Source organism: Sturnira hondurensis, unplaced genomic scaffold (genome assembly GCF_014824575.4).
Source record: "Sturnira hondurensis isolate 20B ecotype Veracruz unplaced genomic scaffold, ASM1482457v3 Scaffold0016663, whole genome shotgun sequence".
NCBI classification, from domain to species: domain Eukaryota; kingdom Metazoa; phylum Chordata; class Mammalia; order Chiroptera; family Phyllostomidae; genus Sturnira; species Sturnira hondurensis.
Window position 1 is genome coordinate 15,238,936 of NW_028089294.1, and position 121,713 is coordinate 15,360,648.

The 121,713-nt window shown below is 50.6% G+C and overlaps 8 protein-coding genes and 1 pseudogene across 25 annotated transcripts; 4 read left to right on the forward strand and 5 right to left on the reverse strand.

Annotated features, from left to right (window-relative positions):
* Positions 1-1,428: 1,428 nt before the first annotated feature.
* Positions 1,429-10,531, forward strand: SLC30A3 (solute carrier family 30 member 3). Its single transcript, XM_037066869.1, has 8 exons — positions 1,429-1,671; positions 5,573-5,754; positions 6,171-6,317; positions 6,414-6,567; positions 7,133-7,331; positions 7,574-7,679; positions 7,887-8,021; positions 9,700-10,531. Exons 1-8 carry the CDS (start codon positions 1,577-1,579, stop codon positions 9,846-9,848), a joined length of 1,167 nt encoding a protein of 388 aa, XP_036922764.1. The 5' UTR covers positions 1,429-1,576; the 3' UTR covers positions 9,849-10,531.
* An 8,576-nt stretch (positions 10,532-19,107) lies between these two features.
* CAD (carbamoyl-phosphate synthetase 2, aspartate transcarbamylase, and dihydroorotase) lies at positions 19,108-42,290 on the reverse strand. 10 transcript variants are annotated; one of them, XM_037066719.1, is made up of 45 exons: positions 42,056-42,290; positions 41,657-41,796; positions 39,701-39,830; positions 37,898-38,040; positions 37,583-37,724; positions 37,215-37,386; positions 36,828-37,013; positions 36,532-36,644; positions 35,899-36,044; positions 35,507-35,638; positions 35,130-35,363; positions 34,775-34,996; positions 34,412-34,600; positions 34,039-34,163; positions 33,744-33,874; positions 30,690-30,802; positions 29,983-30,227; positions 29,532-29,778; positions 29,207-29,305; positions 28,793-29,017; positions 28,531-28,713; positions 28,123-28,341; positions 27,691-27,858; positions 26,709-26,891; positions 26,501-26,605; positions 25,873-26,112; positions 25,564-25,645; positions 25,110-25,276; positions 24,787-24,951; positions 24,517-24,648; positions 24,130-24,331; positions 23,604-23,794; positions 23,373-23,513; positions 23,077-23,178; positions 22,557-22,653; positions 22,188-22,247; positions 21,870-21,914; positions 21,597-21,769; positions 21,413-21,487; positions 20,690-20,902; positions 20,393-20,518; positions 20,056-20,211; positions 19,868-19,969; positions 19,579-19,673; positions 19,108-19,463 (listed from the first exon to the last, which is right to left on the reverse strand). In XM_037066719.1, the coding sequence occupies exons 1-45, from the start codon at positions 42,135-42,137 to the stop codon at positions 19,361-19,363; spliced, it is 6,741 nt and encodes a 2,246-aa protein (XP_036922614.1). In that variant the 5' UTR covers positions 42,138-42,290; the 3' UTR covers positions 19,108-19,360. The 10 variants fall into 10 exon arrangements, 7 of the variants coding, with proteins under 7 accessions (XP_036922614.1, XP_036922610.1, XP_036922615.1 ...); XM_037066715.1 differs by having other exon boundaries at positions 21,597-21,766; positions 42,056-42,231; XM_037066720.1 differs by lacking the exon at positions 22,188-22,247.
* A 193-nt stretch (positions 42,291-42,483) lies between these two features.
* Positions 42,484-46,967, reverse strand: ATRAID (all-trans retinoic acid induced differentiation factor). Of its 2 annotated transcripts, none has more exons than XM_037066730.1 (7): positions 46,747-46,967; positions 45,967-46,088; positions 44,187-44,258; positions 43,910-43,981; positions 43,688-43,809; positions 43,055-43,152; positions 42,484-42,826 (listed from the first exon to the last, which is right to left on the reverse strand). In XM_037066730.1, exons 1-7 carry the CDS (start codon positions 46,843-46,845, stop codon positions 42,722-42,724), a joined length of 690 nt encoding a protein of 229 aa, XP_036922625.1. In that variant the 5' UTR covers positions 46,846-46,967; the 3' UTR covers positions 42,484-42,721. The 2 variants fall into 2 exon arrangements, with proteins under 2 accessions (XP_036922625.1, XP_036922624.1); XM_037066729.1 differs by lacking the exon at positions 46,747-46,967 and adding an exon at positions 46,218-46,657.
* SLC5A6 (solute carrier family 5 member 6) lies at positions 46,658-60,969 on the forward strand. Of its 6 annotated transcripts, none has more exons than XM_037066726.1 (16): positions 46,658-46,682; positions 53,480-54,022; positions 54,360-54,425; positions 54,746-54,797; positions 55,187-55,254; positions 55,527-55,681; positions 56,020-56,160; positions 56,365-56,494; positions 57,013-57,101; positions 57,494-57,606; positions 58,166-58,233; positions 58,617-58,703; positions 58,852-59,033; positions 59,237-59,340; positions 59,577-59,692; positions 60,062-60,969. In XM_037066726.1, exons 2-16 carry the CDS (start codon positions 53,630-53,632, stop codon positions 60,212-60,214), a joined length of 1,917 nt encoding a protein of 638 aa, XP_036922621.1. In that variant the 5' UTR covers positions 46,658-46,682; positions 53,480-53,629; the 3' UTR covers positions 60,215-60,969. The 6 variants fall into 6 exon arrangements, with proteins under 6 accessions (XP_036922621.1, XP_036922617.1, XP_036922623.1 ...); XM_037066722.1 differs by lacking the exon at positions 46,658-46,682 and adding an exon at positions 47,020-47,604; XM_037066728.1 differs by lacking the exon at positions 46,658-46,682 and adding an exon at positions 47,020-47,483.
* LOC119001349 (nascent polypeptide-associated complex subunit alpha-like) lies at positions 51,872-52,744 on the reverse strand (annotated as a pseudogene).
* A 32,768-nt stretch (positions 60,970-93,737) lies between the features above and the next one.
* Positions 93,738-96,530, reverse strand: TCF23 (transcription factor 23). Its single transcript, XM_037066874.1, has 3 exons — positions 96,276-96,530; positions 95,310-95,552; positions 93,738-93,968 (listed from the first exon to the last, which is right to left on the reverse strand). The coding sequence occupies exons 1-3, from the start codon at positions 96,495-96,497 to the stop codon at positions 93,789-93,791; spliced, it is 645 nt and encodes a 214-aa protein (XP_036922769.1). The 5' UTR covers positions 96,498-96,530; the 3' UTR covers positions 93,738-93,788.
* Positions 96,531-105,906: 9,376 nt separating this feature from the next.
* Positions 105,907-107,566, forward strand: PRR30 (proline rich 30). The gene has a single exon (XM_037066840.1). The coding sequence runs from the start codon at positions 106,161-106,163 to the stop codon at positions 107,466-107,468; it is 1,308 nt and encodes a 435-aa protein (XP_036922735.1). The 5' UTR covers positions 105,907-106,160; the 3' UTR covers positions 107,469-107,566.
* A 1,312-nt stretch (positions 107,567-108,878) lies between these two features.
* PREB (prolactin regulatory element binding) lies at positions 108,879-112,651 on the forward strand. The gene is made up of 9 exons (XM_037066734.1): positions 108,879-109,105; positions 109,691-109,883; positions 110,080-110,300; positions 110,489-110,569; positions 110,671-110,795; positions 110,995-111,168; positions 111,305-111,377; positions 111,568-111,727; positions 111,910-112,651. The coding sequence occupies exons 1-9, from the start codon at positions 108,971-108,973 to the stop codon at positions 112,002-112,004; spliced, it is 1,257 nt and encodes a 418-aa protein (XP_036922629.1). The 5' UTR covers positions 108,879-108,970; the 3' UTR covers positions 112,005-112,651.
* ABHD1 (abhydrolase domain containing 1) lies at positions 112,611-118,562 on the reverse strand. Of its 3 annotated transcripts, none has more exons than XM_037066733.1 (9): positions 118,256-118,562; positions 114,587-114,899; positions 114,232-114,414; positions 113,994-114,102; positions 113,732-113,844; positions 113,430-113,603; positions 113,266-113,314; positions 113,011-113,176; positions 112,611-112,887 (listed from the first exon to the last, which is right to left on the reverse strand). In XM_037066733.1, exons 2-9 carry the CDS (start codon positions 114,589-114,591, stop codon positions 112,676-112,678), a joined length of 1,011 nt encoding a protein of 336 aa, XP_036922628.1. In that variant the 5' UTR covers positions 114,592-114,899; positions 118,256-118,562; the 3' UTR covers positions 112,611-112,675. The 3 variants fall into 3 exon arrangements, with proteins under 3 accessions (XP_036922628.1, XP_036922627.1, XP_036922626.1); XM_037066732.1 differs by lacking the exon at positions 118,256-118,562 and adding an exon at positions 117,835-118,030 and having other exon boundaries at positions 113,994-114,039; positions 114,739-114,899; XM_037066731.1 differs by lacking the exon at positions 118,256-118,562 and adding an exon at positions 117,835-118,030 and having other exon boundaries at positions 114,739-114,899.
* Between the last annotated feature and the right edge of the window lie 3,151 nt (positions 118,563-121,713).

Sequence of the window (121,713 nt, forward strand, 5' to 3'; positions counted from 1 at the left end):
TTTCTCCTTTTTTTTTTTAGAGGTGTACACGCAGTGTCATTGCTTAGAATAATGGTAATAATGTCCCTAAGTTCAGGACGTCCAGTGTGCCCTGAAGGGTGAGGTTGACAGGTTTCTTGCCCGAGCTTACTAGCCACTCCCATCTCCCACGTTTCCCCATCCGTGCGTCACTCTTTCCCCTCCTCTTGCGGACCCCCTGCTTTAACACTTGGCCACAGCGAGGAGTGCACAATCCAATCACCACCCCATTTTCATGTACAGTGACAGCAGGTGTGAGGGCCAGAAGGTATTGAGCATTTGAAGCTTCAGCTCCGGGCTCCGCCACCGACTTAGCTGCAAGTGTCTGCTTTCCCCTGCTTCAGTTCAAATGAGGCAAAGGGAGGTAATGCCCCGGAAGGTACAACAGGTTCAAGGTTACGAATCCCCTGTTGGCAAGCTGACCACAGCCTCCCTCCAGGAACAGTGGCTTGTGACCCCAGAGCGACGGGGAGCTGCTCCTCCCTTCTTCCGCTGCCCCGGAGTGACAAGACCGCACTCCCTTTGGTCACCAGTGTCGTGCCCAGAATCGGGAAGGAATCACGGACGGGGGGTCCAGCCCCAGCCCTTCATTCACTGGCTGCGTGACCCCTGCACGCTTCTTTCTCTGGGACTCAGTTCACTCACCCAGAAAATAGGAATAATAGCGGATGGAAGGGGATCAGGAAGCTTTCTGCCATCCGAAGTCTCGGTATAAAAATAAATAATAATGAACGGCACAGTGCTTCTTGGCAGCAGATTCAGCTCAGGAATTCTGACCCCACAGCCTCCACAGAGTGGTTTCTGGCCCGAGTCCCTGGAGTTCTCCCAGAGGATCACACTGCTCGCCCCACATCCTTTCTGGTTCTCTCGGGACAGGTAATGGACCTACACCTGTCTCTGCCTCCGTGTAGGGGGCTGGGGCCCCGGTATGACCCGGTGTCGGAGGCAGAGATGCCCCTGCGTGGGCCTGCAAGGGGCAGCGGTCCTCGGGTGCACGTTGGTCGGGGAGGTCTCCAGGCTTGAGGAGCTTGGCGTGGAACGGGCGGGTGGGCGGGGCTTGGATGGGCGGAGCTAGCGCGCCAGGGGGGCGTGGGCTATGGAAATTAGGCTTCTCCAGAGCATGGTGGGGGGGGCGGCTATGGAAATTAGGCTTCTCCAGAACCCGGTGGGGGGGTGCTATGGAAATCAGGGTTCTCCAGAAGGTGGTGGGGGCGGTGTGCAAAGGGGTTTCTGCTCACCCCACCAGGCTCTGGCTCTGCCAACGAGCCTTTGCCTGGGGGGGCGGGGGGCAGCGCTGTGGGGCGGGGCTCAGGCTGGGGGGAGAGGCGGGGTGGCCTGGAGGCGGGGCTTGGGGAGCTCCCCCCATTGGGGCGGGGCGCCAGCGCCGCGGGATCCGCAGTTCAGACACCCCACGCCACAGTCGCCGCAGTTCCCTCCACTCTGGTGGCCCCGCTGCCCTGCGGGGAGTCCAGGGGTCGGCTGACCTCTTGGACTCCGCACGGGCCGGCCCCACCTCCCTCCCCCTCGGTGGGGCCTAGACGGCCGGGGCCGCGAGGACATGGAGCCCGTTCCCGCCCCGGGGGGCTCGGAGACTACTCGCCTGGTGAGCCCCCGGGACCGCGGCGACGCCGGTGGCGGCCTGCGTTTGAAGAGGTAGGACAGCCCTCGGCCGGGTGCGCCACCCCCTGCTATCTGTCCGTTTCGTTGTCTCCCTCGGCGCGGTCCGACCGGCTGCCCCAGCACGCCAGGACTTCCTCGGCTTCTCGGCGCACGGAGACCCCGGCCGCCCCGACCCCCGCCGCTGGGCAGGCCCTCTGCGCCCCCTCCCAGCCGCGCTCTTCCTCCGGGTCCGGGGAACGGCTCTCCGGCTCGCCCCCCAAGCCTCCGCACTCCTCCGCCGCCCCCGCCGCCTCTGGCTTCCCCAAGAGCCGCTGCCCTCCGTCGGACCCGAGCCCGCGCCAGGTGCCCCGATGTCCGCATTGCTCCGGGGCCCCGGCGGTGGGAGCACCTCGCTGCCCAGGCTTCGGAGCCCCATGGGCAGGCCCCCGCTCTGCGCGCCCGGGCTCAGGGCGACCCCTCCAGCCGCGGCCAGGCGTGGGCACCCGGACCGAGCAGGGCCCCCCCCCCCCCCGGACCCCGCAGCGGGTGTTCCAGGCGCCTGGGGGGCGGCGGGCAGGAGGAAGCGAGGGGGCGACAAGGAAGGAGCAGGTGCGGTCTGGGCGGCAGGGGGTATTCCGAGCTGCGCACAGACGGGGCCGGGGGCGGCGAGGTGTGAAATGAGGCGCTCAGAGCGGCCGGGACAGCGGGCCGGGGGTGGCGGGAGAACCGCCTCCGCGTCCCGCCAGCCTCCCGCGCGGCGCCCGCCGGCTCTGCCCACCTGGTCTTTCCGAGCGGCCGAGCCGGTGCCTCCTCGGCCACCTCCGCTGGCCATTTTGTCTGCTGGCTGACCGTCCGTTTGTCCCTTTTCTCCTCTTCCCCGATATTTCTGTTTCCCTCCCAGCCCCTCTCCTTTTGTCTTGGATATGGTGCCTCTGTGTGTGTTTCTGGATCTTTCTCTGGGTGGGGGCTGTAAACCTGGGTGGAGGGGGCAGCAGAAGGAGGGAAGACACCGTCTGACTCCTTCCTGCAGGGGACTGCAGACGTGGGCAGCTGTGGGGGCTCCAGCCGTGGCCGTGGTATCTCTTCACGTATCCTTTCGACTCTACTTCAGACCATCTTCCCTTCCTACATCGCTCTGCCCCCCTCAATATTATTTGTTGTTTGCTGGGGGTTTCAGAGGGCCAGGGAGATAAAACTGCCTTCCCTTGTCTCTAAACAGCATGTACAGTCCCCCGCCCAGCGCTGCACACACACGCACACCAACAATGAGAATCTTTAGGGCCCAATTCCTGCAGAACAAAAGGGAGCAGCCTGTTGATGGGTGGCTGCCTTGATGTTGGCTGCACTGCGCCTTAGAGACCAGGAAGGGCATCTTGCCCACCGCCCGAAGCCGCTCGGCCACTGTTTGCCCTTCAGACCCACATCTCTGTCTCCCAGCTCATCTCCATTCTCATACGACCATTAGTCACCAAATCCTGCAGTATTTTCTGAAAGAGGTTCTTCGCTACCTAACCAACCCCTCCTCCAAAATTCTGCTCAAGGAGCCTCTGGCCTGGTCGGTTCTGGACATCTCCATCTCCTCTCCTCTCTTCCTCCCAGACCCATCAGCAAGGTCATCTCAGGGCTCAGGAAAGATGCGGGAAATCAATCAGTGTGTCTCCCTTTATGTTCCTTAGGGTTCATCACTCCCCCCTCTCTCCTTTCCCTGGCTCCTCATGCACCATGTGTTTGCACCCCCTTCTCTACACCTCTCCCTCTGTGAAGTTCTCCTACCCCCTTAGAGTTGGCCCCTTCCTCCCCTGTCCTCTAAAGTCTTTTGTTTACACACCTCCTGGCCGGAGCCTCTTGCACAGTTCATTTGTGGCACACCTGTCTCTCCTGCCAGATTGGGCTTCAGCATGTATACACTGCCTGGCGCACCTCACCGAAGAATGAGGATGGGTTTCAAGGCTACCCTCATCTCCCCATATTCTCTGGAAACACCTAGAATCACACACATCCAGATTCTAAGTCTTGGAAGGAAATTCCAATAAATGAACCTACCTGCTAGCACCTGAATTTTCCCTACAGGCACCAAAGTTCCCCCCCCACTTCCCTCACACCTTAATTACCCACTTGGAAGAGCTTTCCTGAGCCAGAAGGCCCCAGGCACCCCTCCCCACGTTACTGCTGTGATTCGAATTTCTATCTGGAGCCTTCATGTTCACTCATTGGTATTCTCGTCACACTTCTGGGACTATTTCTAGGACTGTATTTTTCTATTTAGGTCCTTTATTCTGTGGAAGGTTCTATCCTTGCTGGGGTTTGGGTTGAGTAGTAGTGAGGATGAGAACTGGGCCAGAATGGGCCTAAAACTCAATCAACCTGAGCTCAGCCCTGGTGTTCCCCAGATGAGGCCCTCGGCCCCATCTCACTTGTCAAGGGAGGTCCATGGCCCTGTGCAGTTAAAGTGGCCGCAGCTGGGTGCTTACAGTTACACTGAGGTCCCGCTAACATGTGGCAGGCTCTAAAGCCAGTGTTCTTACTGCTGCCATTGCCAGTCACAGCATTCTGCACACTATCCTCCCCATGACAACCCGGCTCTGGAATCTGGCCACTAGTTCTCTGTGCTAGGAACCTCAGGTTTTTTGGGTCCCAACATTCCACTCCTCCCTTAAAGGACCACACTGTGAGTGGAGATACAGGAGGTGGGTCAGGGCAGGATCCCATGCTGAGTGGGCCCCACAGCTCCAGGCCAGCTTCCCTTCACATTGCCCCTGCCTGGTATGCGCACTTCGTCTTCATCGAAATTCTCCCTATCTTTCAAGAACCCCCTCATGGTGCCTCCTCATGGTGCCCCTTCATGGTGCCCCTTCATGGTGCCCCCTGATTTCCTCATTAGAATCCATGCATCTCTCTGTCGGAGCCCTGATAGCACTTTAGCTGCCCTAAGGGCTACAGCTGCCTTCTGTGCATCCACTTGTCTTGTCCACCAGAAACTCCCAGAGTTCAGAAAGAATTTTGTTCGATGATTTGCTCTTTTGGTCTGCCTTATGGTGCCTCCATAATGAATTGGTCTGATTGGGATCCAGTCTCAGCTCCACCACTAATCAGCTGTGTGGCCTCCATAAGTCCTCTCCTGCTCTGAGCCTCAAACTACTAATTCTTCTTCTCCATCTTCATCACCCTTCTTTCTTCTTATTTCTTCTCCTCCTCCTCCTTTTTCTCCTCCTCCTCCTTTTTCTTTTTGAATCACTGGCTTGCCTTCCATTTTAACCCTAAAGCTTTTACAAGTGGAATCAATCAGAGGGCGAGGGTATAGGGGAATAATTTTCCAGCGCTTCTCTTATAAACTCATATTTTAGATTCTTCTTTGAGTAAAGCAGGCTCAGCTGTTTACGAGGTAATTTTGGAGCTGTAAACTCTCCGTGTTCTCCCCTGTGCTCCCCCGTCCAGTCGTGGTTGCCGCAGACAGACAGAGGGTGCGAGGACCCTTGCTTCTTGCACCTGCCCTGGAACCGCAGGAGAGGATAGGTGCTGCTCCAGGGCTGCCCAACAGACGCGTGCCTCACGCTGCTCGCTTCTCCAGTGAGGTGTTAGACTAGGCTGTCTCCAAGGTGCTTTCCAGCTGTGACATGTTTATGAAAAGGAAGGGAAGGGAGGTGGGGAGCACTGGCGGGGGCAGGGCAGGGCATATAAAACAGAAAACTGTACTTGAAGAAGAATTAAATAAAAAAATAAATGATAAAAAAAGAAACCGTAAAAAAAAAAAAGGAAGGGGAGGCTGAGATCTGGGTGTTCATTTAGGTCCCGTCTCTCGTGCAGCCCTCTGTCCACAAGGGTCCCAGCTTTGACTAGGCCTTGGAAAGGAGTGAAAGGTGGGTCACATCTGATGAAGCCCATCCGCAGGATCTGGGACCTGAGAGTGAGGAGCAGGTCAGCCTGGGGGCCAGCTGAACCATGTTGCCTGCCTCAGTCTCTTTGCAGAGCCCTCAGAGCCCCTCCCTGAGGAGCCCAAACCCGTGGAGATGCCCTTCCACCACTGCCACAGGGACCCACTGCCACAGCCGGGTCTCACCCCCGAGAGGCTGCAGGCGCAGAGGCAGCTGTGTGCCGCCTGTGCCGTGTGCTGCGTCTTCATGGCTGGGGAGGTGGTTGGTAAGTTGGAGAGCTGCTCCTCCATCCTCTCGACACCTGCCCGAGCCACTCTCCACTCAGAGTCCCAGGGATGTCCCTGGGTGGGGATGCAGAGAAGAGGCGGGGTGGCTGGGATGTGGGAGTCTGGTGCCCAGGACTACAAAAGTGGGAGAGAGTGAGGGACAGCACCAGGGGGAGTTCAGGGTGGGGTCCATGGCTGGCTTCTGCAATAACTGCTCTTTTTAAAAGCCCCACTTCTTGTTGTTAAAATATGTCATCGTAGAATATGTGGGTGAGTGAAAAGAAAATAAAAACTCTCTGTCACCCCATCACCAGTGAAGAATCACAGTTTGCATGTGGGTGTCTGTCCCCCACTCTCATTTCCGCGCCCGTACGCACACCTGCAGAACCAGACCTTGCTGGTTTCACCCTTGCAGGTGGGTATTTGGCTCACAGCCTGGCCATCATGACCGACGCAGCCCACCTGCTGGCAGACGTGGGCAGCATGGTGGGAAGCCTCTTCTCCCTCTGGCTCTCTACACGTCCAGCCACCCGCACCATGACCTTCGGCTGGCACCGCTCTGGTAAGGCTCCTGCATGATCTGGTGACCCTCCAGTCTTGCCAGAGGGTACCTGCTAGCATCCCGGGCAGGTCTCTGATAGCTTGTCTTCGCCTGCAGAGACTCTGGGGGCTTTGGCCTCTGTGGTCTCCCTCTGGATGGTCACTGGCATCCTCCTGTACCTGGCCTTCATCCGCCTGCTGCACAGCGACTACCACATCGAGGGGGGCGCCATGCTGCTGACCGCCAGCATCGCAGTCTGTGCCAACCTGCTGTACGTTCCAGTGTGGAGCAGGCGCCTTGTCGGGCTCAGGCCAAGGGGTCCTCCTCTGGGCTGGGAGAGCTGGCAACACAAACGCAGCCCCCAGCAGTCTGCCCTGGGAATGCCCGAGAAGGGACTGGGGCAGGGACCTAAAATGCAGAGTCAACGACAGTTGTGATATGCCTGCTGTGTGTACCATCCACTCTTGCTGAGGGCTTTCATGATATTATCTCAGTTAAAGCTCACAACCACCCCATGAGGTAGGTTGTATGGCCCCTAGAATACAGTTTATGAAGTAGATCTGAGAGGTCACCAGGTGACCTGCCCAGGCCACAAAGCTATTGAAGTAGCAGGGCCAATATCCGAATTCAAATCCCTGGCACCACATGCTGTATTCCTGCCCCCAGGCTGCACTATTTGTCTCTCTTGGACAATGTCATCTTCTTCCTGGGGCTGGGAAAATAGGGAGAAAATAGGTGGAGAAGGAGCTCTGGGGAGGTGAGAGGAGGTGGAGCAGAAATGGGCAGAGGAGGCTGAGAGCAGGCCCCTGGGCTGAGCTGCTCTGCTTCCTCCTCAGAATGGCCTTTGTGCTGCACCAGGCTGGGCCCCCCCACAGCCATGGGTCCAGGGGGGCTGAGTATGCACCGCTAGAGGAGGGGCCTGGGGAGCCCCTGCCCCTGGGGAACACCAGCGTCCGAGCAGCCTTTGTGCATGTGCTGGGGGACCTCCTGCAGAGCTTTGGGGTGCTTGCTGCCTCCATCCTCATCTACTTCAAGGTACTGTCCACCTGGCCTGCCTTGGCCTTCTTCCTCCAACCCACAGTCCCTCCTCTCCATCCCGGGACCCGCAGCCTCCCTCCCCCACTCCAGCTCCTAGCTCCCCAGGACTCCTGGCCTAGGCTCCCTTTCCCCTGTACAGGGTCCTCGGGGCCTCTTAGGACCTGTTGGTCCAGCACAGCCCTAGATCCTCTGAAAGGTCCCTGATTCCCAGGCTTAGGGGTCTCTCTCTCTCTCTCCAGCCTCAGTACAAGGCAGCTGACCCCATCAGCACCTTCCTCTTCTCTATCTGTGCTCTGGGGTCCACAGCTCCCACCCTCCGAGATGTTCTTCGTGTCCTCATGGAAGGTGACTCAGTCCCCACTGCTCTCCTCCCCCCGGGCCCCTCTCTTTTTCTGATGCATGTGGGGCTCTGGGGCCTATTGCTGGAAGGATGCTTTGGGCCCAGGGTGAATGGTGGGGGTCACCAGGATGAGTGGGGACAGAATGAGGGAGGTGGGGCTGCCCTGGGCAGGAACAACTCTAGAAGAAAGGCTTGGTGGGTGCTGCTTGCAGGTACCCCCCGAAATCTGGGGTTTGAGCCGGTGAGGGATACACTCTTGTCAGTGCCAGGAGTCCGGGCAACTCATGAGCTGCACCTGTGGTCCCTGACGCTCACGTACCACGTTGCCTCTGCACATCTGGCCATCGGTGAGTCCACACTGGCCGCAGCCAATTAGTCCTAGAAACATGCCTCCCTTCCCCTCCCCCCACAAACACAGGAAGATGGCCTGAATTATTGGGTTTTAGCCTCTCTCTCCATCTCTCTCTCTCATACACACACACACACACACACACACACGGTGGAGCCGAAGAGCCCTACATGGCTAGCTACTGGCTATTCTGGGGAAGGTTTCACTCTCTTTATTTTGTTTATTTTTTTAAAGAACTTATTTATTTATTAGACAGAGAGGAAGGGAGGGAGAAAGAGAGGGAGAGAAACATCAATGTGTGGTTGCTTCTCACACACCCCCTACTGAAGTCCTGGCCCACAGCCCAGGCATGTGCCCTGACTGGGAATTGAACTGGAAACCCTTTGGTTTTCAGGTCGATGCTCAATCCACTGAGTCACACCAGCCAGGTGGAATACTTCCTTATCTTGACACATATGTTCTGGATCAACAAGACAGCTGCTGGTCACAGTTTTGGGACTCCTGCCCGAATTTTTTAAAAAATTTTGAGCCCTGGCTGGCGTAGCTCAGTGGATTGAGCACAGGCCTGTGAACCAGAGGATCGCGGTTCAATTCCCAGTCAGTGCACATGCCTGGGTTGCAGGCCAGTTCCCTGCAGGCCAACTCCCAGCAGGGGACGCACGAAAGGCAACCATACATTGATGTTTCTCTCCCTCTCTCATTCCCCTCTAAAGATAAATAAATAAATAAAATCTTTTAAAAAATTTTTTTTGAAAAAGATTGTATTTATTTTTAGAGAGGGGAAGGGAGAGGGAAAGAGAGAGAAAAACATCGATGTGTGGTTGCCTCTCGCAAGCCCCGCACTGGGGACATGGCTGACAACCCAGGCTTGTGCCCTAGATTGGGAATCCAACCAGCAACCCTTTGGTTCACAGGCTGGCGCTCAGTCCACTGAGCCACACCAGCTAGGGCCCGCCCTCTTTAAAGTGGTGCAGGGAACCAGTAGCCCTTTGTAAGATCACTAGTTCCTACGTGGGATGAGTACCAGGGACGGGGCACAGTTAGGCAACTTCCAGCACCTCCATTCAGTGGGGTATCATGTAATTACTAAAAACGACAATTGTGCAGACTGTATGGCAACTAGGGAAGCTGTTTGCGGTCCAATGCTGGGAGGAAAAAGCTGAATATAAAATTATATCTACATTATGATTCAACTATTAAAAATATATATGGTGACTCACAAGCTGACAAAGTATTTTTGAGTTTCTTCCAGATGCAAGAAGCAATCAGAGACATGCAATTTGGATGCCCAAAATATTACACTTGGTGGGCTATTTGATGATAGTTCTAAAGGGACAGTGGGACAGCATACTTCACATCTGGGTTGTCCTGGAAAATCGGGCGGCCTGGCTGCTGAAACACAGCTGTGTGCGGACACTCAAAGAACAAAGACGATCCAAAAATAATAAATAATACATTTCGTGTGTTAGCATGGTAGATCTGGGGTGAGTCTCTCCAATCCTCTCTTTTACATTTGTGTGCTTTTCAAACAACACAGAAAGCAAATAAAGCTCCCCATTAAAGCCTGGCTTTAATGCTGTGCAAGCCCCTGGGTCCCCCTTCACTGATCCTTATCTTGGCTGCAGCCTGGTTCCCAACTCCCTGGGAACCTGCTGTCTCTTATCACTCTCCCACAGACTCCACAGCAGACCCGGAAGCTGTTTTGGCCGAAGCCACATCCCGGCTCCACTCCCGATTTGGATTCTCCAGCTCTACTCTGCAGGTCGAGCAGTACCAGCCGGAGATGGCCCAGTGCCTGCGCTGCCGAGAGCCTCCCCAAGCCTGAGCCAGCCCTGCGCTCACCCCACTGCCAGGCCCAGGCTCTGCCCTCGACTCTCAGCAGCTGCCTCCTTGCTCACAGAGAAGGGACAGAGCTGGGCCCTTACCCCTTCCTCTCTCCCTCCTTCCACCTTCCAACTTCCCAGCCCCAAGCCCCCGTGGGCAAGACCAAAGGACTGGGGATGGGAAATGGGGTGGGAATTGGACTGAGCGGGGAATTAGTGCAGTGCGGGTGGGGGTGGGAGGCCCGTGGTCCCAGCTTCCCACGGTCTGGGAGCCAGGAGCATCCCTTCCGGGGTTCCTTTGTCCTCGTGGCAGGCTGGCTGGCTGGCTGGGGCACCTGCCTGTCTGTGTGCTGTTGGTGTGCCTGTGCCCAGGGGAGGTCAGCAGGGGCCCCTCCCCATGTGGCCCTCGCTCTGTCTATGCAGGAGCCCCAAAACTTGCACTTTGTCCGTGTGTCCTGGCCCTGTGGTTTTGTCTGTGTGTGTACGCATATGTGTTTCTTGGTGCTGTGGCCCGTGTGTCTGTGCATGTGTGGCTGTGCTACGGCCCCTCTGAGTCTGCACCACCTCTGTGTCCGTTTGGGGGGTCTGTGTCCATCCCTCTGTTGGTGCTGTGCCCTGGCTATCCCAAAGAGGGGGCCACTCGCCGCAGCTCCACCAATAAATGTGTGTCTCACTGCGTCTTTCAGCCCCTGCGCTGAGTCCTCAGGAGGGGAGACACAATCAGACATCTGAGCACCGACAGACTCACGTAGTCCAAGCAACCTTCCGCAGCCCCCTGACCCTTTCCTGCCCTTCCACCCTCTCCACCATTGAATACACATTCCGACCACGTAGGCCAGAACCCACCAGGCTCTGTACTGCCGCTCCCTATTCACAGCCTGTCTGAGCCAGTCCATGGCTCAGGGAGAGCCTCCGGGAGCCCTGGGCTGGGTTGCAGGAGAAAGCTGGAAGGCAAGGAGCCAAGGGATTCTGGAGAATTATCCCTAAAGGCTCCATCCCTCCAGGGGAGCGTGGCTGGACCACAGTGCCAGGGTGGGCTCAGTTCTCAGGCCTGTGATGCGGGGCAGATGGGCAGTGCGGGTCCAGCCCTGAGTCCACGTTCGGGCTGCGGGCACCAAGGACAGATTTACAGTTATTCCCCCTTTGCCTTAAGAATCACTTATGTTTTTGACAGATTTGCCCTTGCAAGCCAGACTCAGTGAGGGATTGATTTTTGCTTTTTAAAAATCAAACTTTCTGCTCTGATGTTAGATCTAGCGCTTTGGATAAGCAGGAGTTCACTGGCTTTCCCATCCCAAATTGGTGAAATTCCACCCACAGCAAAGACAGTATTTTTTATTAGCCTGTGCACATTTCTGCAAGTTTTCCCCCAGAATAGAAATATCTTTATTATAAAAATTATTTCACTTTTATCATTAAAGCATATTATAAATATATCCTTGTTTTAAGGGTTCAACAAAGGAAATGTGTGTGTAAAGTAGAAAGTGAAATGTAACCCCCTGGCATCTACTCCCAGACACAGCTGCTGTTCAGGTTTGAGACTCCTGCCCAATTTTTAAAAAAGATTTTATTTTTAGAGGGGAAGGGAGAGGGAGAGAAACATCAATATGTGGTTGCCTCTCGCACCCCCCTCCCCCGCTGGGGACCTGGCTGTGCCCTGACTGGGACTCAAACCAGCAACCCCTTGATTCACAGGCCAGCACTCAACCACTGACCCACACTAGCCAGGGCTCCTGCCTGTGTTTTTATATACGTACAAACACTTCTATATAATATAAATGGGACCACGTTATCCTATAACCTGCTCTTGTGAGTCAACCATACACCCTGGCTGCATTTCGCCATGTCGATAACGCAGAGGTTTCATTACTGTTTAAGGTGAGGCCTTCGGGCTGGTTGGAAGTAGGCCTCCCCACTCCAATCTCTAGCTGGGGTCCTGGGCCCAGGCTGGTGAGTCACTGCTGGCCTGATGGTCTGAGATGGACACAGGAGGCTGGGCCAAGGTGACAGGCTGGCTGTCCCTCACACTGGGAGCAGGGAGGCTGCCCCAGCTGTTCGCCACGCTTTGCTAGTTCCTGGTACGTTCTCATTTTACGTCTCATTGATTACCGGCCCCCAGTGACAGGGCGGGGGTAGGAAAGGGGGAGGAAGTGGAGGGTGGGGAAAATGAGGACTAGATGCCCACCTTCTTAGCAACGGCCTTAAGCTGTGGGCCCCACTACATAGTGCTGGGGCCCTCTGCAGGGGAAGGAACTGACTGTTCGAGGCAGAAAGAGCCTCACAAAGCATGGGGTCCACCTCTGCCCCATGCCACTGCAAAGGGAGGAAGAAGAAGGAGAGGCTAAGAGAGGGAAAAGGACTTCCCCATTAAGTGACAGGGGCCGGACCAGAGCTGGGCCCTCACTCCCACTCAGGAGCCGTTGAAGCTCTTGCCCAGCCAGAGTTTCTCAGCTCCTTGCTCAGCAACCTGCTGCTGCTGGTGCTCCAGGTCCTGGGGCTCCAGACTGAGGCTCCCAGGCTCTGCCTCGGCCCTCAACTAATAGTTGGATCACTGTTAACCTCTCTGCCTCCTGGCTTTCCTAACTGTGATAAGAGGGACTGTGTGACATTCTGGGCATGAACACGCCTGGCGTGCAGAGAGGCGGTAGGAAAGGGTTAGCGTCACGGTGGAGTCCAGGATGCGGGGGAAAAGCTTGCAGGGGAACAGGGTGGCCCAGCACCCTGGCAGCAGGGAAGGGGCCAACATTTATTGAACTAACACTTAACAAAAGGCATTGAGGTACCTACTGTCTGAACTTCATGCATATGGAGAAACAGGCTTACCTGTTCCAGGTCCTGCTGCTAATGACGGTCAGAGTTGGGAGTCACACTCAGTTCTGACGGCTCTAAGTCCCCAGCTGTTTCTTCCATGCTCCCTGCCTCTCCACCCACCTCCAGGCAGGGCTCCGTCAGGGACAGGGAGGGCGTGAGGGTCAGAAGCATCTTCTTTGGAAGAGCAGCCCAGAGGGAGCTGGCGAATTCCTTATCTGCAGGAGCTGCTGCACCACCCTTCTTATCTCCCCAACCCACCTCTGCCACCAGCTTTTCTAGAGGCCCTGTCCATCTCAGAGGCCTTCTCCGATGATAAAATAGGTGGTGGAGGGAGAGGTGAGGAGAGGGGCTGGGAAGGGGCGGGGCACCAAGGGGAGGCTCACCATCCATCAGCCCGGCCCTGGCAGCTCATTACATGGCTGGTTAATCTGGGGGAGAAGGGGAGGGCAGGAGGCAGAGGAGCCAGAGGAAAGGGAGAGCTGGAGAGGGAGGAAAGTAGTCAGGACTGGCATCCTGAGAGTGCAGTGTAGGTATGCCCACAAGACACAGGAGGCCGAGGAGCCAGACAGAAAAGCCAGAATGGAAGGGCGCAGAGCCTGGGCCTTGGGGGCATCCAGGCAGAGGACAGGCCCCAACTTCCTCATTTCAGTGCTTACCTGGGGGCTGCTGGGCCAGCTGGCAGGGGACAGCACACCTTTCTCTCCAAGGTGAGGACCCTGCAGGCCAGGAAAGCAATCTGTCTGGGGTCAAGAGGAAGAGCACGGTAATAAAGCCGTGTTCCCCTCCCTCCAGTGATCCTGCTGCCCTTTCAGGGTCTTCAGTGCTGGTCAGTCTAAAGAAGGAGCTGTGGGCCCATCCTCTGCCTTGAGCTAGACCATCAGAGGGGAGCAGTGCCCCTGTGAGGCCCGTGCCATGGTAGCCACAGAAGCAGCCAGAAGGCTCTGGGGCGAACTCAGGACCTGAGTCAAGATGGGAAAACCCCTGCCTGCATCCTGGCAGATTTCCCCACCTCCTGGAGAAGTTTCCTTTGTGGTTGAAGGACTTTTCACCCCCCAACTCAGGGAGTTCCCAGGGCCTTCCTGTCTCTGCCGTGAGCTGCAGGCCCATCCCACCAACACCTGGTCAATACCTTCCAGGGGTGCTGGGCCCTTTCCAGGCCTCTGTCAGGCAGAATCTGAGGGTGAGGATGCAGCTGGGATCACAAATGATCTCAGACAAAGTAGACCCTATTTCCAGGACCAGGGAGAGAAAGTGTTGGGAGCATGGATAGGAAGGGCTGGGGGTTGCCAGGGCCTAGGCCTCTCTCCTGCGGCACAGCTCCCTGCCTTCCCTCCCCGCCCCTCTGCTCCCTGGTTCAGTGTCCTGCAGCCCCAGGAAGTGGTCCCCAGCTGGCCTGGGCAAAGCTCACTCAGAAGACCGATCTCATGTCAGAGCTGACCCTCTATACTGGAGCCGCCCTGGGAAGGGCACATCTTGTGGCCTCCTCCCCTCTGGTGCCAGAACTCCATGGCCTCTGGAGGACTTCCTGGGCTGTTCCTAAGTGGCTGGCTCACCCCTGGGGAGAAGGAAAGCGCAGCCATCAATAGCCTCCCCTACCTGACACTCCAAGGGAAAGGCTGTAGGCTCCTTGTTCAGAACAATTTCCATTCTTAAAACGTGCAGCCTTCTCAGAGTAGAGCAGGAAAGCACAGTGGAGGTGGGTGTCCAGGTGCACGCCTTCTGAGTGCTCCTTTCCCATCGGTGTCTGGTGCCAGGGTGCACTGCCTGCCTCTCTCAGACTCGAAGAGTCTGCACATTCAATTCCATTCTCTTATTTCCTTTGGCTCAACCAAGATGGGTTATAAACTTTAAAAGGACTATAGCCAAAAACCTAGGGGGAAACAAAGGAGAACCAAGCCCAGGAAATAAGAGACAGTTCGAGCTTACCAAAATAAGCAGGTTTGAGAACCTACAACAGCAAGCTTGCTTTCCCTGGCCTCATTGGCCTCCCTCCTGGCCTCCACCCAGCCCACCTGCTGCACCAGAGCAGGTTCAGGTCAGGACCCGTCACACAGGACTTCTGGGAGGCAGGGTGATGGGGTGGGCATTGGAGATCAGACTGGGGATCTGCAGACTGCCCTGAGGGAAGGCACTGCTTTGCTCACGTCTGCCTCCCGGCACCCAGCTGGCAGCCTGGCACCGAGTGAGCGCTCAGTACCGACTGTCAGTAAAGGAATGAGGGGACGGAGAGATGATGAACAAATGAACGTGGGGCCAGTGGAAAGCCCATCAAGTTCTCTCCTCACCCTCAGGCTCCCAATGAGCCAACAAGCCAGGGCCTTACCAGCTGACTCCCAGGGCAAATCTGCAGAAGCATTTGGTGGTAACTAACCTATCAACCAGGAAGAAGTTGATATTTCTAGGGTCCCTGGGTGGGGGCGACATGCCTGCGCAAAGCCCTGTCCTGGATGGACATCGTCGTCCCGGCTCTACCACAAACTCACGTAGCATAGGCTCCCTTTCACCCAACTCCTGGACCCTGTCATTAATCTCCTGTGATTCATCCCAGCTGTCCCGGCCTTTTTTTTTTTTTAAGAGAGAAAGAGAGGGAGAGGAAGGTTGATATGAGAGAGAGAAGGATTGCCTCTCATATGCACCCTGACTGGGGACCAAACCCACAACCTAGCCCTGTGCCCTGACCAGGAATTGAACCAGTGACATTTTGCTTTGTGGGATGACACTCGGCCAACTGAACCACAGCTGGTCAGGCCAGACATCTTGCCAGCCTTTTCTAGACTCTTTCAGGCCCAGTCCCAGCTCCTCTTTTTCCCTCACCTCTCGGGACCAGCGCCTCTAGACCCGTCCCTTCCTCCCTAAGCCCATGAAATCTGGTGTCCACCTGACCGCCATACAGCTGCTTGTGGTGAGGATTCAGGCCACAAATGTTTATTGAACATCTACTATGTGCTAATACTGTTCCAGATGCTTGGGATATATTAGTGAATAAAGTTCCTGTTTGGGGGCACAAAAGTGTCATTTTTTCCTGTTGTATCTTGCCCCAATTTTCTAGCTTCATTATCTACGTGACATCTCCATGCAGGCGTGCCGCAGCAGCTGACAATATCACTTCCAAACAGAATCCACCCTTCCCTGCCCCAGACTGGCTCTCTGGCCCACAGCGGTCCCCCAACACAGAGTCCTCTTCCATTCTTTCCCTTCCTTACTACGTTATAGCATCCACCGCTGTCTGTTAGTCCAGACCCTCTCCACCCATCGTCTGCGTTCAGCGCAACAACATCTAGCCAGCTTCCCTGGTGGTGGAATGGCCCCTCATCTCTTCCAGAGTCTGCTTCACGACTGGTCTTCCCCGGGCACTCCTTTCATCCTGGCACTCTGTCTGTGCTCCACACCTCCCCTGGGCAGTGTCCCCCCCGCCGTCTGTGGGATATTGTTACAGAGTGGGAGGTGCCTGCCAAGTTACATCGGTAACTCCCAACTCTACCCTTCCAACCGAAAGCCCTCGGGGACACGGGCTTGCCTACGGCTGCAGCTCATTAGTGCTAACAGGCAAGAACAGGAAAAAGGTGGTGGCAGGGCTCTGAGGGGGAGGACGACTTTGAGGGGATTTTCTTCCTCACTGGGGTAGACGGTAGACAGCTGGGAGGAATGTTTGCAATGATAATAAGCAAGCATGTGCGGTCGGCCCTCTCTTCACGGGGAGTGGGGAAGAATGAGGGTTCATCCAAAAGTGAGTCCAAAATGTGTTAGTATTTGTGAGGTGCTAGAACAGGACTTGGCACATAATCAGAGCTGTTTTAACTTTTTAAAAAATGAAATATAGATCAGCTCTGGCTGGTGTGACTCAGTGGGTTGAATGCCGGCCTGTGAACCGAAAGGTTGCTGGTTTGATTCTCCATTGGGGCACATGCCTGGGTTGCAGGCCAGGTCTGCAGTTGGTGGTGTGTGCGGCAACCAATGTTTCTCTCCCTCCCTTCCCCTCTCCCCCAAAATAAAAAGAAGTATAGATCAAATCTCTTAAGCATCTTAGGAGGAAAGACCAGAAAACCTTAAAAAAGAAACTTTTTATGGTTATTTACCTGGAGCCTATGAAGTTCTCAATGAAAACAAACAGGCTCATTGATGGGTTTTTGTTGTTGTTGTTGTTGAAGGACTGTTTTGTTTTCCTCCTTTTTTCCCCTCACGTGCGAGACAAACACTGATTGGTTGTCTCGCACATGACCCAACAGGGGACTGAACCTGAAAACCATGCATCTGCCCCGACCAAGAATCGAATCCCAAACCCTCCAGTCCACAGGACAACGCTCCAACTAACCAAGCCACACCAGCCAGAAGGAGGACTGTTTCTTGCTGATTGCTTCCTTTCTCAGTGTAGTAAGATCTCATTCTTAGTTGTAGGGGGAAAGTTTAGTCAGCTTAGAGCTGTTATGATTAGGAGAGCCAAAGAAAGGATCAGGGCAGAAACACCTCCCACCACTTAGCAACTGAGTGGAATGTGTGCGCCGCTTGGCGCAAACACAGCCTTCACTCGAGGATGAGGCTCTCCAAGTTGTGGGCAACTGCGTGTGACAGGTTCTCAAGTCCGTGGGAAAGTAACCTCTGACTTGTTTGAATAGCCTAACAAGGGTAATGAAAGCTCCAGGAAGGAGTAGAAGTGTTCTATACATGCTAACTCTCTTTTCCCACCAAGTCCCCCAGGTACACAAGGAAGAACTTGTCAGGGCTGGGGTTGGGAAAGCCTGGGAAGGGTTAATAGTATTAGAGGGACAAGGGAGATCTCAGCCCCCAGAGGGGCCGATGGCCTTATAGCCCGTATCACCCTTGTTCAAACAGCAGCGCCTGTGGTCATGAATTCCTCTCTGTTGGAACCCACATCCAAACCTCTTGGTCCGGTTCTTCAGACCCCGCACCCTAACTATGCAGAGCGGGAACGCCCTGCTGGCCCAGGGTGCATCTCCCCACTGTGCTGCACGCATGAAACTACCACTCCTGTGTTCAAGCCACGCTCGAAGTTTCTTCATCCTCCTCCCACCCACCTGCCACAGCATGCCCCTTCCTCAGGCACTTGCTCATACACTGGCTCTGGGCCTTCCTGACTCCAGGTCTGTGCCATGCTCTTTTCCGAGAACTAGCTCCCCAGGCACGGTAGACCTGTTTTCCAGTTGGTTAGATATGTGTGGCTTGTCTCTCCCACTGTTTTTTGTTTTTAAACAGACTTATTTTTAGTGAGAGGAAGAGGGAGGGAGAAAGGAAAGGAGAGAAACATGCTTCTCGCGTATGCCGACCCCAGGACCTAACCCACAACCAGGCAGGCGCCTTGACCAGGAATCAAACTGGCAACCTTTTGCTTTGCAGGATGGTGCCCAACCAACTGAGCCACGCCAGTCAGGGCTGGTTCTTTTTATTTTAATAGAAAGATGGGTTTGAAGTAGTCCCGTGTATGATTTTAGCTGTTACTGAGTAAGCCACCCAGCAACTTTTCCAAGCCAGTTTCTGCATCTGCAAAATGGTCGGGAAGTTGGCATAAGATTAAGTGTTAAGTTCGTGCTCACACTTTCAAAAACGAGCTCCTCTTCCTTTTCCTATCGCTGTGACATGCCCATAGCACTTGCTTGGAGGAGGCTCTTCCCAGATGATGCTGGAGCAGCCTGGACCGCCATGTGCAAACGTGCTCCGTCAAGTCACTGGTGCCTCACAGCTGAGAGGCTTCCGAAACGAGGGGGGGAGCTAGCTTGCTCATCCTTGTACTCCCCTTGCACACGATGCTTGTACCCAGAGGGTGCTAAGTTGAAGTCTGTTGGATCAATAAATGCCTCTGACGCTGCTCAAGTTCATGGTCTGGAACAGCACACCTTGAATGATCCACAGAAACCCTAACTGGCAGACATGTGAGCTGCTCCAGTTCCCTACCCCAGAGTTTCCAAGCCAAAGTGCTCCTCAGCCCTCTGTGGCACCTGCCCCCAGCCCCCAGCCCCATCTGAAAAGTCCAGTGTCAGGGAGAGGCTCCCAGGGGTAACAGGTAGGCAGAGATCCTGGCAGTACTGGCGGCTGAACGCCAAGGCGAGGCTGGGAGGACACAGTGGCTGCCTTGCTGACTGAGGGACAGGACTACCCAGACAGAGGAGAGAAAAGGCCTGCAGGATAACGAACCTCGCCAGTCAGGATCCAGCTGCTCAGCCTTCCTTTTGCCATGAGTCACACCAGGACTTGAAAGTGCAACTTAATTGAGGAAGGAGGGCTGGACACCTATCAGCGTAGCTCAGGACAGAGAGCACCAGCAGAACAGCTTGTTCCTGCCCCGAGCCCCGAAGGGCCACGACTCTGACAATGCTGAGCTTGGCTGCTCAGCCCTGGCCAGAACAAGAGCCTGCCAGTTCTCATTTTCTAGAAGAAAGCTCTGCTTATTGCACTTAGCATCCTCTGCTGAAGCTGGAACTGCAGGGAAGCAGGAACCAGAGGCAGCTAAGCTATTTATTAAGTCAGTAGAAAAACTGTACAGTGTCAAGGTACAACCGGGAGACCGGCCGGAACTCATGCTGGAGAGCTCAAGTCCCGCTCGATGCCTGAAGTGTGGTCTGCAGGTGTGTACCTATGAGCCTGTGAGCTACCCACACGCCCCAGAACATCTACTACTGAGTGTGCTGCCCCCGTGGGGGGCACTGGATTCCGCGCCCAGTGGCTGGGCCTGAGGCAGAGGAGCTGGGACCTAGAAGCGGCCCAGCACGGTGGCTAACAGAGCCATGCGAATGTACATGCCATTCTCGGCCTGGCGGAAGTAGGCTGCGCGGGGGTCCGAGTCCACCTCCACACTGCGGGGGGAGGAGAAGAGTTACTGTGAAGCTCACAAGGGCCAACCGGGACTGAAAGCCCTCCCAAAGCCAGCCCCACCCCCAACCCCATGCACCCTCATTCTGATGATGTCACCTTATCTCGTTGACTCGGGGCATTGGGTGCATCACCACCATCTTCTTTTTGGCCCGGGTCATGATGTGGGGAGTGAGGATGAACTGGCCAAAACACTGTGAAGCACACAGGGGCCTGTCAGCACCTCAGGGCAGGGGTGGCCATGAGGACACGAGCCTGGGCTCCCCCGAGGTCCCCTCCACACCCACACGACGTTATCACAACCAAGGGGCCCTGACCAAGCTCCAGGGGCCCAGTCTGCCTGGCCTCCAGTCCTGATGCCCAACAGCCCCGGATGCCTGGCACTCACAGCTTCGTACTCCTGGGTGGAGCCAAAGCGCTCTTTCTGGATCCGAGTCATGTAGAGCACGTCGGTGTCAGGCAGCGCCTCCTCGATGCTCTCAAATTCCTCCTGAAGGGTGAGGCAAAGGCAGGGTGAGTGCAGCCCCAGGTTCTGCCTGCCTGACCCACATCCCCCATGGCTGTCCAGGGTCTCACCTGCTTGGTGCCACGGGAGGCCACAAAGGTCCATACACTGGGTGGCATGCGCAGGCTGGGAGGTGCCACGTAGCGCAGGCTGACACGGTACTGGGTGAGCAGGCAAGCCAGGGAATGCACTGTGCGTCCATGCTTCAGGTCTCCCACCATTGTGATCTAGGGGAGGACCTCAGTCACCAAAAAGACCCCCAGACTGAGCACCTCACTTCCCATTTCAGAGCTTTCGGCCTTAGCAGCAGGACGCAGGCCTCCTTGGTGAAGTATGGCCAGGCATAAAGGAACTACTTCCCAGCCGCCTCCCTCACCAGACCTTCCCTGGGCAGGCCACGGCCCTCACCGTCATGCCGTTGACAGTCCCCAGCTCCTCCCGGATGGTGAAGATGTCCAGCAGCGCCTGAGTGGGATGCTCTCCCACCCCGTCCCCAGCGTTGATCACTGGCCGTCGGCAGTGCTTGGCCGCCAGCTATGGGAGGGGGCACAGGGAAGGAGAAACTTGTCTTCTGCACCTCCCTGCCTCAGTCCCACTCTCGCTGGGTCCCCTCACCCATCTGACCCAACATGAGACTTGCAGTCACAGAAAATGTCAGCAGACGGGACCTCAGGCCCCTGGCGCAGGTGCACAGGCCAGCCTCACCTCCACTGCTCCGGGCTGGGGGTGCCGAAGCACCACGACGTCAGCGTAGCAGCTCATGGTCTGCACGGAGTCAGCCAGGGATTCGCCCTTTTGGACGGAGGATGTGGCTTCCGAGAAGCTGAGCACAGCACCCCCCAGCCGGGCCATGGCAGCTGCAAAGGAGCTGCTGGTTCTCGTGCTCACCTCGTAGAACATGGAGGCCATCACCTTCCCCTAGGGGCCGACAAGATTCAACGTGTGTGTGTGTGTGTGTGTGTGAGCACGAGTGCACATCTTGTAGGACCCACCAGCTGCTGCTGGCCTTCCTCCCCCAACCCTCCACTTACATAAGAGGGAATCCTTTCCCCCCAAACCTCCCCGTGAACTGAATTTCCACTGTCTGTGTCATTCAGAGCTAAAGGCTCTGCCTCCAAATGGCCACTACTAGGTGTCTGAGTGAGACACACACTCTTTGGGAGAAAAGGAAAGACCCCAGCCCTCGCCCTCGAATGCGTCCACACAAACCCAACGACCAGGTGAGTGGGCTGCTGCTCAAGGCTTTGTGAGCCAGCTGCATGTTGACAGGAGGACAGACAGACATGGGGGACCCAGAGCAGCAGGCCCTTCCACAGCACAGAAGCTGAAGTTACAGTGGGACGTTCGGACTCACACAAGGAGTTTATGGTGGGGGCGGGAGGCCCTGCTGACAGGCTGGGATTCTCAGCTCACAGCCCTGGCCCTGACCTTGAGGATGTCGAGGCTCCGCTCCTTCTGCACCATCATACGCAGCGTGTGTGCCACATTGAAGAGGTGAGACATCTAAGAAAGATCCCGAGTCAGCTGGAAAGGAGAGGCCCTCGGAGGTCCTAGCCCCAACCTGCCAGACCCTCAGAGCTCTGGGTGTTCCCACCCTCCCTCCCCTAGGCACCTGATCCTTGGTGAACTGCTGGACAGACAGGATATGTTGGCCCACTAAAGAGTGCAGCAGGGGTGAGGTCTGGGGGTGCAGCAGGCCAGGGGGCCCCAGGTTCTGGGGCGACGCCTGTCTAGGCACTGGTTGTGGAGGGTAGCAGGTGCCATCAAGGGTTCCCACCAACTCTGCTGGGAGGGACCGGGCAGAAGAGGCGGGTCAGAGGGCTCCTCCTCCCCAAGCCGGATCAGAGGCCCGGAGGTGAGGGCGTGTTGTGGGGGAGTCTCTCACCTGGCTCAGCTGCCTTCCGGGATGCCTTTTCCTTCGGCTCGTCAACTGCAAGCAGGGCAAGGGAACAGATGGACAGATGTAAGCGTGTAGCCGAGGTCCACGAAGAGCCCCATTCCCCCAAGACTGAATCACCATGTCTGTTAAACCGACTCACACCACAGTAGCTCTAGCAGGTTAGGGGAGAGCAGGAAGTACTAGCAGCTCTGGGGACACACACATGATTTCCCACGGGGGTTGTTGTGTGTGAGCAGTGCTCCCCTCCCTGGGCCCTCCCAGGTGGCAAAAGGGGGAACGGCCAGGCTCACATCAACGGACCACCTGGATTAGCCCATGCTCTGCTGCCCCGTGGGATCCCAGCTCCCGGGCGCAGGAATGCAGCTGCCCATAACAAGAAACGGCCTGTGAGAAGAGGCTGGGGGGCGCCTACCTTACACAGGGCAGACAGATTCAGGCAAAGGCAGGTAAAGTGGGTCAGACTAGGTTGTGGGGATGGCGGGAAGGACAGGTAGGTGGACAAAGAGGAGATGCTGGGAGAGTGGGGCCCGGATCAGTTCCGAGGCCACTGAGCCTCTAACCCTGGTCCATTGAGGACGCTGGCGGGTGGGCAGAGAGGAGCCTGCCCTGCACATCTCTACGTCCAGGTAGCCCACCCTCCACCCTCCACGTAACAGGACGATGCTCTCTTACCGGGCAGACCTGGGTCGGAGGCTCGGTGGATTCGGGGTGGCAGGTGGAACCGGCCGTCAGGAAGCCCTGGGATGCCTCGGCGGGGCCTTTCGGGTGTCTGGACAGAAAACATTAATCTGGTGTTTTGGAAACACCAACCCAACCCCTTGTCGAATTCACCCATCATGAAAAGCCAGATTGCTCCCTATGCAAACGGACTCTATTCTCTGTCACCGCCCCTCATCATTATGCTGTTCCCAACAGTGGCAGACATGCTGGCCTTCTAGAGCTGTGTGCTAGCCCCATGACAGGCCCCAGCTAGGTCTCTAGTTGGATTAATGGGCTTGTGTTTCCCAGAGGTAGCCTCCTAAACCAGGAGTTAATCTGTTTTGTAAGAGACAGAGAGGTGGGCAGTGGGGATTTTAACTGTCAAGTGCAGGGCCTTCTGCCCCTGAAGCACCAATGAAAACATTTATGCCCTCAGCCCGTCCTTGGTTGCAACTCCCGACACTCCCACCCTAGCCCCAAGCGGTGTGTGTACCGTGGTGACCTCGCTGGCCGCAGGTGCAGAGGGCGTGAGCTGGGGAACAGCTCCCTGAGGCCACTTGCGTACATCCTGTCCATAGCCTGGGGGCACCAGAACCTGCAGACAGGAGCAGGGGAGTGAGGAGAGAGCCGGGCTGGGACTGTGAAGGAATGTGAAGCAAGGAGAAAAATGCCCTGGGGGACCTGTGCCCACACACGGAGAGGGCAGCTGGAGAGCACAATGGCCACACAGACGGGCTGTGGTGGGATGAAAATGACACAACTGGGGTTGGGTGCAGGCTACACACACACCTGCCCGTCAATATAGGCAACCTCTCCTCGCAGGACCACGCGTCGAATGGTGCCTTTCACCTTCTGCCCCTCAAAGGGTGTCCAGTGGGCCTTAGAGAAGGGCATGTGGCTGGGGACTGTCCACTCATGCTCCAGATCCACCTGTCCAGAGTTGTGGGTTATGTTAGGGCAAGGCCATAGAGATGGAAGTGACCACGGGACAGAGAGTCCCCCACTGGGCTACCCCTGTACCTCCACATAGGTGTCCTCTTGCAGGGGCAGGTGAAAGATCCGCCGGGGGTTGTGGTGCAGTCGCTGCAGCAGGTCGTCCAGACTGAGCCGGCCCTCGCTCACCGCCGTCAGCAGCAAGGGCAGCATGGTCTCAAGCCCGGGGAAGCCAGGGGGTGGCCGGGGGCCACACTTCTCCTCCAATGTATGGGGGGCTGGGAGAAAGAGCATCGCCCTCAGCACCAATCACCCCATGTCCAGGAAGTCACACCAAACACCAGGACTGCCCCTTAGTCTCAACACTAATTTCTGGGAATCAGAAAATAGGGACAAAGGGACTGTTGCTATCCTCTGGGGCCATACTCTTTACCCGTATTCTCTCACTTACAATTTTGCTCACTCATTCTTCCAATGAACATTTATTGGGCACCTATGACAGACTAGGCAACGTAATGGGGAGCTACACAGGTCAAGTCCCAATCTTCATGGAGCTGGGGAGCTGGGGCACAGGCCCTGCTGGGCGGGGGAGGTACACTGTGGGCTCTCTCACCGTGATCTGAGGCAAAGCAGTCGATGACAGCCATGTTCTCCCACAGGGCCTCCACATCCTGGCGGGAGCCAAGCTCAGGCCGGACCTCCCCCTTCCCAGGCCCCAGGCGTTCCAGGTCATCACGGCTCAGGAACAGGTGGTGGGGCGCCACCTCACAGGTCACTGGCAGCCCTCGTGCCTTTGCAGCTTTAATGAGCAGGATCTGGGGGGAGAGCGGGGAGAGCTAGAGGCGTGCCCCTGTGCCCTGCCCCACGAAGCCCCCACAGCCAGAAAGCCAAGGGCTCTGGCTCTAGGTTTGCCCAATCTACCACTGCTCCTAGGAACTCCCCTAACCTCCTGGTGTGACTAGGAAAGCAACAGGGCCCCAGGACCTCTGGTGCAGCTCACCTCTTCCTTCCGTGCCACGTGACAGATGTGCACTGAGCGCTGGGTCAACTGAGCCACCATGAGGATGGCGGCCACACTCTGCCGCTCTGCGTGGGCCACAATGGGGAGGTGGCAAGGCCAGGTCTCAAAATGCTGGGGGCAGAAAGCGCTATCAGAGAGCGTGCAGAGCCATCGATTCTCTGTGCCCATCACAGCCCTTGTGGCTCCTTGCCGCTGTTAGCCCAGCACTGCGGCTGGCTGACCGCCTCCTCTCACATGCCCACTCCCTACCTCCATCCACTGGGCCACACTGTCCAGCCGCAGCTCAGAGAAGGTCTCGTTGAGGTAGAGCTTCAGGCCTGCAGCAGACCCCGCTACAGCACCCAGGGTCCCTGCATTTTCTGACGAGGCTCCAAGGAATAAGGCAAAGTCACAGCGGGCGCCCGCCTCTGCCAGCTGGAGAAGATACATGACACAGGGCCCATTGGCGTCTGTGCCAGCCCAGCACCAGTGGCCTGGGCCCCTGGGCAGGGGCAGAGGAAGCAGGGCTCAGGGAGGTGGCAGAGGCTGGTGGGGACACATGGTTACCACGAAGCAGGAGTGCAAAGGCTCACCTTTTGGGCCAGGGCCAGGGCAGGGGCGTCGATGATGGGGGGCCGGGTATTAGGCATGGCACACACCATGGTGATGCCGCCGGCCAGAGCAGCAGCTGTGCCTGAGGCAAAGTCCTCCTTGTGTGTCCCACCTGGCTCCCTCAGGTGCACGTGCACATCAATCAACCCTGGGGGAATGTGGAGGCGGTAAGATCAGAGGAAGATTCAGGGGCACGAAGGTCATCAAGGAGGCGAGTTGAGGTGAAAGGAAAATACAAGTGGGAGGTGCAAGGTTCCTCAGTCGGGGGCACCCAGAAGGAGGAACAACAGGGCTCAGAGGGACAAAGCCTCTGGGGCCTCCACGCTCTACACAGCCCAGGGCAGGGCATGGGCCCGCAGCCACGCTTGCCACACCGGGGTCTCTGTGCCAGCTGTACCACTGTGCACAACCAGGTTCTCCCAGGAGCTGACTTACCAGGTAGCCGCACAAGCTTCTGGGAGGTCATGCAGTCAACGTGCACCTTCATAGGCGGGGCTGGCCCGATCTGACCCAGGGCCTGCAGACAGAAACTGTGGTCAGCTCTGACACTGGGGCATCCTGGGAGTTGTAGGGAGGGAGGGCTTTCCCACAAATCCAGCGCCTCCCCCTCTCTCTGCAGCCACAGAGCTTGCTTATTAGCGTAGCTGCTTCACACTGAGGTCTCCCAGCCGCACGGCCCGCTTACTCCTCCCTCTTCCCCCCTTAACACTGGCTGCCTCCCTCCTGTGCCCAGGTCTCAGTCACCTCCACAAACAGTTTGGTGCATTTGATATCAATGATGAGGGGCACAGAGAAGTCAGCGGCCAGACGTCGGGTACGGTAGCCCTTGGTGACAAAGGAAGAAAGACGGCGGCCCCCAGCGCCACGCATCGACAGGTTGATCACAAGCTCAAAGTGATTCTCAGCCAGCTGCTCCAAGATGCTTCGCTGTGGTGGGCACTCCCCATCCACTGCCTCCTCAAAGTGCCAGTCCACAGCTGTCACCTGTGGCCCAGAGACAAGGTCAGGGGTCAGGGAGCCCAGCCTGAAGAGAGGGGAGGTGGCCCAGGAGCCCATGAGGAGAAGACTGAGGGCCCACAGGGTGGGGACATGCGCCGCCTCTACTTGCTAGTGGCAGTCTATTTCTTGACAGGAAAGATATCTCTAAACTTGGTTACCAAGGACTCTGTGCAGTATGAGACCCCACCCCCACATACAGAGACCAAATTCTGGAAGGAATTTACCAGAATGCTTTGCTGCATACCCTCCTTTCCCTGCATAGAATAGACATGATTTGTCTAATAACAATAAAAGCACAGGAAGAGGGATAATTCTTTGGTGCTTTCAAACCCTGGAAGGAAGCAGCGCAGGGCGGGCCACGTCACCCCCGTACCTTGACACCATGCTCTGTGTAGAAGTCGGCGGTGCCCAGGCTGGCGTAGAGGCTGTAGCCCAGGCTCTCCAGCAGCCGCACGGTGGGGAGCAGCTCACTTTTGTTCTGGACCAACCAGAGGGGGATGAGGTTGTGTTTCTCCCACCTCCCACTCCAATGTCAGGCCATCTGCCCCCATCTCTCTGGGTGCCCCCCTTGGATGCTGTACCTTGTAGCTGCCAATGGTCAGCAAGATGTTCTTCTTGGGGATCTTAAAGCCGGTGCTTAGCATGGCCTTGAGGTAGGCCTCACAGCGGCTCTCCCCAAAGCCAGCCACCTCCCCAGTGCTGGTCATTTCCACACCCAGCACCACGTCGGCACCCGCCAGGCGGGAGAATGAGAACTGGGGCACCTGAGGGAGCAGGATGTGCGACGCCGAGGTGTGAGGGACCCGCCTCCTGCAGTGGGAGAGGAAGCCCCCCCTCCCCTTGGTCCCACCCTGCTGCTGCCCTGCGCATGCCCTGTGCCCACCAGCCAGCTGCTCCCTCAGTGCTCCCAGGCCTTCCTCAGGCTATTCCCTGGCCTGGGGACAGCTCCTCAACAAGACCTGCAACTCAAACATCCCGCCCACCCTTCAGGGCCTAATTCCAATGCCACCTCTCCTCTCACACCTTCCCAGATCACCCTTTTTGGAAGTGGCACCTGCTATCTCTAATCTCCTTTAACAGCATTTTGTTTATATCTCCATTATGCAGGTTTATTACAGGCTGTTCTAGAAACAAGATGTTTTTGGACCCAACTTCTCTTGCCTCTCATTTCAAGAGTGTACCTCTTCCAGAGGTGTCCAACGTATGGCCGCAGGCTACATGCAGCCCAGGATGGCCGTGAATGTGGCCCAACACAAAATCATAAATTTCCTTAAAACATAGGAGATTTTTTGGTGATTACATGTCACAATGTATTTAATGGATGGCCCTGGACAACTCTCATTCTTCCAGTGTGGCCCAGAGATGCCCAGAGGTCAGGCACTCGTGCAGAGGGACAAGGCCTCCTCACTGCTCTCACAGCCGAGCAAGGTTCAGCTAGCTGGCAGTCAATGTCAGGTTGACACCTTGACCGACAACCTGTGCGGTGAGGGAACTCTGTCCTGCTGTCTGTCCTACTGCGTCCCTGCTGCTGACCTCGAACCTCAGGGTTTCGAACCTCCTTACCTTGACCCCCACGACTCCAGAGCCGGTCATGAGCCCCACGGGCTCCACCTCTTCCCCCATGATGACCTGGGTGGCTAAGGCGACTAGGTCAACACCCAGTGTCTTGGAGACGAAGGGAAAGGAGCGAGAGACACGCACGTTGCACTCGATGACTTTCAGCTGGTCGTCCTGTGGTAGAGGGGATGGGTCAGGCCTTCCGCAGGCTGGGCTTGCAGACACCACCTCCTGGACCTCAGCTCCTCCCCTCACTCACTGTTCTGGGGGGAACCAACCAGGTAAAAATCACTGCCAACATCGCAGGCCCTGGCCATATACCCTGTCCCTCCAGCCTGCCTGCTGAGTTCCACGAGGGCAGAAAAGTGCAGGGCTCCCTGGCACTGGGGCCGGTGCAGAACGAGGAGGTGCTGTGGCCCTTTAATCCCTTCCTCCTACCTTGGCAATGAGCTGCAGATTAAAGGGTCCTGTGACCTGCAGCTCCTGGCCCACGGCATGCACGATAGTTTGGATCCGCTCTAGCGTTTTGGCAGTGATGTCTTGTGGTGGGGTCACCAGTGTGGCATCTCCTGAATGCACACCTGCGTTCTCCACGTGCTCAGAGATGGCGATGGCCACCACAACACCATCACAGGCGACAGCATCCACGTCAATCTCCTAGTGAAGGGCAGTGCGCAGGGCGATGTAATTGAGGGTAAGGGCCTTTCTTCTTCTGCCACTTGCCCCAGGGTGGTCCCATCCTTCCCAGCTCACTCTGCCTACAGATTTCTGTAGGACCTGAGCAAGGAGGGCTTCCTCTAGGCTGGGAGCCTGCCCTCAGAGACATCTTGGTCTGTAGCCTCCTACCTTGGCCTCCTGGATGAACTTGGAAATGACCACAGGGTGCTCCTTGGAGACGGCTGCTGCACTGCTCAGGAAGCGCTCCAGGTCCCCATCGGAGTAGGCCACATTCATGGCAGCACCACTCAGCACATAGGAGGGGCGCACCACACAGGGGTAGCCCACGCTCTGGCAGAACTGGCGAGCGGACTAAGGGCACAGGGAACTTAGTTAGATTGGTCACACTCCCTGGAGACATCCTCCAGCCTCCCACCAGGGCCCAGCCCACCTCGAGGTCACTGAGCTCCCTCCACTGAGGCTGGCTGATACCAATGGTATCGAGTAGCCGGGAGAACTTGAAACGGTTCTCGGCTGAGTCAATGGCTTCAGGGGAAGTGCCCAGCACCCGGCACTGCTGCCGATGCAAAGCCATGGCCATGTTGTTGGGCAGCTGCCCCCCCATGGAGAGGATCACGCCTTCAGGACTCTCCAGCTCGTAGATGTCCATCACCACCTACAGTGCAGGACGGGAATCAAGTGGTGGTGACAAGTGGGGTCAAAGACCCCAGCCTTTTAGCCCACTGCTCCTCGCCCTCCACAGACGTCCCTGCACATCCAGAGTTCCCTGAGAATCTTAGGTCAGCCAGCTACGCCCACCTGATCCTAGCCACTGGGGCTCAGGGGCAGCCTTCAGCCCTCTCACCTCAAAAGAAATCTCATCAAAGTAGAGTCGGTCACACATGTCATAGTCAGTGCTGACTGTCTCTGGGTTGTAGTTCACCATGATGGTCTTATACCCCATCTGCGATGGAGAGGGGACAGTAGTAGGTACAAGGTGTTGGAAAGGAGACACGTGCCTTGGTGGGACACAAGACAGGCGAAGGGGACCCCGCCCCCAACCCAAAGCCCCACAACAGATGTAAAGAGTAGCAATGCACACAAAGTGCCAGGATTAAGCATGGGTGGAAGGCACTCTCTGCAGCTGGACAGAACAGCAGAGAAAACAGCATGAAGACTGGCTCTTGGACCTTTCGGAGCTGCTGGATGCAGCCCACGGCACACCAGTCGAACTCGACACTGGAGCCGATACGGTAGACGCCAGAGCCGAGGACCAGGACATGAGGCATTCGAAAGGTGAGGTCATGGCTGGTGCTCCAGTACGTCAGGTACAAGTAATTTGTCTGGGCTGGCCACTCAGCTGCCACTGTGTCTATCTGTTTCACCGCTGGGCAGATCCCTAGCTCCTGACGCAGCTTGCGAACAGCCAGCTCTGTGCTAAAGGAGAAAGGGCAGAAACATGGGTCCTGGGAGCAGGATACAACTGAGCAGGGGAGGAAGACCCCAGGGCAGGGATCACAGAAGAAGATACCCTAGGAATGAAGGCCAGAGGCCTCCAAAGCCCCCCACTCACCCCCCTTTCCAAGGGAGAGTTCACTGGCCCACGTGTCTCAGCCCAAGGCCCTCACCACCGTCTCTCACCTCAGAACCGCGAGGGCAATCTGCTTGTCAGAGAAGCCAAGACGCTTGGCCTGGTGCAGCAGGCACGGGGGCAGGGGCTGTCCTCGGTGCTGCTCCAGCAGCTGGGCGTGTGCAACGATCCGCTTCATGCAGTGCAGGAACCAGCGGTCGATGCGTGTGAGCTCGTACAGGCGCTCCACCGAGTAGCCAGCCCACAGAGCAGCTGCCACCACAAAGATCCGCTTATCTGTCGGAGTCTCCAGCTCCTAATGGGGAGAGGGCAGACAGATGGAGACGAGGGATTGTGCAGCGGTAGAGATGGCAGCATTTGAGCAAAATGTTCCCAATCTATTGTCAGCACCTCAAAGAGCCTGAGAGCATGACCGTCATCATCTCAGAAAGGAAAACTGTACGCCGCAGCAGAGGCTCTGCAGCTGCAGAAGCCAAGACACTGACCCTAGCTCTGCCTCTTACTGCCTGTGGGGCCCTGAGTGTGTCCCACAGCCTCACTGAGCCTCAGCTGCCTCACCTGTAAAGACAAGTCTCATCTCAAATCTCATATAATTACAATTGAGAAGATACCATAACATTCTCAGCAAAGAGAAAATGCAGCGAATAGTCAACGAGCAATGACCGCTGCCACTATTCCTGCTAAGAGGCTTTTGGCTGGGGACAGCCAGTAGCAAGGTCCATTTCAGGAGTGTTGCCAGGGGGAGGGGAGCACGTACCATGTCGCTGACTGGCTTTACCATGTGATCGAAGCCCACACAGTTCTCATCTACCATGCGCAGAGCCTTCTGGAAGGCCTCCTCAAAAGAACGTCCAATGCCCATGACTTCACCTGGAGATATGGGATGTAAAGACTGAGCGTCTGGGCCCTGGCTGGTGTAGCTCAGTGGATTGAGCACAGGCCTGTGAACCACACAATCGTGGTTCAATTCCCAGTCAGGGCACATGCCTGGGTTGCTGGCCAGTTCCCAGCAGGGCACTCACGAGAGGCAACCATACATTGATGTTTCTCTCCTTCCCTTCCCCTCTAAAGATAAAGAAATGAAATCTTCAAAAAGAAAAAAAAAAAAAAAAAGACTGAGTGTCTGGTGTTGGGAGAGGGGAGCTGCCCAGAAAGTCCATGGTTTGCAGTCAAATCTCCAGGAGGTTCTCAAGTCCAATCCCATGGTGGTGGATTCATGGTGTTTCATTAATGAGAAAGCTTCAACTTTCACCTCTCCCCCCTACAATTTTCACGTTTCGTTTGTGAGTGAATGTGGAATTAAAATGCCCCAAACGGGCACGCAGGTACTAGAACATGGTGCAGTTTATCACAGCGGCCCAACCCCTGACCATTATCCAGGTGTTGGGTTCACTCTACTCCTATTGTGAGGACACCATCTGGAATCTGACTTCTCCCTTAAAACTTTAAAAAAGTCTGGATAATAGGAAGATGATCCTGTCCACTCACTGAATCTACCCAGAGCTAGTCCCATCTGTAACTGTCGCTTTAGAGTATTTCTTCCTGGACTTCTGTCGTGTGTAGGTTTCACACAAGATGACAGTGCACATGTCATTTCCACCCTGCTCTTCTTCCTCCTCCCAAGCATGTCCCCACATTGCTTTGTGGCCATGTTATCAGCAGTTTGATTCCTGCATGATTTACCACAATTTAACTGTTCGCTTACGAGGACATTTAGCTTTGAAGTGCTTATCCTTCTAAGTGAGGCTGAGATATTTTCTGTGCTTCAGATTAACTCCTTGGGCTAATTTCCAGAAGCGCAGGGGAAAGGGGCAAGACAAATTTTCTGGCTCTTGGTAAGTATTAATTGCAAGGGAAGTCGGAGCTTTATAATACAAAGTATAATTTTAACCAAATTTCTAAGTGTATGTAATCATTTGAAACAATTTTTTGCTAATAAGCAAAAATACTATCATTTACCTAGATTTCTATTTATTAATAGGAAGAGACATCCCCCAAGTTTGCTTATTGATTTCCTCTCTCTTAAGTTGTGTCCACTTCTTCTGGCAATTTACCCTGTGGTCTTTAAGCAGTTCTTACCAACTGTATTTTTTTTATTGACAATGCTAATATTTGCTTTTGTAAAAACAATTTACAACACAAAGGTGCTAATGGTAGTGTTAAGGAAGTAGATTATGAGAGATTTTTAACTCCTTTGCAATGTAGTTATATTAAATGCTTTTATTTTGGGAAAAAGAAAAACCCCAAACACACCTCCATGCCTTAAAAAAACCAAAATTCGCCCTGTCTGGTGTAGCTCAGTGGATTGGGCACGGGCCTGTGAAGCAAAGGGTCGCTGGTTTGATTGCCAGTCAGGGTACATGCCTGGGTTGCAGGCTGGGTCCCCAGTGGGGGACACATGAGAGGCAACCACACACTGATGTTGCTCTCCCACTTTCTCCTTCCCTTCCCCTCTCTCTAAAAATAAATAAATATTTTTAAAAACACCCTAAAATCCTATGTATGTCCAAACTAGTCTCCGTGTGACAAGATGACAGGTGACTGATTGGTTAAACCGTCTTTTCTAATTTCTCCATGATAGACGTGTCTTACTCATGTAATAAGTTACCAAAAAATCACGTTCTAAGAATACCTGAATAGACAGTAAAACACTGAAGTGTCTCCTCTAGGAATCCAGCCTCTCAGATTGTCCTACTTTCAATCCACTTCTTTTTGCCACAATTTAATTATGGCTTCATTCCCATGTTTATTACAATTTTCATATAACAGAAAGTCATCTCCAGAAGGAACAACTTGGCAGTCTTATGAGATTTCTAAAAATCCTGAAATAATATCTGCGCTTAAAACTTAACTTGTTTAATTAAAGGCTATGCCTGCTCTTAATGGAGATGTGAGCACAAGAAACACTCTCTTCCTTCACGGGCAGCGCTTCAGTCATGCACGTGATTGTCTGGGCTGAAGTGTTAGGAGGACGCTCTAGGGCAACTGAAAAGACCTCCATAAGGAAGCGCGCCGACTCAATGCCGGCACACCGAACTACTGCTTTTCACCCATTCACTGTTCCCTACGAAATCTTGTTTTTATGAAAAAGATCTCTGAAATCCTGCTCTGATCTTACATGGTGAGTTAAAAAAAAAAAATCTCATTTTGTGACCATGGCAGAAAGCACTGAGAGATGGAGATGCTAAGAATGCCTACCACTGTGCTGACTTGGGTTTAGAGGGTTGGCAGCGGCCATGGTCTACCCCAAGCAGCCTGTCCCAAGCGTTGGAATTTAAACTAGCAAAGAAAACAAACAGTCATTTGCTGCTGCGAATAGCCCAAGGGCCCTGGGCAAAATGCCACAAAATGCTGTGGGTGGAGTTTCATGGGACTGGCCTCACTGTAAGAGAGGAGCAACAGTGACCGGGTCTAGTTTTCGGTTCTTGGCGCTGCACTCTATTCGGCCACAGCACTTTCCCTTTGTGGGCACCTGGGTTACTCAACAGTAAAATGAGAGCGATGAGACCGCCCTGAAGGCTATCACCACCCCCACCCAGAGATTCCGACCTGCCATCTGGGCGTGCAGGTGGCGTGTGTAACTAACATAGATTTCCAGAGGCCTTTGATCCCCACTCCTAGTAAGAACTACCATCCTAGTTTGAAATGTCCCTACTAGCTCCCAGAAACTGTGTTCCCAAGGAGCTGCCGCTACAGATGCTGAAAGGTCATGCCAGGGAACAAACTCTATGACGTTCTAGATTCTTGAGACCGGTGAACCCGGTGGGATGATCTGGGGCGGGGGAGGGGTCCCCTGGGGTCTGTCTCTCACCAACGCTCTTCATGCAGCTCCCGATCTTTGTGCTGACACGGAGGAACTTGCTGAGGTCCCAGCGAGGAATCTTCACCACACAGTAATCCAGGCTGGGTTCAAAGGCTGCGGTGCCCCCTGTCACCGAGTTCCTGGGAGCCATCAGGTGGGGGTGCCAGAGGACAGAGCAGAAGATATAAAGGGTGAGCTTCCAGATAGCTCTCTCCATCTCCATACATCCGGACCAGTGTTCTCTGTGTAGTCCCTGCCCGTATATGTCTTCTTTACCTCCCTGATCTCTCCCCCAACCTTGTACCTGAGATCAGGCAGAGGGATGCCCAAAGCCAGCTTGGCTGCCACATAGGCCAGGGGATAGCCTGTGGCCTTACTGGCCAGCGCAGAGCTGCGCGAGAGCCTAGCATTCACTTCGATGATGTAATACTGAAAAGAGAGAGAGCAGAGGGTCACTGGGTAACTGGGCTAGAAGGTCCACCTAGGAGAGACCTTAGAAAAGCCCTTCCCAAAGGGAAGCTGGCAAAAGCGCCCCACCAAGGTCCAACCCTGTCAAAGACAACGCTGGCTTCTTCTCGAGTCTGTGGCGCCAAAAGGCCTCTCTTGGCCTTGAGGCCTCAAAATTATGGTAGGAAGCGCAACAGCCAGAATGTTCGCCCCAGGACCTAGAGTCTCACCTGCTCAGACTCCGGGTTCAAGGCATACTGCACGTTGCACTCCCCAACAATTCCAAGGTGCTGGGTCACCTTGATGGCTGTCTGCCGCAGGAGCTGGTACTCTCTGTCATTCAGTGTCTGGCTTGGTGCCACCACTATGGACTCACCGGTGTGGATGCCCAGCGGGTCCAAGTTCTCCATGTTACACACCTGTAAAGGGAGGGTCCCACAGAGGTCAGTGCCAAAGGGAGTCAGGAGAGACAGGAGGCTGCATCCACCCCGGGTCTGAGGGACAATGAACCCTCAAAGGTCTCAGCCCTGGCCTCTGCTCTTACAAGAGCTCATACCGCCCGATACCACTCCCGCCCTGTCTCCATCGCTCACCGTGACACAGTTGCCGTAGGCATCTCTCACCACCTCATACTCGATCTCTTTCCATCCCTTCAGGGACTTGTCTACCAGGACTTGGCTGGTATGGGCAAAAGCTGGGGCCACGAGAGCAGAGAGCTCCTCCCTGTTCGATGCAAAACCAGAGCCCAGGCCACCTAGGGCAAAGGCCGCGCGCACCAGCACAGGGTACCCCAGTCGCTCGGCAGCTGCCTGGGCCTGCAGTGAGCAGAAGAGATGAACCAACAGGTCAGGCCTTGACTGCCTGCAGCACGGAGGGTACGTGGACCCAGAGAAAGTAAGATATAAAGAAAACAACACCATTCTGCCTCCCTCCAACCACCTCTCAAACCTGTTCAAGGGAATTTGCTGCCTCACTGGGGGCCACATGCTCTCCAATCTCTGCCATCCTGGAGGCAAAGGCGCGCCGGTCCTCAGTCAGCTCAATGGTCTCCACGGGTGTGCCCAGGACTCGGACACCATACCGAGCCAGCACCCCAGCCTTGGTCAGCTCCACACCACAGTTCAGTGCTGTCTGGCCCCCGAAGGTCAGTAGTATGCCATCTGGGCGTTCGTTGCGGATCACCTGCAGAGGGAGAGGGAGGGGGCAGCAGGCACTGAGACCTTGGGGTCTGGAAATGCAGCAAAGGCATTTAGAAACCCAGCGTGACCACTGGATCCCCTGCCCGCATGGGCTCTTTCCTCAGTCCCGCCTTAACCCGGTCGTACCTGGGTAACGTAGTGAGGAGTTATGGGGAGGAAATAGACCTTGTCCGCCAGGCCCTGGGAGGTCTGCACTGTGGCAATGTTGGGGTTGATCAGCAGCGTCTGGATGTTTTCCTCCTTCAGGGCCTTGATCGCCTAGGGAGACAGAAAGGCATGTCAGCCTCGGCTGCAGAAGCAAGACTGTAAGCAGTCGCAGGCGGGCATCTCTGTTCTTCTTCCTCCCTGTACTTAGTCCCTAACAACCAACTTCTATCCCTCAGCCCCTCACCTTTCCGCATACTCCCCACACTGCCTCCTTAATTTTCTCCCCACAACCAATGTTTACAGCTTTCTCCCTAAGACTCTATCCATTCCTGAGGCTCACATACCCAGAGGGGTGGGTGGACATGACTTACCTGCGAACCTGAGTAGTCAAACTCTCCAGCCTGGCCAATGGAGAGGCCCCCTGAGCCCAGGATCAGAACCTTCCGTGGTGGTGGAAGCCCAGAGCCTGGGCTGGGAGTCCCAGGTGGACAGAGGCGCTCAGCTAGTCGCTCTCGAACTGCAGAAACAAAGAAAGTCACAGACGCCCTGGCCAGACAGCTCAGTAGGTTAGAGCATCATCCCAAAACACCAAGGTTGCAGATTTCCTCCCTGGTCAGCGCACAGTCAAGAATCAACCACTGAAAGCATAAATAAGAGAAACAAATAGATGTTCCTCTCTCTCTCACCCTTCCTCTCTCAACAAATAAAATATAAGAGAATAAAATAAAAGTCATACACTGTCAGAGCTAAACATCTAAGAGAAATCATCTGGATTAACCCCCTCACTTTAGAGGAATATCCAGAACAAGCCATGCCTTTAATGAGTGGCAGAGTCAGAATCATGACTTAGGAGCTGCTTTCAGTAGAAGTACCAATAAATCATCTTAAATAAATCATCTTGGTTTGGCCGCCTCCCCAACCCACCCCCTTAGCCTCCCAAACTCGTATCAGTTCGTCCAGCCTAGAACCAGCCCTGTTCTTCACTCCACAGTCCAGGTGCTTACCTGTCTGGCCCGCAGGGTTTCCAGCTACGGCTTCTTTCACTGTTTCCAGAAAGATATCAAAAAGCAGCTCCATATCTGAGGGGCCAGCGTGGTGCTCTGGGTGAAACTGGACACTGTCAAAGAGACTGGGTCACAAAGCCTGTCCTCATCACTGGCCTGGGCATGGGCAGCCCTGGAGGTGGGAAGAAGGACCAATGACGGGGCCCCACTATTATGTTTTACTCTTTGATCTTCAAGTCCCGGGGGCTTCAGAGCTGGACACATGCAGCCACCCTGCCAGAAGCACCCAGGCTCACCTGAAGAAGGGCAGGCGGTCGTGCACAATGCCTTCGTTGGAATGATCATTGGCGTTGGTGAAGAGAGGAAGCCAGCCTGCTGGCAGTGAGTCTGTTTCCACAGCAAACCCATGATTCTGGGATGTCAGAAAGCAGCGCCCGGAGCCCACCAGCAAGCATGGCTGGTTATGGCCTCGGTTTCCGTACCTGGAGATGGAAGCGTGCAGAGTCACGGGCCCCTCTCCCCCTCCTTCACCACTGGACCAAACCCAACTCTTACTGATCTCAGGACTCTCCACAGCTCCTGCTGTCTCAGCACTAGGAAACACTGACTCTGTGCCCATTCCCCAGATGCCCCGCCCCTCGTATCGGTAGTGCTGGCCCTTCCTCTCCCCGTTTAAGTCCCACCTCATCTTGTAAGTCTTGGCCCCAATGGCTAAGGCCAACAGCTGGTGGCCCAGGCAGATCCCGAAGACAGGCCGGGGATTAGGCTCAGACAAGACACGGCTCAGTGCAGATATCACTTGGGGATAGGCAGCGGGGTCACCGGGGCCATTACTCAGGAAGAGACCCTCATATTCTGGAACGGGCAGGAAAGAGGACATCAAAACCAATATCCAGCTAGAGACACACTTGAAGCCCTTACCATTTGAGCAAAAGCCCTTATCTCCATTGTCTTCACTGAGACTCACATTGACTTTTAGCAATTATACCAAGGGACAGATCTTCCACCCATGCTGTTTGTCTGGGGTCCTACAGAGGCCCCAGCTACTCACCCTGGCTGTCCAATGCGTGGTTCCAGGGTACCACAGTGACCTCGGCCCCACGCCGGCACAAGCATCGGATCTGATTATACTTGAGGCCACAGTCCAAAGCAAGGATCCGAGGGGTACCCCCTGTATTGAATACCCGTGGCGCCTGGGAAATAAAGGGCAACAGTTGGCTGCTGTGATCAGTGGGGACAGATAGGCACACACCAATCTTTCACTTTTGAGGCCTCTTCTGAGTCTCCCTCAAGTGTTCTCCCCAGTTATGGGCAGAGTATAACCACTGTGCTATAGCTTGGAACAGTCTCCCATGCTGCTTTGTACCTCAATGGAGACCTCTGGCACCAGTGGGCGAGCATTGGGGTCCACAAATGGCAGGGCTAAAGGCTCTGTCCCATCCTGGACCAGCTTTCCCAGCAGAGACCCTTGCTCTCGCAACTTCTTAGTCAGCTCCCGAGTGTCCACTCCTGTTGAAACAGCACGCTCTGAGAGATCACACTCTCTAACCCAGTCACACGGGAGGTTCAGACTGCGAGGAGTACTCCATCCCACAGCTCTCAGCAACACACAGCTGTTCAGTGGGCACCAGAGTCCTGGGCCATCCTGGTGAAAGTGCACTACCATCAGGTACGCTTGCCAAAAATACCACACCTGAATTGTACTGACTCTAGACCTATCAGTTTAGAAAAAGAACATGCTGCCCTGGCTGGTGTGGCTCAGTGGATTGAGCACCAGCCTGCGAACCAGAGGGTCATCAGTTAAATTCCCAGTCAGGGCACATGCCTGGGTTGCAGGCCAGGTCCCCACTAGGGGTACATGAGAGGCAACCACACATTGATGTTTCTCTCCCCCTTTCTCCCTTCTGCTCCAAAAATAAAGAAAATCTAAAAAAAAAAAGAAAGAAAAAGAACATACTAAATAACACTGAAAAGAAAAACTGATCTGTTTTTGTCAAATAGGTTACAAGGCCCATAGATTAAAAAGATATAACTAAGCTCTGGCTGGTGTAGCTCAGTGGACTGAGTGCAGGCCTACAAAGTAAACAACTGCAGTTCGATTCCCAGTCAGGGCACATGCCTGGGTTGCAGGCCAGTTCCCAGCAGGGGACGCACAAGGGGCAACCATACATTGACATTTCTCTCCCTTCCCCTCTAAAGATAAATAAATAAAATCCTTTTTAAAATACAACTAAATGTAATATATGGATATTTAGATCCAGATTCAAATAAACCATAAAAAAAATCAGATTAACTGGGAAAATGTTAAACCCTGCCTGGATATTTGATGATATTAAGAAATTACTGTTAATTTTTTAAACTTATGTTGTTGCCCTGACTGGTGTGGCTCAGTGGGTTGGGTGCCATCTTGCAAACCAAAAGTTCACCAGTTAGATTCCTGGTCAAGGCACATGCCTGGGTTCCAGGCCAGGTCCCTGGGTAGGGGCACGTGAAAGGTAACTGATCAGTGTTTCTCTCTCCTTCTCCTTCCCCTCTAAAAATAATTTTTTAAAAAAAGGTACGATGTTACATGTTTTTGTTGTCTTTTAAAGAGATTTTATTTATTTACTTTCCTAGAGAGAAGGGGAGGGACAAAGAGAGAGAGAGAAAGATCAATGTGTGAGAGACACATGGTTGCCTCTCACAACCCCGCAGCTGTGGACCTGGCCTGCAACCCAGGCATGTGCCCTGGCTGGGAATCAGATCAGTAACCTTTCAATTCACAGACTGGCGCCCAATCTGAACCACACTAGTCAGGGCTTGTAGCCATGTTTTTAAAGGATTTCTTTCTTCATTAATATTTAACTGCTTATGGATGAAATGACACAATGTCTGATATTTGCTTCAAAATAATCTGGGGGTTAGAGTAGTGGCGATATAGTAAGTATAGCCCTGATTCGGTGGCTAAAAGAAGCTGGGGGTTCATTATGCATTTCTCTCTTTTTGTATGTTTCTAACTTCCCATGCGAGCAAGAGCTCAGTTCCTTGCCCCAGACCCCAATCTAAACCTTCCAATCAGATTCGTTTCATCACAACCTTGGAGTCAAGTCCCAATAGGGCAAAGGGATGTGCTTGACTCTTTTCACCCAGGTACGTGCGCTCTGCCCAAACACCTGTGTTTGCACCGTACCTTGCAGGCCAGGTATGCCATGCTGCTGCAGCCACTCGTGCAGGGTGCGGCTGGCACTCCAGTGGCTGGGGGTGGAGCAACACTCTCCCACCACCAATCCTGCCACATGGATCCCCGAGGATTCGAACCACTGTTGATGGAAAGAAGATTGTAAGGAACCTGGGGCCATATATCTTCCTATGTCATCTTCCCCTTGCACAGCACAGACCCTTGTTGGCCACACTGAATTGTCGCTCCTTAACACACCAACCTCATGCTTTTGCCCTTTACCAGCAGCACTGTCCGCCACATGAAATGCTGAACACATGGGCCCAGGGTGTCTGATTGTTAATTGATCTTCCTTTTTCCTTCCTTTTCTTTTATCCAAAACTGAGATCACAAATTCCCTTCTGCGAAGCCACCCCCCTTACCCCACTGCAGCTTGTGCCTCCTCCTTAGAGCTCTCCTAAGCTCGCTTCATTTCCATTGTTCTTGCCATTTACATGGTAGTATGAATGTGTTTGTGTCTTCCTCACACAACTGTGAGCTCCTCAAGATCAAGGTGACTGATACTTGGTAGCAGTCAATAAACATTTACTGAGTGCTGGGGAAGAAACAATGAGCATGAAAAAAGACAAGGTCCTTAACAGTCACAGTGTTAATTTGTTACTTAGGAAGCATGAAAATTAACAAGGTAACTTGTAAATAAACAAGATCATTATTACAGAGTGTGATAGAAACAGTGTATGACAGGTAGATGCACAATACCTTCCTTACCTTACTACATAAAAATAAAGGTTCAGGGAATAATACCAGCCAGGGATGATTATACCCTTCCCCTGTCATAGGGGATTACAGTTTAAAAAGGTAACACAAATTTGTCATCCAACAGATAAGCACTTAATAACCAAACAGAGAAATAAGTCACTTATGTGGGAGGGAGTGACATATTCTATTACACTTGCTTCGTGGAAGATTTAAAGAGAGGTGGATATTGAGACTGTTATTTAGGGACTGGAAGAACAGTTTGGTAGAACCCTCTGTGTCCAGGACTCTCTCTGCACATGGACAAGTGTGTTTACAACACACGTGCCCCCAAAGCATCTGTGGCGGTCTGGGGGCTCTAGGAGGCCTTACCCTAGTTCTATCAGGGCCTCAATTCTCCAGGTTTATTAAATGAATTTTGTCAGTGTGTTTCCAGTTAACAAAGCTGGAGATCAACAAATGTTGACTAAGATACTGCATTATAAAGTAGAATGCCATGTATTTATAGGTTTGTGATGAGGAATGGTATTTTCCAGGAGTAACAAGTGCAACCCTTACCTCGAGTTTCCTCTCCCATGTGGAAGGCAAACTCATAACCAAGGGTTAGTAAGCCTGGAATCAGGACAAAAGAAGCCTGAAAAAACTTCCACCTAGGCTATGGTGACTTCCCCTCTTAACTTGTGTGTGTGTATTTTTATTATTGCTTGAACTCTCAGAGGGTAACTTAACTTACAATTTCCAGGATAGGAGGGATATGGAAAACCTCACTGTGAGAAGAAGCTGAGTTTTCTTATCTAGATGGAAGAACTTTACTGACAAGTGGGAGAAAATGAGGCAAGGTAAGGAAAGTAGGTTTAGAAAATAATAATCAATTTCATCGGTTTGAACTGGAACCTGCTGTCACTGGACAGGGTGTGACCCTAGTTTCTAGTCTCTTTCCCATTGATCTAGGTAATCTTAAAGCGTTGCTCCCTGCACAGGAATCTGCTGCTAAAAAACCATAACTGGTTCCTGACAGAAGCCCAGACTCGGGCTTAGCCTCCAGCTGCTGTGCTTCTCAGGGTCCTTAACAAGCCCTGCACAACACTTGTTTTATCACTTTGGTATCTCTATCCACTCCAGGGTGCCTAGCAGAATGTCAATGTCTTCAGTTCATGAACAGGTACTAATTTGAAAAGGAACATAGATAGAGAAAGCATCGGGCGTGGCTACCTTGCTGAGACCGAACTCATCCACTTCATCTGGGGGGATGCCATAGTTGCCGATTAGAGGATATGTCAGCACTAAGATCTGGGCTTTGTAGGAAGGATCAGTCAGGGCCTCGGGGTAGCCAACCATGCCGGTTTGAAACACTGCAAGAAAGAGGCAGGCTTGGGGGCTCAGGAAGGGCTCCCTTCAGTCACTCCCCACGAGATTAAAAGGCCCCAGTGGAGGCTGCCTTGGTTGTGAGAGATGATAGGGGTTGGGCTGGGGCCCGGCGCCGAAAGGCTGGGGGAAGGGGGCGGGGGAATTGTGCAGGCGGGAAAATGGCGGGGTCTGGACAGGGCAGTCTGGGCAAAGAGGGCCAGCAGAGAGTGGGATGGGGTCGGCAGCCGGACCGGGCTTGCTTACCCACTTCTCCGGCAGTCGACACAGCGGCCCCAAAGGCCTGGCCCCGCAGGACCAGCCCATCCTCCAACACCAGGGTCGCCATGGGAACGGAGCTCAGAGACGTGGGAAAACAGAGCTGGAAGCGCAGCAAGTTTCTGCCTTTGATGGAACCACACGTGAGGCCTCTGGGCCTAGGATCGCTACACGTGGCTAGCGGTCTTAGGCAGCGGAAAACGCAGGCGCGCTGGGTAGCGGCAGCCTGCGGCTGCGCGGGAAACCTGCAGCGTGAGGGCGGGGCTGACACGTAAAGGGGCGGGGCGAGGACGCCGAGGAAGTAGGCGGCACTTCCCTCCCTAGCGGGATGCGCGGGGACTCCAGTAAATACAAAGCCCATACCCCCAAAGCAGTCTCTCCCACCGCAACCAAGAAACACACAAAGCCAGGGCACCTTCCCTAAAAAATATTTTAAAAGTTTATTACAGTTAACAGCACAAATGGGAACTGGTATCAGTCCTCTCCTGGGTTGGAATATAATTCTCCAGCACTGTGCTATGTTCAGTCTTCCTTCCAACCTCGGCATCGGCCTCGAGGAGGACCCTCTGGCCGGCCCATGTCAGAAGCAAATGTCCCTGGCTGGGCTAAGCTAAATTGGGACGTTCTTTGGGTCAGCAGAAAGACTTAAGTAGTTCATGAAGCCTTGGCTTTTCGGCGTTGGGTCCCCCAAAGCAGGATGGAGATGGATAATGTGGTGGATCCCAGGATCCCGAAGAACATAAGCAGCGAGAACGAGCCCTGGGAATAAAAGGATTAAAAAAAAATCCTTATACAGGGTTACACCAAGGGCTACACCCTAACACCCAGTTCTTTTCTAGTATATCTATCCCCTCACCCAGGGCAATTCTCTTCGAGTTTCCTTCACTACGTGGTTTGCATCAGCTCCTGGTCTTTCAGCTCTTCTTTCTGAGAGGTTTTTGCTCTATGCATTTCTCTTAACCCTAATTAGAAGGTTTAAGTTCTCACCTGGCGCATACACTTGTAGCCATGGAAGCCATCAGCACAAATACACTGCAAGAGACCTGGACCATCAGGCACACAAGATCCATTCTCGGGACATATTTCTGGGAGTCAGAGAAAAACAGAACATCACTGGATCTCACTAGATATTTCTCAAATATCTGCTTTGGATTCCCTCAATTGTTTGTATGTCAAAGGAAAGAAGACTACAGATGTTCAGAGCATAAATAATATTTTAAGACCTTTTCTTTCCAAGCAGTTAGAGCCTCAGAAACCTAAGCAAAAGGCATGTAACCAATTTTACTTTCTTTTTTAGCTAATGGGGAGAATATAAAGGAGGAAAGGCATGGCTCCACAGGGTAGTTCAGTTGGTTAGAGTGTCATGCAGATATGCCAAGACTGCAGGTTCAATCCCTGGTCAGGGCACTTACAAGAAACAACCAGTGAATGCAGAAATACGTGGAATCAATGTATCGATTTTTCATTAATTTCGCCAATGTTTCTCTTTCCCCTCCTTTCTCTTCCCTCAAATCAGTACAAATTTTTAAAAATTAAAAAAATAATTTAAATTAAAAAAAACCCCTAAAACAGAACAAAGGTGGAAAGGGTTCCCTAGAGGGTGGAGGTGAAACAGCATACCTGCATCCCCAGTGCTATTGCAAAGGTTCCTTTGCCCTTGGCAGGTTTGATAGTTTGTGTAAGATGTGACAACGTTCCAGGCATTAATACCTCCAGGACAGTTGATGTCTTGTGGTAGTATCCTGAACACAACACAGGCTATCTGAATATGCAACCCAAAGTTGCTAAGCTCACAGCACTGCCTATCTTTGATTTCCTCCTCAAACCCATACCCTTACTTACAGAGTCTGGAGCTGGGTAAAGCCACGGAAGGTGTTGGCCAAGTCATCCTTGAGGGGGTTTGCTTGCAGGTCTCTGAAAAGCGCACACTGTTAGCACTGTGCTTTAGGAAAGCATCCTACTTCCATTCACGCATCCTCCTGGACCGGTATTCCAGTTCTCATTCTGAGTTGTCCTTTAGACATCAGCATTCAAATATCTTTTTAGGAATGCATCCTCAAAGACTTTCCCATCAACCCTTCGCCACAGCCATGTTTTAGCAGGGAAAATAACCACTTACATGATGACAGCAGTATGTGCCTGAGAAAAGTTTGGACCAAGGTCCTTCAGAGAACAGTTCTGGAGATCCAGCCTAAGGAAGTAAAGTAAGCAGTATAACTTTGTGTCTCTCCTCTTTATCCACTGTAGGCTAATGCAACCCCTTTTCTGCTAATATTTTTTTAACACAGTTATGTTCAGGGCCACAAACTAAGTGCTGTAGTAGATGTTTTAATTTGGCACAGTCCAATTCAGTCACCACTAGCTAGGGACATGTAGCTAATTAAATTAATTTTAATAAAAAACATTCAGTCCCTCATTTGCACTAGCCACATTTCAAACGTCCAAGAACTACTAACATGTAGTTAACAGGTATGGAAAGTAGAGATATGGAACATTCCATCATTGCAGAAAGTTCTTTGTATCTGTGCAGACACTGCAAGAAATTTCTTTCTTGTATAGATTAGTGAATCTCACATTACGACATGATTCTCAGATTCACAAAGGACCTTCCAATGGAAAAAAAAATTCAAATCACGTAAATAAAGGTTTTTTTCCAAATGCATTTCCTACCACAGTTTGGATATAAACTGGATATTAAGGACCATGCCACATTATTTTCTCAGTATCTATCACTGCCTGTTCCTTTATTCTACATATATTTACTGAGTGCCTACTAACTGCAAAAATTTGGAGTATCAAAACAATCCCTCAGTATCTTAGCTTTCAAAAGGCTTACAATGTAGTAGAGGAACAAGATGATAACCAAAAGTAAAAACAATATAAACATTAAATTATAATACGAAAGAAATCACAAGACAGTATACAAATAAATTTGAGTAGTACAGACACTAAGGATTAGTGGAAGTAAAAAAATATTACTCTGGTATTTAATAGTAGGGAAAATTCACAAAATATGTTACAGTTAAAGAATGGACATGACTTTATGTGGTAGAGGAAGACAATTTCAGGTAAAGAGAGAAGCCTGAACAAAGAAAGGTACAATGCTTTTGGAGGTAGACCGAAGCCAGACCCTCATCAAGGGTTTGAACGGACAAATAACTGGAATTCTAATTTTAAAGCCATAGGGTGATAATGGAAGAAATTTGGTTTTCAGAAAGTTTAACACAGAGAAGTATTTAGGTAGGTTAGGGAAAGAAGAGAATGGAAGCAAGACATGATATTTTGAGTCTGAAGTGAGGGTGCACTCAAGAGGAGATGTTAATAAGAAGCTAGAGGTAACTTGCTTGGAGAGAGGTACAACAATACTAGAAGAGATCAAGTTTTGGTAGGCACCTGCATGGTTTGTAAAGGTAAAGCTGTAATAATTAAGTGGATTCTCAAGAGGGTAAAAGGAAAAAATGCAGGGACTAACCTGGGTAAGAGGACAGGAAGAGGAATGTGCCTCAAAAATAAACATGAATTAATCAGAAAGGGAAAAAAATAACACACATTAGTATAGTATCCTCGAGGCTACAGGGTCTTTTCACGGAGACACACAGTAAATAATCAAAAGATATGGTAATAAACAAACAAACAAAGCTCTTTTAAAAACAAAGCCATAAAAGCCTTTAAAGTAAAACAAGCAAAAATTAAAACTTGTTTGTAATTTCAACCAGAAAGAACTGCAGGGCTGTTTACCTAGCCAAAAATGCTACAACAGATTTACAAGACTGAGAATCCTGGTTAAGATGCCTCCAAAATAGGCACAAATATTTATCCCAAAAGCCAATCAGGCAGCCTTGATGAATGTGGGCTGGGAACTCTTTTCCACTATCCAGAGATGTCTTTTCCTCTCTCACCCTAGAATGGCGTCCTTCTGATTCAGGCAGCAGCGGGCTTGCAACTTCAGCTCTGGTGTCTGCTTACAATAAAAGGCCACTTCTGATAAATTTCTCACACTCCCAGGGCAATGGACGCATATCTGCAGAAGAAACAAAAACTATTAGGACTCCAGAAGAAAAAAAAAAGCCAGGAACAAACAGGTATCAAAACTTAACTGCCAGTACACCTCTCCAGAATTCCTCTAACACAGAGAAGGGAAGTATCCTACCATTATATGAGGTTTGATTAGAAGATGCATTTCTTCCCAGGCGCTAAATCAGCATACCAGACTACCTCCAGGGAACGCCCTCATCTTTTGAGGATTACTATCTGAACACATTTATTACGTTCTTTCCAGTGACTTCTCAATCTGACAGCCCTAGTTTGGCCAGGTGTAAAAGGCCCGCAGGTACACAAAGAACTCATCAAGCATTACAGAAAGTAGTCTTGCCACCGTACGACATATTACTTTCGTGCCTGGAGAGCCTGAAAAGAGTCAAAGGACTCTTCTGTAGTTCTTCAAAGATTAAGGAGCAAGGAGGTCAGAGTTCAAATGGATGTGGGCTGGGGCTAGGAAGTTGGGAAACCTGCGCTGAGTGAGCAATCGTAAGTGGGGGCCAGCTGGGCAATACGGCTGGGAAGGCCTCAAGGGCGAAATCAGAGTGCTGTCCCCCCTGTGGGGATACGAAACCAGGTGAGCGCGACACCAGCTGGCCCAGCACCTCTGCTTCAGTCCGACCTCTAACTTGCTTCTGTACCTCGGGTTGCGCCAGATCCCTTTCTACGCCCAGAGCGAGGATCAGGGCCGCAGCCCAGGGTAGTGAGATCGAAGGACTGCAAGGACCGCGAGGGGACATTTTTCTGCTCCCTGCGTCCTTCTCAGCAGCTCGCGAGACTAGCGCGTGTGGCTCCGCCCCCAGAGGGCGTGGACTAGTGGTGCGGGCCAGTACGCCGTGGGTAGGGATGGTGGGTGCTGGGCTTGCTGTTGCTCGTGGGGGTGAGCTCTAGTCTCCGTGCGGCTCAGTCTTCGTTGGAGGAAACTAGCAGGCCCGTCTTTTTCTTCCTCTTTAGCGAAGGCCTGCCCGCGGCCGCTCTCTCAGCCCCGCGTTCCTTGCGTCGGACGCCGAGGTCGCGTCTCCGCAGCCTCTCGGGGCTGCTCCTTCAGCCCTCAGTAAACATGGCGGGGCAGGCAGGGGGCGGGGTCCTGCTGTCACTCGGCCCGCGGGCATTCGACCAGGCTCGTCCGCGGCGGCCGTACCCAAACGTGGAGACTTGGCAGATGGGCTGGACGGAGGCGAGCCGGCACGGTGTGGGCCGGTACAAAAAGTCGCCGGAGATACGCCTTGGAACTGAGAGGGAGGGGCAAGGAGGGGAGGGGCGAGTTTTGCATGTCCCACCTTGAGGGGCCCGGGGAAGTCCTTGGTGCGGGCGGCCAGGTGCTAGTGTTCCCGCGCTCGCAAGCGGAGGAAAGGTGGGGACCCTGGACATAAGAAGGGTAAGAGTGATGGAGAAGTGAAAGGCGAAGGGCAAACCCCGGTGGGAGGGGACGCCTTGGGCACCCTGAGGACTTCATCTCAGTCCGGAGACCACGCGGCGTGCGGAGCCCTGGCGAGAAGGTACGGGCAGGGTAGATGCGTCCCAAACTCCTCACCTACTTTGCTTTCCCAAAGAAAGGGAGCCGTGCTGATCTCAGAAAGAATTATGGGACCTTCTTAGCCCTACCAGAGTCGCGGAGGTAAGGGGAAGGCGAGCCTTGGTCCAGGTGCAGGGCCCTGACCCGTAAGTGCAGGGCGGCGGCTGTGAGTGAGGCCGTGCCGGAGGGACTGAGCATGAAGGCCTTACAAATTAAAATTAAAAGTTAGCATTTCGTTTTAAATTAAAATTAGCATTTTTTAAAGATTTTATTTATCTTTAGAGGGGAAGGGAAGGAGAGAGGGAGAGAAATATCAGTGTATGGTTGCCTCTCATGTGTCCTCTTTTGGGAACTGGCCTGCAACCCAGGCATGTGCCCTGGCTGGGAATCGAACCGCGATGGTGGTGTGGTTGGCAGGCCTGCGCTCAGTCCACTGAGTTACACCAGCCAGGACAAATTAAAATTAGTATTTTAATGAAGGGTCCCAAAGCCCTTCAGACCTTGAGGAATTCTAGGCGCAAGACCAAATTTTGAAGGAATCTTTTTTGGGACATTTAGTCTTGCTGTGGCTCCCTTCCTTTTGTAGGAGTCAAAGCGGTTCCAGTGAAGTTTGTGACGGAAGTGAGGGTAGGGTGGTGGAAGAGATTTTCTTATTTTAGGCATTTGAAAAGGGTCCCACCCTGCAATTCCAAAGGGTCCCACCCCTGCAAATCCAAAGGGTCCCACCCCTGCAAATCCAAAGGGTCCCACCCCTGCAAATCCAAAGGTCGCTGGTTCAATTCCGGGTCAGCGCACGTGCTTGGGTTGTGGGCAGGTCCCAGGTTGGGGACCGATGAGAAACAAAAAAATATATACATGCAAATATCTAAAAAATGTATGAAAAGAGTCCCATTTGTGCCCTGTGTATTCCAGTTTTCTTTTTTTAAGATTTTATTTATTTTTAGAGAGAGAGGAAAGAAGGGGGAAGGAGAGGGAGAGAAACATCAATATGTGATGTCCTCTCACATGTCCCCAACCTGGGACCTGGACCAGAACCTAGGCATGTTCCCTGACTGGGAATCGAACCCGCAACCTTTTCATTCACAGGCTGGTGCTCGGTCCACCGAGCCACACCAGCCCTATGTGTTCCACTTTTAATGAAACAACTCAGCTCTTACTTTTGGTTCATGGTCTCTCAGAGAGATGCAAGTCCACAGGGTTTAGATCAGTGTAGTGTTTTAGAAAGGTACTCTCCTGTTCTTAGAATTATGTCTGGTTAAGACTTTTTACTGGGTCAGGTTTTTCCTGCCCTGTCCAGATTGCTGTCTTCAACATCTGGAAGAATTTGCCACACCCCGTACAAATAGAATTCCATCAGGAAACCCTGCCATTTCATCTCAACAGTTTCCAGTTCTCTGTGTCTATTTTAGTTTATATTGGAATCTTTCTCTAACTACCTGCCCGTCCTTATCACTAGTCTTTTATCTCTACACATTCTTATTTGCACACAGCAGCTGTCTTTTACATTCTAGTAACTCCCCTCTGTCATAGTAGTAATTTCACCTCTTGTGGTAGCAGTAAAAAAAATTTGCTGGAAGAGTGAGAAAACTTGAGATGTCACAATGTACAAAGGCCCAGGGCATCTTCAGGTTAAACCAGAGTGGCCTCCTGGGAATGTGTTTCTGAGGACTGACATTTGTGACATGTGATCCAAGAATTGCCAGCTTTTATGTCTTCTCTTCATTGGCCTCAGGAGGTTTAAAGTTCAGGTTTCATCTGTGTGAGGCCATATTATTTCAGCTAGGCAACATCTGCCCAGAAAGACAGTGTGGGAGAGCCAGAAGACAGCCAGGCGTGTCTGATTCCTAGTGGACAAGAACAGAAGACATAGCTTACAATGATCTGTGTCTACATTAGTTGAAATTTAAACTTGGTTCCGGGAATGACTGACTGCAGTTAACCTTCTGCTTCTGTCCTTCTGCTTCTGCCCAGAGAGGGTGATAAGGATGGAGCCCCGGGCGAGTAACCTGTTCTGCCTGCAGATAGGACTGTATCTTTGTACTGTGTTTTGTCTCATGCTGTGTAACCTCAAGCAAATTCTTTAACTTCTGTAAATCAGTTTCCTAGAGAGTGTTTGTCTCGTACATAGCTTGAATTAATGGTGTTTGAGATTGCTAGCTATGATTATATCTTCACTTATTTTAATTATTTCCTATTATTTGTTATAATCAGTTATTAATAATGTCAGTAACGTACACAGCATACTGCTGGGTTACATAGCAGGTGTTCAAAAAGTGTGAACTGTCATCATGTTAAGCCATCTAAATTCGTGTCATTCTCTTCTATTTTTTCCCTTATACCTAGGGCAGTGGTTTTGAACTGGTGTGCTGCAAGAGGCACACTGGTGTGCCACAAGAATTTTTAAAATGTGCAATATCTGACTTTTAGTTAGGGGCACTGACCTCTTTTCCAGATTGTCAAATAGAAAAATGACAATAGTCAACACAGCAGTAGTCATCTGGTATGAATGAATCAAACTTCTATGTTTTTTGTTTTTTTTATGGTCAGGTCAACAAAAAATATATTTTTTTGGTGTGCCACAGAATTGTAGTAATTAGCTTATATGTTCCATGAGATGAAAAAGATTGAAAATTGCTGCCCTGGAGGGTAGTTTCTGAAGACAGTACAGTATAAATGGAGGCTGATTGGATGGGGAAATATATAGACCTGGGCTATACTCTAGCCTTTGACAATAGTCAGCTCTGTGGTGTTGACAAGATCACTGAGTTACCTATGCCTCTGTGTCCTTTGTAGATGAGGGTGTTGTCTTAATATCTGATTTTAAAATATTCTGACCCTGTGATGCGCGCACTGGCCTGCAGTGCCCTCAGCGGTATGGATGGAAAATCAAGACAAATTCACATGGAATTTGTTAATTTCATGTGAGTCTTATGGAGGAAAAGGGACTGCACAGCTACTCCCTCAAGGGGGGAGTGTGCCGACCCTTGCCTAGACAGGCTTTTATTGTTTTTTTTTGTGCCAGGAGTTCAGGTACAACTTATTAATCATTGTCATGCAGTAAACAGCAGATAGCATACAAAGAACTATTAGGTCTTCTTCTAAGTCCAGGTCTGTCAGCTAAAACACCACAAAACTTTGGGAAAACAAACTCATTTCCTGCTGGGGCCTTTAACATTTAACCAAGAGCATTCTTAGCAAAGCAGGCTTTGCAGGATTTTGCATATCCTTTCTCAGGCCTGATCACCCGTGGAGCCTGCCATTCCCAGCACAGGGCTGCACCACCCTCAGTCAATGTTTCAGGCTCAAGTCTGGCAGAGGAGGCAGATGGCCAAGGAATTCTTGGAGACTTCTCGCAGATAGACTGCGGACTCAGGCTTCATCAAAGCGGGGGGGTGGGGCGGTGCGAGGGTCCATCACCCCCTCTTTGCTGCAGCCCCCCGAGTCCTTCCTTGAGGGCCTCCCAAGTGATCATGTCTGGCTTAGGTTGCCCCCGCCCCCCCCGCTCTGAGGGGTCTTACCCGTCATTGATTAACCAACCGAGCACTGGGGGCCAGAGATGGATGAAGCAGAAGCAGTGCTCCTGCCAGGGAGATCACAGTCTGAAGGTTGCTCACTCAGCCTTATCTATGGGGCGGTTACAGCTCCTGAAACCAGGCAGGGCAGTTCCCAACAACCCTGTCCTCGTTCAAAGGTTAGTGGTATATTTTTTGAGGATTCGTATATCTTGTGCAAGAGTCAGAAGAGCAACTTCCCTGTCTTCTCTCAGCCCTTCCTCTCCAATTCCCTCTGGCACAGAGTGCCAAGTATGACTTAGAATGAAAGCCTAATCCATCTAGGAATGTTGTTGACTGTGAGCTCCCTGTTCCCCATTCTGGAGCTGGAGTTTGGGTGCCCTAGGGTAATAGGGCCATTTGGATCACAGCAATTGGTTCCCTGAAGGGGCCAGAACAAATAGCTTGAGAGTATCACTCCCCCCCGCCCCAACTCCTGGTCTCACTGTAGCTACTTCCAGAGCCAGGCTCAGTCTGCGTAGCTCCAGACACTGCTTCTCTGGGTAAGGAGTCTGCCCCAGCAGGATAGGGCCACTCTCCCTGGTTGTTCCTCTTGCCCTAGCTCCCTGGCTGGTTTGCTTCTCCCAAAGTTCCCATAATTGTTAAGTCTGAACCTCTGGCTCCAGGATGTTGCCCTCTCCCTTTTTTTATATCTCACAAGAAGCCAAAACTTTATTAATGATAAAAACAGTACAAATTTTAAACAAAGCTGCAGTTAGTCTTTTGAAACACCAAAAAAGTTCCTCCTTTTTTAGATGGTTACATTGTTAATCCCATACTAGCATTTACATTATCATTACTGCTGTTCTTTGGGTTTGGGCTGCCTTTGCTCTGGACACAGTTGCTTGTTACATGACCAATTCTATGTCCTTAATTTTCACACCTGTTTCAGCAACCTCTTTCTCTTCACTCTCCTCTTGCACAGTTGGAATCTGTGTTTTCTTGACTTTGGAGACAACTTAGCCTTGAACTTTTAATTTCTCAGCCGCTGCTAGTTGTGCCTGCTGAGATAAATCCTCAATCCTAGCTTCCCCCCCAAACTATGTAGGTATCTGAAACTGAACTCTTGTAGATCTGTCTTTGTGATGTCAAAGAGGATAGTCTTAGATTTTCCCCCTGGCCTCAACTCCCACCTCCCACGACCCCCCATTTCACTGTGCTAATAGCTCCCTTCTCACCACTGACACCTAGTGAGATCACCTCCACAGCAGCCCCAAACTCCAGTCCAGGCATCCCCAGGTCAACCACTCCCTTCTCCCAGCACCACTAGGTAAGCCCTGACACCTGCCTTTTAGCTACTCGACCCGTAACGTGTCGAACACCCAGTTTAGACACAGTCTTGTATACCTTCTTTTCCCTTCGGCTCTGTCTTGCCTTGCTGGCTGAATCTTCATCCATTTCAGCTGCTGCCGCCAGCTGGGCTTGTTGCGTGGTTGCCTGTGTGGAATCTTGTTCTTTGAGCTCTGGGACTGATCCATCGCTGCCGGACTCCGCTCCAGGCCCTGGCTCAGCCTGGGGCTGTGGCAACTCCTCCTCTGCCCCAAGGATGGTTTCTGTGGCTACACTGGGCATTTTGTGGGGGGGGGACCCCTCTCACTTTGAATCCCACCCCTCTTTCCAGATCTGCTAGTGACTGTGGCATTACAGGTAGAGTAGCTGAAAGGCAGGTGTCAGGGCTTACCTAGTCATGTTGGGAGAAGGGAGTTGACCTGGGATGTTGACCAGGTCATGTTGACCTGGGGATGCCTCGACTGGAGTTTGGGGCTACCGTGGAAGTGATCTCATCAGGCATCAGTGCTGAGAAGGGGAGCTATTAGCACAGTGAAACTGGGGGTTGTGGGAGGTGGGAGCTGAGGGGGGGAAGAGATGAATAGAGGAAGTCATGCTTTTGTTATTAATCTCCTTTTCTTCTTCCCCGCTGGGCCATGGCGCCAGGTTGGGCTCTGCTGGCTCAGTACATTGTAGTGACTGGGTCTGTGCCTGCAGGAGGGAGCAGGGCAATCTGTGAAGAAACATGGGCTATGGTTGATTCTTCTTTTGTTGTGGGGTAAGGACCTAAGAAGGTTCTTACATTTCACAGCTATGCATGTTCAGAAAGGTTTTGGCCAAGTAGTTGTCTCCTGGCTATTTCATTCCTTTGCTTCCTCCCTCCTTTTTTCCCTACCAGATTGTTCCTAGGGCCTGCAGACTTTCCAGGTCTGCCACTGAACTGGCTGGTCTGAGTTTGGTGGGTGTGGGATGCACAGGCCTGAGGGTGGGTGGCCATGATGGCAGGATAGGCCTGACTAGGGGCTGATTTCGTTGCAGGTCACCCTGGACGTGTCACTTGGTGGAGGAAAAGAACGGTGAAAACTTGGTTGAGAGCCAGGTAATAGCCACGTGCCTGCCGTTGCCCAGCTAAGTGGCAGTCCAGAACCCAGGAGCAGCTAGTGGCCACAGGTCACAGACACAGAGGACATGAATGTGGGGGTGACCTCCCCCGCACCCCTCCCCACAGCCACAGACCCGAGCACGGTAAAATCTGCCTTCTCCCTTGTGGACTACGTGGTCTTCATCCTGCTGCTGGTTCTCTCCCTTGCCATTGGGCTCTACCATGCCTGTCGTGGCTGGGGCCGGCACACCATTGGTCAGCTACAGATGGCCGACCGCAAAATGGGCTGTCTTCCTGTGGCACTATCCCTGCTGGCCACTTTCCAGTCAGCCGTGGCCATCCTGGGTGTGCCGTCTGAGATCTACCGATATGGGACCCAGTATTGGTTCCTGGGCTGCTCGTATTTCCTGGGGCTGCTGATTCCTGCACACATCTTCATCCCTGTTTTCTACCGCCTGCATCTCACCAGTGCATATGAGGTGAGCAGGGAGGAGGGGAGGAGCGCTTTGGACCCTCAGGCTCAGGGATAGAGACGGGGAAGAGAGCACGTGTGAGGGAGCTGGGCCCTCGGATTACCTCTTCCCACTGAGAGGGACAGGGACACATCCCCAGGAACTTTGAACGTCAGACACGTCATGTGTTTATAGGTTCTTCCGGTCGGTGGGGGTTGGCTTGGGGGTCCTGTGCTAATGGAGCTGGAGTGACAATTGAATAGTCCTCTAATGTTTCTGGATCTCTTGGAGGAAATCATGTATGAATTGTGGAGGGTGGAGTGGGGAGGAATACCTTGTTGTTTTCTTTTACATTCCTACTTAGTACCTGGAGCTCCGATTCAATAAAACTGTGCGAGTTTGTGGGACCTTGACTTTCATCTTTCAGATGGTAAGTGGAATGAGGCTGGAATTGAGCCCGAGGCATGGCAGACCTGAACTCGGACATGATGAGGCAGTCAGAGCCTTCTCTGCTCTCAAACTGTCAGGACTGAAATTCCTGCCAGTGGTCAGTGTCACAGAAGTGCCCAGGAGCATCCTGCTTTCCATTGCTTTCAGTTCCACAGACACTGGTGGCAGGGAGCCAAAATTCGGGAGAGGGGAGGAAGCCTAGGTGAAAGCAGGATGCTGGGACGTTGGAGCTGGGGTCCCTCTTCGCTGTCTGCCCGCTCTCACCTCCTCTTCTCATGTTCCCTTCTGTGTACCCAACAGGTGATCTACATGGGGGTTGTGCTCTATGCACCATCGCTGGCCCTCAATGCAGGTGAGGCACAGCCCCTGGCTCCCAGCCTCAGTGGGTTGGGAAAGCACCTTTTGGAGGGGTGGGTGGAGGGGAGTGTGCAGAAAGGAACCGGACCTTGGCCTAGAAATTACTTCACTGCGTGGCCCTCCAGAGATGGTCTGGTCTCCACCAGAGGTGAGGGCACGCTTGCTTCACTTCACTGGAAAGCTAACCAAACATTATTGTGCCCTGTCTGAGCTGGTTAAACACCACCTTTTGGTGGAGCTCTGGGCACGGTTTTTTTCCTCTGTGGTGAATGATTTATTTCATCCTAAATGACCAAATGTTTCATGTCTTACCAGGGCTTCTTTGGCTTCCCCACTGGGAAATCCTCTTCCAGATACAGAAATGTGACTTTTATTTCTTTACAGTGACTGGCTTTGATCTGTGGCTCTCAGTGCTGACCCTAGGCATTATCTGTACCATCTACACTGCCCTGGTAAGTGCAGAAAGTTGTGGGGGAGGGAGAACAGATGAAGTAAGGAGGTGGAATGGAAGAAAAGAAGAGGGGATGAATGAGAAGATAGGTGAGAAGGTGGAATGAAATCCTAGGGTGAGATATAGGAGAGGGGATGGCATAGGATGCTAAGGGATGGGGAGGAAATGATGTCAACAGGGTTTCAGTAATTATGTCCCTTGCTGGTGGTGTCGTGTCCTCACTGGTGGAGGGTTTTGAAGACATTTGTGTTAGGCATGCTCTTTTTCTTACAGGGTGGGCTGAAAGCAGTCATCTGGACAGATGTGTTCCAGACAGTGGTCATGTTCCTAGGGCAGCTGGCGGTTATCATCGTGGGGTCGGCCAAGGTGGGCGGCTTGAGGCATGTGTGGAATTTGGCTTCCAAGCACGGCTTCATCTCTGGGATCAAGTAAGTACACCCCTTGCCCTGGCTGGGGTCTCTGGTGCTTAGGAGCTGAGCCCTTCCTAGAGCCTGAGCTCAGGTTTAGAGTAAACAGAAGGCAAGCTATGGAAGCCTTAGGTACAGCGCTGAGACGGGTGGAAAGTTGGCACTGCAGGATGGAGGCTGATCACAGGGGGGCAGCTGGTGGTTAAGAAGGGTCAGAAGTTTTTAGTGCCTGGAATGAGGCTCTGTGTTGGAGGGGTGGAACCCTCCCTCCAACTTGCTACACCGCCTCTTGAGTCCACCCAGTTCTTGCCTTCAGTAGTTCCTCAGCCCCTCCAGTGACCAGGTGGCATTTATTTCAGGCTAGACCCAGACCCTTTTGTGCGGCATACTTTCTGGACCTTAGCCTTTGGGGGAGTCTTCATGATGCTGTCCTTGTATGGGGTGAACCAGGCTCAGGTGCAGCGCTACCTCAGCTCCCGCACGGAGAAGGCTGCTGTGCTGTAAGTGCAGGGACAAGAAGACGGGGGAGCAAGGGCCGGGGCGAGAGAGTGGGCCCCGGTTCCACGGAGGCAGTTTGGGTGCGGACAGGGTGTCAGAGCACCTCCCATTGGGGTCAATATGTGAGTGTGCTTTCTGGGGCTCAGGGACATACTTGAGGGCATCTGTTAAGCCATGCCCTTCCTTGACCCTGGCCTCTTTGGCAGCTCCTGCTATGCGGTCTTCCCCTGCCAGCAGGTGGTCCTCTGCATGGGCTGCCTCATCGGCCTGGTCATGTATGCCTACTACCAGGAGTATCCCATGAGCACCCAGCAGAGTCAGGCAGCCCCCGACCAGGTGAGAAGGCTTTTCTGGCCCCTTCTGTGCTCAAGAGGAGCCAACCTGGGCCCCTTAAGAGGAGTGGAGGAGTGTCTGGGAGGCTACAGAAAGGACTGACTCGGGTGGCGGAGGGGAGCAAGTGGGTTTAAATTTTTTTTCATTCTGGAATTCTGTTGATCTATATGTTAGGACCCCAGCCCTCAGCACCCCACCATCGCCTAATCACATTGCTCTCACCCTGCTGGGTGGGGGGCCTACCTTCATTGACTCACCACTGTGCACCACCTGTGAAACCCTCCCAGCAGCCTCCTTTTATAGAGAACAGAGGTTTAACAAGATGGGCAACATGCTCAGATTATACTGCGAGTCGGGTCGGAGCTGGGGGATGAACTGGGTGCTCTTCCCAAAGCCCATTTTCTCTCCTTACTGTGGGGTCACTGGCAGTACTTGGCACCTCTTCCCGATGCTCCAGACTGGCAGGGGCATGTGCGGGGGCTTCCCTCTCAGGGGAGCTGTGCGCTTCTGCTCTCCTGCAGTTTGTCCTGTATTTTGTGATGGATCTCCTGAAAGGCCTGCCAGGCCTGCCTGGGCTCTTCGTTGCCTGCCTCTTCAGTGGCTCCCTCAGGTACCCTCTTTGACTGTGTCCCTCAGGCTTGGTGCAGCTGACCTGTACTTGGTAGAGGAGGGGATCCCTCATTATGCCCACCCATTGGGAGGTGACAAGGGACAGCTCATTTGTGTAGGACAGAGCATGTCCTTTCCGAGAGATGCTCCTTGTTTTGATGAAGGATTCTTCTTTTATAATACCAGGAGTCAATCTACTAAACAAAACCTGTACCCTACTCAGAAAAGGACATGTGTCCTTGCCTTCCAGGCCTCTTCCTCAGCTGCCACGTGTGAGGAAGGCTTCTTGGCCTCATGTGTCAACCCCTACCTTTAGGGTGCTGTTCCCTCAATAGAGTCCCTTGTTAGCCTTGCTTCTCTCGGTGCAGCTTGCCTTTCTCTTCCTCCTTCCAGCACCATATCCTCCGCCTTTAATTCACTGGCGACCGTCACGATGGAAGACCTGATTCGACCCTGGTTCCCCCAGTTCTCAGAAGTGCGAGCGACCATGCTTTCCAGAATCCTTGGTGGGATTGTGCTTCCTTATCTCCTCAGTCCTGTTCCTTCTTTTTTCTTTTTTTAAAGATTTTACTTATTTATTTTTAGGTGAAGGGAGGGAGAGAAACATCAATGTGTGATTGCCTCTTGTGTACCGCCCCCTGCCGTGCCCCCCACTGGGGACCCTTCCTGTAACCCAGGCATGTGCTCTGGCAGAGAATTGAACTGGTGACCTTTCTGATCGCAGGCTGGCACTCAGTCCACTGAGCCACACCAGCCAGGGCTCAGTCATGTTCTTTCAAAGATACAAACGCTGTCGCCAGTCTTCTTTAAAGCACCAGCTGTAGCCTGGGCTCAGCACTTGCTCCTTATTGAATGAAGCACATTACCTTGTCCACTGCTCAGGGCACTTCCTGCTAAGGTCTCTGAGTCAGAAAGGGTGGGAGGGGCCTGGAGCTGGGGTGTCAGGTCATGTGCCTTGTTTCCAGGAACACAGACCCAGTGGTCTGGCTGGGGAAGGAGCTTCGCTGTACTTCCCACCCCTCTTTAGTGTGTTTACTCACATCTTGTCTCCTCTCTTTATCCCAGCCTTTAGCTATGGGCTCCTTTGCCTGGGAATGGCCTATATTTCCTCTCAGATGGGACCAGTGCTGCAGGTAGGTAGTATTCCCTATGGAAGGAATAAGGCAATTTTTAGGGGAGAAAAGAGCAGACTGAAACTGGGAATTGGGGAAGACAGCCATTATGAAGGGAATAAAATAGGGACAGGTATCAGAAATTCCCTCCCCTTTCATGGGCTGCCGTTAGCTGTGAACAGACTCAAGTAGCCAAAAGGCCCAGGAATCATCCCTGGGGCACTGTTGGCTCAGAGACACGGAAGAAGATCGGCTCTGAGGAGAGCCCAAGGCGCTTTCCCTTTCTCACCCCGGCCCTGGAATCCTGCCTCGAGCCGGGCCCAGACAGAAGAGGCAGGCTCAGAGGTGGTGTCGGCAAGGCCGGGGTGCAGCCCGTGTGTTCGTTTCCATCCCTGTCTCCACAGGCGGCCATCAGCATCTTCGGCATGATTGGAGGGCCGCTGCTGGGACTGTTCTGCCTCGGGGTGTTCTTTCCTTGTGCCAACCCTCCTGTGAGTGACCCCTCTGGCTCCACAGTCCCATGCAGGGATGGACCTGGGGGTTGGCTTGGCAGGGCTCTCACCATGAGTTCTGGGAACTGCTGTGACAGTTTGATAGGGATGGCGTTGTGACAGGAAAGTGTGCTGTGTGTTCGGGCAGGGCGCCATCGGGGGCCTGTTGGCTGGCCTCATCATGGCTTTCTGGATCGGCATTGGGAGCATAGTGACCAGAATGGGCTCCAGCATGGCATCCTCACCCTCTAATGGGTCCAGCTTGTCCCCATCCAGCAATCTGTCCACCATCACCACGGCCACACTGATGCCCTCAACCACCCTCTCCAGGTGAGTTGGGCTCACTCTCCTTAAAGAGAATAGCTCATTTTTGAGGGACTTCCCAGGGGGCTTGCTAGGGAATGGGCCACCAGAAGCCTCAGGGAAATGTTGGGTGTTGGATCTCAAGACCACAGGGCCGTGCAGGTGGGTGGAAATGGGTGGTCAGAGAATACCTTGTCAAAGAGTTGTCCTCATTGCTCTGTTCTCCCCAGGACCACAGGGCTGCAGCGGTTCTATTCCCTGTCGTATTTATGGTACAGCGCTCACAACTCCACCACGGTCATAGTGGTGGGCCTGATTGTCAGCCTCCTCACTGGTAAGAGGGTGTGCAATGGGGTCTCGGGAACACAGGGTGGGGCGAGGGAGGGCACTCAGGGAATCTGGATATTGTGGGGAGAATTGACCCTACCCTCCAGGCTCCTGGTTTCTTTAACAGTCATGTTTCTGGGCTGAGCTCCAGGAGGTGGGCAGGGCTGGGAACCCCGAGAACAGAGGGCTTGTTGAATTGTACACTGGTCACATGGGTCCAGACTCAGGCACCTTGACCCTCAGGGGGAATGCGAGGCCGGACCCTGGACCCTCGGACCATCTACCCAGTGCTGCCAAGACTCTGTGCCCTCCTGCCTGTGTCCTGTCGGAAGCGACTTCACTACAAAAGCTACAGCCAGGTAACACCCATGTTGTCCCATCACCCTCCTCCTCCCTTCTCCAGACTACCACGGGGCCTTCCGGAGGCCCTTCCAGCCCTCCTCCTTCTCCCCGCACCCAGCACCCCTGCCTCTAATGGTGCGCCTGAGCCTGGTCCATTCTGCAGCAGCTGCCCTGGCTCCTGCCTGTGGGGGAGCACCGGCTCGGTGGGCAGAAGGGTCTGAGCACAGAGAGGCTCACAGGGTGCTGGCCCCTCCTCTGCTCCCCTCCTCGTGCCACCCCCTTCTCGCTGGGGTCTGAGCAGGGTCTTCCCCCTTTTCTGCACGCACCGCTTCCCCAGCCCTGTTCCTGCTCCTCAGTCTGCTCCCTTTTCTTCTGCATGTGCCCAGGACCTCGCTGTGGACACCGCAGGGTTCCCGGAGAAGATGAGCAATGGGATGCTGCAAGGCTTCGGGGACAAGGAGGCCGTGGCCGTGCCTGAGGAAGGCCCAGTCTGCCAGCGGAGCAGCCCCACCTTCACCCTCCAGGAGACCTCACTGTGACCTGGCCTCAGGAACTGGCCCTAGTCTACGTTGTGGTACAGGGCAGGGCTAGTTGATGTGTTCTGCCGGGACTGGACGACCTCACATGCCAAAGGACCTTGTGCTTAGGGGTCTGTGCTGCAGTAGAAGCCTTCAGGGCATGGGAGGTAGGAGGATAGGACGGACTTTGCCAGAAAAGAGGATAGCAGGGGATCCCCTGGGAAAATAATGGCTTCTGATTGAACTCCACCAGCTCTTTGAAGTGGATGGAAACCACAGTGCAGGTTACACCTGCCGTGGGGCCTGGTGTGACAGAGTTGACCACCCCTACCATAAACCAGGTGTTGCTTCCCTTGCAGTCTCACCTAAGTGCAGATTCTGTCTGCCACAAAAGACCTCTGTGACCTTTATGTTCAGGTTGTGTGTGACACCCAGGCCCCACTCATTCTTACCTGTCTACCTCCATTTTTGAGAGGGAGGTTTTGGTATTCCTAGGAGGCCTTTTGGAATAGACAGATGGATTCGTCTCCTTTGTGTCAAGTAGGGGAAGCTTTCCACCTCACTGCCCCAGCCCCACCTCTATTGGGCACCTGGGGTTGGGGCAGATGTTGGCCTAAGAAACCAGGCATGACCAGGCGCACTGTGGAACGTCCATCTTGACTTCTGAGCCACACCACCCTAGTATCATGTGGTCCTTTGTGCCCCTGTTAATGTGTGGAGTTTCCCCCCAGCATATCTTTGTTCCTAGGGAATAAAAACTAACGTCAAAACTAGAATCTGGGCTCCTGTGCTGTTTGCAGCTGCTCTTGTCCGCCCCAGCCCCATTCCTGGAGAGGCCAAGAGCCCTCATTTCCCATACACAGATCTGCTAAGGAGAAACAAGACTATGGAGTATCAATCCCTGGCTGGTGTGACTAGATGGATTGAGTGATGGCCTGCAAGCCAAGGGAGGTCACCAGTTCGGTTCCCAGTCAAGGGGTTGCTGGTTCGATCCCAGTTGGGGTACATGCCTGGGTTGCGGGCCAGATCCTAGGTTGGGGACGTGCGAGAGGCAATCAATCCATGTTATCTCTTGCACATTATTGTTCTCCCTCCCTCCCTTCACTTCTCTCTAAAAATAAATAAAATCTTCAATTACAGTTTACACTCTATTTTTTTTTTAAATTGAATGCTCAAAGTGGACTTACAATGTCTGTGAAGGACACTGCTCACTTCCACCCACACCTGGTCTATACCTTCACTTGGTCCTGTCCAGCTGGCCAGAAGCGAGTCTGTACAAGCTCCCTAATCTTATGATGAAGGGTATCTATGGAAAAGTTCTACAGCAAAACTTTACAAACTACAATCAAAGTTAAAAAACAAATGAATTTTTTAACTATAATCAGAGTTTTATTTTTGAAATTATAAGAGTACATTTATTTAGAACGTTACAGAGGTAGTAGGAGTGAGCCGGCTGGGCTGCATAGGCTCAGGCAGCAAGTTGCAAAGGCAAAGGAGGGCCTTTGATGCTTGGGAGAGAGAAGGGCAAAGGTAATATGTCTGGGGTGTAGGGGAGTGGGGGAGGGAAAGTTGAGGGATGCCCCAGAGACGGAGAGTGCAAAGCTTTTTGAAATGTATTTTACTGATTTTTTTTTGAGGGAGAGAAACATTGGTTTGTTCCATTTATTTGCGTTCATTGATTACCAGGGGTTGAACCACACCTGTGGCGGTGGGATGATGCTCTAACGCCAAGCTGCCTGGCCAGGGCTTCCTCTTTTTTTTTTTTAAAGGAAGTGTCAAAAAGTCCTCTCTTTGAGATCAGGAACAAGATAGAGATGCCTGCTGTTGCAATTCCATTTCTTGATTGTACTTGACATACTTGATATTCTAGTCAGCACAGTCACACAGAAGCTCAAAACAGAAAGAATAATGAATTTGACCATATTAAAGTGTAAAACTTCAATGAAAGACACCATTAAAAGTGAAAAGGACAATATAAAAAAGTGGAGAAAAGTCGGTGTCACATGCTACTGACTTAAAGAACGTGTTATAAAGAACATCTCGTGCCCTGTCCAGGCGGCTCAGTTGGTTAGAGCAGAGTCCCACACACCCAGGTTGTGGGTACTGTCCGCCGTCAGGGCGCAACGAGGACCAGCCAAAGAATGCGTAGATCAGTGGGGCAACAGACCAATGTCTCCCTACCTTCCTCTCTCTAAAATCAATAAAAATTTAAAGACTACCTCGCAATGTTAAAAAGACGAACTATCATGTTAAAAATGGGGAAAAGATTTGAACTGACATTTTACAAGAGTAAGTGCAAATGGCCTATAAATGTGAAAAAAAATGCATTCCTGTTAGTAATGAAAGATGTGCCAGGTAAAAATGAGATACAATTATATACTAGGTTGGCCAAAAATGACTCTCTGAACAGTTGGGAGCCATTGACTTGATTCTCACTAAAGTTTTACTCATTGCCCCTGTACCGTTGCAGGGTCCACAGTGTCCGCAGTGTCTGCAGAGTGAAAGGAGCACATTACATCCTAGTATCAGAAAAGAATGGTTTTAACTTTGGTGATAAATAAGATCCTTGATAAGGTCCCAGGGAACCCCAGAGGTTCACTGACCACTTTAAAAATGGTTGCCCTAGATCCAGAGATGTACAAAATCTTTAAGAGCAACATAATTACCCCAAACTGGAGTCAACCCAAAAGTCCCTAAAAACTAAGTGCTAATATATTCTTTTTTTTTTTAAAGATTTTATTTATTTACCTTTAAAGGGGAAGGAGAGAGAGAGAAACATCAATGTATGATTGCGTTTCGTACGTCCCCTGCTGGGAGTTGGCCTGCAGGGAACTGGCCTGCAACCCAGGCATGTGCCCTGACTGGGAATCGAACCGCGATCCTCTGGTTTGCAGGCCTGTGCTCAATCCACTGAGCTATGCCAGCCAGGGCAGTGCTAATATATTCTTATAGGAATGCTATGCAGCAACGACAAAAAATTAAATGTAGCCACGCATGTCAACCAGCTGAAATGTTTTCTTTTAATTCTTTTATTGACTGGTTGATTTTAGAGGAACATTGACATGTTGTTCCCCTTATTTATGCATTCATTGGTGGATTTCTTGGATGTGCCCCGACTAGGGTCAAACCTTCATCCTTGGTGTATAGGGATGAAGTTCTAACCACCCGAGCCAGGACAGCAAACTGAAGTGTCAATCAAGGGAGTCGTAGAGTAAAGCACTGTAGTCCCATTTGGTAAAAGCTCAGAACAGGAAAAGAAAGCTCAGTTGTCTATGGATCCATATGAAGGTGGTAAAACTATAAAGAGAAGCCAAGAGAGATTACTCGGAGCGAAGAGGGTGGGTGATGTGATTAGGGAGGGGTTTGTAAGTATTAGTTCTTCACTGGGTGGGAATATCGTAAAGGTTCACTTTAAGCATTATAAACATGTTTTATGTGCTCCATGTATATTTTGTAATAAAAATTTTAGTCTACTGTTGTGTGATAGTCATTGACATAGCTCTTGTTTCCAGTACATGAAGAAGAAAGGCAAGATGCAGAATCATATAATATGCCACCTTTTGTAATAAAATGACAAGGAAAACTGCACATTAATGTTGTCTGTGTGCACTCACTGTCTCTGGAAAGGTACAGGAGAAACGAGTTTGAGCATCTTTTTTTTTCTCTTCTTCCTCCCCCTTCTCTTTTTGGGGTTTGGATTTTTCTGTGAAATTTCTGGTCATAGCCTTTGTCAATTGAAATAATTGTCAGAATTCTGCATATATTCTGGATATTAATTCTTTACACCAATTTTCTCCCACTCTTTCCCTTTTCTTTTAACTTTTATTATAGTATTTCTTTTAAAAGAAGTTTAAATTTTATGGCAACAAATCTTTGAGGGTTTTTTTTTTAATGGCTCTGGGTTTTGTGTCTTATCTAGGAAAGCATTCTTCACCCCAGTATTATTTAAAATATAGTTTAAAGGCTTTGAAAATATTTTAACTTTTTCCCTAATTGTTTAACTAGTTGTGCCATCCATGTTTGAGATGACAAAGCAGGAGATTCAATCTAGTATTTTCCTCTCAATAGTTAACTAGTCATCTCACGTGGTTCACTGAAAAAACCACCCTTCCTTCACAGAGTTTAAGTGTCCCTCTATTATAAGCTTCATTTGCACATGTACTTGGATCTGTTCTGCACTTTACTCCATTCCAATGATTTATTTGTCTACTTTTATCCCCTTACTTTCATGTTATGAAGTCTAATCTATTTGTATAATGTTTATATATGTTTATATTTATATTTTCACATATAGGGAGAATCCCCACTCCATAACTTTATTCAGATTATTTTTGGCTGCTATTGAACATTTTCCAGAAGAGAATCAAAATTCTTAAATTCCAATTTAAAAACCCTGTTAAGATTTGGTTGGGGTCATGTTAAATTTATAGATTTGACTGTCCTGGATGGCACCAGCATAGAAACTGCTTTTCCTGGATGGTGGAAATACCAGATCTGAGTGGCTTTCTGGGCTGAGTCTCCTTTGTGAGTTTCATTTGATTGTGACAGGCAATTCCAAGGAGGTGTGGCTCTGTCTGAACTGTCTACGTGGGGTCATCAACACCCAAAGTCGAACGGTGTTTACAGCGGGCTCGTCTCTCGGTCTTTGGTCTTTGGAGGGCGCTATAACTAAAAAAACAGCAAGCACACTCAGATGCAAAAGGTCCACTTAACTTGAAGTGTTTCCATGCAGAAATGCAGGAGTTGTCCTAGTCAACCTCTGCTTAACCGCCTCAGCAGACTGACAGACGCTCTGCATTTACTCTGCGAAACATACTGACTGAGACCCCCTAAAATCTCAGAACTAACAGGCCACTCTCTAAAGCAGCCATACACACGTGGCTCCCACTGACTGAGCTGTACACTTGCCAAGAATCAGTTGCATTTTTTTCCTCCAGCCTGAATCTACCAGTTATGCCTTTTATTGTAATTACTTACAGTCACCTTGCTGTGAAGTGGGAGTAATGTCCATGTTCCTACTAGGCTTGTGTTCCCGGCCAGGTGCTCCCTTGGTCTCCAGTGACACTGGATGTGGGGCTCTACTTTCTAACTTTATGGTTTTGTGTATTTTGAATATTTCATATAAATAGAATCATAAGATATGTGGTCCTTTGTGAGTGGCTTCTCCCACCTAACATTTTCAAGGTCTCTCCATGTTGCAGCATGTGTCAGTACTTAATTCCTTTTTATTGATGAATGATATTCGGTTGTGTGAATATACGCTATTTTCTTTATCTGTGATGAACATTTGGGTTGTTTTCATTTCTTGGCTGTTAGTAATAATGTCACAATGATCACTCAGATACAAGTTTTTATGTGGATCCGCTTCCAGTTCTCTTGGTTATACACCTAGGATTGGAATTGCTGGGTCATGTGATAACTCTGTGTTTAACTTCTTCTGTGTCAGGAACTCACTTTGAAACCCCTGCTGTCCCAAAGCTATAAGGCCCTGCTGCACCCTCGCCAGTGGAATGGATGTCCTGCCCCATAGCGCATTTCCTCCTGGGGTCCCTTTCTGATTTGGAGACGGCATGGTTGGTGGAGCTGCAAAGGAGGTTGGATAGTGAGGTTTTTTTCTATAAACAAGAGTGTTCCAGAGGAGCTGGCCAGGCAGAAAACAGGACAAATGTGCAGCGCAGTGTCTATCAACAGATCGGCTGCTGTGTTATGGCACAACCGCGCATTAGAACACTCTGCAGCCCTTGAACAGAATACCATAGCTTAAAAAATAAAGATGTTCCCTGACCGGCGGGGCTCAGTTGGTTGGTTGTTGTCCCACAAAGTCAAAGGTCGCTGGTCAAGGTGTATAGAGAGACAGCCAATGGATGTTTCTCACCCTCTGTTTGTCCTTCTCCTCCCCTCTCTCTAAAAATAAATAAATAAATACTTTTTAAAGAAATCGCCCTGGCTGGTGTGGCTCAGTGGACTGAGCACCAACCTGCAAACTGGAAGGTCACCAGTTCGGTTCCCAGTCAGGGCACATGTCTGGGCTGTGGCCCAGGTCTCCAGTTGGGGGGGGCGTGCAAGAGGCAGCCGATCGATGTGTGCCTCACACATTGACGTTTCTTTCCCTCTCTTTCTCTCTCTTCTCCCCTCTCTGTGACAATAAATAAATTAATTAATTAAAAAAATAATGATGTCAGAGGATCTCCAAGATATGATGCATGTGTATTCCATTCTACCATTTATATTTTAAAAGCGGTCCATATTCATGGGTTTGTCCAGCCAACGCTGGGAGGCTACACAAGAGACTAATAACAATGGTTACTTCCAGAGAAGGAAAAAAGAGACTAGGAGGGAATGGGGGCTCACTGGTCTGAATTCTGCATATGCCAAATGCATACATAATTTATTCAAATTATTTAAAAATAAAAATGTTTGCCATACATACAAATTGTGGCTATTAAACACTGGGTAAATTTTGCTCATTTTAGAATGTTTGGAAATAACACCAACAGACTGGGTATTATTTTTACATCGTGATGAAAAGTGACAGCACAGATGCCATTGATGTTAATGATGCCCCAGGATCACCCACCTCGACTTCTGGGTTCAAGGTTGCCCTTCTCACTCCCACATTCGAGAAACAGCACCATCTGTTCCACAAACTTGGCTTGCCTGGCTAGCTAGCACTTCCCTGTACAGCCAGTAACACTGGGGACAGAGAGAACTCAATAAAAATAACTTTGATCCAAGGAAGCAAGAAACACTGTCTCCCTCCCACCCGTCCACCCCATCATCTGTGGGAAAGTTTCTGAGAGTCCTTTGTGAGAAGTTGAGAAAGACACATGTGATACTACCAGATCAATGATGTTATAATAAAATGATTTTATCTGGGTAGGTTAGGGTTCTTTAGCTGAGACAGCTGAGACTGGCTCTATTAAAACCCGCTGAGTGAGACTCAAAGTACTTTCGGCTGACTCATTTAGAATGCTTCCAGCAGCATGCATGGAATACCCACCTAAAAGAGGCTCGAGCAGTGAGGATATGGAAAACAAGACATCTGGAGAACAGAACTCCAGGGCCGCCTACTTCGGAAGCTGAACAGTGTCAGAGCTCTGGGTCAGTCTCTCGTGGGGACAAAAAGACTTCTGCTGTTCCCAGCACCACATCTTCCATGAGGTTATTTCAGGCAGGAAGTATGAAGGAGTCCCACATTGGTCTCTGTGTTTTTAATCAGGGAGAAAAACCTTTTGCAGAAGCCTGCAGAGAAGATTTCTCCTCAGATGACGTTGGGCAGAACCATATTATACGCCGCCCACCCACAAACCAATCACTGGCAAGGGGGAAACGGATCACCATGTGCAGTTTAACCAATCACAGTTCATTTTCACAACCTGGGAGTTAAGGCTCCCTATTCCTCGTTTCTATAAAATTCATTTATAACTGGTTTTCTATATCTTTACTTGCTAAATCTGGCAACCCTACCAGGGAACATCCCCATCTTTCTTAAGTCCATTGCCAGCCAATACTTAACAAAATCGAAGTTCCATTGGCAAGAAGAGGAAGGTAGTGCCTAAAAGTAGCGATCGACATCCTGCCTCACTGCTACACAAGATTTCCTATGGGTTCCATCGGGAAAGTCCTGGTTTATCTCTCTGCCCCTCCCAGGGGGACAGAAAGCCACCCACCTGAGGTGTGGAGGTGAAGGCTAGAGTAAACGGATTCGGCCGTGTTAGGTGCCTGGCCACCAGAGCTGCTTTTAACTCCGGCGAGGTGGACATTGTTGCCATCGACGGACCCTTTATTGACCTTAACTAGGTGTTCCAGTCTGCGTGTACCCATGGCAAGGTCAATGGCACAGTCAAGGCTGAGAATGGGAAATTTGTTGTCAATAGAAAGCCCATCTCCATCTTCTGGGACTGAGACCCCACTAACATCAAATGGGGTGATGCTGCTGCTGAATGTGCTGTGAAACCCACTGGTGCCTTCCCTACCACGGAGAAGGCTGGGGCTCACTTGAAGAGGCTCATCATCTCTGCCCCTCCTGTGGACGCCCCCATGTTTGTGATGGGTATGAACCACAAAAAGTATGACAACTTCCTCAAGATTATCAGCAATGTCTCTTGCACCACCAACTGCCCTGGCCAAGGTCATCAGTGGCAACTTTGGCACCATGGAGAGACACATGACCACAGTCTGTGCCATCGCTGCCATGCAGAAGATGGTGATGACACATCTGAGAAGCTGTGGCATGAGGGTAGGGGGCCGCCCAGAACATCACCCCTGCCTCTGGTCCTGACAGTGCTGTCGGCAAGGCCACCCCTGAGCTGAATTGGAAGCTCACTCTCATGGCCTGCTGTGTCCCCACCTACAATGAGTTGGTCATGAATTTGAACTGCCATTTGGAGAAACCTGTGAAATATGAAGATATCAAGAGATTGGTGAAGCAGGTACCAGAGGGCTCCCTCCAGGGCATCCTGGGCTGCACTGAGGACCAGGTTGCCTCTTGTGACTCAAACCCACTTTTCCACCTTCGATGCTGTGGCTGGCATTGCCCTCAGTGACCGCTCTGTCAAGCTCATATCCTGGGATGACAATGAATTTTTCTACAGCAGAGGATGGTGGACCTTATGGTTCAAATCACTTCCAAGAAGTAAGAGCCCAGCCTCAATGAGAGGCTCAGAGCAAGAGAGACGCCCTCAGCTGCTAGGGAGTCCTTGATGCAACTTGACCTCCGACACTGAGAATCTTCTGTCCTCGATGATCTTCATCCTGAACCCCTGAGGAAGGGGAGGGGCTTAGGGAGTTCTGTCTTATCATGTACCATCAATAAAGTACACTGTACTGCCAAAAAAGAAAGCCCTGCTTTGCAAGACCCAGAAGATCATAGTTTTGTAATATTATAAAGTAAAACCTGGGCCCTGGCCAGGTAGCTTAGTTGGTCAGATCATCATCCTGATATCCCGATATGCCAAGGTTCTGGGTTCGATCCCTAGTCAGGGCATATACAAGAAACAATCAATGAATGCATAAATAAGTAGAATGACAGATGTTGCACTCTCTCTCTCGTCCATGAAATCTTTTAATCTAAGCATATAATAAAATAAAATAAAACCTAAATTGCTAGGGTCAGCTGGCAAAGACAGTGACAGATTCGTTAAAAATAAGATGTGTGGGGGGCATGTTACAACCTGCAATTTACATTTGTGGGACCCGAAGCTTTAGAAGCCACCACGCAGTGTTCTGTAGTTCTGCCGTGGCAGCTAAAGGACAGGGAAACACCAGCCCCGCCACTTCCTGGGCCCCTGGAGTTTCCTGGGTGTGGGAGACCGGAGTACTGCTGCCTTTTCAGAGACCCTTCTGGACTGAGGGTCAAGGCGCCGCAGAAATAATGACAGAGAACAGGCATCATTCCTGTGAGAGTCAGCGCCATTCGGACACTATTTTTACCCGTTTGCGTCGGGGGATGGTTGTGGTGTAAGTAATGAGAAGGCACTTCTGTGGCCTGATCATTAGCGTGACTGTGGGGTGCTGCTCACACACACACAGACCCGCAGCTCCTCGCCCAGGCACCAGCTCGCCGCTCTTAGTGGGCTGCCCAGTTCCCAGAATCCGGCGTGACACCCCTGGTTTGTCGGACCCCCTTGGACGCTGGCCCACAGCCCAGGCAGCTGACTAGAATTCTGGCTGCCAGACCCGAAACTCTGTGACAGCTCTCCTAAGTGTGTCCACTCTGGGAGACAAAAATCTGAGGGCTTGCGTGGAGGTACTTACTGGGACCATGCCAGGCAAAAGCCTATGCGTACTGAGGTTGGCTGGAGGTAAATAAATAAGTAAATAAGAAGTATATACACACACGAAGTGTAAGTATGAGAAAATACTATTTCCTAACTATATGTTTCAGACTTGTATAAGTAGACTGAATGCGCATCTATCTGTTCCCTCCCAAATCCTCACTGTATAACAGTAAAGAATAAAAAGACCATAAAGCCCTGGCTGGTGTGGCTCAGTGGATTGAGCGCCAGCCTGCGACCAAAAGGTTGCTAGTTTGATTCCCAGTCAGGGCACGTGCCGGGGTTGCAGGTCATGTCCTCAGCTGGGGGCATGGGAGAGGCCACTGATTGGTATGTCTAGCACATTAGTGTTTCTCTCTCTTTCTTTCTCCCTCCCCTCTCTCTAAAGAGTAAAGAAAGAAAATCTTTAAAAACACCATAAACTCTTAGAGTTAAAGAGAAGGGAGAAATAATGACAGGGGTCGAGAGACATCCTCACAGTTTTGGAAAATGAAGGCAGATGGAGGAGCCATAACTACTAACGTGCGAATGTAGAGGTTTAACCTTAAGGGGGCTCATGGGAGGGGTGCTGCAGGCAGAGGGGGAGGGAGGGCACAGCGACAAAGAGAAAGTCCACTGTCACCGCGGAACGCAGAAAGGGGCAGGAGCTGAAGAAGACACAGCCTGTCCCTGGCAACCAGCCATCGGTTCCTTGTCCCTATACTTTTGCCTTTTCCATGAATTTACATAAATGAGATCATGCAATATGTGGTCTTTTGAATCTGGCTTCTTGCATTTAGCACAACGCACTTCAGAGTCATCTGTGTTGTCGTTGCTGTATCAATACTTTCTTCCTTTAATTGCTAACCCGTGGTGCACGTGATAGATGCGGTCCAACGTGTTGGGTTGTTTCCAGGTTTGGGTGGATACAAACAGTGCTACCGTATACAATATGGGTAGCGGTTTTTCAGCTCGTCTGTGAACACAGGTTTTCATTTCACTTGGGTAGATAGCTAGGAATGAGATTCTCGAGTCATGCGCTATGCATGTGCTTACGTCTGTAAGAAACCTCCAACCTGTTTCCCAGACTGGCCTTCCTGTTTTGCATCATATCAACAATATGTGACAGTTCTGGTCCCTCCACATTCTAGGCAGCACTTAGTACTGTCACTTTTGTTTTGTTTTATTTACTTTTTAAAATTTTAGCCATTCTAGCCGATATAGGGTGGTATCTTACTGTGCTTTTTCTCCCCTAAGTATACAATTCAGTGGTGTTTAGTATATTCACCCAGTTCAACCATCACCACCACTATGTGATTCCAGAACATTTCCATCACTCCCTGCTATTGACTGAATGGCTCCCCAAACTTATATGTTGAAGCCTCCTAAGCCCCCCACCCTGAACCGTGAAGGTGTTTGGAGATGGGGCCTTTGGGAGGCCATTAGAGAGAGGTGAGATAAATTAGGAGGAAAGGGCCCTCAGATGGGATCGGTGCCCTTGAAGAGGGGGGAGAAAGCTGTCTGACTCTCTCCTGCTCACATGCCGAGGAAAGGCCCTGTGAACGCACAGCGAGCCCTGGGCCTGTCTACAAGCTCAGGAAGAAACCTGAGTGAAACCTAGCTTGCCAGCCCCTTGATTGTGGATTTTCCAGCCTCTGGAAGCGTGATAAATAAATTTCTGTTGTTTAAGTCATCCAGTCTACTATATTTGTGATGGCGGCCACAGCTGACTCAAATTATCTCACAAGAGAAATCCCACACCTCCAATCCCCTCAGCCCCCCATCCTCTGACTATAACTAATCTACTTTTTGTCTCTATATGGATTTGCCTATTCTGGACAATCATATACATCGAATCACATCACACAATATGCAGCCTTTGTGTCTGGCTTCTTTCACTTAGCCTAACATTTCCAAGGTTCACCCATAGCATAGCATGTATCAGGCATTAGTAGTCCATTCCTTTTTATGGCTGGGTGATATTCCGTGGTGTGGCTATACCATCTTTTATTTATTATCCATTCATCACTTGGATATTTAGGTTGCTTCCACTTCTGGCTAGTATGAACAATGCTGCTGTAATTATTTGTGTACAAGTTTTTGTGTGAACCTTTGTTTTCAGTCCCCTTGGGTATGCCCCAAGGAGCAGAATTGCTAGATCACACGGTAACTGTTTCACCTTTTGAGGAGAACGCGAACTGTTTCCCACAGCACCCGTGACCTGTCACCTCCCCATGAATGGTGTACTGGAGTTCCAGTTTTTCCACATCCTCACTAACACTTAGTGGTGTCTGTATTCTGATTACAGTCATCTCAGTGGGTGTGCAGTGGTACATAACTGTGGTTTTAATTTGCAGTTTCCTAACTATTAATGCTGTTGAGCACTTTTTAATGTACTTATTTGCCATCCATGTGACTTCTTTGATGAAGTGTCATGTCAAATCTTTGTCCATTTGTTATATTGGTTTGTTCTCTTTTCATTGAGTTTTCAGAGTTCTTTATGTATCTTGTGTCGCGATACCTAAGAATACAACCAATAGCCGACCCTTGACATAGTCGGGACGGATGAGATGCACCTGCACAGCAGAGGCAACTGTGGCTGGGTTTCCTGTCTGTCTCTCCCTTGCGTGTCTGTCTTTGCGATTAGTAGGTGGTGGGATTTCTAGACACCTGTATTTCAGGCCCAATGGTCCGCAGAATTCCAATGAGGTTGTACAGAATGATTTCTTGGCCAGAGAACAAAAGTCCCCCCTGAAGGGGTAGACCCTGAACGTCTAAAAGTTGATGGAGTAACAGCCCCTCCTCCACTTTGGGCAGGAATATACATTAATGGGATTAAATAGGTAAAGAAGCAGGGGAAGCTGGTTAACTACTACAAACTGAGCACGTAGAAACAATTACTAAGGAGTTAGAGTCCAAAGTACATATAGAAAGATTTTAGACAGGAAGATAGATAACTAAGTTAGATACCACAAAGGCCTTTTAATAAAGTTTCTATAACCACTCTTTAGTCTAGCGTATCCTTTTGACCTATGCCAAGTTATAAGAACTTTAATAAACATCTATTCATCAATAGACATTTGAAGCTCTGTATATACAGCTCTTTCTAATTGTTTGATTAATGGCTCTCCTGGTCAAAATAACCTTTGTTTAGCGTAGTTGAATTTATAAAACTTCCCGAACTTTTCCAAGTTACTTCTGTACTGACTTTTTATGCTTAACTGATCATGCCATGCATTTGTTCCTGTGATGCCATGTATCAATCTCTATAAAAATAAAGCTTCATCAAACTCTGAGAGTTCGGTCAGACCCACAGAGGCTGGCTGTTCTCTGGCATGCAATCGGGTGTCTGACTCTTCAGTCATCCTTCGGGGACCCTGAGACCTGCCCAGGCTGGACCCCAGCAATCTTGGATGCAAATCCTTTGTCTGATAAGTGATTTGTCAGTATTTTCTTCCCATTTTTTAGTTGTCTTGTCATTCTCTTGAGAGTATCCTTAGCAGAGTAAAAGTCTTACACTGTGGCAAAATCCAATAGGTGAGTTTTTCCTTTTATAGACTAGGCTTTGGTGTGGAGGCAGGTTAGGAAGAAGCTAGGAAAATCTGCTGGCAAGTGGAATGGGGAGACCAAGGCAATAGCTGAACAAACTAAGCAATTTACAGCCAAATAATCAACCCAAGGCCTTATCTTCCCTAACCAAGGACACTTAGGAGCAAACGGGTTACACATCCTGATGTTGGGGCAGACTTACCTCAGTCTGGTCCCTCTTCGGTGACACTGTGTGAAGGTGAAAGTCACCAGAAAATGACCTCACTCCCTCTAGGTGCTCATTTTGGTGCATCCACACACCACTTGAGAAGCTGATTAATAAGCTGCTGAGATTTCCCCTCGGCTTGTGGCCTGCGGGAGACAGATAAAAGCCTCCAAACAAAGGGTGCTGGCATGCCCCTCTATGGGGCATGCACTTCAAAAAACAAACTCTGGGGACCCCCATGGGACTTGCAACCAGTGGAACAGTGGACAGCAAACCCCTGGCCCTGTCTCCAACGCCCCTTTTCTCTGACTTTTCAGTGAGCCAAGAGCAGCCCTGCCTTGGCTCACTTTCTTCCTATCACATTTCCAGGGAGCCAGAGCAGCCCTGCCCAGCTCTCCCCTCCTGCTTCTTCCATCCTAAAGCCCTTCCCTGCTTCACTGTCCCAGCTTTAATAGACATCCTCTCAAAGCCACCTGGACACATGTTGACACATCTTTCCTGGGTGAGGTCGAGTCCACGTTACCTGCTGGCCCTGGGCAGACCCACTCCAACCCGGTCCCTGTCTGGTAACAATGTCAGTTCTTAGAACTTTTTGTCTAACTCTAGGTCACAAAGATCTTCTCCTGTGTTTTCTTTAAAAGTTTTTGTAGTTTTAGATGTTACATTTAAATTTATATTCATTTTGAGTTAATTTTGTATAAGGTGGAAATTATAGGTTGAGGTTAATTTTTTGTTTTGTTTTTCTTCCTTCTTTTTTGGGGGGGTTCATTTTTTTGCAAGTGGATATCTAGTTATTCCACCACCATTTGTTGAAAAGACCATCATTTCTCCATTGAATTGTCTCTGTACTTTGGTTGAAATCACTTTTGTTGGCTAATTTCTGGACTCTCTGTTCTGTTCCATCGACCTATCTGTCCTTTAACCTATTGCCTCATTGGTTCTGGTTTTGATATTAAAGTAATTGCCATGAACTGAATGTTCATTTCCCCCCAAATTTGTATGTTAAAATTCGAACTTCCAATGTGATGGTTTTAGGAAGGAGGGCCTTTGGGAAGTGATTAGGTCATGAGGGTGAAGCCTTCATGAATTTGATTAGTGCCCTTGTACAAGGGATCCCGGGCAGCTCTCTTGCACTATTTCCATGGCGTGAGGATATGAGAAGGTGGCAGTTAGTAACTGGGAAAAGGGCCTTCACCAGAACCCAGGCGTGCCGCCGTCCCGATCTCCGACCAAAGGCTTCCCGCGCTGTGGGAACACACCTGTTGTTCACAGTCTGCAGTGCTCTCATGAGAGTGGCCCGACGTAACTAAGACAGAAGCATTGGTCTCCTAAACCGCTTGGTATGTGTTCTCTTCCTTGTCCGTCGGCCTTTTTGTCACATAAAATGTCCCTCTTTGTCTCAGGTACTTTTCAATGTTCTGAAGTCTACTTTGTCTGACGTTAATAAAGCTGCTCCAGCTTTATTTTTTCCCCAGTTTTTTTTATTATAGTAAACTACACATAACATAAAACTTACCATCTTAACCATTTTTACGAGTATAGTGTAGTCGTATTAAATATACTTGTACTGGGGGGAGGGGTGGGGAGAAAATACAGACAACTGTAATTGAACAACAATAAAATAATTATATATGTATATATGTGTATGTGTGTGTGTATATATATATACACACACACATACATACATATACTGGTGTGCAACCAACACCATTACCAGAAAGGACAAAGCTGGTACCATTTGCCTTCGTGGTACCATTAGCCAAGCATGGTCAAGGTACCATGACCTTGTTAAACATGACACCATCCTAGCTCATCTTCTGAGCTTTTGCCTCCAGGACTGGAAGTTACTAGAAAGCAAGAACACAATGTAACTAGTTGCCCTTCACCGCCACAGCCACAGGCAGAAGGTACCGTGGGAGAAACTGCAGGTTATGCAAAACCACCCGAAACCTCCTGTGTTCCAAGGCCCTCAGCAGCCCTGGGGCCACACCACAGCAGCCCCCACTCTTCTATAATCCCATTATAATCCATTTAAAAACCCAAACCTCCCTGGCTGGTGTAGCTCAGTGAACTGAGCGCAAGCCTTCGAACCAGACGATTGCGGTTCGATTCCCAGTCAGGGCACATGCCTGGGTTGCAGGCCAGTTCCCAGCAGGGGACACATGAGAAGCAACCATATATTGATATCTCTCTCCCTGTCTCCTTCCCTTCCCCTGTAAAGATAAATAAATGAAATCTTAAAAGAATATTTAAAAAAAAAACCCAAACCACCTACATTTCACTGCTGGCGTATCTCTTCACACCACGCCCTCTCCTCTCTTGAAGAGCAAAGAATTTACTCCACACTTTGTGAGTTCTTCCACAGCCCACGACACTGCACCCTAACACCACCCATTTCCAGCTCCCTTTTCATCTTGCAAAAACTCAACTTTCTACCCATTAATCCATAACTCCTCATTTCCCACATCACCCAGCAGCCTCTGGCAACCACCATCCCATTTTTTGACTCTATGATTTTGACCCTCTCAGTGGCTCACATAGGTGGAATCATACAGCATTTGTCTTTTTGTGACCACCTCATTTCACTAAGCTGAAAGTCTTCCAGGTTCATCCATGCTGTAACATGTCCCAGAATTCCCCTTCTCTTTAAGGGTGAATAATATTCCACGGTGTGTATATGCCGTGTTTTGCTTATCCACTCACCACAATGGGTTGACATCCACATTTTAGCCTTTCAGATCAGCCGGCTGGTCTCGTGCCTTCTCCTGCCCAGCCAGAGCACGTTCTGAATGGTAGATGAGGTGCTGCAAATGTTGAGTGACAGCATTTCACCTTAATCTCCATCCCTGCCCTGCCTCTCAGGTTATACATAACCACTGTGTTCATACATTTCACATGGAATAAACTCACCATCATTCCATGTGGCCAGGAGGATTACCATCAAGGGAGCGTATGGGAAATGTGTCGTAACGGCCTGTATGGGGGCTGCCAAGTGACCATTGCATCATGTTCTTGTTTCTGGCACTTTAGATGCCCTTTAGTCACCCTTTTGATGTAAAAAAGTTCTCTGCCAATTAGTTTTCTCTAAAATAGACAATCATTCCAAGATACAGAAACACACACAATATTTTGCAATTGTACACATAGGACTCAGCAGTCATAGGGTAAATTTCAAAAGTTTTTGGATACTGTTTTAAAAAACAGTATTCTGTTTTGCATCATATGTAGTGATTTGCCTTTTATCACATATATTGCTGCTCTGTTGCGTAACTGCCTTTGCTTAGTTTAGCTTCCCACACTGAGCAGCTGTCAAACACAGGATCTTTTATTTATTCTTATAGATGTTTAATTACTTATTTTTAGAGAGAAAGAGAGGGAGATATCAATGTGAGAGAGAAATAGCCATCGGTTGTCTCTTGCACACCCCCAATCAGAGACCTGGCCTGCAACCTAGGCTTGTGCTGACTGGGAATCAAACTGGTGACCTTTCAGTTTGTGGGACGATGCCCAACCCACTGAGCTGCACCAGCCAGGACAAGCACAGGATCTTTTAAGCTGTCAAAGTTGGCCTTTGGTGTTAATTCCAGTCAGGGCACATACCTATGTTGTAAGTGCGTATGGGAGGCAACCAATTGATGCCTCTCTCTCATATTGATATTTTTCTCTCCCTTCCTCTCTCTCTGCAAAAGTGGTGAGGAGACCTTGGCCATGTATCTCATTTGGTTAGAGCATCATCCTGATATGCGAAGGTTGCAGGTTTGATCCCCGGTTAGGACACATACAAGAATGAACCAATGAATGCATTAAAAAGTGGGACAACAAATTGATGTTTCCCTCTCCTTCTTTCCCTTCCTCTCTCTTCAAACTCAATTCTTTTTTTAAAAATAATTCTTTAAAAGGAGTGTTCTCGAGGATTAAAAAAAAAAATGTCTGCAGCAATTCCAGACCATGGACGAAGCCTTGATTTCCTCCAGCAGTTAAGGGAAGGCATGCTCCTTCCCTTGCAGCTCTTTACACTAGAGCAGACACAGAAACCTCTTAACCCAAATTTTAAGACCATTAATGTGTCTTATTAGTGATTGTATTAACAATTCCTTGGCGAGAGGAAGAAGCCAGCAAAAATAACTACAACCCTTTTGGCAAACAACAGAGTTCCAGACACTTAAGTAGGTACAGATTCGAGACTGTCTACTGTTTTACAAGATAAACTCATTAGGAAGGCTTAGGGATTGACAGCCACACTCTACAAGGCACAGCGTGGAACTTTTGCAGGCCAGATGCCTACAAGAAAGTCCTTACAGACAGCAAAGACATTTTTATGATTATAGAAAACAAACAAGAAGATCAGAAGACAATTGCCCAGGTAAAATAATTTTTACAACGGAGTCCCTTCCCTGAATGTAGGTCCGCTCAGCTCACCCTCACCAGAGGCAGCTTCAGTCAACATCTCTCCTGGGATGGTGAAGTGGCCTGCATTTTCCGTAGGGCTTCGGTGAGGTTAGTGCTAGGATCACAATCATGGAATCACACAATATGTGGCCTTCTGTGTCTGACTTCCTTCACCGAGCATGCTTCCAGGGCTCATGCATGTTGTAGTCGTGCGCCAGCGCTTCATTCCTGGTTATTGCCGAGTAACGCTCCATCGTGTGGCTCTACTGCCAGTTGTTTACCCATTCACCACCCCACGCACTTTTGGCTTATTTCCACTTTCTGAATAAAGCTGCTATGAACAGTCAGGTACAGGTTTTTATTTGAACACTTGTTTTCAATTCTTCTGGGTACCTCCCAAGGTGGGGGGATTATTGGGTTGCATCATAATTCTGTGTTTAACCTTTGAACATTGGCCAAATTATTTTCCACAGCAGCTGCATCATTTTACATATGTTATCTGGGTTCATTTTTAAAAATTTATTAAGGTTTAGTTTCTGGCCCAGAACAGGGTCCACTAGCCGTGTCCGAGGGTTCCAATTTCTCCACTTCCTCACTAACACTTGTTATTTTCTTAATTATTTTTAATTATGGTCATCACAGTAGATGTGAAACGGTATTGATTTGCATTTTCCTAATGACTAATGGTGTTAGTTGTTGTTTTGGTAGTTGATTTGGTTATTTTCTTTCTAGCCGCAAAAGGCATCCAGCTGCAGCCAATGCTTCTGGTGAAGGTGGTGGTTAAAGCAGGCGACAGCCCAGCAGGCGCCCTGGTACAGCTGCGTCCTCAGACAGCCAAGTCGGGGACCCAGTGGGGAGTGTTCAGGTAGGTCGACGCAGGCCTGGGGATGCTCTTGCCCATCATCACAAGTGTCCATCACAAGTGTGGACATGTGAATGGTACGGGACCCGAGCGCAACTCAGGGTCCACATGCCCTGCTTATAATAATTCCCTAACTTCCTCTGAAGATGATACACATTTGTTTATGTTCCGTAAAGCACTGTGCACAGAAAGTTCACCCAGAAATGCTTTGGACCATATTTCTTTGTTTCTCTTTAAAAAATAGGTAATACATTCATATGAACCAAGAACCAAATAACCTAAAAGGCATACGCTTAAAAGACTCACTTCCCCCATCTTCACTGTGTAACCAGTTACCTACCATTCCAAGAAGTAATTTATTGGTGTGTGTGTCTCTCTCTCTTTCTTCATGCAAATGCAAACAGAAGTCATATGTGTTCTGGGAGCATCATATACAACATGATAGTTTGTACTTTTCTCTTTATCCATTTAAAAATCTGTCTCAGGGATCTTTTTATACTAATGTCACAGCACTATCTGAGACCTGTTTTCTCACAGGTCATGTTGTCAAACTTCTGAATTTTGATTGGTATCATCATTGAAAATAATTTTTTGGTGGAGTTTTCACTTTTATTTCTCTTTATGATTAACAAGTTTGTCTATCATTTTGCTTTTTAAAGGGTGTAACCCTTTCTTGAGATCTGCCTGCTCGTATTCTTTCTCCATGTTTTATTGGGTTGTTTGTTTTCTTATTGATTTCTATAGCAAAGAGAATTCTCTTTAAATGTTAGGGAGATTATCACTATGTCCTCGACCACGTAAACACTGTTATGAGAAAATTGAAAATGTATAGATAATAGAAAACGTATAAAGAAGGAACTCAAGTAGTCCTTTAATTTAACGGTGTTTAGTTACAGTGTTGACGAGATGCCCAAGAAATTGACTCTAGTTTATATGGACTAGCCTGTGGTAAAACTGGTTTCATTATACATTGTTTCCCTTAAAGTAGCAGAACCTATTGATGAGTTCATTGAGGACTTATTAGATATTGGTCTCTGCCCCTGGGTCCTGGCCCAGAGCTCCTAAAGTCCTTGCAAATTCCAAAATGATAAGAGCACTAGAGGCATCTTTTGTTCTAACAAGGTGGCTCTGGGTGAGCCCCCGGGTGGGGGCTGGTGGCCAGAAAGCTCAAGCCATGATTAGAAGCTTGGAATTTTCAGCCTCACATTTCCTCCTCCAGAGAGGAACTGGCAAATTCCATTAAATCCCAATAGTATGGGATTCCAAGAGCTTCCAGGCCAGCAAACCGAATTGGGAGGCCAACACAGCCCAACTCCACCATTTGGACCCTCCCTGCCCTCCCCGTAAGTATCTCTTCATCTGTCTGTTTATCTGCATCCTTTATCTTGTCCTAAGATAACCTGGGAAATGTAACTAAGTCTTTCCCTGAGTTCTAGGAGTGGCTCTAGCAAATTATTCAAACTTGGAGAGGAGGCCCACAGCCAGCTGTTTAGAAGCACAGGAGATATAACCTGACTTGCACCTGAACTGGCGTCTGAAGTGGGGGTGGAGTGGGGTGCTGTTGTGTGGCACTGAGCTCTTACCTGTGAGATCTGATGCTGTCTCTAGGCAGATCGGGTGAGAATTGAGTGATACTACAGCACCCAGCTGGTGTTGGAGACTCGCTTATTACTGTGGGGAAAGCCCCACACACGTTTGGTGACCAGGAGTGTCAGAAGTGAACCGTTTCCTGTGAAGGTCAAGGAAGCAAGCAGGAGGAAAATGCATGGTAGGGAAGAGCTGGGTTTTCCCTTATGTAAGAAGGGAAAACTGAGGTGGTAGGGTTTTTTCCCCCCTTGCAACTGTTGTTCATTTTTTCATTCACTTTTGGACTGTGCTTATGATAGGGGACTCAAGAGTTGGAGACTTTTAGTTTAAGGTAAATAGTTATTAGCCTAGTGGGTGATGCATATGTTAAAGCTATTGTTTCAGGAACTGAAGTATGACCCACCCTGACTTTGGGACACCAAAAGCAGTTCCATCTTTGTGCCTCAGGGCTGAAAGCAATGGAAGATGGTATCTGACCCATTGTACTCCAGGGAGAGATGAGCACCACCCAGGACAAGAATGCCATAGTTTTTTAAATCAGATGAACTTTTCCCTGAAGTCCAAACCCCCTACCTACACTTTGTTCTCCTTATAAAAAGCCATTTAAAAATGGAATTTGAACCCACCACTGTATTCTCAGATTGCCGGCCATCTGAATAAAGTGCCCGTAAAGATTTGAGCCCAGTCTCTGCTTATTGGATTTGGTATGTGACGAGCAGCAGGAATGCTGGTCTTTTCCCGTTTCACATTGATTTTGGCCTTGTTCATTTTCTCCATGCTCCATTTCCCGGAGAAGGAAAAGAGGAGGAGCCAGGGAGAAGACAGAGAAGAAACAGTTGGTTAGGAAATCTAGAGAAATGTCTGGAGGACAGAGGTGCCAAAAGGGCCAAATGGTGCTTAAAACAAAACTGTACACAAAGACGAGGCCGTCAGACGAACTTCAGGTCTGGCAAAAAAGGAGGCCATCAACGAATGACCTTCCCAGCACAGTTGTAGAAGTGAGATATTGATGGACGCCTGACTGGAATGAATGAGTGAGGAAGGACAATGGAGAGGGGTTTTGTTTGTTTCGTATTGTTTTTAAGTTTTGCCCTGCAGTGGGGCAGAGAAATGTGGTAGCGAAAAATATATACCATGAGGGATTTCTGGGGGAGTGCGCAGGTGGACCGGGTTTGTTCTAACTTGTGATGGTTGGTACAAGCCTGTGGGGAAAGAGCACTGGAAGATTCCGGCCCGTCAAGGTCTTAGCCCCTGTTGTTTTGCTTACAAATTGCACAAACTTTTTGTTCCTTTGTTGGGCAAGCTCTGCACAGATGTTTACAATGTGGTTAAACAATCAGCCCTAGAGATGACGTTGTTAGTTACACAGGTACACAGTCGTGGCCACGGTAACAGCTCGGTGCTGTGGCTTAAATTCATTTTCCTCAGCAATTTATCTACCATTTCAAAGTCCTGAGATTCCCTTTTTATCTTTTGTTTTTAATCCTCACCTGAGGACATTTTTTCCCATTGTTTTAGAGAGAGAGAAGAAGGGAGAGAGAAACACTGATTGGTTGTCTTCTTGAACATGCCCCGATTGGAGATCCAACCTGCTACCCGGTTATTTGCCCTTGAAAGTGGGGGGAAAAACAACAAAAGCCCAGCATTCGAGCTGCCCATCACAAACTAAACCCAACAAGCAGGGACAGGGATTGAATCTTTACAGACGCTTTATTCAGATAGCTGGCAATCTGAGAAGACAGTGACTGATTCATACCCTAACAGACTATCTTAAATTCCATTCCAAAATAGCCCTTTTAAGACCTTACAGGCAAGAAGGAGCTGGAAGGAAATTTTCCAAGTCATGAAATCCAAAGACCTATATCCAAGACTGCTCTATCCAGCAAAGCTTTCATTTAGAATGGAAGGGCAGATAAAGTGCTTCTCAGATAAGATTAAATTCAAGGAGTTCATCATCACCAAGCCCTTATTATATGAAATATTAAAGGAGCTTATCTAAGAAAAAGAAGATGAAAAATATGAACAGTGAAAGGACAGCAAACTCACAGTTATTAACAACCACACCTAAAACAAAAGCAAACCAAGAGGACAGCTAGATCAGGAGCAGAACCATAGAAATGAAGAACACATGGAGGGTTAGCAACAGGGGAGTGGGAGGAGGAGAAGAGGGGAGAAGGTACAGAAAATAAGTAGCATAGACAGTAGGTAAAAAATAGATCGGGGGGAGGCCAAGAATAGTAGGGGAAATATAGAATCTAAAGAACTGGAGACACGTGGTCATAAACTAAAGGGGGGCATGATGGGGGAGGGGGGTGCAGGGTGGAGGGGAATGAAGGGGGAATAGAACAACTGTAATGGTATAATCAAGAAAATGTATTTTTAAAAAATGGCTCTTTCTAAGGACTTCCGCCAAGATGGAGGCATAGGTGGAAACACTGTGCCTTCTCCCACAACCAAGTTTGGATACAACAAAAGTTTTAGAGAACTAAGACACACCCAGAGACCAGAAAACCGAATTATACGGAAGTCTGACAGCTACGAACCATTCAACAAGGATGGTAAGAGAGGCAGAGCCAGCAGCGGAGCAGGGCCGGGAAGGACAGACCTAGGAGTGCAGGCAGCCCGGACCTAGTCGGGGTGCGGGGCAGACTGACCAAGGTTGCACATTCGCGCACAGTGAGATGGACCACGCAGGCCCCAGGGGGCAAACCCGGTGGTGGAGGGCTGACAGCAGTGGCACACTTGTGTGCAATGGAGCAGGGCGCGTGGCCCTGGTGACGGTGGTGGCTGCGGTGCTGGTGGGGGTCGCGGAGGTGGGCGCCGGAGGGAAGCCATTGTCCCTCTTTGACCCCGTCCCCACATACAACGTCACAACCCAGCGACTGAGTTGCCCTGCTCTGGTGAAAACCTAGGGCTCCGTTCCTGCTACTTAACAGGCGCGAACAGCCCAAAAGATGGTGCAAGAACTCAAAGTCCCACAGCCAATAATTCTAAGCAACCCACAGATTGCCAGCCTCTCAGAAGCCCAATTTAAAACACTATTTATCAAGATGCTCACAGAATTGTTAGAGTACAGTCACAAATTAGAGGAACTTAGTCACAAATTAGAGGAACATATGAAGGCTAAACTAATTGAAATGAAGGGAGATGTCCAGGAAACCAATAGCGATGGAAAGGAAAATGGGACTCAAATCAAGGGAGTGGACCAGAAGGAAGAACGAAACATCCAACCAGAAAATAGTAAAGAAACAAGAATTCAAAAAAATGAGGAGAGGCTTAGGAACCTCCAGGACGTCTTTAAACGTTCCAACATCCGGATTATAGGGGTACCGGAAGGGGGAAAGAAACAGCCACGAGTGGAAAACCTATTTGAACAAATAATAAAGGAGAACTTCCCCAGTCTGGCAAAGGAAATAGACTTCCAGGAAATCCAGGAAGCTCAGAGAGTGCCAAAGAAGTTGAACCCAAGAAGGAACACACCAAGGCACATCATAATTACATTAGCCAAGACTAAAATGAAGGAGAGAATCCTAGAAGCAGCAAGGGATAAGGGGACAGTCACCTACAAAGGAGTACCCATCAGACTGTCAGCGGATTTCTCAAAAGAGACCTTACAGGCAAGAAGGGGCTGGAAAGAAGTATTCCAAGTCATGAAATCCAAAGACCTACAGCCAAGATTGCTTTATCCAGGAGGAGAAGGGGGGAGAAGGCACAGAAAATAGCATAGATGGTAGGTAGAAAATAGATAGGGGGGAGGGCGAGAATAGCGGGGGAAATATAGAATCTAAAGAAGTTGAGACACGTGGTTATAAACTAAGGGGGGAGAAGGGTGGGGGAGGGAGTGTGCGGGTGGAGGGGAATGAAGGGGGGAATAGAACAACTGTAATGGTATAATCAATAAACTATATTTTAAAAAAATAAAATAAAATAAATACCAGGAAAAATTTTTTTAAAATGGCTCTTTTTAGAAGGAGAATAAAGTGTAGGTAAGGGGTTTGGCATTCGGGGAAAAGTTCATTGGATTTAAGAAACTGCAGCATTCTTGCCCTGGGCGGTTGTCTTTCGCTGTGTCCTGGCAGTGGTGGTCGTCTCGCTCTGGAGCACAGCGGGTCAGATGCCATCTGAATTGCTTGCAGGGCTCCCAAGGCACAGAGGTAGAAGCGCTGACGGCGTCCAGGAGTCAAGGTGGGTCATACCCTCAATTCCTGAAACGACGCTTTAATATATGCATCACCTACTAGGCTTATTAACTATTTACCTCAAACTAAAATGTTCCAAGTCTTGAGTCCTCTATCACCCTGACTTGGAATAGAACCCACAACCTTTCGGTTTACACCGGCCAGGGCCCTGAGATTCCCTGTGTGAAAGATAAGTGAAATTCAATTAATTGCTGGTCAGGAGGCCGGTCAGATGCCAGAGAACTGAGTCTTGGCCACACCCAGTTATGAGCATTATTGTAACAGAGAAAGCTTATTAATGAGGACTCCAAAGGCTGAAGGAAACATAGAGGTGGCAACTGAAGGGAGCCTGGGAGACGTTAGGGTTAACACAGGGAAGAAGTGGGAGTCACTGAGATCCAAAGCTCGGAGGAAGAGCCTGAGGGGAGGTGGAACTCAGAGGAAGAGAACTGGACAGTTGGTGCCAAGTGTTTTAGGGGCACAATAAAGGCTGATTCTGAGAAGTGGGGGAAGCTGGAGACTGGAATCTGGCTCAGCTGCCAAGGTGAAGAGCTGTTGCCACTAAGATGCTCCGCATGCCTGAAGCTAGTCCCTACGCTCCTTCCACCTCGCCAGCTTCCTCTAGTGCCCCTACTAATGGAACCTCCACGGTGCTAGCGACGGGAAGAAACAGTTCGCAAAAGCCCAGCTCCAGCAGCCTTAGGGGACGAATACGCGTTTCCAGTTCCAGGCCATTACAGATAATACTGGTTTGACCATTCCTGTACATATCTTTTGATGTATTTGTGCACTCATGTGTGGGGTTATACACCCAAGAGTGTCCTTGCTGGATGAATAGGTTCATTTATTAACCAATCTGGTGAATGTGTGGTGCTCACTGTGATTCCAATTTGCATATTTCAAATTACTATCGAACTTGACCAGCTTTGACCACCTGGATATCCTCTAAACAAAGGTGCCCGATCAGGTCTCTAGGCCACTCACAGTTTTCTTACTGTTCAATGAAGACTTTTAAATATATTCTTAATATAAGCCCCTTTTGATTTTATTTATTGCAACTATGTTCTCCCAGCCTGTGAACTTGCCTTTTTCACTCCTTCAGTGGTGTCTTGTGATGAACAGATGTTCCTAGTTTGATGTAGTATAATTTACCAGTCTTTTCCTTTAGGGTTAATGCTGTTTGTGTCTTCTTTAGGAATTATTCTCTTTCCCTGGCTGGTGTAGCTCAGTGGATCGAGCACGGGCCTGCAAACCAAACAACTGCATTTCAATTCCCAGGCACATGCCTGGTTTACAGGCCAGTTCCCAGCAGGGGACGTATGAGAAGCAACCATACACTGATAGTTCTCTCCCTCTCTCTCCTTCTCTTCCCCTCTCTCTAAAATGAATAAATAAAATATTAAAAGAAAAAGAATTATTCTCTTATTCCAGGGTCATGAAGATATTCTTTTATATTCTTTTTTTCTACTTTCTAGCTCTTTGTTCATATGTACTAAATTCTGAGTAATTTCCTCAGATCTATTTTCTGACACTTTAATTCTGGTTTTAACAGTTTCTAATCATCCACTGAGTTCCTCAAGAAAAAAAATTTATTTTTGCCCTGGCTGGTGTAGCTCAGTAAATTGAGCGCAGGCTAGGAGTCATAGAGTTGCTGGTTTGATTCCCCGTCAGGGCACATACCTGGGTTGCAGGCCAGGTTCCCAGTGGGGGCCACATGAGAGGCAACCACACACTGATGTTTCTCTCCCTCTCTTTCTCCCTCCCTTCTCCTCTCTCTAAAAATAAATAAATAAAATCTTTAAAAAATATATTTATTTTTAATTTCTACAATATTTTTCCCTAATTCTACCTGGTTGGGTACAATACCTCTTGTCCCTGCTTTGTCTTTTCAAATCACTCTTTACTTCTTTGAACATATTTAATATATATTTTGTACCTGAAAATTATACCATCTGCAGTCATTGCAAGTGTGCGTTCACAGCTCGGTGTTTCTGCTGTAGCCTGCTCATGGCTACATGTTTCCTTTCGATTTTTCAAATTGCTTGCTGTGAATTTTAATATTTGTTAGGATGTCATCCCTGGGAATCTTTCAAATCCTGGCTTTAAAGCATGTTCTTCCAGAGAAGCATTTTACTTGCTTGGGCCTAGAAAATCAAGGCCCCTTGAAATTGTTGCCTTTGTCCCCCTCCCCCCAAAATTCAAGGGTTTAGAAATCTCTGAGAGACACCCCACACTCCTACCCTGAGCCAAGACCTATCTGGGTAAGTCTTCTTATCTCTTTTATACACTGAGGGTGCTGCCTTTTGGGGATCCCAGCTTTATGACAGGGTCTCTGACCCAATATACTGTTTTGTATGGGCCTTGGGCTTTTTCTCTGGTCCCCAAGTTTGGTCTGCTAAAATTTGCCCTGGCCTCAGGCACCAGGAGTCTGCAGGTGCTGCCCTGGAAACACTGGCCTCAGTGCTGGCTTACCATTCGTGGTTTTATGCTTTTACACTTTTTTTAGTGCTTTTTTAAAAAATCCCTTCTGTTATTCCTTTCCCTTATCTTTCTGCCAGCCCAACAATGCACTTAATAATACGTATGTAATATTTTATCCACTATTTTGAATGTTCTGCACCAGGAGGCTTTCTCCACACATCCAGTCTACCACATGGTCAGAAATGAAGCCCAGTCGTTTGTCATAGAAAATACGTCCCTCACGCAGGAGTCCTAGGAGGAAGTAATTTCTTCAGCAGTCAGGCCAGTATGTCTTACAAACCCATGTTTTCTTTTTCCTGCTCTATTTCTTCATGTTTGTTTACAATGTCTCAAGAGAAGTTCCTTCTCCAACTTGTGCAGCGGCCATAGCTGAGCACAGATTGAACGAAAGCTCTATAAGAACAGTGATTATTGCACGAAATAACGAGACGCTTCTCCAGGACCACATCAAGTTGGGAGGAAACAGAGGCTGCAGGAGAACAGCTCGACACCCTTCTGTCAAGATCAGAGCCATCTTCCTTCAAGATCTCGTGATTTAGAAAGAGCCAGGTGTTGTTTCCAATTAGATGGCCTCTCTGATTGGGGGTGCACATTTCAGTGGAGAACACTTCGCCAAAGCTGGAGGGAGTATCTCGACACAGACACTTTGTCAATTGAGTCCTGATGGGCAGCTTCTGAGCAATTCAAGTTCCGACCTGTACAAAGATCATCCTTGCAATCCGTCAAAGAAAAAAAAATCCTCGGCAGAAAACCTGCCAATCTCTGTGTCTTTTTTAAGCTGGAAAGAACATTTTAATCCTCTTAAAAGGGCTGAAGGAGGACCAACATATAATGATTGATTTAGGATTTTTACTGTTTCTCAGAGGCTGCTGAGGGCTCTGGCTTCTCTTTATGAGCACGAGACCAGCCCGTTTCTGTTCTAGGTCTTAAATAAGCAAGGTGTTAGTAATACACCCCACCAAGTCGCTGCTGGCGTTTCTAACAGCTGGTTTTGTGGGAGGATTTGCAATACCCAGATCTCTTCTACAAAGTGGCACTGCCTTTCAGAAAGAGCTATTCAGTCTTCTCCCTCACTGCCCTGCCCCACCACAGTTCACACCCAATAGCAACCCCGTGAAAAATCTGTTAACCGTGGTCCTGTAGTTATCCAAACAGAGCCTAGAAGTTCGTAAGTTCTTAGTAATACCATATCCCCCCATGCAGAGTTCCACCTCTCCAAGGCATGAATAGCTATTTAATCTATAGTCATGTATGAGGAGCCCACCTGCCTGAGTACATATTTCTATGATAACCTCCCAAAATGAAACAGGTGTGTCCTGGCCTGCCCTTACGTCCAGGGAAATAGTGGCGGCGGCAGGTTGTTGCCAATCGGCACTTGGTGAGGCTGGTCCAAAGGGAGCCTCCGCTCCTCGGCCAGTAGGTGGAGCACCACAACCGTGTTTACGGCCCGCTCGCCCGCCTGGGCTGGAGAAGGGAGAGGAGCTTCTCTCACAGACACACCCCACATCTGGCAGCCCTCCCAGTGTCTGGGGCCAGTGGCTTCTGCAATGATGTGCAGTCTTCCCAGCAGGCTTGGCACATGCCCACACGTCAGCGGTTGTGACTGAGCTTTGTTTCAAATTCTAGTTAATGCCACTTTTCAAAGCATATCAGGTCTTGAGGGTTTTACGTCCTTCTGTCATGGATGCATCAACTGTGACTGGTTCCCTCCCCACGCCCCATTGGGAGTTTGCACCCTGAGAGAGTAACTGCACTTTCAGCAGCACGCCAGAGCCCCAGGGCCTCTGCCAGCCCGGCACAGTCCACTGTGGTTTCTGGGATGTGCAGCATGGACTCTATTTCCATCCAGTTTGGACCCCACCCAGGGGCTCTGACCCCGGCCCCCCGGCCTCAATGCAACTCGTTACTTAGGCCAGCCTGATTTACTCAACCGTTTTTCTCTGACTGGGAGGATTGTTTCTATTCTGGTGACTAGATCATAATTTTTTATACTTTTGGGTTAAAAATAAAAACCTCAGTCATCTTTGTCCCTTTGTAATGTCTCAGCTTATGCAATGACTCTGGTCCTTAGTTCCTGCTTCTGTCCCCACTCATGTCTTGCCAATGCCTGGTGGTCAGCTCTTCCCTCTTTCAGGCAGGTCTAGTCAGTTCACAGAACCCTGCCTCTCCGGCCTAAGCAATTGAGGTGTTCCCTCGTAAGTGCCCATCCATATGTTCCCCTCCCCCGCCCCCACCTCCAACCCACACAGAGGTAGTGGTTTGGTACACTGGTTACATGGTAAGACTTGGGTGCCTTGACTTTCCAGGGGACTACGGGGCAGACCCTGGACCCTCGGACCATCTACCCAGTGCTGCCCAGACTCTGTGCCCTCCTGCCTGTGTCCTGTCGGAAGCGATTTCACTACAAAAGCTACAGCCAGGTAACACCCATGTTGTCCCATCATCCCCTTCCTCCCCTCTCCAGACTACCACGGGGCCTTCCGGAGGCCCTTCCAGCCCTCCTCCTTCTCCCCGCACCCAGCACCCCTGCCTCTAATGGTGCGCCTGAGCCTGGTCCATTCTGCAGCAGCTGCCCTGGCTCCTGCCTGTGGGGGAGCGCCGGCTCGGTGGGCAGAAGGGTCTGAGCACAGAGAGGCTTACAGGGTGCTGGCCCCTCCTCTGCTCCCCTCCTCATGCCACCCGCTTCTCGCTGGGGTCTGAGGACCCCGAGGCCCAGGACCTCGCTGTGGACACCGCAGGGTTCCCGGAGAAGATGAGCAATGGGATGCTGCAGGGCTGCGCGGACAAGGAGGCCGTGGCCATGCCTGAGGAAGGCCCAGTCTGCCAGCGGAGCAGCCCCACCTTCACCCTCCAGGAGACCTCACTCGAGCCCCAGGCCTCTGGCCACACTCTGCCAGGCACTCCGCTGACCCGAAGCCCTTTGTCCTCAAATACCGAGACCGATTCACTGCGCCAGCCTGAGGCAGAGGGTAGAGCTGTCACACACAGAACCGCAGGGTGAGGGGGGGGGGGTCTGTCCTTGACCATCACCTCTTTATTTGAGGGCAAGAATTCTAAAAACTTTGGCCTTAGGACCTCTTGACTTTGTTTTAAAAGTAGAACTCTAAAGAGCTTTCGCTTTTGTGAGTTATTTCTAGTGGTAGTCACCGCATCAGACATGAAAATGCATTTTTAAAGACTATTTATTTTAAAATAACATTAACTCACCCTGTGTGAACATATTTAACATTTCTCCGAAAAATAATTGCTTTCCACGTTGGAGAATATCTAGTGAGAAGAGTAGCGTTGCTTTACATTTTTGCAAATATCTGTAATGTCTACTGTAACCGACAGCTGGATCCTTCTGTCAGTCTCTACATGCCATCTGCTGTTGCAATCGCGCATGTCATACGGTTTCTGGAAAATTCCATTACACTTGTGAGAGGACAGGAGTGAAAAAAGGCAAACAGCATTTTACGAAAATAGTTTTAGCTGCTTAGAACATTGAAAGGGTCTCAGGGACTCCGCCCCGCCTCCAGGGTCTCCGGGCTCACTCTGAGCATCTCTGCTCTAGAGCAGGGGTGAGCAAATCTCTTCTGTAACCCCTGAAGGCTTCACAGTCTGTTGAAGCTGTCCCACTCTGCCGTGGTATCAGGAAGCAGCCACAGGTAATACGCAAACAAATGGGGTTGACTGTGTTCCAATAAAAACGGATTTACAAGAACAGGTGAAGGGGGACTGGATTTGGCCCACTGGCCACAGTTTGCCAACCCCTGATCTAGAATCTCAGCTGGCAAGGTCCCTGGGTTTAGGGCATGTGCCACGAAAGGGAGAGGAGAGTGCCATCTGACTCACCCTGGCCAGGCTCCAGACGATGAGACAAGGGATTTTTCAAAGGAGACTAGGTTTTCTATTTCTAATTACCGTAGTTGCCAATTTGGTAAGCCCTGCAGTGCCCACCTCAGCACTCAGATAACACTTGGCCATCTCGGCTTCTCCCGCAGCCCAGCCAAGCCTCTGCCCTCGCTTCTGTGGTGCATCCGAAAGTGCCCCAAACCTGGCCCTGGGAAGCCGTCCTCTTCCCTGCTGCCTCCACCCATCCTCCAGTCAGGGGCACCGGGGCAGGGCGGGCTGTGCAAGACAACCAAGCAGTCTTACCTCTGAGGGAAGACTTCCCTCTGGGCCTTCCCTCTGGGTCCTGAGCCAGGCCACCTTAGTGTCATTTTGTCCTCTGTGCTCCTGCTTCCTTTTGGAACCTCTTTCCCACATACCACTGTTCCCAGGGAATAGACGCTGTCTTTGCGCCTGAGTCTCAGCTGCCTCCAACTGCCCTTGTCCACCCCACGCCCCCAGCACTGGTCGGAATAAAAAGTCTCCCACAGGGCAGGTGTTGTTCTTCCTTTGCCTCAGAGGCAAAAGCGGTTACTCCTGGCTCTGGTGGGTTTGTGGATCCGAGTCTCCAAGCTGCTACTTCTTCTGGTGACTCTCGTTCATCCCCTGTCCTTCCTTTGGCTTTACCTGTGACCCTTGCAGCCCTTGTATTCCCTGTGCTGGGTGCTGTCCAGCTGAAGAAGACAACCTTTGGACCCCACAGGACTGTCTGGGCACTAAGGGACATGGCTTTGCCTGGAAAAAGCCTGAGGCAGCCTTAGAAACTGCAACGATGGCAGCCCCCAGCCCCTTAGCCCCTCGCTAACTTCATCTTTCCTTTGCTCTCCTTGTCTTCTCTTCCAAGGTGATGTGGTCACCCCCTGAGGGACACAAGCTTGGGTCTAAGCTGGGCAGGTTGGGGTAAGCTCCAAACCAGAGTCCCCTTGGTTATCAGGAGAAGTCCCATGCTCTAGGGGGACCCCCCCCCATGCACACCCAAAACCAGCTTTCCCAGCTTCATCCCCAGAAAACCACTGTGTGCCACTGGCTTGGAAAGAAATTCGTTTGCCCGTCTTCCAGTCACCCTCAAACTCAACCAGGAAGATACTGCTCACTGGCTTTAAAAACAGAACACTCGAGATGGACTTTTATGGTCTTGTGAAGAAACCGTCTCATGCCCACCCACACCTGGTCTCTGCCCCTGCCTGGCCCCGTCCAGCTGCCCAGAGCGGCTCTGCACAAGCTCTCCAGGCCCCTCGGTAGATTTATGAGTTCGGCCTTGGCTGAGGCCTTCTCCCCATGGCTCCCAGCCACAGTCCAGCTGCTCTCCCACATGGAGTGCAGCCGTGACTAGAACGTTCTGTGTCTCCTTTCCTGCCTCCACCCCAACTTGCTGAGTCACCCCCTTAGCCCCCTTTCCCCTGCTGACCTGGCCGGCCCTGTGGAGGGACAGCAACTTGTCACACCAGTGACCCCAGCCACTCCCAGCCTGCCCCCAAACTCGTTCATTCTCATGATGGGATGCTGGCTCTGTCTGAGGCCACTCCTGCTGGGACTCCAGTGATTAGTCCTCAGATTATTTCCTCAGGACCAGAGGTAAATTGCACTGGAACGATCAGATTCCTGGCAGCCTACGGCATGACTGAGGGAGAGCCTGGGAGGGCAGTGTGTGGTGGGTGGAGCTGGCCCGAGAAAGGTCATCTGTAGACGGATTGTAAAAATAACTCCGGAGCTAGTGAGGCCTTAGTCCAAAATCACACAAGGAACCCACTGAACCCAGGCCTTGTTTTCCCTGGAGGTTAGGTTTCTAACATAATGGAAAAAGAAGACCATAATTATTATTCCCCGGAAAAGCTACACCTTCTTCTAAGGTCCTTTGAGGATGTAACTGACTCCATCTGCCTTCTTCTTGTGAAAGGCCTCAAGGTGCCGACTAGTTCAGTTAGGGTAGAGCTGCTCTGGGCTGAGATCTTCTCAAACTGGGCAGTAGGGAATAGAAGTGCTTCTGGGAACTGGAATGTGAGCAACGTAAGCCTTATGGCTGAACCTGTAAATATAACTCATATCAAGAGAAGTGGGTAAGGGTGCAGGGCCCAGCAAGGGAGAAAATGTAGTGATGAGGGGCAGCTGGAGAGGCCATAATGCAGAGACCAGCCTCCTAAATTCCTGCTTCTTTGACATCCAGCAAGCACACTGAGGTGAAAAAACACACCATGTTCCCCTCTTCAGCTTCCCCTCTGGTGATGCGACCCCAACCCAGCCCGGCTCTGTTCACATTCCACAGCTGCCAAGAGCCTGTCTGGCCTGTAATTGTCCCATCAGCCCCTGCAGCTGCTGCCACCCTAGGCCCCTACCTCTGCACCTGTGCAGAAGGTCTGTCTGCTTGCGATCTCCAGAGGGTTTGTGGGAACTTTAGGGGGAGGGGAAGCAAGGAGTGGTGCCCTAAATCAGCTTCCAACCCCATCAGACCACTTCCTCTCCCATTTCCTTTTGTAGCTGCCATGGAAGAGCCACTGGGGAGTCACCCCCTGGGTGCCAGGAATGAAGATCCACTCCCTGGTGCTCCTGAGTTCTCTCCATCACAGATGCGCCCACAGCTTTGCCTGGTCTGCAGGCTGGAACCTGGGAACTGAGTCAGATCCAATGGCTAAGAGTCAGAGTGAAGACAGGCAGGGCCTGGTGGAGAATCCAGGCCCCTAAACTCAAGTTGTAGTCTAGGAAGAAGGGGTGAGCGTGAGGGTCATTGGTCCCCACGAGCTGGTGAGAGTGGTCTTATGGGGAGAAGGGCATCTGCCTCTCCAGAGGCTGGGGGTCTGGTTTCAGCCTCCTTTGCTCTTTGGCCCAAGGCGGTGGCTGTGGTGGAGTCAAGGCCAGAGCACCCCAGGCCTCCAGCATAGAGACGGGACCGCATGGGCCACTTCTGCAAGACATGGAGACAGAAGGTGAGTGATGCGTCCTGCTGCAGCCCCTGGTGGTCCTCGGCGCCCAAAGATCCACTTTCCCTACCCTCCCTCCCTGAGACCCTCGCCTGCCGTGACCGCCCTGGTGGCAGTGGACTCTGGCTCACCACACACTCTTCTGTCCACCTGAGCCTGGCCGGGGACGCACTTGAGGGGTGAGCTGAGGAGCAAGAAGCCTGAGAGGAGGCCCTATGGTGAGGAGGGAGGTGCTGGTGGAGCGGCTGCAGCCAGGCTGGGGTGTGGGGGAGACCCCTGACTCTGAACTGTCCTGACTCCTTCTCTTGCACAGCATCCCCCCGCCCCAAGTGCCTCTGGCCCCAGATGTCAGTGCTGCCCACATCCTCTAAGCTGGAGACTTCCCAAGATTGTTTGTCCTTCCAGGAGGGTCTTGGGCAGTCTCAGAATATACCCCGAGGTCTGCCCTCCTCTTGGCAGCCCCTCTACCTGGGGGCTGAGGTGACACTGCCCCTGCCTAACTAACCACTGACCAGCACTGACCAGCTCCCGTCGGTTCACTCTTCAGCATGTCATCCATCCCCTCCTCTGTGCAATGGCCTTACTGTGATCACCATTTTACTGGGCCTGCTTGGAGGCCGTGAGCAGGGACTGTGGGGACGTGGGGAGTCTGAAGTCAGACACCCTTGGGTTCGACCTGCATTCAGCCACTTAATCTCCCTGAGCTTGGGCTTCCTCACCTGTAATGTAATCCTCCTTCAGTTCTTGTGTGGATTGAAAGATAAAAATATGCTAAAGCACTCAGCCCAGCTCCTGGCATAACTTTAGCACCCAAATAATATTAGCTGTCATCGAGATGGTGATTTATTGTTAGCTATACTCTTTATTCACACTCTCATTCCACGCCCTGGAAGAGGCTGGTGTCGTCCTCCCTCCACATACAATAGAACAGAGGTGCGGGGCAATCAGGCTGCAGCCCTGCCCACCCTGCCCAGAGCCCGGCCGCTTCTGGAGCGATGCTTTCTTAGACTATTGTTCTCCCAGAGGGGCCGCTGTCCTGTGACAGAAGTCCTGGGGACACTGAGGCCTTGTACAGTGGGATGATTCTCCCCGACTCTAGGACTCTCCTAGGTGCAGCTTCCCTTCCCAGGCCCCAGTCCTGGAACCTGGTCCTTTCTCTTCCCCTCACTAGGCTGCATAGTTGGGGCCTCCAAGCTCTTGGAGGAGTCACATTCTAGTGAAGTCACTTCCAATCACCACCGCCTACTGCAGGCAGAGGGGCCCCAAGTCCAGTGTCCCTTCTGCCCAAACCCCCTTCACTGAGGCCTTGTCGGCCAGTGGCCTACCTTGAGAGGGTGCAGGTAGCAGAGTCCACGTAGGAAGGGTGGCCAGGCGGGGCCGGGCAACTCCTGGCCAAGTGTGCGGGTGAGGTGGGCTATGTAGCTGGTGGCCAGCACCAGCACATCCAACTTGGAGAGCTTGGTGTCGGGGGGCACAGCCGGCAGAGCAGCCTGCAGGGCCAGGAAGGCCTGGCGCAGTGTCCTGACCCGGCTCCGCTCCCGTGCCGCATTCTCAGGACTGGCCTCACTCTGCACAGAGGACCCCCCAGTGAGTGAGTCTGGCTGCCCCCCCCCCCCCCCCCGTCCCTGGCTTCTAAGGGCATTCTGGTTCCGGGTCTTCTCCCAGAGTGGAAGCACTTCAAACAGCAGGGACCAAGAGCATCTCCCAGTTGTGTCTGTTCTTGGCCCTGCTCCGCCTTACAGCTGAGGAAACCGAGAGCAGGCCTTGCCTGGGGTCAGATGGAACAGGATGGCAAAGCCAGGCTCAGAGCCCACTCTCCTTCTAATTCTCCACTGCACCTCCTCCTAGCCCTTGTTCCATCCACACCCAAGCCTGCTTATCGGGGTGCCCTGCCCTGCTCAGTCGGGATGACCCTTGGCCCAGCCAGGTCCCGTGAGGAAGAGACAGCTGTGCCCAATAGGGAAGGACACCAAACTCTGGTTGAATCACAGGCTGAGGTCCTGGCCCTGCTGCTGACGGTTGCTTGGGACCTGGGGAAATTCACACCCCTCCTCCCGGCCTCAATTCCCCCAAGAGGAGTGAGCCAAGTGAGGTCTCTCAGCCACATGCTGGTTCAGGCCCATTTGTGCTAACCACTGAACATGGGGCCTTAGAGTCCAAGGGGCCAGTGTCCCCTCTTTAGAGAGGGAATGCTAACAGTGAATGATGTGCTACCTTTTCGGAGGTGACCTCTCTCAGCCCCTCCAAACCCTGCCTCCCCAGCGCCCTCTGCAGGGCTGGTATTTCCTTACCCTGCCACAAGCCAGGCTTCTGGTCCTGGCCCCTCTTGGGGCAGGGGCCACTCTGCTCCACCTTGGGCTGCTCCAGCTGGTCTCTTCCCACAGGTCCTGCCTCGTCCTGCTCTGGCGGCTCCTCCTCCTGTCGGTGCCTGCTAGCAGCCTCGGCCTGGCCTTGGCCCGGCTCTGCCCCATTCTGGGCATCGTGGGCGACCCTCTGGCCTTTCTCTGTGACATGCCACACCCTAGGGACGTGGTGCCACAGCCCCCAGGACAAGAACACTGTGCCTGAGGGAGCCTTGGGTTCAGGCAAGCTGGGACAGGCTGGTCATCCCACCAGCAATGTCTACATCTGAGAGAGCTGGCACCAACTCAGTCCTGCCTCGCGTCTTGCTCCGGGAAAACCGCCCACCCGGCACAGCCCCCGCGAAAAACTCCTGCCTGCCTCCCAACCAGTGGAGGGTGAGGATGCTGGGAGTGGCCAAGCCCTGGGAGGAGGCCCCTGCTGCAAAAGGCAGGAGGATGGTGGGAAGGGAGCTTCCTTCCTGGAGCCTTGTCTGACCCTGACAGGGTCCTATGATAGACCTGCAACTTCAGCTTTGGGGTTCAAGTTCATGGAAGGGCCCTGAACCTCCTTCTTTGTGCCAAAAGCCTGCCTGCACACATCCCAAAAGGACTTTTCCTCCCCTTGCCAGTGAACATGGCCTTCCAGCCATGGGGCACTACTCCCTATCCCCCAGGCATACCTCGGATTTTCAACCCAGTGGTTTTCCTTTCACCTTTCTGTCCCCCCAGAATACCTTCCTCCAGCTCTGCCAGGGGAAGGGCTGTCCCTCCAGCAGTTTGCACCCTTCATTTGTCGAAGGCACAGGGCCCAGAGCCCATGTCTTCCTGTTTGACTGATGCCCCTGTTCCCGCAGAACCACGCCCCAGCCCACTTCCTGACAGTTCAAAGTTCTCAGATCAGTCCACACCAGCCAGTGCTAAGCACTTTACATGTATTATCTTTCTATCTCAGATCAACCTTATAAGAAAATAGGCTCACGTCCTCATTTTACAGATGCAAAAACTGAGGTATTGGGAAGTAAAATAATTTGCCCAATGCCAAACATCTAGTAAGTCATGCAGGTGGTATGAAACCCAGGCAGCTAGGACTTGGAAGGCTGCCCTCACCCTGTGCAGTTCTGCTGTGGGTGACTTACTCACCTGTCTGTCCCCATGCTAGATGTGAGGAGTCTGAGGGCAAGGACCAGGATGTGTGCTGAGGGCATTGTACCCGCCACACAGCTAGTCAGCAGGAGGCAGGCTGAAGAAGTAGCAAATCTGCTACAGCAGCCCCTGCCTGTCTCCAGGTTATCACCTCTGCCTGCAGTGGGATCGTCTTGCACATCCCTAGTCCCTCAATCTGGAACTCCAGGGGAGACAAAACAAGTCAAGGGAAAGTACAGAGAGGACAATGGTGGCTACAGATACGGTGAGGCAGACAGCCAGCCAACCAGAGGGAAAGGAACAAAGAAGACACACAAAATTGACATGAACATTCCCCAATAAGGAAGTGATGTGTGGTAATAGACAGAACAAGACAGACCTCTATATAATGAAGAGGAAAACCTCCCCGAGATGCACACTTAAGTGGAAAAACCGAGTTGTAAATCAATCAGTATGTATAATAAGATCCAGCCAGGATAAACACACATAGAACACACACACACAAAACCCCCCGAAAACCAAAGCTGTAAGTGTATGTACTTATGTGAACATATAGAAAGAAGACCAAAAAGATGCACACCAAGTTTCTTTCCCCCCACCAGATGCAGAGAATGAAACACACACCTCGATGCGTGGCACTCAGGGTCTTCGGCACACACAGGGCCGATGGTCAGCCTCTCTCCCTGCCTGCTTCTCTTGCTTCCTTCCTTGCATTTCCTCGATCCCATTCCCATTGTTCTTCCCTATCAAAGGCAGCCATTCCAAACTGCTGAATGTGTATTTTGTTTGTATGTGTGGTGGTTTGAAAACAGGTACCCAACTTCTTTGATATCCCTCTCTTCAAAAGGTGAAGCCTGACTCCCTCCCCATATGAGCTAGGCTTAGCAATTTGCTTCTCACAAATAGAATGTGGTAGAAGTGGGTAACTTCCCCAACGAGGTTATAAAAGGCAGTGTAGCTCCTTGCTCACTGTCAAATCACTCAGGTTACTCATATCACTCACTCTGGGAGAAGCCAGCGGCTGGGTCACAAAAGAGCCAGGAGGAGAGGCACGCGTGGTGAGGAACCGAGGCCTCCCGCCCGCTTGCACAGTGTGAGTGCATCACCTCGAAGACAGATCCTCCAGCCCCAGTCTGGCCTCCTGATGACTGCAGCCCTGGCTGGCAGTTTGAGTGCAACCCAGGACAGTCCCTGAGCCAGAGTCGCTCACCTAAGCTGCTTTAACCCATAGAATTCCTGACCCACAAGAGTCATGTCGGATCAATGTTTTGGGGTGTTTTTTATTTTTGCTTTAAAAAAAGTTATTGATGAAAGAGAGAGACTGATTTGTTGTTCCACTTATTCACACATTCAGTGGTTAATTCTTGTATACGCCCTGACTGGGGATGGAACCTGCAACCTTGGCGTATTGGAACAATGCTCCAACCAGCTGAGCTACCCTGCCAGGGCTTGAGATAATACATGTTTATTGCTGTTTAACTTTGGTGGTTATTCGGTAAACAGTATGTGGTAGGTATTATGAAACCATGCGTGTTGCTGTGCGAATGAATTTTAAATTCAGTAAATGATAATGCATTTATATTATAAATATGTAACACAACACCACTTAGGCATTCAGTGTTGTATTATATACTTCCTTGTTACTTCTTCCACTCAAGCCTCTGTTTTAAGTCCCACGCTTCTACCTGCTGCGGAGGACTCCACGGTGTGCACCCATCACAATTTGAGCACCCAGAGCCCCAGGGATGAACACCCAGATTGCCTCCAGCTCCTCATCACCCCAAACAATGCTGTCACGAATACCACTGAGTCCAGGTAAGATTTAAAAAATATGTATGTCTGGGAGCAGAATGCTGGGCTAACTGACTAAGCCTGGGCGGAGGACCCTCCGGAATGGCTGCAGGTCTGCCCGTCCGACAGCACTGCACGGGGCCCCACAGCCTCACCACCACCTGGCATTAACCAGATTCCTGGGTTTACAGTCATTTCAATTCGCCCTTATCTGATTACTGACGAGTTCAAGCACCCTTTGTGTGTGGTGCTTGGTGGAGGTTCAGTTTCATTTTTCTCCATATAGGGAGCCCATTTTATTATCTCCTTATAGGGAGACTGTTTTCCCAACATCATCTACTAACCAGTCCGCTCTCTCCCTGTTGAGCCTCAGCTCCCATTTTACCATATATTAAGTTTCTATATTTGTTTATAAGTCAGTTTCTGAGCTCTTTATTTTATTCCACTGATCTTTTCATCGGTGTTTGAGCCAACATCATGCTGATTTTATTATGAGGACTTTGTAGCATGTTTTAATATTTGGTAGAATAAAGCTCCCCTCTTTCCTCTTATTTTTCAAGATTGACTTTGTTATTTCTGGACCTTTATTTTTCCAAATACATTTTAGAGAAAGTTTATTGAGTCCCTAAAAATTCAACTAACATTTTGACTGGGATTTCATTGAATCAATGGATTAATTTGGGAAGTTTGCCATCTTCATACTTTTAAGTCAACTTTTCTAAAAACATGGAATGTCTCTTGCTTTATTTCAATCATCTTCTATATCCTCTACTAGCTTTATAGTTTAAAGCATGAACATCTGTGTATTCCTGCTTCAGTGAAATTGTTCATAGTTTTATTGTACTAAATAGTTCATTGTTTTTGTTGCTCTAGCAAATGCCCTTATTCTTACATTACCTAGTTGATTGTGGCTGCTATAAAAATGCTATTAAATTTTTAAAAGCTTGTCTTGGAACCAACAACCTTGTTGAACTTCATGAGTCTTAATACTCTGTTGATTCTGTTGGTGTTTCTAAGTAAATACAATAAAGATGATTGTATCTCTTCCTTTCCAATCTTTACACATCCTTTTTCTTTCCTTAGAGCATTGACAAGTGCTTCCAATACTACGTTAACCAGAAATTGTGATCGTGGGCACCCTTTTCTTCTAATCTCAATGTATCTACACCTTCTCCATTAAGCATACTATTTGTTGCAGATTCTTCTTTTTAAGATTTTATTTATTTATTTTTAGAGAGGGGAAGGGAGGGAGAAAAAGAGAGAGAGAAACATCAATGTGTGGTTGCCTCTCAAGCACCCCCTACTGGGGACCTGGCCCACAACCCAGGCATATGCCCTGACTAGGAATCGGACTAGCATCCCTTTGGTTTGCAGGCTAGCACTCAATCCACTGAGCCACAGCAGCCAGGGCTGCTGCAGGTTTTTTACATACAACCTTTACCAAGTTAAGGCAGTACCCTCTGTTCCTCATTTGCTAAGAGGTATTTGGTGTTTTTTTTAAATCATAAATAGGTGTAGAACTTCATCAAATGTTTCCCTGCGTTGATTGAGATAATCACAATTTTTCTCTCAGTCAAATAATACGTTAAATTATGCTCTTAGATTTTCTGATGAACAATCTTCTTGAAGCTCCTATGATATTCCCATCTGCATACAATTTATTTTGAAAAACACACTGTCCTCTTCATTTAGTTCATATGTTATTTAGGATTTTTGCTACTGTTTCATAAGTGAAATGAGATTCTAACTTTCTTTAACTACCACAACTTGGTTTTGGAGTCAAACTTACACTAACCTCATCCAATGAGCTGCATAGCTCTTACTCTTTTTCTACTTCTTCAGACAACTTTTCACATAAGATTGGAGCGAATCCTTCTTTGAAAGTTTGGTGGAATGTACTTGTAAAACCACTGGACCTGAGTTTTCTCTCTGATGGATAGGAGACGAAATTGTAACATCTATCTCAGTTTCTTTAGTTTCTTATTGATTAATCAAGTTCCTTATGTCTTCTTATAAATCTTTGGTATTTTCTATTTTCCTCTAAATTTACCTATTCCATCTAGTAGCAATAGGGGACAAGGACAGAAGCCTTCTCCCTCCCCTTCCGGAACAGTCACTCATTCCTCTCCTCATGCCTCAGATGAGCTAGAAATGCCCTGCAAGCTCCACACTGCTCCACACTGCCCCAGCTGGGAACCCGCTGTTACTGCTTTTTCATCTCCCTTAGGCCTCTCGATATATTCCTCTTTTTTTGTTCTGTATTTCATTTGCTTCAAACTCTCTTTTTGTTCTTCATCAGTGTTGCCAGAACCATGCTTCATGTATCAATCTTTTCAAAGACTAGCCTTTGAGCTTAATATTTTATATCCTTTAAAAGTTATTTATTTAAAGTTGGTGCTAAAATACATAACATAAAATGTACCGTTTTAACCATTTTGAAGTGTACAGTTCAGTGGCATGAAGTACACTGACATCGTTGTAAAAACATCGCTGCCATCTTTCCACAGCAATTTATCATCTTGCAAAACTGAAGTTCTATACACATTAAATAATAACTCCCCATTCCCCTACCCCTAGCACCGGGCCACCAGCACTGAACTTTCTGTCTCTCTGAATCTGATTACCCTAAAGTATCTCATATGAGCAAAACCACACAGTATTTGTCCTTTCGTGACTGGCTCATTTCACTTAGCATGTCTGCAAAGTGCATACATGCTGCAGCATGTATCGGAATCTTCTTCCTTTTTAAGGCTGAATAATATTTCATTGTATGTATACATCACATTTTGCTTATCCATTCATCTCATGGACATTTAGTTTGTTTCTATCTTTTGGCTATTGTGAATAATGCTGTTATGAATATGCGTGTACAAATATTTCTTTGAGACTCTATTTTGATTCTTCTGTATATCCTAGAAGTGAATATACCCAGAAGTGAAATTGCTGAATCATATAGTAATTCTATTTTGATTTTTTTTGAGGAACTGCCATACTGTTTTCCACAGTGGCTGCACCATTTTACATTCCCACAGTGCACAAGGGTTCCCATTTCTCCACATTCATGTGTATGGTTCTGCTTCAAGCATCTACTAGGGGTCTTGGAACATGGCCCCCGTGGATAGCAGGGACCACTGGGTGCCACTTCCAGACGGCTGCATGTTCTCCAAAAGTTGTTTTACTCAAACTCACTCTGCCCATTTATTCATCCATTTATTCTCTTTCTGAGAGCTCACATCCATTTTGTTCAGTAACCCAGTTCCAAATGTTCCTGACAAGCAACCAGACACTGGCTGGTTTGAGATTCTAGAATGTATCTTTTTTTCCTGTTTTGATTATTTACCTATCTGCAGTTGTCTGACTCCTCTCTTATAATCGTGATTCCTCCAAGAATACTCAGGGAGCTCTGCCAGCAGCCCCTTCCTACCACATTATAATGTGCAGCTCAAACGAAGAAGAAAGAGAAAAAGTGCATAGGTCACATTCTCTTTGATAACTGTCCATTTGCCCATTTGCTCATCCCCTCAACCCACATCTGCAGATTTCTGGAGAAAACACACTGCATAGCATTTGGGATAGAACACGGTGCTCTACTCAGGTTTGGGGCAGTCAGGGCGGGAAGTGTGTGGTAGATAAAGTCTACAATGGGAAACTAGCAAACGGAAACCACTGTGTTACAATATCACTACTTCAATTTGGATGCCAAGTGCCTACCTGACACCATATACAAAAAGTAACTCAAAATGGCCCCAACTTGTGTGGTTCAGTGGATTAGGTGCCAACCTGTGAACCAAAGGATCACCCTCCTGGTCCATCCCAGTCAGGGCACATGCCTGGGTTGTGGGCCAGCCAGGTCCCCAGTAGGGGGCGCTTGAGGGGCAACCGTACATTGATGTTTCTCTCCCTCTTTCTCCCTCCCTTTCTCTCTCTCTAAAGATAAATAAATTAAATCTTTTTTTAAAAATTAACTCAAAATGAATCACAGACATAAGTGTAAGAGCCAAAACTAAAAAGTCTGAAGAGAAAATTTCACAGCAAATCTTTGTGACCTTGGGTCAGGCAATCATTTCTTAGATAAGATACCAAAAGCAAGCAAGAAATTAAAAAAATAGATAAATTGGCCCTGGCTGGCGTAGCTCAGTGGATTGAGCGCGGGCCTGTGAACCAGAGGATCACGGTTCGATTCCCAGTCGGGGCCCATGCCTGGGTTGCAGGCCGGTTCCTTGCAGGCCAACTACCAGCAGGGGGCGCACAAAAGGCAACCATACATTGATGTTTCTCTCCCTTTCTCCTTCCCCTCTAAATATAAATAAATAAAATCTTTAAAAAAAATAGATAAATTGAACTTCATCAAATTTAAAAACTTTTGTGCATCAAAGGAGACTATCAAGAAAGTAAAAAAGATAACCCAGAGAATAGGAGAAAATATTTGTAAATCATATGTCTAAAAAGGGACTTATGTCCAGAATATATAAGAACTCTATGATTCATCAATAATACAAAAATCTAATTAAAATATGGGCTAAAGATTTGAACAGATATTTCTCCAGATAAGAAAACAGAGAATAAGCACATGAAAAGATGCTCAACACCATTAGTCATTAGGAAAATGTAAATTGAAACCACAATATTATACTACTTTCTATCCACTAGGATTGCTAAAGTCAAAAAGACAATAGCCCTGACCAGTGTGGCTCAGGCGGATGGACATCGTTCTGCAAAGCAAAATGTAGCCAGTTGGATTCCTGGTCAGGGCACATGCCTGGGTTGTGGGCTCCATCCCTGGTTGGGTGCATACAAGAGGCAGCCAATGGATCTTTCTCTTTCAAACAGATGTTTCTCTCCCTCTCTTTCTCCCTCCCTTCCCCTCTCTAAAGATAAATAAGTCAAATCTCTCTCTCTCAAAAAAAAAAGACAAAAACATTTGTCAGTGAGGACAAGAAAAGGCTGAGCCATCATTCCTTGCTAATGAGACTGAAAAATAGTACAGCTAATTGGAAGAAAGTTTGACAGTTCCTCAAAATGTTAAATATTGACTCACTACGTGACTCAACAACTTCACCCCTAAGAAGGAAACGCAAACACGCTCTGGTGTTCGCAGCAGCATCGTTCATAGTCGCCAAAAAAGTAAAGGCAGCGAAATGTCCTCCAACTGATAAGCGAGAAAACAAAATATGGTATATGCGTTTAAAGGAATATTATTTGGCAATAAAAAGGAATAAAGTACTGCTACATGCTACGACACGAATGAACCTGCAAAAACTGTGAGGTGAAAGATGCCAGACACAAAAGGCCGCACACTGTGTAATTCCACTTACATGAAATGCCTAGAATATGCAAATTCATAGAGATACAAAGTAGATTTCTAGTTTCCAGGGACTGGGGAGAGAGAGGAATGAGGAGTGACTGCTAGTGGGGATGGGATTTCCTTTGGGGGGATCCAAAAGGGTCCTAAAATTAGATTGTCGATGGCTTCGTGGCCCTGTTATACTAGGAAACAGTGACTTGCATGCTTTAAATGGGTGGATCGTGTGGTATGTAAATTATATCTCCAAAAAGTGGTTAAGAAAGTAGTTATTAAAATATGTAAGTATATCCTAAGGGGGCCTGGGGAGCAAGAGAAAACAGGAAGTTGAAGGGAGCGCCCAGCTTAAACAGGCTGTGTGGCTCTGGAGGACCTGCAGTGGAGAGGGTGGTGCATGGGCAGAGAGCGGAGGTGGAGACTTCCAGCTAGGGAAGAGGGACTGAGTGCCCCAGAGAACTTCGCCTGCTTCAGTTTTGTCAAGGGCCAGCAACTGGATGGTCTCTGAAAGAAGGTCCCAGAGCCTTGAGGTGGAGAGTCTATGATGTCAGCACCTGACCTTTGTGACACAGTCACTGGATGTCATGGAGAACTGCCCCCAGGAATTGGGGCTCTTAGCTCCCAAGGGGAGTGGCAATGCCACCCCTTAAACAAAGTCCCAGTCTCTCAGAGGCTTTCACCAGCTAGGCCCACCACCCCTCCTGCTGCTGGATGTGATAAACCATATTGGCCAGGGCCAGGCTGAGGCAGAGGACATTAGCATTAGTGTCAGTAAGGGGTCACAGGGACTAGAGTGGCAGGAAACCAGGATGCTTGCAGAATCCCTGATTCAGGTTTGGGAGAACAAAAGCCTGTAACAGAAGACCTCCATCTGGCCGAAGGAGAACTGAAAGCAAGGCTCAGACAGAAATCTGGGCCTCAGTGAGTTTAGAACAAAGGATGCTGGGGGCGGAGAGGGGTGCACCCACTCTTTGGTGACTGATGCTCTTTCTCTCAGGTGCCCTCATTGCAGAGGTGCCTGTGAAACTCAGCCCAGAGGAGCCCTCACAGGTAAGAGCTTACAATAGCAGCATACCCTCAATTCCCAGTCCCATCTCAGCTCCCATACCCCACACCTCCTTCTTCAACTCCATCCCACCCTCTCTATTTCTCTCCTTTTCAGCTCTAACCTTCCCTGGAGCACTTTGCCAGCTCTTTTGACCCCAAAGGTGACATGGGTTTAGGGCTCTAGTGAACCAGCCTGGAAATGGCACCTGAGGCAGAGCCAGAAATGGACCGATTCTCTCAATATCTGGGGCTCTGTTTCTTTCTCTACAGGTCCTATGGGCTGTGTCTTCCTGCCTGGTCCATTGAGATAATTGCTGCTGCCCCGAAGCTCCCAAGAGGCAGCTCTGATTCTCCAACCCTATACATCCCTCATCAATGGCTGACTGCAAAATAGTGAGAAGCCGAATTTAGATCCAAGCTCCTGCCTGAACACCCAGAGAGCCCGGTGCTTCCAGGCTGGGTGTCTCCTAGGCTGCAACTAGAGACACTGGGCCTGGCTCTGCAGGTCTCTAATCTCTGGTCTTGACGCCCCAGTCCTTTCTGGATTCAAGGCCATGTTGCCTCAAAACAAGGACCAAGTGCTGCTACAGAACACAGCACCCTCTGGGGTTCCCCCTCAGGGCCCCTCACAACTTGTGGACTCCCCTCCCTACGACCTCCAGCCTCTGCCTCCTCAAAAATCACTCTCTCCCTCCCTCCCATCTTGCCCCCCTCCTCCACAGTCCCACTCTCCTGGCTCCCATTTCTACTCTTCTGACTCAAATTCTGACTTTGTGCTACATCCCTACGTGTCCTCTTTCCCAAGTTCCCCCACTTCCTTTCATCAGAATTACCTGTCTGTCTCCCTTTCACATTCCTCCTCTTCATCCCACCAGCTGCACCCTTCTCCACCCCCTACTCACTCCTCCAGCCCCCCTCAGCCGTGGAGCTCCTCTCTCCCACACGGCCAATCTCATCCAGACCCCGGAGACCTACCCAGCTCCACTCTCACTTCCCCGAGGCCCAGCCTGCCTTCTCCGGGGATTCATTCTAATAGACAGACATGGCACTGGCATCAGTACCAAGACACCAGGTCCCCTGGGATGGTGGAGGGATGCGTGGCAAGCGAGAGGGACCCTGCAGAGTTCAGGCACCCAGGAGCCCTGGCCCAGGCCCTGGTGGTTCACCTGGGTCACCGCCGTATTGCACACGACCTTCGGTTACTGCTTTTGCAACGCCTGTGGCTAGGCAGAACCGGCCCGGCTCCAGTCGTGGAGTATCCCATATGCCTGGTGTGTCTCCGGCCCCGTGGTCCCTCTTGCCCCATGCCCAAGTACAGGACTGGACCCCGGCTGCTTGCCTTCCCCCAACTACTGCCCTGTGCACAGGGCCAGGAATCCAGACCACCCCGCATAGGCATCGGGTTTGGCCTCCGCCTGCCCCGTGGCCAGGCCAGGGCTTTGCATCTCTTGCCAGAAAGAAGACCAGAGGAAGTAGGGCCTCAAGGCAAGGCCCCTCAGTCCTGTGGGTATCAAACCGAGGCTTCTCAGGCCCCAGCAGTTCCAGCCCCAGCCCCAGCAGCTCAGGCCGAGGCAGATTCAGCCCCAGGCAAATCCTCCCAGACGGGGAGCCTCAGGTCTGTAGGCTCTCAAGGGCCAAACTCTACTCAATGTCCAGGACCTCCACCTCAGGCACCAAAACAGGACACTATCTCCCTGAAGCCCAAGTTTTCCTCAGCTCCAAAGATGCCTGCCTCTCCAAAGCCTATTCTACAAAAGTCACCACCCCAGTTCCAGAGCCACGGAGGCTCCCTGGAGCCCCTCCTCCAAACGCAGCAGTTTCCACCAGGCCCCAGATCTCAGGAAGTCCCAGAAACACCCTGAAGGGCTGGCTGGCTGGAGGTCAGGTGTGCTCTCGAGCGCTTAACCCCGGAAGTCCCTTGTGGAGTCTGCTCTCCCCAAGCTGAAGAGGAACAAGGGCACTCGAGGCCCGTTCAGCCTTCAATGTATCCAATAAAGCTTCACACTGTAAAACTTGTGTTTGCGCCGTGCTGAGCAGACTCACTGGGCACCTACTGCAAGGCCAGAACCTGACAAGGGGTGGGGGAGAGTCAAAGGACATAGAGTGGCCAAGAAGAGTGAATGCCGTGTATCTGAAAAGGTATGGGGCCTACAAGGCCTGAACACCTGGGTTGTACAGAAGGCTCTGATTGGCCCTCCACACATTTAATTCGATTTGATGAGACAGGTAATGGTGTCCCCAAACCTGAAATTACTGAGTCCCTTCCTCTGGGTGCACCTTAGGTTAACAAGGGTGCATGCTGATGAGGCCCGTGGAACAGGAGGAGGTATCTCCTTGTAGGAAAGGGCACTCCCAGCATTCCCTTGCAGAAAACCAGGAGAACCCTAAATCTGCCCTGCTGGAGGGTCAAGTTGCCTGCCTCTGAGGATGTCAGAGGGGAGCAGCAGCCACCCACAAACCCTGGGGGATTTATTTATTTTTAAATATTTATTTAGAATATTTATTTAAAAATAAATATTTATTTTAAATATTTATTTTTAGATAGGGGGAGAGGGAGAGAAACATCAATGCATGATTGCTTCCCGCGGACTCCCCCACCGGGGACCTGACCTGCAAACCCCTCACTGGGAATCGAACTGGTGGCCCACACTGGCCAGGGCAATTTCGGGATTTAAAGTCAGGCTTGTTTTTAAAGTCCGAACTGCCTCCATTAAGAAGCAGGAGACACAGGTCACATTTCCAGTGTAAGAACTTGGGACAAACCACTGCATCTCCAGGGTAAAACGTCAAGAATGCGCTTGTGTGAGTTCCGATGTTAAAGGTAGACAGCCCTAATCCAAGAATTTATTAAGTCTTTACAGCACCGAGGGTCTAATCCTGGCCTTTTCCGGGGAGGCCACAGTCCTAATGCAAGGATTATCTTTTAACCCTTATCACCTCCCGCCTCCTCCAAAATCACCAAGGGTATCTCGGCAACGTGAGAGCTCTCGGATCCCACCCCGCAGAAAGATGGCGGAATCTAACGCCACAATGGGGCGGAGAACAGAATCCCCGCGCAGGTATTTGGTCACCCCGCTACCGGTTAGTGCTGACGCGGATTGGCGGTTCTGCGCCTGCGCGAGGAGAGGACGCTAGGCGCGCTTGCGTACTGAACGTCAGCGAGACCGGGTTAGACTGCTCTGGGCGGAGATCGGGGTAACTGTGTGTGGTTCGAGTGTGGGCAACGTCGCGGGAGTGAGTGGGGTCGGGAGTCCTCCCGGCAGAGACAGAGTCGGGTTCAGCAGCGGCGAGGGCAAGAGTCGAAGGCCGGAAGCGACATGTCCTGGGCGCCGCAGTGCGGACAGTGAAGTGCGCGGCGAGCGGAATGGGTCGGCGCCGGGCGCCAGAGCTCTACCGGGCCCCGTTCCCGTTGTACGCGGTTCAGGTCGACCCCAGCACAGGGCTGCTCATCGCTGCGGGCGGAGGAGGCGCCGCCAAGACGGGCATAAAGAATGGAGTGGTAAGAGCGCAGTGTCACTCTGGCCGGGTCACACCTTGGGCAGAGGGGGATTCCCGGAGGGTCGCTGGGGCGGGCCGCACCCCACCTCCCGACCCTACGGCTGCCCAGTGGAAATCCCTGGCAAGCCGGGCATCCCGACGCGAATTTCAGCGGAGAACTTGATCACAGGGCGATTGAGCGACGCCTAAGGTAAAGGGAAAACTGTAACAGTGCTGCTTAGGCGCTTCCGCTCTACGTCAGGAGCAGCCCCCGGGGGTCTTATCCTGGCCTTTTCTGGAGAGGCCACAGAGGCTGCCTGCCCTCCAACATCAGGGACGGTGCTACCTTTGGCCTTTAGGCTAGCTTTTCTTTACTTTCCTAAGCGTCGCCCATTAACTCTGAACTGGAGGAAATGCTCCCAACCCTGCCTGCTGTACAGATTTGTGAGGTTCAAAACAAAACAGGGGGTGGGGGGTTAGAAAAAACCTTGTGAACTAGGAAGTGCGGTAAACAGGAGTAGGTACCAGATCATAGGACGCGCGTTTACGCTTGCGGTAAACCCCAGGCAGCCCGGTACCTTGCTCAGCCCGCGTCCCTCTCCCACAGCATTTTCTGCAGCTAGAGCAGATTAACGGGCGCCTGAGTGCCGCCTTACTACACTCCCATGACACAGAGACACGGGCTACTATGAACTTGGCGCTGGCTGGTAACATCCTTGCTGCAGGGCAAGATGCCAGCTGTCAGCTCCTGCGCTTCCAGATCCACCAACAGAAGGGCAAAAACAAGGCAGAGAAAGCAGGTGAGAAGCTGGCTCTCTAGCTTTGGGGAAAGGGTTAAATGAGTCAGAACACTCTCATCTTAGTTTCTGAAAAAGTGGGGCTAGAAGTGGGATTATGGTAGCAGGCGGGAAGCTGGATGTTCACCAGCCCTGTAGAGAGGGGGCCAGTGTTATTTGCTGTAGAAGCCTAGAATCTGGTGGGCTGTGTGTGTTGCAGGTTCCAAGGAGCAGGGGCCTCGACAGAGAAAGGGGGCAGCCCCAACAGAGAAGAAATCCGGAGCTGAAACCCACCAGGAGGGGGTAGAACTGAGAGTAGAAAATTTGCAGGCAGTGCAGACAGACTTCAGCCCCGATCCACTGCAGAAAGTTGTATGCTACAACTACGATAATACCCTGCTTGCCACCGGGGGCACGGATGGCTGTGTTCGTGTCTGGAAGGTATGGTTTGGGGGGTTAGGGAGGATTCGTGTTGGTAGCAGCACAACCAGAATTGTGAGAAACTGAACGTGGCTTCTGGGAACTTGTGAGAGAAATCTGTGCTGAGTGTCCCTGAAAAAAGAAGAGGGTGGAGGTCTAGGCGCTCTTGCTGGGTACCTGGGCTGACTGTGGTGGTGGTTTGGCTGCAGGTGCCCAGCCTGGAGAAAGTGCTAGAGTTCAAAGCCCACGGAGGGGAGATTGAGGACCTGGCTTTGGGGCCTGATGGCAAGGTGAGGAGGTGAGAGGGCGGAGAAAGTAGGTGGTTACGCTGCTCGTGTTCTCTAAGTGGATCTTCTAACTGTCCGTCCTTGGAATCTTGATTCCTGACTAGTTGGTGACAGTGGGCTGGGACCTTAAGGCCTTCGTGTGGCAGAAGGATCAGCAGGTGACACAGCTGCACTGGCAAGAAAATGGACCCACCTTCTCTCACACACCTTACCGCTACCAGGCCTGCAGGTGGGAAGGTCCTGGAGGGTGGCTAAAAGAGGCCCAGCCTAGATGTGGTGAGGGAGTAGGAAAAGCCTCAGGGGGAGCTGGGGAGGGTTGTGGCCTTGTCGGGTGTGACCTCAGGCGGGACCAGGGCACAGGAGGGTACAAACTCTTGAGGAGGGCTGGGCAGGCCCCAGGGGCTAAACAGCTTCTCACCGGCTCCCAGGTTTGGGCAGGTTCCAGACCAGCCTGCTGGGTTGCGACTCTTCACCGTGCAGATCCCCCACAAGCGTCTGCGCCAGCCCCCACCCTGCTACCTCACAGCCTGGGATGGCTCTACCTTCCTGCCTCTTCGGACCAAACCCTGTGGCCATGAAGTCATCTCCTGCCTTAGTGTCAGGTTGGAGACAGAGCTGGCTTGGCTGGGTTTGAGGGTGGCTGGCAGAGCAGCAGGAGGGGTCCTGCCTGAGGACTGTGGGTAGTGAGTGTTGCTGTATGGGCCTCTAGGACAGTGCACATTTTATTGTTCGTTGCAGTGATTCGGGTACCTTCCTAGGCCTGGGCACGGTCACTGGATCTGTGGCCATCTACATAGCTTTCTCTCTCCAGGTAATGGGTAAAGGAGGGCACAGCCCAGAGGGCCCTTTGGGTGGGGACTCTAGGCCTTATTCTACCCTGAGGGCAAGAAGAAATCTGGCCCAGCCTGTAGAGTGAAAGCTTTCTGGGGTGCGGGGACGTGTTTTCTAGAAGGAATGTTCCCACTTGGGGCTTCCCTCACTCGTTTTCCTCCTGTTGCCAGCGCCTCTACTATGTGAAGGAATCCCATGGCATTGTGGTGACGGATGTGGCTTTTCTACCTGAGAAAGGTCGTGGTCCAGAGCTCCTTGGGTCCCATGAAACTGCCCTCTTTTCTGTGGCTGTGGATAGTCGTTGCCAGCTGCATCTACTACCCTCACGACGTGAGTCATTGGGGTGGGCAGGTACTACCAAACCTTTATCTGTAGCAAAAATTTGCTTCCTGGAACAATGAGCTACTTGTTTATAGCCAGCTACCCCCTCTGTGAATGGAGTGGATCGAGGGTTCTGTTTACTGGGCTGTGAGGGCCCTTTTCCCACTGACTTCTTCCCTCACCCCCTGCAGGGAGTGTTCCTGTGTGGCTACTGCTGCTGCTATGCGTGGGGCTTATTTTCACGACCATCCTGCTGCTCCAGAGTGCCTTTCCAGGTTTTCTTTAGCCTCTTGCTCCCAAGGAGTCAGTGGCCTAGACTCAGCCACTTTCTGGACTGAAGTAGAAGTCTGGACTCCATTGCTCACTCCATCTCTGCCTGGATCCACAGCTGAGGTGGCCTCTGATGAGACTTGACGGAACTGTCTGCCCTGCCCAGTTAAAGCTTGGCTGTGGCCCTGTGTGACTCTGAGTTCTGGGAACCCTGTGTTCGTCATCCTTGGATCCACCTAGGACATTGGCATCTGTAGCCCAGGCCATACCACCTGCCTCCTCTCCTCTGCTCACTGGAGCCTCCTGAGCTTACCCTTTCTCCAGAGATACGTGAAGATGCCCCAGAATCCAGAGTCAGTGCTTCCTGAAGAAGTGATCTGTTTCCCCACTGCCCTCACCACTAGCTGGGGTGAGGCTGCTCTTCCGGTGAGCCCCTTTCATTTGCTGGGGCAAGCACTGGCCTGGAACTTGGCCTGAGGGAAGGAAGGGGCAGAAGGAAGACCCGGGCAGTAATCTGTGGGTTGAGCTGAGTAGCTCTAGGCCAGCCAGGCTAAAGATGCAGTCAGTTCCTCGGTGGTCCACCCTAGCCTTGAGAAAAGGGAAAGTGAACCTCAGCCCATTTGACAGGAAACGTTGATATTTAATAAACAAGGGAAGACTGAACTGAGACCCTAAATGGCACAGTCATCAGCTCGTGTCCCCCTCAGGAGTTGAGAGAGCTCCAAGGCTGAGCAGCTCTGTTGGGTGCTGGAAGACGGCTTTGGCATACTGATGAAAGAGGCGGCCCATGTAGCAGTGCTGCCAGGGGAGCAGCCCCTCCAGGAAGCCGATGTGGCCACCCTGGGCTGTGATGAGCAGTGCGACGTGGGGAGATTGCTGGGCAGCCTGTAGTGGAAATGCTGGGGGAAGGGTTGGAGAGGAGGTCAGGAGCCCAGGCCTCTACTGAGAACCCAGGCCCTCTCCACTTCATCTCACAGCTCATTGTCCTTGGCGCCTAAAGCACCAAGGTTGAGCATGCTCACCCTGCGCTGGGGAGAAGGGGTCATCAGCTGCATTGAGGCAGAGCACAGGTGTCTGGATGGCACCTACTTTAGTTCTTGGGCTTGCTGCGTGGTAGTAGGTCACACAGTCTTTATACCCAAAGGTCATAGCTGTGTAGCGCTCATCAAATTGGCGGATTGTGCGGGCCTGTGGGTGGTGGAGGGTGGGATAGGCTAGGATAAGGGTAAGGAATAGGAAGATACTGGAAGAAGAATTGGGTGGAGGGAAGACTATACCTGTAGCACAAAGTCTACATTGACCACCTTTTCCATCACCTTTCTATTTCTGCAAAAGAGAGCATGGGTTGGGCTCTACTGGACTTGACCCAAGCACTGGGAGAACCTGGCCCGTCTGCCATCCTACCCAGTCTGCTGCCCCATCCCACTTGCCAAGACCCTACCGGTCCACAACTTGGCAGAGCCTCGCAGTGAGGCACTGATTAAAGAGCAGTGAATTGAGTGGTGTCTCCAGGGAACTGGTGGTCTCAGAGAAACTCCAGCACGCAGACAGAGTCAGTGCTGCCTCCAGCCCTGCAGCCCGTCCTGTCCGTGCCAGGTGGTTCAGCACTAGGATCCTGTAGGGTTGGACCAGTGGCAGTGAAAGAAAGGCTTGTGTTAGTGTGGACGAAGGAGATGGGGAGAAGATGTGGAGGAGAAAACAATGGGAGGCCAGGCGTTTGGGTTAAGCTCAGGCAGCCTTTACCCTCCGAGGGAGATGCCCACAGCCAGCAGTGGCGCGCGGGAGTAGTGGTGTTTTATGTGTTTCACAACCATCTCCAGATCTTCAGTGTTGCTAGCACAGAAGGTCCTGTGGGTCTGAGGCAAACCAGGTCATTGGGTAGGGAGGGGAGCCTGGGCCAGGTGGCAGAAAAATGGGAGGGTAGATGAGTAGAAGCCCAGGGCCAAGGCTTCTCTTCACTCCAGGGAAGGGGTGAAGGGCTGTTATGAGGAAAGAGGGTACTCACCAGCAGTTCTTCCCCACGGCAGCCCCGGTTGTTGAAAACGACAGCCCTGTGGCACATAGGTACGTAGGTCCTAGCCAGACTCTCCCTAAAAGCCCCTCCCCTTTGGCAGCTTTCAGAAAGCCCAGTGAAAGGTACCTTTCACAGAGCACGGCCTCCCCATAGCTATCAGAATCTGAATTGACCTCGCTGTTACCAGTTCTTAAATACCACCCCACCCCCTGGGTTGTGCCATCCTTACCTATAACCATCCCTCAAAGCTTGGTCAACAAGGTGCAAGATATAGTTCTCCTGGCTACTGCCTGTTATCCCAGGAAGCAGCAGTACAACGGGCTGTGTGGCAGGGTCTGGGTGCTGACTGCCACTGGGCCCACAGGCCCAGTCTAGCAGCAGCTGTCCTCCATCTGGGGTTTGGAGGACCTCACTGTGGTTTGGGGGGAAAGGGCACACACATACCATTAGGCACTCTGTGCATTTAAGAGGTTTACCCCCACCCTACCAAACAACTCCCATGACTTCCCATTAGCATCATTTGAGGGCATACATTCAGCAAAACGACTTACAGTGTAAACGGGACAGAACAGGTTAAATAGTACCTCATAGTTGTGCAATTAGGTAGCCCTCCACAGAGCCACTCTCCTTACCCTCAACACACTGAGGTGGGAGCCAAGATCACTTTAGTTTCAAAAGAGGTAGACAGGATTCCCTTATACTTGCAGCTTGATGTTCCCCTCCTGACCCTTCTTACCTCCGGTAAAGGACTAGAGGCCGAGGCTGCAGTAAGACTCGGAGGATGGTTTGTAGCCGCCCCTCAAAACACCACAGTGTAGGGTAGAAAGTCTCCACAGTGATTGGACAGTTTTGCTCCAGGAAGGCCTGGAACCGGGACCCTGTCACCAGTTGAGGCCTCTGTAATCACAACACAATCTGCCTCACTCTCCCGATTTTTGTGCCAAGGTAGTGAGGGCACTTGACACCCGTAGCCCCTCTCCAGAGGGCAGCCAGCAGGGCACTGTTGCTGCTGGGGATGAGAAATTGAGCACACCTTGGTCTGGAATGGCCCGGCCACCTGTTAACATAGTCCAGCTAGAGGCCCAAAGGACTGCAGTCTTGGAGTGTCCCCTCTCCAGGAGGGACCTTGCCCTGGCTCAGAAACAGGGCTGAGAGCTGCTGCAGCTGACTGGGGCCAACTCCCCCACATAGCCTATTTCTGCAAAAGAGAGCATGGGTTGGGCTCTACTGGACTTGACCCAAGCACTGGGAGAACCTGGCCCGTCTGCCATCCTACCCAGTCTGCTGCCCCATCCCACTTGCCAAGACCCTACCGCAGAGCCCCGCAGTGAGGCACTGATTAAAGAGCAGTGAATTGAGTGGTGTCTCCAGGGACCTGGTGGTCTCAGAGGAATCCCAGCACGCAGACAGAGTCAGTGCTGCCTCCAGCCCTGCAGCCCGTCCTCATTGTGGACATAGCAGGTAATGTAGGTGAACTGCCTGGCTGATCCTGGTAGGGAGGGTTGGGACCCCAGACAGGAGCTTGAGAAATGCAGCACCGTTCGATCCATGACCTTTGCCTTGCAGTTGAAGTTTCCACACTGTCATCTTCCCAAAGATGGCCACTGGCTCCCCCTGATTTTAGCACCCCATTGTTGCATGTTTCCATTTCCTACTGGATGTGCTTACCACTGAAGGGCGTCTTCCTACCGCAGTGCCTCACTTCCTCACTCAGGCCCCTACCCTTAGGCTACATGAATAGATTTTCTCTTCCTTCACACCACCCAGGAGGGAGATAACATTAGATAACGGGACTGGACGATGGGGTGAGGCAAGTGGGCCCTGAGCCTGATTGACACCCCTCTGCCTGGTTCTTCTGAGCAGACCAAGGGAATGAGAGGGACTGGCCATAGAAGGCTTCTGAAGGAGTATGCTGTACAAAGCCAAAAGACTTCGGACTCAAGAAGAAACAGAAACTGCATTTCTGTTGCAGGACCTAAGGAACCTGAGGACCAGATTCTTATCTCTTCTGCAGTCTTGGTAGCAAAGTGGTCTAGGTAAATTATGAACTAGAGAGGCCAGGTTGGTAGTGCGATTGCTGTGAGATGTGAGTCAAACCCTGGTTCTCAAGCCCTGGAATAATAACACCTATGATTCATTCCTTGTGTGCTATATACAGGCACCAGGCTAAGTCCAACCTTATGAGATACGATACTTTATGAGCGAAGAAACTATGGCTCACAGAAATGTAGTTGTTTCCCAAAACCACACAGCAAACGAGGCAAAGCAGAATTAATAATAGTTACATCACCACTAATACTATTAGGTAAAATTTGTTCAGTGCTCCTTTTGCTCCAAGCATTGTGCTAAGCATTTTACATAATAATGTCCTGTGGTCTTCATAACAGCTCTTTGAGACAGGTAATGTGATCCCTCTGTGGTTGCAGGTTTGAAAGCCACGACCTTTGGCACGGTCATGAAGCTTGCCAAAGCTAGTTAGTCGGGGACCTGGAATCCCAGCCCACATCTAGAGCTTGTGCTCTTAGTCACTGTACTGCCTTACTTCCTAATCACCAAGATTTTCAGTTGTTATCAATTTATTAAGTCCTTGGTCAAACAGCTCAGTAGTGCAGAATAAGGTGCTAGTAAATTAGGTGACAGGTTTGATTTATGTAGGTTAGTTTCGTTTTAACTATAGTGAAGTATTGACTCATTCCTGAGGATTAAGGATCAATAAATACCTGTCTATCATGCTGGACAATCCAAACACCGTGTCTTCAGGGCCTCCAGAATGGCACCTTCCCTGCATTTTAACCAGGATGGGAAAGTCATGGGAGGGTTTGGAATGTGAAATGGCAGAGGTCTGACTTCGGTGTGGCTTGTTGCAAAGGAAAATGCATAGTTATGGTCTGAAGTGAGTGACTTTGCAAATCAGACATATTGTACAAAGTAAGGATTTATAGAGTATTAGTGAGGTTTGAACTTTTTAAATTGCTTTATTAAGGCAGACTTGTTTTATAAAAAAATACATGTGAATGCTGAAAGCTCTGAAATTAAGAAAAGTCAGGTAACATTAAAATTCCCTATTGATCTGTTTAAAGGGCTTGAGTCAATAGGTTTCGGGTTGATCCATTTACTTGGAACAGAATTTAATGAGGATAAAAAGATAGGTTTTTCTGGATATGTAAATTAGGTATTTAATCTAAATTTCAGTAAGGATATAATCTCCAGGATCATCAAAATCAACCTCCTCAGAATTTTTAACTGTACTATACTCGAAGAGCCTAGAACTTGAAAAAAGGCTGAATGAGCAAGCGCAGTTAGGGTTATCCATTAATCCTGAGCCAGAAGGGAAAGGAACCTCCCTCAGCCTTGAAGGAAGCAAGGCCCTGCTATCTGATGGGGTGATGCTGGGAATTGGCCCCAACCCCACAGGCCTCAGGGTCCTTCATTCAGTGCAGCTACTGAGAAACGTAGCTAGACTGCTGAAAAGAACAGGAAAGCCTAGGGAAGCCACAGGACGCCTTCCACCCGCCTTTCTTCGAAAGTCTGTGCACACCATAGGGAGCAGCACCCCTCTGGGGTCTACAAGGCCCAGGTGGCATGGGAAGCATGAGAGATGCAGAGAATCTAGGCAGGCAAAGAAATGACTTCATAAGGTGGTAAGCAAAGAGGAACCCGGCGGGAGCGCAAGGCCAGGGTCTTGCTTGGTGGGGTTAAAGCATCCAATTTCACCTGGGACGGGAGGCCCAACCATGCCAGCTCCTGCAAAAGGCTTGAGCTCCCAGCTGGAAGTGTCCCCTAGACCCAAGTAACCCCCATCCACCGGCCAGAGGTCTGGACCCACACCCACCTGGGGCACACATGCCCAGTAGTAGCCCAAGTAGAGGGCAGCGCCAAGACCCAAAGGCAGAAAGAACAGCTCTGTCCAGGTGCCATGCTGAGGACTCAGGGAGAAGAAGCTCAGCATAGTGTTGCTGGGTTTCGACTCGCAAGTTCTGGACTGGCCCCAGCTCCTTTTTGACTTGTAGACCTGCAGGTGTGCGCCAGGACCCCACCCGTTGCGCGCTATTGGACCGTCTTGTGCAGGCCCCGCCTCCATTGCAGGAGGGGCGGGGTCCGGTGACCTCCGCCCCTTCCCCCCCCCCCCCCGCGGTCCCNTTCCTTCCCACCGCCCCCCCCCCCCCCCGCGAGTGAGTCTTGAGGGCTTGTGCTAGGACCGCTGGGGGTTGGGGGTGCCGCGTCCCATGCCCAGCGGAGCCGAACCGAGTGACCTGCAAATGGCTGCCGCGCCGCGCCTCCCCGCCTCCTGCTTCCGCCTCGTGGTCACAGGCAGGGCAGCCCCTGGGAAGGACTGGCGGCCCCCACTGCCACCGCTGCCATCTTGGTGAGGCTTCCTCGCATTCTACCCTGGTGGCGGAGGCGGCGAGTCGGGCAGCCTGGTCACCTAGGACACAGCGGCTCCAGGGGTGACGTTATGCCCTGTCACACAGAGTGCAGCCACGCACAGTGACCTTTACTCTCGGGACATGGCCGGTTCCCGTGGTGGCTGACACCCTTCACAGTGGTCCTCACACTGGACACGCCGGGCGCCCAGTAGCACTCCATTGTCACGTGATCAGGCTTCGGCTCCGACGGAGTGGGTGGCTTACACACGGTCGCTCACACACACACATACACACACACACACAGGAGTTAAAGCCAGACACGCTGCTTCACTCTGTGTGGTGTAATCCCTGTCATGGAAATACAGCAGATGCTACCCCCTCCCCCACTCTGTACCAGGCACTTAACGCGCCCCAGGGGTGCCGCCGTCCCTGTCTTCACCGGGAGGTGGACACAATCAGCCACCAGCGCAGTGGCTCTCAACCTTGACCGAAGATCAGAGCCATCCGGGGGCTTTAAAAACTACCAGTGTCCGGGCCCCAACTCCAGTAGAGTTGGTCTGGAGCCGAGACTAGGTGGCAAGGTAACTGACAAGCCCTCTGGAAGATCCAAGAATGCAGTCAGGGTCGAATCCCTGCGGTGGGTGTGGTGCTAGGTCAGGGAAGGTCCTGCTGCAGCGGAAGCCTTGAGGAGGGTTCCTGGACGCCATGGGATCAGAGAAAGTGTACCCAGTATTAAATGACAATGCATTTTAGGTGAAGCCGAAAAGTGAGGAGTTTCCCAGGCAAGTGGGAGGCAGGCAGAGAGTAGTCGTTCCAAGAAAGGAAAAACTGCCTAAGCAGAAGCCCGGGTGTGAGAGACTTCTTAAAGGAAATGAGAAATTTGGTCCAGAGCACAGGAGATGGTCAAGGAGCAGAGTGTGAGTAGCTACATAACGATGTTAGAGTCTTTCCTGAAGGTGGAGAAAAGCCACCTGAAGGTGTGGGCAACATGATCAGAGTTGTTTTATTTTTAAAGATTTTATTTATATATTTATTTATTTATTTATTTATTTATTTATTTATTTATTTATAAAGAGAGGGGAAGGGAGAAAGAGAGGGAGAGAAACATAGACATGAGAGAGATACATCAATTGGTTGCCTTTTGCGCACCAGCAGGGACCTGGCTCGCATCCCAGGTGTGTACCTAGACTGAGAATCAAACCGTTGACCTTTCAGTTCTCAAACCTGCACTCAGTCCAGTGAGCCACACCAGCCAGGGCCAGAGTCGTCTGAGAAGGATCATTCAGGGTACTTGGAGAATGGATGGGAGGAGGGTGAGAATGGAAGCAGAGGCCAATTAGGGAGCTGTAAACCAAACTTTGGCAGAATGATGGCTGCCCAGACTGGGGCAGGAGCAAAGCTCTTCAAGCTAGGAGGCTGCATTCACAGCAGGCAGGAGGTGTGGGGAGAGGGAGGAATCATGGACGACCCCAGGTTTTTGACTGCTGTGGTTCATGGATGCGTGGCAGTGCCTGCTTCTGGGATAAGGAAACTGAGGGAGGAGATGGTGTGAGGGAGACACATTCTGGCTCAGACACTTAGAGGTCAGGGTGCTGGTAGGTGTTCTAATTGTGGTTTTTTTGATTCTGTATTTGTCTGTTTGGTGTTCATTATCACAGAGCCAAACTCATGGCCAAAGTTGCTTCCATCACCCCTGCTATCCAGAGCCCTATTCCTTCATCTAATTCACACACACAAGCCAGTGTTTCCCCTGTCCTGAGTCGACACAGGCTTGGGTACCAGACAGCTAGGGACAGCCCCTTTCCTCTGAAGTCCACCAGAAATATTCAAACTGGCCTATCCAAAGGTGTTTGCTGTGCCCTGTCTCGCCTTTCTCACTTAATAAAAGCTGTGACCCATATGTTGCCCTTGCTACTTTCTGCCTTCTGACCTACATTGGTGCTCCTCACTGTGGGCCTGTGGGCAAGCTATGCCTCTTGTTTCTAGGGGAACTGTAACATTAACCTTTTCTTTCAGTGGCATTGACCTCTCCGTGTTGTCACTCAGTCACCTTTGTATATTAAGATTCAGGCACAGATCAGCATGCTGCTGAATTTCTGATGTAGTCTGGGGCTTAGAGACTAGAATGTGAAAATCAGTGGTCATCAGCATTTAGATAATATATTCGTTTGCAGGGTTGCCATAACAAGCTGGGCATCTTAAACAACAGGAGTTTATTATCTTACAATTCTGGGTACTAGAAGTCCAAGATCAAAGCACCAGCAGGATTGGTTCCTCCTGAGAGCCATGAGGAAGAATCTGTCCATTGCCTCTTCACTGATGCTTTGCTGGCAATCTTTGGCCTTCCTGGTCATGCAGAAGCTTCACCACATTCTCTGTCTGCATCTTTACATGCTGTTCTGAGTATGTGTGTTTGTCCACAGTCTTATATGCATAGCAGTCATATTGAATTAGAAACCCACCCTACTCCAGTATGACATCATAGTTACTAATTATATCTGCAGTGACTCCACTTCCAAAGATTACATTCTGAGGTAGTAGGGTTTAGGACCCAAACACATACATTTTGAGGATGCACAGAGTGATGGCAGCCACATGAACAGATGAACACAAGGACAGATGGAGAATGAGGAAACCGCCCAGGGGAATTCTGAAGCACAAAAAAAAAACCTAAGAAGAAATGGCTGTAGAGATAGAGAGATGGTGCTGATGAAACCCATGAAGACTGTAATCCAAGGAGGTAGTGCCCATCAGTGTCCACCCAGAAAAGAGCACAGGATGACCTTTGTGAGAGCAGGGACAGATGCTGATGGGAAGCAGCTGATGGAGAGGCAGAAGATGAAGATTCGAGAGAGATCAGAAGTCATTTATTCAGAGAACTAAATCCCGCCCTGGTTGGGTAGCTCAGGTGGTTAGAGCATCGTCCCAATTTACCAAGGTTTCTGTGGGTCAGGGCACATGCAGGAATCAACCAGTGAGTGCATGGATGGGTGGAACAACAAACTGATGTCTCTCTCTCTCGATTCCTCTCTGTCTCTAAAATCCATCAAAAAAAGAATGCCCTGGCTGGTGTAGCTAAGTGGATTGAGTGCGGGCCTGGGAACCACACGATCGTGGTTCCATTCCCAGTCAGGGCACATGCCTGGGCTGCAGGCCAGTCCCCAGCAGGGGACTCATGAGAGGCAACCATACATTGATAGAAGAAGAAGAAGAAGAAGAAGAAGAAGAAGAAGAAGAAGAAGAAGAAGAAGGAGAAGGAGAAGGAGAAGGAGAAGGAGAAGGAGAAGGAGAAGGAGAAGGAGAGGGAGAGGGAGAGGGAGAGGGAGAGGGAGAAGGAGGGGGAG

What these genes read in the sequence shown, in the direction of transcription:
- SLC30A3 (XM_037066869.1), top strand. Translation starts at nt 1,577, where the DNA reads ATGGAGCCCGTTCCCGCCCCGGGGGGCTCGGAGACTACTCGCCTGGTG. An exon ending in CATGGCTGGGGAGGTGGTTG is followed by an intron (nt 5,755 to 6,170) that starts GTAAGTTGGAGA and finishes TCACCCTTGCAG; the next exon opens with GTGGGTATTTGGCTCACAGC. An exon ending in CCATCCTCATCTACTTCAAG is followed by an intron (nt 7,332 to 7,573) that starts GTACTGTCCACC and finishes CTCTCTCTCCAG; the next exon opens with CCTCAGTACAAGGCAGCTGA.
- CAD (XM_037066719.1), bottom strand. Translation starts at nt 42,137, where the DNA reads ATGGCGACCCTGGTGTTGGAGGATGGGCTGGTCCTGCGGGGCCAGGCC. An exon ending in ATCCCTCTGCCTGATCTCAG is followed by an intron (nt 33,875 to 34,038) that starts GTACAAGGTTGG and finishes GATGGCTCCCAG; the next exon opens with GAACTCGGTGACAGGGGGCA. An exon ending in CTGGAGTCGTGGGGGTCAAG is followed by an intron (nt 26,892 to 27,690) that starts GTAAGGAGGTTC and finishes CTGCTCCCTCAG; the next exon opens with GTGCCCCAGTTCTCATTCTC.
- ATRAID (XM_037066730.1), bottom strand. Translation starts at nt 46,845, where the DNA reads ATGTCCCCTCGCGGTCCTTGCAGTCCTTCGATCTCACTACCCTGGGCT. An exon ending in GGGATCTGGCGCAACCCGAG is followed by an intron (nt 46,089 to 46,746) that starts GTACAGAAGCAA and finishes TTTCTTCTGCAG; the next exon opens with ATATGCGTCCATTGCCCTGG. An exon ending in GCTACAAGTGTATGCGCCAG is followed by an intron (nt 42,827 to 43,054) that starts GTGAGAACTTAA and finishes TTTTATTCCCAG; the next exon opens with GGCTCGTTCTCGCTGCTTAT.
- SLC5A6 (XM_037066726.1), top strand. Translation starts at nt 53,630, where the DNA reads ATGAATGTGGGGGTGACCTCCCCCGCACCCCTCCCCACAGCCACAGAC. An exon ending in GTCAGGCAGCCCCCGACCAG is followed by an intron (nt 56,495 to 57,012) that starts GTGAGAAGGCTT and finishes GCTCTCCTGCAG; the next exon opens with TTTGTCCTGTATTTTGTGAT. An exon ending in ACTACAAAAGCTACAGCCAG is followed by an intron (nt 59,693 to 60,061) that starts GTAACACCCATG and finishes GCATGTGCCCAG; the next exon opens with GACCTCGCTGTGGACACCGC.
- TCF23 (XM_037066874.1), bottom strand. Translation starts at nt 96,497, where the DNA reads ATGTCACAGAGAAAGGCCAGAGGGTCGCCCACGATGCCCAGAATGGGG. An exon ending in GAAGCCTGGCTTGTGGCAGG is followed by an intron (nt 95,553 to 96,275) that starts GTAAGGAAATAC and finishes TCCTCTGTGCAG; the next exon opens with AGTGAGGCCAGTCCTGAGAA. An exon ending in GCTACCTGCACCCTCTCAAG is followed by an intron (nt 93,969 to 95,309) that starts GTAGGCCACTGG and finishes CATGTCTTGCAG; the next exon opens with AAGTGGCCCATGCGGTCCCG.
- PRR30 (XM_037066840.1), top strand. Translation starts at nt 106,161, where the DNA reads ATGTTGCCTCAAAACAAGGACCAAGTGCTGCTACAGAACACAGCACCC.
- PREB (XM_037066734.1), top strand. Translation starts at nt 108,971, where the DNA reads ATGGGTCGGCGCCGGGCGCCAGAGCTCTACCGGGCCCCGTTCCCGTTG. An exon ending in GCTGTGTTCGTGTCTGGAAG is followed by an intron (nt 110,301 to 110,488) that starts GTATGGTTTGGG and finishes GTTTGGCTGCAG; the next exon opens with GTGCCCAGCCTGGAGAAAGT. An exon ending in CTTTGGGGCCTGATGGCAAG is followed by an intron (nt 110,570 to 110,670) that starts GTGAGGAGGTGA and finishes ATTCCTGACTAG; the next exon opens with TTGGTGACAGTGGGCTGGGA.
- ABHD1 (XM_037066731.1), bottom strand. Translation starts at nt 117,951, where the DNA reads ATGCTGAGCTTCTTCTCCCTGAGTCCTCAGCATGGCACCTGGACAGAG. An exon ending in GTGGGCATCTCCCTCGGAGG is followed by an intron (nt 113,604 to 113,731) that starts GTAAAGGCTGCC and finishes CCAACCCTACAG; the next exon opens with GATCCTAGTGCTGAACCACC. An exon ending in CCCCTTCTCCCCAGCGCAGG is followed by an intron (nt 112,888 to 113,010) that starts GTGAGCATGCTC and finishes CCCTTCCCCCAG; the next exon opens with CATTTCCACTACAGGCTGCC.